Source organism: Alnus glutinosa, chromosome 7 (genome assembly GCF_958979055.1).
Source record: "Alnus glutinosa chromosome 7, dhAlnGlut1.1, whole genome shotgun sequence".
Taxonomy (NCBI): Eukaryota; Viridiplantae; Streptophyta; class Magnoliopsida; order Fagales; family Betulaceae; genus Alnus; species Alnus glutinosa.
This window is the reverse complement of record NC_084892.1, coordinates 10,305,310-10,443,108: the sequence shown is the minus strand read 5'-3', so window position 1 is coordinate 10,443,108 and position 137,799 is coordinate 10,305,310. Positions and strand designations below refer to the sequence as shown.

At 39.7% G+C, this 137,799-nt stretch overlaps 2 protein-coding genes across 11 annotated transcripts; both read right to left on the bottom strand.

Annotated features, from left to right (window-relative positions):
• Positions 1-4,035: 4,035 nt before the first annotated feature.
• Positions 4,036-51,099, bottom strand: LOC133873783 (uncharacterized). Of its 7 annotated transcripts, none has more exons than XM_062311538.1 (18): positions 50,914-51,099; positions 49,750-49,847; positions 49,422-49,611; positions 48,059-48,157; positions 47,820-47,911; positions 44,815-44,915; positions 36,570-36,660; positions 28,699-28,757; positions 28,461-28,581; positions 21,371-21,439; positions 20,439-20,491; positions 20,224-20,332; positions 16,133-16,303; positions 15,877-16,035; positions 7,090-7,182; positions 5,924-6,106; positions 5,177-5,391; positions 4,036-4,923 (listed from the first exon to the last, which is right to left on the bottom strand). In XM_062311538.1, exons 3-18 carry the CDS (start codon positions 49,552-49,554, stop codon positions 4,500-4,502), a joined length of 2,172 nt encoding a protein of 723 aa, XP_062167522.1. In that variant the 5' UTR covers positions 49,555-49,611; positions 49,750-49,847; positions 50,914-51,099; the 3' UTR covers positions 4,036-4,499. The 7 variants fall into 7 exon arrangements, with proteins under 7 accessions (XP_062167522.1, XP_062167526.1, XP_062167523.1 ...); XM_062311542.1 differs by having other exon boundaries at positions 49,422-49,563; XM_062311539.1 differs by lacking the exon at positions 49,750-49,847 and having other exon boundaries at positions 49,422-49,682.
• Positions 51,100-59,824: 8,725 nt separating this feature from the next.
• Positions 59,825-121,757, bottom strand: LOC133872861 (kinesin-like protein KIN-7O). Of its 4 annotated transcripts, none has more exons than XM_062310489.1 (33): positions 121,615-121,757; positions 121,433-121,522; positions 121,208-121,326; positions 120,606-120,719; positions 120,441-120,522; positions 119,967-120,034; positions 119,815-119,889; positions 119,471-119,616; positions 119,296-119,398; positions 117,675-117,755; positions 117,415-117,483; positions 117,253-117,312; positions 116,991-117,152; positions 108,132-108,188; positions 92,221-92,466; positions 92,086-92,151; positions 91,710-91,895; positions 91,526-91,630; positions 80,851-80,934; positions 80,579-80,728; positions 80,347-80,464; positions 73,432-73,514; positions 73,151-73,354; positions 72,879-73,067; positions 70,546-70,752; positions 70,297-70,386; positions 70,054-70,194; positions 68,923-69,020; positions 65,591-65,669; positions 65,337-65,498; positions 65,075-65,194; positions 64,903-64,974; positions 59,825-60,378 (listed from the first exon to the last, which is right to left on the bottom strand). In XM_062310489.1, the coding sequence occupies exons 1-33, from the start codon at positions 121,736-121,738 to the stop codon at positions 60,151-60,153; spliced, it is 3,978 nt and encodes a 1,325-aa protein (XP_062166473.1). In that variant the 5' UTR covers positions 121,739-121,757; the 3' UTR covers positions 59,825-60,150. The 4 variants fall into 4 exon arrangements, with proteins under 4 accessions (XP_062166473.1, XP_062166470.1, XP_062166471.1 ...); XM_062310486.1 differs by having other exon boundaries at positions 73,432-73,485; positions 80,351-80,464; XM_062310487.1 differs by having other exon boundaries at positions 65,075-65,161; positions 73,432-73,485; positions 80,351-80,464.
• Between the last annotated feature and the right edge of the window lie 16,042 nt (positions 121,758-137,799).

Genomic DNA, 137,799 nt, shown 5'->3' with positions numbered 1-137,799 from the left:
ATCTTTTTCTGCCTAAACACCCTCTCTTAGTACACATGAATTCAGTATCGAATTCTTAAAGAACACATGCCTAGATATCTCTACATATAAGCTTTAGAAAACCTAATACAACTCTAATTCGGAGTTTTCTGGGCGGCGTCCGGACCAAGACAGTGGGTGGCCGGACAGCAAGCAGCAACCGACTTCTTTTCACGCAGTCTCACGCGTTTCTTCATTAAACTTCAGTCATCGCGTCCGAACGGTTGCATGCTGTCTTCACTATTCGCAGCCTTCAATTTGCTATTCGGACATCAGTGCGAACAAGTGCTCTCGGGAGTTGATGTCTGCTGGGCAGTCCGGACATCTATGCGAACATGAATTCCTTGTGGTTGGTGTCTGCTGAGGTGTTCGGACACTTCTTCGAACACTAGTGGGCGTTCGGACGCTTCCTCTAGGCCGACCAAACGGTAAAAAGGGAACCGTCTTTGCTGAGCTGTACCACGCGCAGAATCTTCTAGCAACTAGAAAATTGCCTTTCTGAAGCCGATGACACTGATATTGCCAAATTAAGATCCTTCCAAGTTGGGGAATTAATCTCTGAATATTCTACAAAACTCTAAATAATTACAACATCCTTGTTATAGCAACACCCTAACATGGTAGTGATTTTGTCAACAAAATGTAGCTAATAGACTAACAACATGGTTGGTTGTTATCACTAAGTTTAGTGTTGAGTCGAGATCTAATTGTAGTTGAAGAAATGAAAAATTCAAGTTTGTGTATGTTGTCTAGGAAAGACCTTGTCAGAGTAAAATGGTCATAGCTTTTGACTCTAACATCCGACTAAGACAAGCATGGTGGCTTTGGAAAGCTAATGCAAAGGGATACAACTTTGTATTTCACAAATATATTTCAATTCTTATGTTTACTAGGTCAAAACGGGATGTTAATATAAATCTTAAAATCTGGAAATATGAGCCTGTTCGCAAATCCATTCGCACTCGTCCAAACGCCACATTGAAAAACAATGCTCAATTCGCACCCGTCCGAACAGAATGGTGAAACTGTTTACTCCGTTCATAAATGCATTTACACCCGTACAGATGCGCTCAGTGAAAAGCTGCAAAACCCTAGCCAACTTAACTTAAAAAGCCTTGTTTTCTCCCCATGTATATAAGCCTCATAACCCCGACTTCTAGGGACTAAGGGAGGTTTTTCACAAATTTTTTGGAGAGGTTCTTCTATGTTCAAGTTAGTCATATACAATCTCTAACCTTCTCCTTCATTTGCCAGGAGAAATTTAAGTTTTGAAAGCCAAGTATCGGAACGATGAAATATATAAATTTTGCAAACACGTGCATGTAAAATACAATGGATAATTACATCATATGACATGGTGTCTCACATACGGGTGATGACCATGGGCTACTATTATACAAGTTGATCTAATGGTCCAGAGATTTATGTTATGTTTTGGCCTTGGAATTAGATCCAATGGTTTTATATCGTGTCCGGCACAGCCATGTTTGATTGGTAGTCACTACAGACAAACGTCAATAGCAGTGTGGGCCACCCGAGGTTGAGTTGCTAGTGACAAATGGTATGAGGCAACATCCGAGGCACCGGTGTTGTACTACAAGTCCCTCAGGACAATGCCAAACCAACCCATAATAGATTAAGGGCCTGGATAAACCATATATAGTTGAATTGTACTATATTTATAATGCATCTTCATGATATTCTTGACATAAAATAGTGGACTACATCTTTATATTGCTGCAAATAATTATGAACCTTTTATAAACAATTGAGTTCACCATATGATAACATGTTCTTTCGAGTATTCTTACTCACTAAATTGTGAACTTACGTTTTCACCTGTAAAATGTGTTTTTTGTAGTTGGCATACCTATAGATGTCGGATTCGAAAATTACCTCGAGGCATATGTGGCCATTTGGTGTAATGATAATGATTTTGTTAACGCTTGAGGACTTATTGCAAGATTATGTCGGCTTCTCATGATAATTAGTACTTTTGGATAACGTTGTAGACTAGTATTTAAGACTTTCATGTATTAATACTTAGTTTTGATCTTTTATAATGTGTATAGTGTATATTGTAGTTAATGTGATTATTCTTAGTAAATGCTCTAATTGTAGTTATTAATGTCGATAGAATGGTAGAAATCATCTGTTTCCACTATTTATTATCCTCTTTTTGAAGATTAGAAATCACTTTGGTCTTATTCCTTGTGGAATTTGACTAGGAGACGATACGTGACATTAATTACTAGTTAAGTAATTTATCAAGTCATTACAGATAGTATCAAAGCATTCACCTCTGCGAACTATAGAAACTGATCTATTAGGTTTTAGGTGATGATCTACCAGCTTGGACTTTCTGGTTTCTTGCAAATGGAACTCATTTTCTTTTAGGCTTTTCGATTAGAGTAACACTAGAAACCACAGTTTAGTCCTATAATTATCCTACAATGCAAACATAATAGTTCCAACGAACTCTAAGATCAGTTCTTGTTAAAAGAAACATATATAACGATTGGTTGGGATTATAAAAGTAACAAAGTTGGTGCCATAAACCACCTCATATTTGAGAACCCAATATTCTTTCCAATTGTTGTTTGCCGAAAGTAAAGCCTAAACTATACATCCGTACGTCATTGTAAATACTCTGTCTCACACTTGCTCATTTCCAACTTGAATACGTTTAGTTCATTTGGGTTTGTTATTTAGCTTTCTTTCTTTTTAATATATTTCCTTTCTGGTCGCTATCGGCTATCGTTGTCCAGGACTTTCTTATCTTTTACTTCTTCAATATACCAGATTCGTATGTCATACCTTACCTCATACATCTGGACAAACAGTGGCAATTCTATTATAATTATATCCATGGTAAACACATTACTTTCTGTACCTAATATATTAATTTACCTCAAGCCGGGGGATCTGGCTTGGATGCTGTAGTTTGAAACTACAGCACATCTTCTGTAATAAAATGGATGGTCAAGATTTAACAAGACAATTTTAACTCAAAAGACGCAAACGTCGTTTGTGTCCTTATTATCTGGCTACGTTAACTCTAACAGAGAAAAGACGTCTCCTTTGAAGAAACACCACGCACCGGCTTCTTTCTTCTTCCCTTGAGAGTTCTGATCAGAGCCATGCCAACCCAAAAAATATGTTCGCTAGTGTGATTTGAGCTTGAAATCGTGTAAACTCGAGCAATGTCTAACGTGAATAGCCCCATTTTTCTTATCCACCGATATACACAGATCGTTCAACTCGATTACAGAGGCGATAGATGCATAGAGGCCAATCTTAAAAAAGCAAAGACCCCCCCACCAAAAAAAAAAACCCATATATGGACTCAAAGCTTACCGTGAGTCTAAGCAGCAACACTAGCATTCATTTCAATAGCATTGGATTCTTATAACCATGCAATCTCATTCTCTTTGCGCCGATTGCTATTCCAAGATCCCATGACCACCTCCACGCAGCAAAAGATTATTCAAGTGAGCGGAGCGGTGGGAATGGAGGGCCTCCCCTGAAGACCCAGCAGCCTGAAGACGGAGGCCAAGCTTGGTTACTCACACAGATCGGTCCCCTGCACCCCCACTGACTTTAGGCCTGAGCGCAAGTGTAGACAACTAGGTTCGGAGAAGCACAAATCTTTGTTGCTTTGTGGAAAGGAAGAAACAACCCAGATATGGTATATATTTTATTTTTTTTCAAAAGGATGTCTTTGCAGGACAACACTTTGAGTTCTAAGGAGTTTGAATCCATGGAGATGCACAAATGCTCAGTGGGGAAGAAGAAAGAAGCCAGTGTGTGTTTTTTCTTTAAAGAAGACGTTTTTTCTCTGTTAGAGTTAACGTAGCCAGATAAGGACACAAACGGCATTTCTGTCTTTTGAGTTAAAATTGTCTTGTTAAATCTTGGCCATCCATTTTATTACAGAAGATGTGCTGTGGTTTTGAACTACAGCACTGAAGCCGTATCCCAAGCCGGATAGCTTAAGAGCCAATTTAGACCCGGAACTCACTCAACTTAAGCCATAAAATATATAGGATACAAACTTGAACAAGGTTAATTCTGAGTTACACTATTCATGCTTATGCAAACCCTGGATACAGCCATCCCAGATTCCCATCAATGATTATTACCGTCCTAAGAAGGGCCAATTTTTTTTTCAGTTGAGACCCGAGGGCAAAATGTGTCTTGTGTATGTGTGTGGAAGATCAAAATCACAGTTACACTCCCCACTAGAAGGGGACGCGGGGGAGGGGTAGTTGAAGATCACGAAATTTTCTGTATAATTCAAAATGCTAAAAAGGAAAAAATAAAAATAAAAATAAAAAACTACAAACCCTAAGCAGCTCAAAAATGCACCTTGCTTGCCTCATGAACTCGCATTGTGAGTCAAAATCACCAAAATCAGATGGACCAAGCGAGATGATGCCAAAAGATAAATTGCGAGATGAGTCGCACATAAACGCAACACTTCACCAACGGCCTCTTCTGCCTCTGCCACGACTCCCTCCTCTGCCACTGCCACGATTCCCTCCTCCGCGACTGCCTCGATTCCCTCCTCTACCACGATTTCCTCCTCTGCCACGATTCCCTCCTCTCCCCCGGCCCCCAAAGCTTGATCTATCCGGCTTAAGCCCCAGTGACTGGACTCCCCTTCTCTTCTTATGCTGCACATTGTCCTCTTCTTCTTCCTTGTACTTGGCTGAGCTTCTAGAAGTGAAGGAAATCTCTCGCGATCCTCCTGGTCCAAATTTAACATCACGTGGGATACCAGAAGGCCGCTGATCATCTTTAAGAGCTGCTAGTCTCTCTCCAATAGGAAGAACGTCCTCCTTTGCAAGTGAAACATCGTTCCAGAACGCGTCTGCATGTCGCCCATCCTTAACTTCATACAACCTATGAATTTCAAGAAAAAGAATCATCAGTTGCACAAGAAGTTTCTAATATTTCACTTTTGATAAAGATACAAAGGATCCAAGCACCTTGGTTTAATCCTTCAACACACTCAAGATACACAGCAATGTTTTTGAAATATATACTGTAGTGTGAAATATGGGGATAAATAGAGAATTCAATAAAACTCAACCAGCTGATAGATCTATCTAACCATACCTAGAAAGGTGCACAAGCAAAAATATTCCAGTCTCACCTTGGAACTCGTGCTTTCTTCTTTGTTTTTCTTTCTTCATTGTCAAGTTCGCCTTCTGATGACTGAGATGCTGCGGTCGCATCAGAATCACTCAAGCTCTGATCTTCATCCTCCATAACAGGTTCAAAATGTTCCTCCACTAAAGATGGTTGCTTCTTGGCAGGCATAGGATGTAAAGCCAGATACTCGCGGGAGGACTCATCAATTTCAAAGTCCTGGATACAAAAACAGAAAAGAAAACATAAAATGAAACATTCTAGTGATTCAGAACACATCCATCCACAAACAGACTGATACATGAGAAGCCCTAACTCTTTACAACCATAGAGGCAAGTAAAATTAAATTTATCCATTCCACAAATAATTTCAGCCTACGCTAAAATTGCTTTTTCTTTTTGGTTCTCCCAAAATTCAAGATGAGGATTAGATATTGAAACCATGCATTTTGAGATATTTTATTAAACCGTTTAAAGTATTCTATAATAATCACCAAAATCTGGCTTGTGTGTGCGTCCACATATAGGTTTATCATTTATTAATATTCTTCATTAACAGGTTCTTGATGTCATGACTACTTTTAAGCTCAAGACACATTGGGTAATCATTGTACTAAGTTGGTCACCATAGACACGGATATTTTTTTTTTATAAAGAGGTTAGACAAAAAACAAAATAAAATCTAAAAAGAAAAGGAAAAGGAAAAGGACATCCACAAAATAGCACTACCAAAATGATCTAATTATCATACCTTATTTGTAAACAATTCTGCAAACCGCTCATCTTTGAGTATCTCAATGTTAAGTCCTTTCTTTTTCTTTGATTTCTTTTTAGTCTCATTCTCATCAGCATCTTTCTCTTCGTTTTCTGCTTCCTCATTTTCGAGAATACGAGCTGCAAGATTCCGGTTAACCTTGGGTAGTTTCCTCCTAATCTGCAGAAACATAAAGGAACATAAATGAAAGGCATAGAAATCAAAATTTATTAATCAGTCCTTCAATCTAACTCTGACACAATATGAGAATGCATGATAAACTTGACGTCCATGAAAAACACATTAAAGGTGTTCCCACCATGACCCTAACCCCACCCCATTTCACCCCTACTCCCATGTCCACCTCTACTAGATCTCAAACATATCTTTAGGTTTGAGTTATTTAATAAATTGTAGTCACTGTCAACAGTTTTCGAGCAATAGTGCTCTGTTTGCCAGCAGGCACCAGCAACGCAAATAAAATTTGCAATTTCAAAACCGCCATTTCATCCAGACTGTTACAAAATGCCAAGTTCTCATCTTACCCCACTAGGTTACTCTGCAAATAAAATGGAGCACTGAAGACAATCTAGGATTGCAAATGCTATATTGTTACTGTGATCATAAATAGTGTGATTTGGGGAAAAAAAAAAAAGAGAACTTTTGGGATAGTCAACTCTTTCATATGCCTACAAGTAGGCAAATGCCATCAGCAATTGCAATGACAATCTTTCTTAGTAGTTAAGCAACGAAAGAACTCCATGAGCCATTGAAGAAAATAATCTACCATGTCAATTTAAGGCCACAAGATATCATTGCCAACTTGTCTTAAACAGTCAAAAATTGGAAAGAAAAGAATAAAGAAGAAATTAACCAAATTCATTTTGTCTTGAGCTGATGCGAGATCATGTTTATGGTTAGCAGACACTAAGAAAGAAATTTATGAAGTGGACAAGGGAGAAAAACACAGATACTTAATCTTCCTTAAAACTAAACCTTCAAGGTATACCAATAAAATAGTGATTCACGAATGCATTCATTTGAAAAACAATTGTATACAAGATTTACCTTAATACAGCCAAAATATTAAATTGGTAATAATATGCAAAGCATGAGCAGTTATATTTAATGAAATACTCAAATATTAGATAAAAATAACTGACCGTAATACGAGAAACACGTTCATTTTCCAATTTCTCTCTCTTCCGCTCTTCTATGTAAGCATCATATGCAAATGGTTCCACCAATGCTTTTGCCTGCAGAAGTACAAAACAATAAAACATCAAATTCCAAGTAGATTATCCAGAAAGTCACAATCAACCAACTACAATTACTATATTGAGCATGAGAACCTTTTCTTTTCTTTCCTTTTTTATAACCAGTTAGTTGCATATACAACCAAGGAGTCTATAACCCACAATCCTTTACTCTGTTCTTAGGAAGGAGGAAGTACCATTTCTAAAGTTCATTGGCATGGGAGCCTTTTCTGTTTACCATCAAGATGTAAATTGAACATCATGTAAGAGTTCTAGAATACAGAGACATTCAAATCAATATTTAATATTGAAATTAAATTTGAAAAATCATTGAAAGTGTATATAAAACATGATAAGCATCAATGAAACTTCATAAACATTTATAACAGAGATTGTAAATAATTGAATGAATTTTGAATGTACAATATGTAGGATACAACACCCAGTGTGATTAGTATACAAAGAATTTTATCTCCACTCCCACTCAGCACCAAGGGGTGGGTATCGGTTCGGTAGGTGGTTAAGTCGATTAACCGACTTTGTCGGTTAAGTTGGTTAATTCACTGACTTCATTCCGATAAACTATCTTTTCAAAAATATCGGTTAAGTCGGTCAGTAGGCGGTCGGTTAAGTCAGTTAATAGACGGTCAGTTTAATCGGTTAACATGGGTAATGAAACAACGTTGTTTTGAATTTATTTATTTATTTTTTGTTTAGAAAAAAGAGAAAAGATCAAACGTTTTGTTCTTACTAAAATGACGTCGTTTCATTTTATGTCAGTTCGGTCAATCAATCGGTTAAAAGGCGGTTCGGTTCGGTTCGGTTCGGTAAGTCGGTTAAAATTTTAACCGAACCGAACCAACTTTCGGAACAAAATTTATACCGACTACCAAACCGAAATTACTCGGTAGGCGGTCAATGGCGGTCGGTAGGCGGATAATTTGCCCACCCCTAAACACCATCGAAGTTAATACCAACTCAGTAGTTTATGAAAGACATGCTAACAGAATAGAGCTGAAAATCTGAAAATGTTTATTCAACAGAATAGGGAAAAGGGGCATTTTGGGGGTGTACAATAAAGGAAATGCTTAAATAAATAAATAAATTATGCCTTCCTCTCAAATTAGTGATATATAAAGATGTCATGGTGCATGTATTGGATCACTGTGTAATGACATCCCACTGCTCATAACAAGACAATTTAGTTACTCTCATGTAAACATGCTTGGATAGAAATTAGTGGTGGTTTAAGAAAGAATGTGGTGAAATCGAAGTCAAAATTACAAATACTGTATATTTTCTGATCGTAAGTAGAAACACAAAATGTAATGCATTCTATTGGCAATCTGAGCTCAGTATACATTTTGTTAGCAAAAATTCCTTTACCTTCATAGGAAAATATAAAACCATGAATAATGGCATGCTTTTCTTCTTTCACAAAAATCCTCGAAACTGGGTGGCAGGAAATTCCTCATTCAAGTTTAATAAATTGACATATGTCCTTATAGATTTAATGACATGCTCTAATGACAGATGTCAATTTAATTATTTTTTTTTTTTTATAAGTAATCAAGATATTATTAAAAACGCACAAAGGCGCAACTCATTTACATAGGAAGTATATAAGAAATACACCTAGTCAGAACGATCAAGAAAATTATGCAAATTAATGCAGTCTAAAGCAGTTGTCAAGTGGTAGAAAGTATTGTAGAAAAAAGACATAAGTTCCACCACCATTCTCTTGCAGTCTTCAATTATATCATTTCATTCCCTCCAAAGACAACGCATTACGCAAGATGGAACCATCTTTCAACACTGCCATAATACAACACTCTAAAGACTGCCACCCATCCCTCCTCTCCAACAAACAAAAAGGTCTACTACTCGTCTTGGCATAACCCAACCTAACCCAATGTGGCTGAAGAAAGCATTCCATAAGGCCATATCAATCTCACAATGTAGTAAAAGATGATCTACAACCTCCTCACTCTTACACATACAACACCAATCAACCGCTAATACATGCCACTTCCTACGGTTATCCATTGTGAAGATTTTCCCTACGCCGGCCGACCAAGCAAAAAAGGCCTCTCAATGGGACCTTATTCCACCTAATACTCTTTCAAGGGAAATGAGCATTCTCATGGGAAACAAGGACATTGTAGAATGATCTAACGCCGAACAACCATCTCTTGGAATGGGCCAACAAAGCTTGTCTTCATCTCCTCGTCTCAATCTGAAGGAGTATAAGAAGTTGAGAAAAGAAGGAAAGACAACCACCTGGGAAACAAGGACATTGTAGAACGATCTAACGCCGAACAACCTTCTCTTGGAAGGGGCCAGCAAAGCTTGTCTTCATCTCCTTGTCTCAATTTGAAAGAGTATAAGAAATTGAGAAAAGAAGCAAAGACATCCACCTCACAATCATTTTTTTTTTATAAGTAAAAAGCAATTTTATTAAAAAAGCGTAAGGCGCCCCACCTCACAATCATGTGCCACTCTGATAACTCCAAGTGATTCACCACGGAAGCATCCTTAACACGAAAGCTTTCCCGAGGGTCTGATCTCCACACCACATCTCATGCCATAACCTAATCTTGGAACCATCACCCAAAACAAATCCGATATGCCTAGGCTTCTTTCATGAAACTCATGGAATACACTCATAATGTCTTCTTTAAGCACATCCCAACAAGCTTAGAAGAATGCAGTAGTAGAATCATCCAGACCCAATGCCTTATCCGTGTTCATACCTTTCACCACCACCTCAAAAACCTCACTCTCCTCAAACGGTCTTTTCAACCAAGTAGCTTCCTCCTCATCAATGGAATCAAATGAAAGGCCATCCAGCTTGGGTCCCCAACTAAACTATTTGGTAAACAATCATCATAGACAATATGTTCCTTGATCTCAGTATGATCAAAAGTAACCGGACCATTTACCAACAACGATTCAATGGACTTGTTTCTCCTTTTTTTTTTTTTGATAAGTAAATGAAATTTTATATAAAGAAAAAAAGCGTAAGGCGCCCCTCTAAGTACACTGGAAGTATACACAAGGAAACGCCTAAGAAGACAAAGAAAAACGAACAAGAAAATCAGAAAAGCTAATAGACACGGGTGACAACAAAGCCTCCGTCCAAAGATACAACAAATGTAAAAACGATGCAACAATATTCTCCATGGAATTCTCCAAGTCTTCAAAACACCTAGTATTTCTCTCCTTCCAAACACACCAAAGAATGCATATAGGCACCATCTTCCAAACTGCCGCACTCCTTGACCTACCCGCCTTCCACCAACAAGAAAATAAATCGACAACTCTCCTAGGCATGACCCAAGACATACCAAACCGAGAAAAGACATGATTCCACAAAGTAGAAGCCACATCACAATGAAGAAGAAGGTGGTCCATAATTTCCCCGTCTCTTTTGCACAAGTAGCATCTATCCACAATGATGATCTTTCGCTTCCTGAGATTATCCCATGTAAGAATCTTACCAAGGGCTGCCGACCACGCAAAGAATGCCGCCCTCGAAGGAGCCTGAGTCCTCCACACACTCTTCCAAGGGAACCGACTACCCTCACCGCCGGCCAAGGAGCTGAAATAGGATTTAACCTTGAACACCCCTTTCTCGGAAGGGACCCACCTAAGCTTGTCAGCACGATCTCTACTCACCATAGCTAAATGTAACACATGAAAGAAGGATGCAAAAACACCCACTTCCTAGTCATGCGCCAATCTAACAAAGCTCACATTCCACTGGATAGAGCCGCCCAAAACCTCCATATTATCCGCAACGGAAGCATCCTTCATCTGAGCAATACCAAAAAGAACAGGAAAAGCTTCCTTCAACACCCTATCCCCGCACCACAGATCATGCCAAAATTTTGTCCTAACCCCATCCCCCACCTCCAATCTAGAGAAACCAAAGAAACTCCCCCACCTTTTCCTGATATTCTTCCACAGCCCCACCCCATGAGCACCTACAGGCTCGCGGGAGCACCACCCACCCCACAAACTACCATACTTGGCATCCACCGCAACTCTCCACCAAGCTTCTCTCTCTATTCCATACCGCCACAACCATTTACCTAACAAAGCTTGGTTGAACAATAACAAATTTCGAATACCCAACCCCCCATCTGGAATTGGGGAACAGACTTTCGACCACCTCACCAAGTGAAATTTAGATTCTTCACCCAAACCACCCCAAAGAAAATCCCGTTGTAGCTTCTCTAAGCGAGCGGCAACACTCCTCGGGAGATGGAACAGAGACAAAAAGTAAGTAGGCACATTGGCTAAGGTACTCTTAATAAGGGTTACTCTACCACCCTTAGAGAGATACATCATTTTCCAACTAGCCAAACAACGATCAATCTTCTCAACAACCCCGTCCCAAATATGCGTGGACTTATAGGAGGCCCCCAAAGGAAGACCAAGATACTTAACCGGCAAAGTGGCAAACCCACACCCTAAAATGTCGGCTAGCCTTTCCGCTTGATCAACATGCCCCACTGGAATTAAATTAGACTTAGCCAAATTAACCTTCAACCCCAAAGCTGCTTCAAACAGGAGGAAGAGACTCTTCAAATTACGTAACTGAGAATCAAGGGCACTACAAAAGATCAGAGTATCATCTGCAAACAGAAGATGCAAAAAATCTGCGTCACCTATTTTAAAACCTTCCAACAAACCCCCACAAACTACAGCTGAGATCATACGGCTCAAGGCTTCCATCACAAAAACAAACAAAAGGGGTGACAGAGGATCCCCTTGTCTCAGACCTTGAGAGCTACTGAAAAAACCAAAAGGGGAGCCATTGATTGACACCGAAAACCGCACAGTTGATATGCAATGAGTTATCCACCTACACCATTTTTCCCCAAAGCCACACCTCCTCAACATATACAAAAGAAACTCCCAGTTAACATGATCGTATGCTTTCTCCAAGTCCATTTTGCAAATGATGCCTGGAACCCCCGATCTGAGCCTACTATCAATGCATTCATTAGCAATAAGAATCGGATCAAGAATCTGTCTTCCTTTGATAAAAGCGCTCTGAGATTTGGAAATGACCTTCTCCAAGACTGACTTCAATCTGTTTGCTAAAACTTTAGCAATAATCTTGTAGATGCCTCCCACCAAACTAATAGGCCGGAAATCTTTGATGGAGTTAGCCCCTGGAACCTTCGGAATAAGAGAAATAAACGAAGCATTCAGGTTCTTCTCAAACAGACCTCTGGCATGAAACTCATCAAAAACCTTCATAATGTCCACTCTCACGACATCCCAGCACACTTGGAAGAAGGCCAAAGAAAAGCCATCCGGACCCGATGCCTTATCACCATTCAAAGCTGACACTACCTTCTTGACCTCCTCCTCTTCGAACGCTCTCTCCAACTAGCTAGCATCAGAATCTGAAATAGAATCAAAGGAAATACCGTCCACCCTAGGCCTCCACCTACTCGGCTCATGAAATAGCTTTTGATAGAACTCAACCACGTGATCGCCAATTTCTGTCTTATTAGAAGAAAGAGTATCTCTATTCAAGTTAACCACTCGACGAAAAAACATTGTGCATCTATCACCCTCTCTTAACCATAGCACCCTCGACTTATGCCTCCAACTCATCTCCTCTAATAAAATAGCCCTCTCCAAATCACTAATAACTCTGTCCTTCCTCAACTTCTCTTCATCACATAAAGTTCTCTCTTCCACCAAACCATCAAAAACTCTTAATTTATCCAAGAGCAGCCTTTTCTAATTCTCCACATTACCAAACACCTGTTCGTTCCATACTCTTAAGTTAGCTTTCAAGGTCTTGAGTTTGCAAGCCAAGATGAAGCTTGGGGAGCCTTGAAAATGATAATAAGTCTATTGTTTCACCGTCCACAAAGCCTTTAGACTTTAACCACGTATTCTCAAACTTAAAATATCATTTACCACCCTAAATGCCTCCACAGACAAGAACATTGGGGAAATGATCCGAGAAGAGTCTAGGTAACCTCTTCTAAGACAAATCATGATACTAGGCTTCCCAATCCGGTGAGACAAGAAATCTATCAATTCTAGACTAGGAGGGCATATCCTAGTTATCTGACCTCATAAAAGTCCCACCTACCAAGGGGGTATCCATAAGGCCCTAATCAAAAATAAACTCTGAGAACTCCACCATAGCGGAACAAAAACAAGTTTCTCTCAATCTTTCACTAGGAACACGAATGACGTTGAAATTACCCCCAATGCACCATGACAAGTTCCACCAACTAAGCAAGCCAACCAATTCCTCCCATAAATACCTTCTCTCACAATTGTAATAAGGCCCATAGACACCCAGAAAAGCCCAAGAGAATCCATCTTAAACATTACCAAAAAAAAAAAAGCAAGTAACAGTAAACTTCCCAACACATTCTTCGATTTTCTCCACCACCCTCCTACCCCACATAAGCAAGATTCCACCAAAGGCCCCTCTTGAAGCAGAATAACATCAATCCACGTGCTGACACCCCCACAAACTACGCACAACAATTCTGAAAATGAATTCCAATTTAGATTCTTTTGTCACCCTCGTTCAACTACCTCACATTCCAAGCAAGTAACTTTGTCTTCATAAATAACCAAGCATAGCCTTCTTGTGGAATAACTCCGCCTCGGCTAGAAATACCATCTTTCGAATCATGGGTGATGGAAAAGGATAACCTTTTTAATTCTCTACTATCTTTGTGAACTAACTTGGAACTAAAGGCCGACTTCTTCTAAGAGTGGCTCGCTTCAATGGCCATAAGCAAGGCCATGAACTCCTCTTCGAAACCCTCACACGATAACCCCACATGATGACGGATTTCCTACACTTCCTGCTAAGCCTAAGTTGAAGATTATGCCCCAGTACGATTTCCATACACAAAGGGCAGGAGGTCAATAGATTGGCCTCCTCCTTACAAAACACTTCCATATCCAGGCAAGACGGGGTTACTTTAACAAGAGGGCAGCTCCTATCGACACCACCTCCATCGGGGAGTTAAGGCAGCGCGTCCAAAGACCAAAGGTAAGAGGGAAGTTTTGAATCTGGTACGCTCCATCAACTACGGTGATTCTAGCGCGTCATCCCGGCTTAGGAAAGGCAAGGTACACATGGTGTAGAGTTGGGGTCTCCCGAAGACTTTGGATTTGAGGGATTGGGTTTTTCAGGGTTGATGGGTTTTTGAAGATTGTTGGGTTTTCTTTCTTGTTGTAGGCTACTTTGGTTGTACCTGTGTACTTAGAGGCGCCTTACACTTTTTTTTTAAGTAAGAGAAATATCATTAAAAAGCGCAAAGCGCAATCAAGTACACAGGAAGTATACAAGAAAGGCATCTAAGAGGAAGTAGAAAACAATACAAGGAAATCATTAAAACTAAATGCTAAAGGTGCGAGGAACGCAACCGACCAGGAGTACAAAGAATGAAAGAAAAAGGAAATAAGATCCTCAATGGTTCTTTCTTTGTCCTCAAACTGCCTATCATTGCGTTCCCTCCACAAGCACCACAAAAGGCAACAAGGAACCATCTTCCACACGGCTGCACTCCGAGACCGACCACCCGTCCATCGGCAAGCGACTAAATCTACCATCCGAAGAGGCATAACCCAAGACAGATTGAAGCGACTAAAGATGGCGTTCTATAGAGCGCGTACAACCTTGCAATGGAGAAGAAGGTGATCCACCGACTCCCCATTCATTTTGCACATTCAACATCTATCAATCACAATGACACGATTCTTTCTGAGATTTTCCAAGGTGAGGATCTTCCCTTGCGCTGCCATCCAAGCAAAGAAAGCCACTTTCAAGGGAGCCTTGGTCAGCCAAATACTTTTCCAGGGAAAATGAATAGCCACTTTGCAAGCAAGAGCGTTGTAGAGAGATCTAATATCAAATTTCCCTTTGTGAGAAGGAGACCACCAGAGCTGATCTTCCCTATTAGCGCACAGCATACTCCTAGTGTGATTCAATCTCTTACGATTCCTAGTGAGTGTGCTGATAGACTCCCGGTTGATCAAACCTCTTAGTGAGTGTTGATAACACAACCGGTTGATAAGGATAAGATTATCTAACACAACCGGTTGTGTTAGATTAGAATACTATGAGCTAAGGCTTATCATGTAAACTATACTACCTTGTATGTTCTATATATAATCCTATACACGCTCACTAGATGAGCAAGCTTGAAAGCCAATATACTCTGAAATTCTACATTCCCCATCACAATTCACTCTGGTTGAGTATAGCAAAGAGAAAAAAGAGGCCAAAACATCCACATCTCAGTCGTGGGCCGCTCGGAAGAAGCTAACATCCCACTGATAGGACCCGCTCACCACAACCAAATGGTTTGCAACATGAGCATCCTTGCAACTGATAGGCGCCTTACGCTTTTTTAATAAAACCTTTATTACTTATCAAAAAAAAAAAACCACAACAAAACAATCATTTCTTGAAACAAGTCTAACAACTTTGACCTGGTTTTATGTGTAACATATATGTCCCTTTACTAGCTTGACACACTCAAACTATTTTGTTACAAACGTTTCTAAAAAACAACATACAAGATACCCCAGTTAATGGAAAACAAAACATCTTCAACAAACATCAATGTTTCTGAAGACAGAACGCTATATCTTTTGTGAAAAAATAAGGAATAGAAATGAAGACAGCCTTACCTTTTTATACAGCCGATAATCAACAAAAAACCCATGCATGTAGGCTTGTAAGAGATTAGTGCCAATCAGATTAGTCAGATTCAACCTCTCGAGGTCTTCTCTTGTCAAGAATTTGAAATTGTCATATATGGTTGTTTGTGCACCCTCCTCTAGCTCTTCCTGTAAGAACTCAGAGAACATCAGCAATGTAACTCAAGATCTTGAATGAGATTGATCTAAAGCAACGAATGAATCAAATAACATATGAAAAACACACCGTTAGATTTTCCAGGTAAGAACACCACTTCGGAGCAGGTCCCAGAGCAGGTAAGAAATACGATGGTATCTGGCCGCAGTCCAAAGCCAGTAACATCAACCCACTGCCACTAAATGCACAAATATCATTTATAGTTCCAGCAGTCGGCTCAATGTTGGCCATGTCTTCGCCCTGAGGCCAACAAAAACATCAATTAAAAGCCCAAAATATAAATGAAGTGATGAGGTAGACGCAGAATCCCTATTAGCCATATCCAAATTATTCAGATAACACACAAAAATCGCCCACAGTAAAGCAATATACATACACATATAGGTGGATAAATGGTACCAGCTAATACTAACAACTGAGACAATGTATGTAAATCATATGAAAAATAGCACTACATGCAAAGGCTTTGATCTTATGGGTGATGAGCGACTGAAGATTTCGCATGGAAACAGAAGACAGATTAGAAGAACTTCGAAGATGGCTTCTCAAGATATATAGCTTATGCACTAGAGTCTAGTTCAATGAAAATCATAATGAATGTTGAGTTTCTAAGTTGTTATTATTTTGCAGAGAAAAATGGTGTTTCAACTCCATATACTAAAAAATGCCAAAAAGAGGGGCTAATGAACAAGAACCTTCTGTTTAGAAACACTGAAGATGTCATGAATATATCAAATTGTAGTTATAAATATGATATAACAACATTTTATAATGAATATAAAATATGCCGTTAAATATGATATAACTACATTTTATATATCATATACTAAAATATGCCACATTTTAAATGTTTCAAAATTCCACATTTTAAATGTCATATACTTGGAGAATCCATAGCACGGCATACCAATTTGGCATTTCGTGGTTTCTCAAGAAATTGACTCACTACACATACTGCAAAAACAAGATGTCAGGCCGAGTAATAGTAAGGTAATTCAATTTTCGTACTAGTCTTCAATAACTGCCTGGATCATCTAACAATTCCCCTGGATCATTTGTCAATTTCTGATTTGGATCCATTGGAGTACTAGTAGGCTTGGACCCCAGTAATGCTGAATCCTTTAGAAGATCCAATGTATACTTTCTTTGAAAAAGATCGATAATGTCAGCTGATCAAGCCACCTCAATGCCTAGAAAATATTTAAGCTTGCCTATGTCTCTAATGTGGAACTTAGTACTCAAAAAACACTTCACAGTTTTAATTCCCCGATTGTCATTGCTGATCACAATAATGGCATCAACACATACTACAAGCAAAACATACATGCTACCAGAATGAATATAGAAAACAGAATGATCTGTGTGACATCTACTCATGCCAAACTCGAGTAATGCCTCACAAAACTTTCCAAACCATGCTCTAAGTGCTTATTTCAACCCATAAATGGCCTTTTTCAGCTTACAGACCTTGTCAGACTCAAGATCTGACAAGCATCACAATCAAGCTTAATGTCATTATTGAGTAAAAGAGCTAAATGATGCAAAATACGAACAGGTGGATGGCCAAGACAACAATGCCATCTTGCAACATGTCGCTTAGGATGAAAGATCGCACTCACGACCTGTTGCGTGGATCGGAGTGACTCAGAGTCACAGGAAAGAGAAAGAGGAGGGGCACTCATGTATTTGGCAAAGGAGGAAAGGAGTTCAGGAAGGAAAAAGAAGGAATAAGGTTTCTTTTTTAATTGGGACAGGGCTGTAATACCATCTTAAGAAAAATAAGTGGTAGGGTTAATTTCATAATCACCCCCACACACACCATATTATTTATAAAGGAGAGCTACACAATTTAGCCCAAACTCCTCTACTAATAAGATAAACTTAACCCTATCAAAAGCAACAGATAGAGTGTACTTTATCCTAATCTAATAGTTATAATGCATAGGTCCGGTTTTAAAAGCCAATAGTTAACTTTTATAGTTTAGGAAGCCCAACTTTGGCATAGCTTATTGGGGATCTCAAAAGTCTTGAGTCTATGAAAGTATTGTTTGTTAGCTTATGGACAAATAACAAAAGAGAAAGAATATACTTAGTTTTGGCAGTGCTTAATAACTTTTTCACTCTAATTCAAGATTTTAATTGGATATCTCCTATACAATTATAATAATACTACTACAAAGTGTTTGCAGTATAAAAAAGCATAATCTAACATGACAACACCATTTCTATATGTATACAATTTTACTATACTACTAATAGATAAGAAAGCTCAGGTAACAATTCTGTTCTTTATGGGTTGCATATATATCGCAAGGGAAACATAAAAGAAATTAGAAAAGGGGAGAGGACCATTCATTAACATTCATGGGACACCCTCCAAGCAACTGTCCAGTTAGCATTTATTATTATTTTTTTATAAGTAAGGCACCCCTAAGTGCACCAGTAGTATACAAAAGAAGACACCTAACTAGAAAAATAAAAGCGAACAAGAAAATCAACATAACTAATCGTTAGAGGAGACACAAAGGCCGCAGTCCAAAGGTACAAAGTATGGAAGAAAGAAGAAATAATATCCTCCAATGATCTCTCCAAATCCTCAAAGCTCCTATTATTCCTCTCCCTCCAAATAATCCAGAAAAAGCAAGTGGGCACCATTTTCCACACTTCAAAATCTCAAAAACCATTGTAGAAACTTTAAGGTTCCAATGGCATCAGCTCTTTTGCATCTTTCATAATTATATTTTCTATGTTTTAGATCAAACTTCCAAGTGTTTTTTTTTTTATAAGAAGGATTTTATTAAAAAAAAAAAAAAAGTGTTTTGGCGCCCCTAAGTACACAAGAACAACCAAACTAGCCCACAAAAAGAAAGTTCAAACTTCCAAGTGCAAACAGGAAAGAGGAAGGATGTATTATGGTTTACTCTAGTGCTTTAGAATGGAAGCAGAAGGATCTTCAAGGACAACTACATATTATTAGAGTCCATTTTTTAGAGGACTAATTTTCCCCCCGAGTATGCAAGACGACTATTCCCCCTTTTATCCCCCCAAATGTGACATGGCTTTTAAAATCACTATTAGATCAAAAGCTAAAAGTGGTCTATCTCAAATCCAATAGTGATTCTAAAAGCCATGTCACATTTGGGAGATAAAAGGGGGATAGGAGTCTTGCATATAGCATTACTCTTTTATCATATAGCATTACTCTTTTCCCTCCCGCGTTCAAGCGTGCAAAAAATATAAAAAATAAAAATAAAAGGTTTTAAGGCATGTGTCCTCCCATGTCCCTAGGGAAGTTGAGTCATATTCCTCAATAAATCCAATGTTCATCCTTAAATCTTCCCCTTTCAGTTGACAAGGCTAAATTATGAAAGTGTCCTAAAAAAGGAGGGCATCAACTTTATTTCTCCATATCTTTAAGTTGTGTAAAAGAAATTCACATTCCATTCTCGACTTCCACATTTTATATCCAGCTGCATACAGTTGGTCAACAACTGCAGCAAGTTCAAAATTCCAATGAGTCTTTTACTGCCAAAAGTGCATCAATGTAGCCGATGGTAGAGGACTCACATCCATATTTATCATTTATGTAAACTCTTTTTTATAAGTGAATAGATTTCATTGAAAACCAACGGGCACACCCAAGTACACAGGATGTATATAAGAGAAATACCTAAACAGAAAAAGAAAAGAGGATCATTTATGTAAACTCAAGTTATAACATGTCACAATCAAAGTTCTATAAAACTGTAAGACTAATTCAGAACTACAGAAAAGATTACCAATATCAACTCTCAAAAGTTCTTAAAACAAAGTTGAAAGACTAATTCAGTCTAAAAGAACAGTCATCGTATTCCCCTGATTATTCCAAAACTTTGATGTACATACCCTTATATTAGGACGTGAAAAATGCAATCAACTCCTGTGGAGACAGATTTTTTTTTTAAAAAAAAAAAAGGGTATATTGACTCTCAGAAACAGGTTTAAGTTCTGTCCTGTTTGACAGATTAATTGTCACTCAGATTTAATGAGTCAAAAACAATCTTCCCATCTTCCAACAGATCAGCAACAAGAAAATGGTACTGAATATCGAGGAGATTTCTTAACCCATTGATCAAAGAAAACAAGTTTGAAAAAGATCTATAATATTAAAAACATCTTACTGTTTCGGGATCCCAAATTCTAACGGCATGCTTGCTAGTGGCAATTAACTTTGGTTGTTCAGAATTCAGAGTACGATGCCACTTGATGTCCAATATCGGGCTGTCATCCCTATAGAACAATGACAGGGTATTCAACAAGAAATTAGTCTCAAGCAAAGAAATATTCAGCCCATTGGAATACAAACACAATAACCATGCTAAGCAAGTAGACTCACACGAGATTCTTAACTCGCATAGGATAAGATGAACGCAAGTCATAGATCAGCACCTGCATACTCAATGTGAAGATTAAATTCATAACTTCAAAATGGGGATGATACCACACCAATGAAGACAATTTAATATCAAAGTATAAAAACCACTTGGTAAACAACTATTTGAAAATTGATAGAAGCGTGAACTTGGTAGCAACAACAAAGAGAACTCTTTTCAACTTGTAAGATTGGACATTACTCTGAGATATTGTAATAGGGGACTTTCAGGAAACGAAGAAGGAAAACTGATGACACTGACTCTCATCATAATCATCCTAGCCTTACCAAGTTGGGCCAAGTCTCACAGTTCCCTTTCCATTGTCCCATCCTAACTTAAGTCACATGTTTCAAAATATTTCCTGGCCTGAATTAAATAATATTAATGCCCAAAGAAATCTTCAGTTAGGTCCCTATACAACCTTTGTTTAGTAGTTCTTTAGACTATCTTCTTCATCTATTTTTCATTGCTCCATCTTCCTAAAGGACAGCACTATTGTTTTATATTAGCAACATATGTAAGTCAGTTGACACGTTGCATTACTATTCTTCTCAACCTCTAGTAAGAGGTTTACCTTTAGTCACTAATACCTAGTGGAAAAAATTTCAGACACTTGTGGTGCAACAAGGAAAATTAGAGTGTAAATATGATTTCCATACACAAAGATAGAGACGACATGTGCCCCCTCTAGTGACATAGAGGAATGTTTCCACCAAAGACATTCACTAGTGATTACTCTATGACTCCTTGCAATAAAGTTAACAATTTGACCCAATACTTTCACTATTGGTTCAGATCTTATAAACAGTACACAATCTATGCAGTAAATATTGTTGAAAAAATGAATGATATAATCAATTTGGATGAGATCTTATACAGATAAATGATACTGTACCTTTCCTGTGCTACTTCCTACAGCCAATTGGAGTCCCCCATCTCCATCAAACTCCAATGAAGTAACCTCCTAGAAATCCAGCAGGTATGGTAAGAGAATGTTTTCAGGAAAAAATTAAGTAATCATGTACTTATCCACAGGGAACCTATTAGGAAACCTTGTGGATCTCTCACTTGAAATAGAGAAGGAGCTATAATATTCTTCTTTTTTTCCTACGCAATACAAAGGGAATTGGGTAAGGGGAGAAGCGGCACTATCAAAACTGAATAGGATAGAATAGTTTATAAGCAGGATTCACAAAGGTACCCCCTTATCAAAAGAAAAAAAAAACAAAACAAAGGTACCCCCATCCAGGCAATTGCTGACCAGAAGAAGACCCGTAGTGCTTATAAACTCATCCATCTCCCGCTCCTTGGCAAATGTCCCATAAGTCCCATTTTTTTTCCACGCATTACCAAGGGAATTGGGTAAGGGGAAAAATAGCATTATCTGAGCTGAATAGGAGAGAGAATAGTTTATAAGAGGGACCCAAAAAGGTTACCCCCAATTGCCTGGAAAAGGACCTGTGGTGCTTATAAACTCATCCATCTCCCACTCCTTGGCTGATGTGGGACAAGCCCCACTTTTTTTCTACACAATACCAAGGGAATTGGGTAAGGGAAGAAACGGCACTATTGATGCTTATAAATTGGGTAAGAGCAACTCTTTAACAACTCCAACACCGTTCGTGGCATAACCCAGTACAATATTGATGCTCTTGAAGATCAAAAGGACATGCATTAGTAAGAATTAGTGGTTGTCAAGGTGAAACAATGGTGTGGTCTGTGAGTCGTTTGTCTGTTGAGTCTAAGGACTTCGACTTGTCGGTGGTGGGTGGTTGTACTGGGATTCGGATACGAGAAAAATGCAAAGGAGTGACGAGGTCTATCCTTCTACGTAGAGATGAGGCAGTCTGGTTGGTCAAGTCGTTTGATGAGTTAGTTTCGGTTCAGGATTCTAGAGTCTTTTGGAATCAATCCGTTGCTGGCTTCCCACGTATTCTTGGACAACAATGCTCTAATAGGCATGGTTTTTTCCTGCTTATTGAAGAATATGAGGGCAGGAAGAAATATGGTTCCATTTTAGTGCCGAAAGGGAGATACGGTGAGGGTTGGGAGAGGTTTGAGGTGGAGCTCCGCCTAGCCATCAGTCATCTTCAAGCGGATCAGTCCAGGGTCACAAAGCAGATTAGTGCACCGAATGTTCTACTAGCTGGGACTAAAGCGGAGACAAGGAGGAGTTTTGCAGAGGTGTTAACTTCGACTCGGCCAGGGAATGAAGAGCTGTTTGGTCCTTCCAGTCAGCAGTTAGCAAGAATTCCAAGGTGGTTGGAAGGTTCAAAGGAAACAGAGAAGAAGGAACTTTATCAGGTGCAGGATCCGGTTAAGGATTCTCGTGCTCATGCAAAGGCTCCTGTGTGTCCGGCCCCTTCTTCGTCGATGTTTCCTCTTTCGGCGGCTCACGATAGCCTGTCCAGAGAAGTTTTTCCGGCGAAGGGGTTGAAGAAGAAACCAGCTCTGATGTCTCACGCATCGGGAAAGTCGCAGGACTCATTCCCAAGGAGAGAAGCTGCTGGGTCTGCCAACACGTCTTCCGCTGCTTCACGCAATGTCTTCTCTGGTGATAGGCTAGGGGTTCGTAGGCTAAGGGAGTCGTTGGCAGTTCTGCACGAGGAGATAGGCCTTTGTCTCACGGATCTTCTCTTGCTGGAGGAAGGACACCTGGATTTCAGTCAGAAGCAGTTTGCTTCTCACGCTGCTCCTAAGACCAAGCAGGCCTTTATGGGCTTCAAGGATACCCAGCCCATCTCCAAATCCTCTAAAATGGCCCATGATTCTAAAGGCAAAGCCCCACTGGGTTTTCCCATTAAAAAGCCCAAGTTTATTGTTAAAACTAAAGCTGGATCATGCCTAAGACCCATTCCGACCCCTGTGTTTTCTTTGCATGCTGGAGCGTCAACTTCCGCAGCACATCTGGTGCGTAAAGCCAAGGATTCCGGCGCCTCTGCATGTGGGTCTGGTCCAGATCATTCCAGTCGTGGTTTTCAACGGGTGTATCAACGCCGGAAGTCTGGAATTTCTAAGGCTATTTGGACAAGAAAACAGGGACAGGTCACGGTAGTGGGTCGGAGCGTGAGGGATGGGAAACCAGAAAATTCCCTTCGGCTGAGTATGCCTGAGGTCGTGGTGTGTGGTGAAGAAGGAGAAGATACAGCAGTGGCTATTCAGGTGGACGATGGCTCTTTGAAGGGTAACATCATTACTGAAGTAGGGGAGCAGGTATCGGGAGTCTTGCCGGAGCTCCTGGTAACAGAATGTTCTTGTAATGAGATGGGTGCTCCTGCTGTGGGTACAAGCTCAGTGACAAAGATGATGGACATTAACAATTTGCAGATGGTGTTATGTGAACCTGTTTTAGTGGGAAATCGAGGGGAGAGCTGCCTTGGGGAAGGTGCTGGTGTAACAGATGAGGGAGAAGTTCTACTGGACAGTGGTACACAGGATGTTAGAAGCGATCTCCTGTTAGAACTAGTAGAAAATAATTCTAACGAGGAGGGGGCGAGTGGTGCACCGCTGGAAATCACACCTTTGGCAGCAAAAGGGGGAGAAAAACTCAGGATATCACCTAGATGGGTGGTGGAAAAAGTTATGAGATGTTATCAGGCTATCGGATTATCTTGCGAAGGATTTGAGGACAGAATGTTAGCTATGTTTGAGGAGATAGAAGCTGCTGGAGGAAGATCCTCGGCCAGTCCTCAGACTTTGTGTCCGTTGAACAAAGAGGCAAAAGGGAAGAGAGAACTAAACAGGTTGGCTTGGTCCTTGAATTATGAGAAGAAAGGGGCTCTATCGGCTAGAGGTCGCAACAAAGGAAGGGGTTCTGTATGCAATTATGATGCCTAAACTAATTTCGTGGAATGTTAGAGGGATTAATGAGATGAAAAAAAGAGTAGAAATTAGAGGGCTTCTAAGAGAATGGAGGGCGGATATTGTTTGTTTGGTGGAGACTAAGATGGCAATAATCTCAAGGGAGGTGGTGCGGAGTTTATGGGGGTGTAATCAGGTTGATTGGTGTTATTTGGGAGCCAATGGAGCATCGGGTGGGATCTTACTTATGTGGGATAGGAGAGTGGTGGAGAAATTGGAGGAATGTATAGGTAGATATACAGTTGCTTGTTCTTTCCGCAACATTGGTGATAATGTTTCTTGGGCGTTTGGGGGGGTTTATGGCCCTAATGATGACAGGGATAGGAGGGATTTATGGATTGAGTTAGCTGGATTGATGAATTGTTGGGAGGTGCCGTGGTGTATTGGGGGAGATTTTAATGTTGTTCGTTTTCCGAGTGAGAGGTCGGGCATGGCCAGTTTCTCAGCTGCTATGGAAGAATTTTCAGACTTCATCTTCATGCAGAACTTGGTGGATCTACCTCTTCAAGATGGCCAATTTACATGGTCGAATAACCACACATGGTCTAGAATTGATAGATTCTTAATTTCTGTGGAGTGGGAGGAACACTACCCCGAAGTAGTCCAAAGGAGGCTTCCAAGACTTCTGTCCGATCACTTCCCTTTGTTTTTGGATTGTGGGGCACCAAGAGGAGGAAAAAGGTCTTTTAAATTTGAGAACATGTGGCTGAATTATGAGGGCTTTGTTGAGCAAATCAATAAGTGGTGGTTGTCTTACGAGTGTTCGGGTTCTCCAAGTCACATTTTGGCGTTTAAACTGAAGGCATTGAAGACGGACTTGAAGAAATGGAATGCTGAAGTGTTTGGTGATATAGGGAAGAAGAAGAAGGAATTATTGGAGGGCATTTGTGAGCTGGATGCAGTTGATGAAGACCGAGGCCTAGAGGAGGAAGAGAAGGTTCGCAAGATAGATATGTCTAGAGAGCTGGAGAAAACTCTTCTGTGTGAGGAAATAATTTGGAGACAGAAATCCAGAGCTTTGTGGTTGAAGGAGGGGGACAAGAACACAAAATTTTTTCACAGGATGGCCAACTCGCGTCGCAAATTTAATCAAGTGGATTCTATAAGTATAGATGGTGAAATCTCCAATGACCCAAAGGAAATTCAGGAGCATATAGTTCAATTTTTCAAAAACTTGTATGTTGAGAATTCTTCTTGGCGGCCAAGGGTAGAGGGCCTTTCTTTTCTTTCAATTGATGAAGATGAGAGTAGCTGGATAGAGAGAGGGTTTGAGGAGAAGGAGGTGTGGGAGGTCATCAGAGATTTCAATGGAGATAAGGCTTCGGGCCCCGACGGTTTCACTATGGCTTTTTTTCAGAAGTGTTGGGATATCTTAAAGCATGACATTATGGCTGTTTTTGCAGATTTTCACTCTCGAGGCAAGTTTGAAAAGAGTTTTAATGCTACTTTTGTCTCTCTGATTCCAAAGAAGAATGATGCTGTGGATGTGAGTGATTTTCGGCCTATCAGTCTTATTGGGGGAATTTATAAGATTATTTCCAAAGTCCTTGCGAACAGGTTTAAATCAGTGTTGGGTAAGATTATCTCAAACACCCAAAATGCGTTCATTGGTGGTCGACAAATTTTGGATTCAGTGCTTATTGCTAATGAATGTGTGGATAGTCAAATCCGTTCAGGGGAGTCTGGGTTGCTGTGTAAGCTGGATCTGGAAAAGGCCTATGATCATGTGAATTGGGACTTCTTACTCTACTTATTACAACGTTGTGGCTTTGGGGAGAAATGGAGAGCTTGGATTCGTTTTTGTATCTCTACGGTGAGATTCTCCATCATTGTCAATGGAACTCCGACGGGTTTCTTTACTAGCTCTCGCGGGTTGCGACAAGGTGATCCTCTGTCGCCTTTATTATTTGTGGTGGTTATGGAGGCTTTGAGTCGGATGTTGGCTGCTGCGATGGAGCAGGGTTCGATGACAGGCTTTACTGTGGGACATAGTGAGTCAGAGGCAATAGTAGTGAATCATTTATTGTTTGCTGATGATACGTTGATTTTTTGTGGAGCGGAAGAAGAACAGATTCGACATCTGAGGTGCATTTTCCTTTGTTTTGAGGCAGTTTCGGGATTAAGGATTAATTTAGGAAAGTCAGAAATTGTTCCTATTGGTGAGGTGGAGGATGTTGAAGGGTTGGCCCATCTTATGGGTTGTAGGGTTGGATCGCTTCCTATGACATATTTGGGTATGCCTTTGGGTGCCTCTTACAAGTCCGTTCGTACTTGGAAAGGGGTGATTGAGAAAATGGAAAGGAAGCTGGCTGGTTGGAAGCGTATGTATTTGTCAAAGGGCGGTCGGTTGACTCTTATTAAGAGCACGCTGTCCAATATCCCCACGTATCTCTTGTCGCTGTTCCCTATTCCTTTGAGGGTGGCTAATCGTCTTGAAAAAATCCAGAGGGATTTCCTATGGGGTGGCATAGGGGATGAGGCCAAATTTCATTTAGTGAAATGGAACAGGATTTGTACTCCGTTGCATTCAGGTGGATTGGGAGTTCACAATCTTTCCCTGTTTAACCAAGCTCTTTTAGGTAAATGGTTGTGGAGATATGGTAGGGAGAGAGAGGCTCTATGGCGTTTGGTGATTGACGCCAAATTTGGGAGCCTAAAGGGTGGGTGGTGCTCTATTGAGGTGTCGGGTTCCTATGGAGTAGGGGTTTGGAAATATATTAGGAAAGGGTGGGAGAAGTTTTGTAATTATGTTCGGTGTGTGGTAGGGGATGGCTCATATATCAGTTTCTGGCATGATCGGTGGTGTGGGGAGATTTCTTTGAAGCTTTGTTTTCCAGTTCTGTATAGTCTTGTGAGGAACAAAGCGGCTATGGTGGTAGATAATATGGCTGTTCATAATGGCAATATTCATTGGAATGTTCTCTTTACGCGGCAATTACAGGACTGGGAGTTGGAGATGGTGCTCTCTTTCTTCGAGCGGTTGTACTCCACTCCGATTCGACAAGGAGAGGGTGACAAGTTAGTTTGGAACCTCTCTTCAAGGAGCTATTTTGAAGTAAGGTCATATTATGAAGCACTTAGTCGGAAAGAAGGTCCATCATTCCCGTGGAAGAAGATATGGTGTGCTAAGGCTCCGACAAGGGTGGCGTTCTTTGTATGGACTGCAGCTTTAGGAAAAATTTTGACTCATGACAATCTACGAAAGAGGAATATTGTGGTTATTGAGTGGTGTTGTATGTGTAAAAAGAAGGGGGAGTCTATTGATCATCTGTTACTTCATTGCGACACCGCCCGTGAGCTTTGGAGTTTTGTGTTTTCTTTGTTTGGAGTTGAATGGATCATGCCACAATCGGTGATGGGTTTGTTGACTACTTGGGGTGCTTTTCGAGGGCATGGCCTAGCAAAAAATGTTTGGCGTTTAGTTCCTCACTGTGTTTTGTGGAGCATTTGGAGGGAGCGGAATGCGAGGCTTTTTGAAGATGTCGAGACGGTAATGGTGGTTTTAAGGAAGCGTCTTCTTAACACGTTATATCTATGGATAGCTCCCCATCTTTGCCACCTAGGTGTTTCTACTTTTGTAGACTTTCTTAATTTATTAGTTGTTCCTCCTGTTTAGGGGCTCTCTTGTATACTTCCCGTGTATTAGGGTTGCGCCCCTCTGCGCTTTTTTATTGAATTTTAAATTACTTATCAAAAAAAAAATTGGGTAAGAGCAATAATATTCTTATTACCCCATATTCCATCCTCCAAAGGCATAAGAGGAATAAATTTCCATAAATGTTATGCCATGCTCCACATGAAAAATGAGAAATCAAAAAAAAAAAAAAAGTACAAAGGAAGCCAACAACTGGCCCCATGTAGCCCCCACAAGTGATCTGGAGTTCAATAAATAAATGATACAACTAAAAATAGCATCTCACCTCAAGGACCTGCTATCCACACCAAGGATGTAGTAGTCATCCTTAAATTTAATACAACAAACTGGAGTCCACAAAATTTGACTTAATGACTTTCATTAGCCCGTTCAAGACATGAGAAGTCTTCCCCATATTTTTAAAAAAGATTAACAATCTACTTTACTGAAACTAATCTCTGCATCCGAAAATTAGAGGCAGGAGAACTACCTGGTCAATATCACCAGCGGGTGCAACAGCATGAATTCTACCCACTGAAGATCTCATTCTCATGTCAAAACATTCTACAGCTCCATCCTCACCGCCACATGCAACTAGGCCATGGAGCTTGCTGAAATTGTAAAATTCAACAACCACACATTTGAATAAGAGCAAACGGACAATTATATGCTAACAAATAAAGAAGACAAAGTAGGATAAAAAAAATAAAACAGCATCCATGAATAACCTTCGAGAAACCACATTTATTGCTGGCGATTGTGTAGTAAGGGAGGACAGGAATCGTCCCTGAAAAGACGTATAAAATAATTTGACAAACTCCAATAATAAAGCAGGCGTACAAATTCAAGATGTAAAAGCAAGTTCAATTACAAGACATATAATAGAAACAAGTATACCATACATGTAATGATTTTAAAGCATGTCATGGATTACATGCCAGAATCATTGTTAGTAAAGATGGAATTTTTTTTTTTTTGATAAGTGCAAATTTATTAAAGATGGAATTATATTTTTTTTTTTTGATAAGTAAGAAAATTTTATAAAAAGCGTAAGGCGCCCCTAAGTACATCGGGAGTATACACAGAAACAACCAAAGCCAACCCACAAAAAAAAAACCAAACAAACCCACAAAGAACAACTCTAAAACCCAAAGAATTCCCCAACAAACACCCAAACCAGCCCCACAAGCACCCCAACCCAACAAAACCCACAAGAAAACCCGATCAACCCACCCAGCCCTACACCATGTGCGCCTAGCCTTTCCTGCGTCGGGAGGAAGCACAAGAATCCCCGTAGTTGATGGAGCTTGCCAAATTCAAAACTTCCCTCCTACCCTTGGACTTTGGGCGCGCGGCCTTAACTCCCCGATGGAAGTTCTCTTCAATGGCATCCAAAATCGCCAAGGACGGGTCCAAACCCTCATCACTTTCCAACTCCCAATCTACAGCCCAATCGGGAGGAAAGACACCCAAAGGGAGAGGGAAATCGTCATCCTCCCCATCCCATAAGTCATCGCCCTGCTCCTAAGCAACCACCTCCCTTGACGGACCAAAACCCACTGGCCACTTTTGAGATTGGGTCAAGCTATCCTCTCCCTTAATGGCGATAGAAGAACTCAAAGCCGCCGCACCTTCTTTAACAATCGGAATCGACGCAGGGCTCGGATTGAGAAACCCCCGCCGAAGAAAACCCCTCATCTGCGCGGGAGAACTACCCTTATCCTTCACAGACACTGCCAGAACGGCAGAATCCTGCACTAGAAGCGCAAGAGCCACTGTCTCGACTGGCTCTCTAGCAAGAGGAACCCGAGAAATAGACCCAGGCACTATAGCACCTGGCATTAAAGCTTCCAAAGCATCGGCAAAAGATAAACCGTCCAAATGCATTTTTCTGGCTTCCCTAGCCTTCCGAAAGTACTTCTGAAACGGCTTAGAATCCGACAGCACAGGAGGATAAGATAAACGCAACCTCTTCCCCAACTCAGCTGCCCCTGAAAAAGAAGGAACCGGAGGTGTCCCATCAGATCTGGTAGGAGCTACCAAGGGCGCTGAAGAGAAACACAAAACTACCGGAGAGATCCCCTCCAACCTGGAAGAAGCTACAGGGGGGAAAAGAAAACCCAGCCACCGGCGACGCTGATCCTGAAGACGCAGACCCCAAAGTCATAGAATCCTCAGAAGAGAACGAAGACTTCTTCGAGACAACCTCCGGGGCAGAAACCACCGAAGGAATGGAAGAGGAATGCACAACAAACACTGGAAAAGTAGCAGTCGAAACGCCTACCGCTTCCGGTGCCGGACAACCCAAATCTGGAGCCAAAACCCGCCCCGAAACCGACTCAGGAGCCGATACAGCAACCCTCTTGGCAAAGGGCTTAAGCCACTTAGTCCCATCCCAAAACCGGGACCCTTTAATAGCTGCCTTACACCTCTTAAGCATCCGGCCCGCCACAAAACCCATCCTGCGTTTAAGCCCAACAGAGGACTTAAAGCCCATTCTCTTTGAAGACCCACAAGCCCAAATCAAAGCACTAGATAGGCGCCCAAGGATCTCTAGAATCTGCCCGAACACTCCAAACACGGTTTCCTTTTGCAGTGAAGTGTCACCCTCAACAACGACTACCCCAGACACGCAAGCCGAACAACTGACGCAAACTCTGGATCTAAGACGCTCATCAACACGAAGGTCCTTACCCAGGGGCTCAGGCGCTTGCTTCTCCATGGCGGAGCAATCCACTGGCGGCTGCTTCTTCAAATCACACCATCCCGCCACTGACCTAACATCAACGACTTTGCCGCATCCCATGAACCCGACTTATGACCCGGAGACCGGCAACCCAAGGCAGAGTCAATTGCTCTCGAGCGCACCACCTCCGCGAACGACGGAGGGCCAGTTCCCTTTCCTAGCTTAACACCCATCGGAAAACCACCAGAAAACGGAGACCCTTCTGTGGCTCCAAGAAAATCCAGACTTGTGCTCAACTTTGCCCCTTCTACTTTCCCATCCTTCTTGTCCGACACAGACAAACCAAGCCCGCAACCCACAGAAAGAGAAACAAAAACAGTTCTCAACTCACCGGAAAACTTACGCCAACCCCATCCACCGCGCCCCTCAAGGATCAGAATGAGCCCTCTCCGACCACCCAACCAATAGGCTACCGCCTCTAAGAACCGGCCAGCTTTATTTTCACCTCTACGGACAATCAGAAGTTTAGACCCTTCCCTGAAGGATTTGACGAAGTCATGATCACCAGAGAAACCCAAGAGAGTCTCCAACGTCGACGCAAGCCAATCTGAACACTGAGTGCTCAGGACGATCGCCCCGAAGAAGCTTTTTCTCTTCTCCTCCACCCGCACCAACGAAGCCCCCTCCAAAACCGAGAGAGAAAAGGACTTCGACTCCACCGTAAAGTTCCTTTCCATCGCAGAAATACCCGAACTTATAAGACCAACCCAGAGAAAGAAGGCATAATGACCGGCAAGGTAGACCACCCAGACGCAAAGCCCACCGGCATACACCCCAGCACGAAATTCCCACAAACAGCCCCTCAACACCACCAGCCAAAAACCAACACCCAGCGAGTTCGGAAAGGGAGAAACCCATTTTTCAAGAACATTCAAGGTGAATCCAACAAATAGAGAAACAAACTAAGTGAGATTCAAGAACATTTGGGCTCCCAAAGGCATTTTATCTCCACAGCTTCCCCCACGGAAAAAATAATTAAAAAAATAAAAAGATAAATCTAACAGTTAAAGAAACAGCACCGTGTCTTCTTTTCTAATGGAAACAACAGAAGTGTTTGACTGATCCAATGGAATTATATTAACCCTGTAGTATTATACTTATTGTATGCTTAACGGCACATTTACGCTTTTTATAATATTTCTCTGCTTGGTTATATATATATATATATATATATATATTAACCTTGTGGTATATCATTTGCCACCCTATAGTTTCAAAAGTATCACTTCCCCCTCTCCAACATGTGTTCCATTCTACTTTGCCCTTAAGTTAGAGATTACAAGCATGAAACCCATTAAATTTGTGAATAGAGAGTGTGGAGAACTAAAAGAATATAAATGGCATATCACAAGAACTCTTCACAGGAATCCATCAGGGGTAAAACAAAGGAAGAGAGAGAGAGCGAGAAGCTCAACTATACTTCACATGAGAAGCCACACAGCTTCGAGATACCATCTCAACTATACTTAGAGACTGACTCATCTGACCCTTTTTTTATCAGCAATCGAAATATCATTAAAAGCACAAAGCGCCCCAGTACACAAAAAGTATACAAGATATGCCATCTAACTAGTATGGGCAAAAAAAAACTGACCCATTATATATATATATATAGATATGGGATAACTTCACTTATAACCTCTGATCTTTCATCACTTCTGAAAAAAGGTACCCATACTTTAAAAAATGTCAATTTAGGGTATCCATTTTTCATATTTTTTCAATTTCAATCATCTATTAGAATTTTCCACTAAATCGTGTCAAAATTTCCAAAATACCCTTCATTTTTTCAGGAAAAAAAAATTCCTAAGATTTAGATATTAGTTAGAATTTAACGGAATTTACAAAAATACCAATGCCTGAATCTTTAAAAATTTATATAAACTTTTTAAAAAAAATAAACACAAGGGTATTTTGAAAATTTTGATAGGATTTAACGGAAAATTGTGCGGAAAATTGTGTGTGTGTGTGTGTTGAAGATGGAAAATACCGACATACCATGTTTGTTCTCCTTAAATAATTCTGATTGTAATATTGTCTTCCATATTAGTCTATAGTTTTCTTCTATTTTTAGACATTAAGTCCCAAAAGCCCTTCGCATTTCCCTCATAAGAGACCACCAGCGTTTGAAAACAGAAATCACCTCCCTTGGAGATTCACCCACCTCTGAGGAAGACGACAACAAAGGAGGACACCCAAACACTAAGGAGACCACAAGCCTCAACGAGGCACCAACACCCAGCATCTTCTCACCCACATACTGGGACGACGAGAGAGAAGACCATCAACTTCAATCGAAGGAATGACCACACCGCTCAGGAGAAGGAAGCCATGCCGAAGAAGAGGCTTATAGACCTCATCACGAAAAGGTGTAGGCGCCATAGAAGAGTGAGGACCTAGAGACAAAGCAAGGGCGTTGAACGCTACCACAACCTCGGCGATCAAGTTCTCGTTCATCTTCGCACCTTTCAGCTTCCGAGAATACCTCAGCAGCTTCTTGGATTCCGACGGGTAAATAGGAGCCTCGAACTCCGATATCAGAGGGAGAGAGAAACGAAGTCTATCACCCAACTCAGCCGCCTCAGAAGATGCCAAGCCACTGACATCCTTCCAAGACTGGGAAGGAATCGCCTTACTCAAAACCATCTCCGGAGGAACACATTGAGTCTCGGTTTGCAACACAAGCGAACTACCAGCATTGGGTTGGGGCTCCAGACTCGTCAAACCTTGACTCGTCAAAACCACCTCAAAAAACAGCTTGTTGAGCTTAAAGATAAACCTAGTCTTAGGCTTACCCAACAAATCTCCATCAAAAGCCTACTCAATACCTAGCAGACCAAGCAGCACAACTATAGAATCCTCCGCTCACAGCGCCGCCGCGTTCGAAGGAAACTTCGAACCAAACTTCTCCCCTGACTCAGGAAAGACAAAAGAAGAAAGAGAGGGAGCAGCCATGGCTTCAAGAAAAGCAACCACCTTACTCAACTCCCCTGCAAACAGAGCCCAACCTCTCCTGTCATGACCCTCCGGCAATAAGATAAGCCCTTGCTGACCCCCCTCAGCATACACTGCCAATTCCAAGAAACAACCAGCCTTGTTCTCACCTCGGCGAACGATCAAGACTTGTTGATCCTCCCAAAAGGATTTGACGAAATCCTTCATCCCAGTGTTGCACAACGCCACCTCCACCGCTGCAACCAAACAGACTGCACATGGAAGACCCAAAGACACCACGCCGGCAAAACCCTTCCTTCTCTCTTCCAATTGCACCACCACCACATCTTCCTTCATCGAGAAGAGAAAGGATTTTGCCTCGACAAAGAAACACCACTCCATACCCTTGCACAAAAACCATAACTACCCGCAACCACCTTCGACGAGGACGCTCCTGACGCACCGCTCACATCGTCACCAGAATAGGGGATCTCAGCCAAAAAGACCCCCGAAGAACCACCAGAGATGAGAGGCAACAGACCAAAACCACCAGAAGGAAGGAGCGCCTACCAACTCCAGTAGAAACCCACAGACAAACCTCCAATGGCTTCCCGAGCGACCCAAGAAAGGCCTACAAAGACTGGAAAAAGGACGAATCCAAAGTGTAGAACCTTGGAACGAAGAGATGAGACTTGAAGCTAGCGGGACACATCTTCACGCGCCACCACTAGCAGAGGAAGAGAAAAAAGACTAGGTATCAAAGAGAGCTCTTCATAACCTACTTTTACCATCCATATAATCATGTTAATTGAGAGGTTTTACAAAAGGGATATTGTTTATATCAGATAAAAGGGTGGTGGAATAGATTGAGGATTGTGTGGAGAGTTTTCCGTTGCGTGCTCCTTTAGAAGCGTCAGTGATAATTTTGCGTGGGCTTTTGTGGGTGTTTATGGTCAAACGACAACAATGATAGGAAATTGCTTTGGGACAAATTGGTTGGGCTTATGAGCTGCTGGGAGTTGCCATGGTGTATTGGGGTGATTTTAATGTTATTCGATATCCGAGTGAGAGATCAGCCAACACCCAACAATCCCCAACTATGCTGGAATTTTCAGAATTCAACTTTGATCAGGGTCTTATGGACATCCCTCTTCTAGGTGGGAACTTCACGTGGTCCAATAATCGTGATCATCAGTCTTGGTCCAAAATTGATAAGTTTCTTCTCTCCTGATTGGGAAGAACAGTTTCTTGATGTTTCTCAGAGGACTCCCTAGAATCTTTTTATTTTTTATGTAAGGGAAATTTTATTAAAAGTGCAAAGAGAGAGGACTCCCTAGAATCTTGTAGGATCACTTCCCTTTGATGCTTGATTGTGGTGTTTCGGGTAGGAGTAGTTGGTATTTTAAGTTTGACATTATGTGGCTGAAGTTAGAGGACTTTCAGATTGAAGCTAGCCTCAGGTGAAGACTCTAGATACAAGATCAAGTCTTACCTTCATCATGGTGGAGAGGAACAGAGAAGAGCTCAAATATACTTCACATGAGAAGCCCACACCATCTTCGCCACAAAACAATAGAACAAGGAATACAAAAAGAGATTGATTCATTTGACCCATTTTTTAATATGTATATAAGTATGAATTTAGTAAATGTAAACCCATTCTAAATTTGTAAATTTGATATAAGATTGAAGCTAGCCTAATGGTGAAAATTCTAGAATCAAGATCAAGTCTTGCCTTCATCATGGTGGAGTAGGATTTCAGGCAGCTGCCTAGGAGAAGGGCTACCCCAACATTTGAAAGTGATGATGTCACCACAAAATTCTCAAATGTGAAACATTTAGTAGTCAATAACCCTTGTTGCAACATTATTATGTATAAACATTGTTATTGTTTCTGTCTTGTGTTCTTCGTAGCAAGCTTCTCCAGCTTTTGCCCAGGCTTGGAAAGCAGACTATGGGTCAACTTTTCTCGATGTTTCCTCAGGGGCAGAAGAGTTAAGTGAATGGCTTCATCTCTCGCTTCCCGTGATGTCGAAATCTGGGGCGCCTATATATCCTTCGGAGTCTAAGTCGATGATGAGGTATTCTCGGAAGCGAAAGGATACGCAACTAAACAAGTTTTTGTAAGATAAGTCTTTGGCGGTGATCACTGCCTCTCCTTATCCGCTAGGCCATCATCCTTCGCCACCTTTGGAGTCCATGGCAATTAGGGAGCCTCCGGTCAGCTTTTGTTGACGTGGGTTCCTTCTTCCGCGCATCCATTCTTCCACACCGGTTGAGGTGGGTGAATCTTCGAGGGAAGGTGTTTCCGAAGAGGTTGTATGTTCTCTCGGGGCAGTGTTCGACACTGCGCACTACCTTCAAACTGTGGGGATTTCCATTGAGGGGAACATATAAGGTTTTTTGGATGTCATGGCTCAAGTGGTTGAGGGGCAGCATCTTAAGGTCCCAATCTCCACACCTAAGGTTAAAGGAAATAGAGAACTTCATAACCTTGAGTGCGAAATCAATTATGATGCTATGAGCCTTGGTTCTACTCAGAGCAAAAGCAAGAGGGTTACTGTGATGTAATGTTATAGAGGTTTTTTGGGTTTTAATTGGGGTGCTTTGGGTTTTCTGCTGTGGTTGGGTCTTTGTGGGTTTTTTTTCTTATTTCTCGTCTTTTTTGTTCTCTCTGTTTTTCCGTCCTTTTGTATACTCCTTGTATCCTCAGGGGAACTTTCATCTTTTATAAAATTACTCTTACTTATCAAAAAAAAAAAAACATTGTTGTTGCAACTGCTTATCTGTTGCAAATCAAAAGAAGAGGAACGTGATTTCTATCGAACATTTACAATACAAAGAAGGTTCCAAAAGGGCAACAAATACTAAAACCAGTGATTCAAAACTAATATAATGATATATAGTTAAGCTGATAACCTGTTGTAAATTAATTCTGTACAGATCTGGAGAAGAGGCAGCACAAAGCAAGTCACAAGACCAGCAATCATAAGCAATATCCCTTCCCATCCTGTTCCACATAGACACAGATGCATAAGTTCATCAAATCATGAGATCCAATTAAAAAGTTGAAAGTGAACTGTACACAAATCCAAGTGCAACTTTTATATGATACCATAGCACTACCTTGATACACCAATTTTAATAGGATACTATACATAATGAGGACACAATAACAAATAAATATACAAAAAATATATATATCATATCATATCATATCATATCAAAAGCTTCAGGTGGTCAGACTTGTTTTCCATGGTCTTAATTTTGCGGTTTCTACTTATCAAAAAAAAAAATTGTGGTTTCTGGTTTATGGGTCAACTTGGAGATGAGTGAGTTCTTTCAGTAGGCAAGGTGATCAGAGATGAGCATGTTTATTCAGTACGCAGGGTGATGGGAGTTTCGCAGCTGGCGGACGTGTTCAGCTGCAAGGTGGGTTTTTTGCCTCCGTATATCTAGGGCTGCCACTACATTCCTCTTTCAAGGCCCAAGGGGTGTGTGGAATGCGATCATTGAGAAGATGAAGAGGAACATTTTTTTTTTATAAGTAAACTATATTCAAAAGGCACAAAGGGGCACAACCCATAGTACACAGGACGTATACAAGAAGCCCCTAATTCAAAGAAAAAAGAGAGCACCTATCTATAAATTCAAAATAAGAACACTCATGCATAAACTGAAATTTCTCTCTCCACATAAACAACGTTTGTAGCATTATTCTCTTCAAGTTTTTATCAAATCAGTCTCACAATCTTCAAAACATCGTGCATTTCGTTCCCTCCATACACACCACATCAAACACAAGGGAGCCATGCGCCAAATCGGTATCAATGTCCGATTACCCTTTTGCCCCCTCCAACTCCCCAACATATCTTTCACTGACCGCGGCATTACCCACTCCACCCCAAACATTTGTAGAATCGTCCTCCACAATTCTGTAGCCACCATACAATGTAGAAACAAATGGTCAATGGACTCTCCAAAAATCTTACACATAAAGCACCACTCCATCACAATAATGTTTCTCTTTTGTAAATTATCCAAAGTTAATATTTTTCCTAAAGTTGCCGTCCACACAAAGAAATGATTATACTTCTAAAGATGGGAGAATTACTTTGATAAATTGTATATTGTCCAGCCTTCTAACTTTTTGCTTTATGTTCACAATCCCTACATTTATGGCCAAGAGTTTGAAAAAGTTGATAGTGGGCCTGATCACAGAGTAAGTTGTTACTGGGTTGAGTCATTAAACTAGGATTTTTAAGGGTTCATGAGGCATGAACAGATCAATTCATGAGGGTGGCTGTGGTTTTGAAATTGATAGTAAAAGTGGAAGTCAAAGGAATAAAGAAAGAATACAAGTAATTATGGAATTTAAGTTTTTATTATTTAAGGAAGCTAGACCTAGAAAGCTCTTACTATATATATATCCAAAAGTACTTGTCCAACATTTAAGATCTTTGGTGGAATCCATTAGTGAACCTCGCCTCACAAATTTTCAAAATGCCATAATTTTTTTGAAAGTAATTAAACCTTTATTAAAAATATGAGAAACCTTGTGTGTGTATATACAAAAGTTTTCTAAAAAAATACAAACGAATATTCAAAGCACCAAAAAATCTACAAAGAAAGAATATACATATAGTCAAAAGCACTAAAGACATCAACCATCTTCCACGCAATACTCAATGAACTCCAAATAGACTAAAGACAAAAGACCTTAGTCTTTGTGGTAGTCTCATGAGGTCTAACGTTCGAATCCCCTTGAATGCAAACAATTCTTTAGGGCCAGCCCGCCAGCGAAGCCAGAGTATTACTCGATTCGTGTGGAGGGGGAGCTCTACATGGGTCCGAGGTTTACCTGTCAGAGGTAGGTACACAAAGTAGCCCTGCCTTGGAGGGGTTCCTCGTCATTTAAAAAAAAAATAAAAAAAAATAGACTAAAGACAAAGACCTTATTGCTCTCACCACAAAACAATGAAGCGAAAGATGGTGGACATGTAACACCCCGATCACATATTGAAAAGAAAAGTTGCCCACATAGAGTAGGTGATTTATAAAAAGAAACTCATGGGTGTTAAGTCTCACATTAATTACTTACTATATGAAACTAGGCTTAATAAGTGATTTATAGGAAAGCTCCAAATTGCCTAGTACTTTTACGATAGTAGCACAGATATGGCTAGCGCTTTTCTCTGGATCATTACAAATGTAGAGCCACCTAGTAATGTTAGCCATGTGGTATAGGAACACCACATAACATGGCCGTGACAAAGACGCTATGGGTTTAAGGAGGAGAGTTTGTAATACCCCGGTCCCATATTTGGAAGAAGAGTTTTTTGATAAGTAAAACATGAAACACTGAGAAGAGTTGCCTACATAAAATGGGTGATTTATAAAAATAAACTCATAAGTGTTAAATCCCGCATTGATTACTTATTAGGTGAAACAGGGCTTTATAAGTGATTTATAAGAAAGCTCTAAATTGACTAGTCATTTTGGGGTGATCGCGTAGATGTGGCTAACGCTTTTTCCTAGGTCGTTACAAATATAAAGTCACCTAGTAATGCCGCCCATGTGGTACTGGAACACCGCATAGCCCTAACGACGACGTCAAGGGTTTAAGAGGAAAATTTATAACACCTCAGTCTCATATCAGGAAGAAGAATTACCCACATAAAGTGAATGATTTATAAAAAAAACTTATAGGTGCTAAATCCCACATTGGTTACTTACTATGCGAAACTGGGCTTTATAAGTGATTTATAAAGAAGCTCTAAATTGACTATTCATTTTAAAGTGATACCGCAGATGTGGCTAGCGATTTTCTCTGGGTTATAGGACATCACCAAACTCTTACAATCTTCAAAATTCCGCGCATTGCATTCTTGTCAAATACACCACATTAAGCACAAGGAAACCATCCTCTAGACTTCTATATTATGGTGGCAGCCAAACTGACCTCTACAACTAGCCAACGGCTCCACCACGCGTTGAGGGGCATGACACACTCCATAGCAAAAAGACAGAAAACCAAAACCCACAAAGTCTCTCGCCACCTCACAATGGAGCAAAAGGTGATCAATGGATTCTCTACTCTTCTTACACATAAAACGCCAGTCCATCACAATAACATGCCTCTTTCTCAGGTTGTCCAAAGTCAATATCTTTCCTAACACAACCATCCAAACAAAGAACGTCACTCTCATAGGAATGTTTTCTCCAAATTCTCTTCCAAGGACAGGGGGAGCCAATGGGGGGCTAAGCACATGCCCCTCACTAGAAACCTCTCAACACCCCCACAGTAAGAACAAACATCAAACTTGCCACTAAAGTTTAGCTTTTGCCTCAAACAATCAGCCCATTGGCCATCAGACATATAAGAATAAGATGAAAGAGCAAATCACCAGACTTTGATTGCAAAATCTAAGATTTCAACAACAGACTCTAATTGCTAATCATGTGGTAATATCTTATTGAAACTGCTGAAGTGTTGGGCCAAGGGTTAATTCTAAAGAATTAGGGCCATACTGAATTCTAACATGATTCCAAGAAGGGGTGTTGATGCCATACATGCTAAGTGTTAGACACTAGATTTTTGTATCTTTAGGGGTAAAAGGTTATAGTGAGTAGGAATTGACCTCACTATTATCCACTTTCAACTTACACAAACTAAACTAAACACTTTCAACTTAACTGTTTGTGAAAGAATGCTGTGAGATTCCACCCAAGATATTCATGACAATTGTTGCTGTGAATCTTCCATAACACTCAAATAAGAGAACACTTTTTCTTTTATAAGTAAGAAAGGTTTTATTGAAAAAGCATAAGGCGCCCCTAAGCACACAAGGAGTATACACAAGAACAATCAAACCAGCCCACAAAAAGAGATCCAAACAAACCCGCAAGGACCTAAGCCGTCAAACCCGAAACCCACAAGGAGCACTCAACGCTACGGCACGTGAGCCTTGCATTTCCTTCACCAAGAAGGAACGCTTGCATCCCCATAGTTAATGGACCTTTTCAGATTTAACACCTCTCTCCTACCTTTGGTCTTAAGACGCGCAACCTTTTTAACCCGATGGAAAGCCTCTTCAATGGCATCCAAAATCGCGAAGGATGACGAATCTTCATCCTCAACACCATCCAACACTCAATTCGATGGCATGTCGGGAGGACAGACACCCAAGAGGTACGGGGAGTCTCCATCCTCCCCAACCCAAACCTCATCACCCTAATCCCACACAATAATCTCCCTCGACGGGCGAAAACCTACCGGCCACTTTTGAGATCAAATCAAACCATCCAACCTAAAATACACACCCTTTTCAGCAACTGGAGAAACGCAACCACCCAAAGGGAAGGGAACACTATGGAGAAGGAAGCCACGTCAAAGAAGGTTAGATGAAGAAGACTTACTGACCAATCCCCCACCTGGCTTCGGCGAGGACTGGACCACGGTCCCACCCAAGGCCTGAGAAAAAGCACCCAAAGACAGCGTCGTCAAAGCACTAATAGTCGTCACAGCCTCGTCAAACAGAGAAGCATCCATATGAGCACCTCTGCCTACCTTCGATCTCCAGTGATATCTCAGCACCGATTTGAACTCAAACAGGTAGATGAGAGCCCCACACTCTGACATTACCGGAAGAGAAAAGGGGAGCCTTTCACCCAACACAGCCACCCCCAAAGAAGGGACACTGAAGGAATCTAGCCCAACTTCTAAGAAGTCGAGCACAGAAGAAAACCCCTCAGTCTCCGAGTCCACCTTAACAGCCACACCCACATTTTGACCAACTCCAGAGGTAGAGGAAGCTATCACAGAAGGGGACCCAGAAAACGCCGAAACAGGACCAGATATGGCCGACAACGACATACTTGGAAACGCATAGGCTTGCATGAGAGAGGAGGCATGCATAGAAGACTCCGAGCAGAATAATCCGGCCCAAACCCAACCGGCAACAGAAGAAAAGGCGCAACTTCTACCGCCCGACTTGCAAATCCCTAGAAAATAGGCGAAGAGAGATCAACGGCCAACGACGTGTTCAAGAAAGAGTTGGGGCCTTCAGGAGGAAAGGACAGCAATATCGAAGGAGTATCTTCGACACCTTCAGACATATGATAACTGATCGAAGCAGACAACCCGCCACCTAGGGCAACTGTCTTTGTCACCTTCTGCCGTTGAAGACCCGATGAAGACCCAAAACCCAAAGAGAACTCAAAACCCGCTTCAAGATCTAAAGGGAGCCCTTGACCAGTAATCTCGGTCTACTTCTTAGATTTGGGGTTCGTCATAACCCTACCCAGACGAAAACCTTTAAATTTGAAAGTGGGTTTTAGACCCAACCCGAAAGCAAACAAACGACCCAACGACTCAACCCATCATCCTCACTAGAAGATTCCCCCACGTACGCAGATTCAAACGAGGCAAAATCTTCCTCACTAATCCTGGTGTGCCTTCGGCAAATAGAAAACGTGCTAGATGTTCCTTGCCCTGCGGATTCAACAGCAAGTCCTTAGCCAGTGGTTCGTTCTCCATCACAGAGCAATCCAGCATCAATCTCATCTACTCGGAGGCTGCTGGTCTCACCGTCTGGAGAAGATCAAGATCACGCATCTCACCCAATGAAACTCATAGCTCGACCTCTAACCTCACCACCTCCGCGATCGACGGTAGAGCACCACCCACAAAGGGCCAAGCCCCACCCGAGCTTGAGGAGGAAACCTTCCCATCCTTCTCCACCAGAGACCACACCCCAACGGGAGAAGACCCAGGCGTGGTTTCCAGGAAAACCATCACCTTGCACAACTCATCAACCACTCTGTTCTAGCCCCGCCCTCCTCGTCCCTCTGAGAACAAGATGAACCTTCTCCGGCCACCCACTGCATAGACCGCCAGCTCCAAGAAGCAGCTAGCCTTTTTACAGTCTTTCCGAAATGATTTGACAAAATCCTAGACCCCATGAGACCACAAAGCCTCCTTCACCGTTGCAACAACCCAAGCATTACACTGCAAACCCAAGAGCACAACCCCTAAGAAGCCTTTCCTTCTCTCCTCCATTCTCAGCACAGACTTACCTTCCTCCACCGAGAAGAGGAAAGTTTTGGCCTCCACGAATAAACGCTTCTCCAAAGCCATCCTCTAGAGAACAGAACGAAACGGAACCCTAGTGGGACACACATTCACGTGGCACAACTAGGGGAAGAAGGAGAATGACGAGAGAGAAAACTCACTGCTCATCAGATAAGAGAACACAAAAGGATTTTACCCTCTACCACCAAAAACAAGTCAGGAAACAACTACAACACAAGATCCCCACACCACATCATGCCAAAAACGAACTCTTCTACCATAGACTACAACCATGTAGCCTTCTTACCAAATCTGAAGTTCATAGACCCTAAGAGATCATTTAGGTGAGCGATTTTTTTGGATTCTTTTTTATTGTTTTTAAAATTGTGAATACCTAACCAAAAAAAAAAAAAAGTTTTGAAATTCTATTTTGATGGTTTAGAGAATAGAAAACAAAATTGAGAAAACATGTTAGGAAAGGTGAATTATAGTTTGAAAAAATTGAAGATATTCACAATTCATGTTTGGGTGAGTGGTTTTTTATGATTTTTTTCCCATGTTTTCCCCTTGTCCTTCACGACAGCTTCATCCCATCTCTTACCCCTTTCTTCATTCTTCTCTCTTCATTTTTCCGCACGAGAGAGAGATGGTGATAGAGAGAGCATAAGGCTGAGAGAGAAACATAGAATGAACCCGAGAGAGAGAAAGAACAAGCCAGATAGAAAGGAATCATGTGGGTGGGTGCTGGGTGTCAATAGAGCTGCGACTGGAACGACTTGGTGGACAACGGCACCTCCGCTTAGGCCAGCCCAACCTTCCGTTGTGACCTTAACAAGACCAAGCTCCACCTCAACACTCGGGTCAAGTAAGTCCAAAACCTAAGTCCCAAAATCAATGATCAGCTCTTGTGTATAAACCGATTGTTGAGATTGATTTTCTTTGGGTGTTAGTTTTGTGGTGATTTGGTGATTAGGGTTTGAATTTGTGGGTTTCAATTGGTTGTTGATTTCCTGGGGAAGTTGATTCCGGTTGGGTGTTTTGGTTGGTTGAGCATGGCCGAATGGGGGAGTTTTCTTCCCTTGGGTGGGCAAATGGATGGTGATTTTCTTTGGATTTGGATTTCAACAGCCAATCCCTCCGATTCAAAAAAAAAAAAAAAAAATTGAGTTGGGTTGAAAAAAAAATTGAGTCGGGTTGGATTGGCTTAAAAAAAAATTGAATCGGGTAATTACAAGCCAAACATGAATTAAAAAAAGAAATGAAAAGAGTTGAAAAAAATCAACATCCAAACAAGCCCAGCTTCCCAATATTTTCGGCAATAACCTGCCCCCAAAAAGTTCTCCTTCCTATTAACTTAAGAATTTTGGAATAAGTACTAATTTAACAAGACTTGGTACTATTTGTGAAAGAATGATGTGAGATTCCACCCAAGATATTCATGAAAATTGTAGCAATGAATCTTCCATAATGCTCAGATAAGAGAACACAAAAGGATCTTTATCCTCTACCATCAAAAACAAGTCAGGAAACAACTCCTCCAACACAAGATCCCCACACCACATCATGCCAAAAACGAACTCTTCTACCATCCCCCACCAACCAAACCTATCAGTTCTCCATAGACTACAACCATGTGGCCTTCTCACCAAATCTGAAGTTCATAGACCCTAAGCTTCCTGATATTTTCGGCCAATAACCTGTCTCCAAAAAGGTCTCCTTCCTCATCATAACACCATAACCATTTACACCTCAGTGCCTAATTACAGGAACTTGGTTTTTCTCACCCCTATTTACCCATTTAATGATAGAAGAGCACACCTTATTCCAATCCACAAGATGAAACTTAAATTCTTCATCTACCCACCCTATAGAACATTTCATTGCAACTTCTGCAATGCACATGCCACATTAGTAGGAATGTTGAAGCCAGTCAAATAAGTAATTTGGCAAACTTGATAAACTACTCATCACACATACGATACCCTACTTAAATTTAAATGTCTAATATATGTGGAAAAAAAAAAAAAAAAGCAATACAAAGAATACAATGTATTTACATGAAAATAAATGTTAACAAGGCAGAAAGGGAACCTTGGAATCCGCAAACTATAATGTTTTCCATATTTGGCATGTAGATAAACAGAGCGATCAGCACATAAAAATGCAAGCTTTGAATAGTCATCAGCCAGAACCTATATAAGCCACAAAACATTTATTCAATCATATTTTCAAAAATGTAAAAATTGTGAAAGAGAAAACGCAGATCATTAAGCATAGGCTAAAATGAATTGTGAATTTAGGAAGAGAAACCCATAACATTTTAAGGGACATTGCAGTCCACATTGGAGGACCACACCCGTGGACATAAGATTGAACATGGATCAAATTCCAGAAACCAGGGAAAAAAAAAAAACAAAAACAAAAACAAAAAAAGCATGAAAGAAAGATATACACTTAGAGAAATACATTCTTTAAAGGGAGCTTTTAGTGACTCCCTTATGTAGAATAATGGCCAAGATGTTGAAACTGTACCAAGCCAACTCCACAACAGACCACCTAGGTAACATAGGGGGAATCCCCAGTGATTCAGAGTTCAAACAAGTAACTAGACTCACTTTCTAAAGAAATTTTGCCTGCTTGAGTTTAAGACACTCGCATTAAAGTTAAATTTATACACACACACACTGACCTAATACAGAATATATCTACTACTTCAAAAAGAAAAAAAAAATCTATTAAATAGAATCTCGAGGGTATGTTTGTTAATGTGTTTCGGGGGGTGCTTTTTGTTTTTGGTTTGAAAAAATGTTCTTGTGTGACATAAAGATGAAAACAGTTTTTGTGGTTTTAGTTGTTTGTTAATGTCTATGAAGCATCAGTCCAAGGTTCGACCAGCTTTGGTGGTCTCCTTCTCACAAAGGGAAATTTGATGTTAGATCTTTCTACAAGGTTCTTGCTTGCAAAGAGGATATTCATTTTCCCTGGAAAAGTATATGGCGGACCAAGGTTCTCTTGAAAGTGGCTTTCTTCCCTTGAACGGCAGCGCAAGGGAAGATCCTCACCTTGGACAATCTCAGAAAGAAGCGTGTCATTGTGATCGATAGATGTTGCATGTCCAAAATGAATGGGGAGTCTGTGGACCATCTTCTTCTCCATTGCGAGGTTGCACGCGCTCTATGGAACGCCATCTTCAATTGCTTTAGTCTGTCTTGGGTTATGCCTCTTCGGGTGGTAGATTTATTCGCTTGCTAGTGGACGGGTGGTTGTTCTCGGAGTGCGGTTGTGTGGAAGATGGTCCCTTGTTGCCTTTTGTGGTGCTTGTGGAGGGAAAGCAATGATAGACAGTTCGAGGACAAAGAAATAACCATTGAGGAACTCATTTCATTTTTCTTTCATTCTTTACTCTTGGTCGGCTGTGTTCCTCGCACCTTTAGTGTTTAGTTTTAATGATTTCCTTGTTTTGTTTTCTTCTTCCTCTTAGATGCCTTTCTTGTATACTTCATGTGTACTTGATTGCGCTTTGCGCTTTTTAATGATATTTCTCTTACTTATCAAACAAAAAAAAAAATGTTCGACACCCCTTGAGTGAAAACAATTCCTTAGGACCACGCCCATAGATGAAAGCCCGAGCTTTACCCGACCTATGTGGAGGGGGCGCTTTGCACAATGTTCTAGGGATCTAGTCAAGGCGAAGCACCGGATACGCCGATTATCAAAAAAAAAATGACTTGAGAACAAAAAACAAAGTCGTGAACAAACATGGCCTCTCGTTTTCCATCCACATGGACAAGTACTCTCTTGTAATAATGAATAATTGTTTCTTGTGTAATCATCATCTGATGACATAACTCTAAGAAACAAATTATTCAACGTTTTTGGCATACATCTAAGAAGGAAGAGGAGGAGGGGAGAAAGAGAGAAAGATGTCCTATGCCCCCTAGTAGAATCGGGGGTATTTGACAATATAGCCAACCACAAAAGGAGGTTAGGATCAGCACATAAAGAGTTATCCTCCTTCACATTAGCCTGAGCAACAACTCGTTAATATGCCTATATTTTTTAACAGATTCCACAAGTTAAGCGTAGTTCTTGGAAATGTCCATAACCTACAACCATCATGGTCATTGGAAATGTCCTTGTTCTCATGCTCATCAAGAAGCTCTAAGCAGCCGAAATCATCATTGAGTGACAAAAATATTGGTAAGTTTGCAGCAAAATAGCAAGCAAATGACAACCAATGGTGGACAATGATGTAGAGACACTTTAGAGGCAACTCGTCATTAGATTTCAAAATGAATAAACGCATGACCAAAAGAGTAGTTAAGCATGTGCCTCATGGGTCGGGCATTCATACATAAACATACACAAGCATGCAAATCTATGGAACGGGAATTGGCTACATTTCAGTTTTTTTTATTGGTACTTTTAGTATACAAGATCAAGTCCAAGCTCATAGGGTCATCTCGTAGACTCGAGAGCCTATACATACACTTTTTTAATTTTTTTTTCTCTTAGAGCTTTGCTTTTTTGGAGGTGAAATATTTCTCTTTATTTTTATTATTGTACTTAAAATTAATTCTTTTAACATGTACCCTAATTAGCTTAAAGATATATATATATATATATATATATATATATATATATATATATATATATATATATATATATATACATTAACAAACAACTCCAAACACAAAAGACTCAAAACTACATTCACATTTATGTCACATCAAAACATTTTTTTAACCAAAAAGCAAAAGGCACCCTCTAAAAAAGTTATATCAAACGAACCCAGTATTTTCAGGCTCAACTTGAGTCTTAACTCTAATCAAGCCAAACTCAAGGTTTGAGCTTTTTCCACAAGCCAAGCTCAATTTTGAGCTTGAGCTGAGCTCAAGCCCACTTGATATCATGTTCGTCTGAGCCCAAGCAGCACAAGGCTCGACTTAACTTGTATACATCTCATGTATCTGAACCATCATTAAAAATTTCAAATGTCACTTACATTGCATTCTTAGGAATGAGTATATTGGTTAGTGCCTCGCAAAATACAATCTCTTGGTGAATGAGAGTCTACATAAAGCATGTAAAAGTACCTGAAAATCAATTATCTCTGAATCCAAATGCCTCTCAAACTTCAGTGACAATTCCCTAAGTTCATACACTTTGACTTGGGGTGGGTATATACCTACATTTCAATGTTGAAACACAATAATTGATACATACTGCATATTGTGTAATTGTTACTTTTCTTGGTTTATTCCTTTTTTTATAAAAAAACAAAAGTTATCTCATCATACAAGATCATAAGTATAAAAATGGGCTCCAAAAGCACCTGATGCTATAAGAAACTCCCCATCAGGAGTTGCCTTGATCTTGGTGGTTGCAGTTTCAAACCTCAAATCCTGTATCAAGTCCACCCTTTGCATGTAATCTAACAAATAAATTAAAAGCAAACAATACATCAACAAAATTAATGAACATGTTGGTTCATGTCGGGTATATAAACATTTGGTGATAACTTTCAGTGATCAAAATACAGAAAAATCCAACAAATTTAAAAGTTAAATGAAATTAATATGAATGAACACTATTTCGACCCCATATGATGTTCAGAACGTGAAGTCACAGTCCTCAAAAAGTTAGCATCATAGCACGTTAAATTCAGAAATTTTGGAAAATTTTCAATGTCCAGCAGGTTCCATGAATATTGTTTGCAAGCATACATTTTTATCATGGCAACTTAAAGTTAGAATAAATAAAATAAAATAAAATAAAAATTACTGAGTAATACTCAAAACCCATAAACACATACTCTGGCCCGTTTGGTAAAGTTTTGAGAAGTGTTTTGGGTTTTGAAAATTGTAAAAATTGAGAATTGATTTGGTGGGGTCACATTTGAAAAAAGTGTTGCATGTAGGGTCCACAAATGAAACTTGGTTTAGTAAAATTTTGAAGAAAAGTGTTTTTGGAAAATTGAAAATTGAGAAATATTTTTACAAAATAAAAGAAAACTTGAAAAATAAATAAAAAAATAAAAAAATAAAAAAAAATTGTTGCTCCAAAGTGGCGGCAGCGACCGCTAGGCCGCCACCGTGGTGTTGATCTGGCAGCCACCTTCAGGCTGCTAGACGGTGGCCACCGTCATCAAGCGGCTACAGCACCACCCAACTTTTTTTTAAAAGATTTTTACTGTTTTTATTTGTTATGCATGTAATCAGCACCATACCCCTAAAAAAAAGTGTACATGAACAATCTCCTCACTTAAAAAAAATAATATATATATATATATAATATTAATCAATTTTAACAAATTTTTTTTTTGTTTTATTATTTGAGAAGTGTTTTGTCATTTTTTAGAATAATTTTGTAGTTTGTTTTGAAAAGTGTGTTAGTGGTAGGGCACATCTAAAAATCTGTTTAATTAAGTAGTATTTGAAAAGAGTTTTCTGTGTTTGAGAATAGAAAAGAGTTTTTGAAAATTTACCATATAGGCTCAAGAGTCTAAATTTATCAGAATGACTAGGGTTGAAGCCAATATTCTCAAATATAACAATAAATTTAGATACCTATAAAGTAAACTGCCCAAAAAAAAAATACTATGACAAATATAACATAAAGCAACATGAAAATTAAAGGGAAAAGGCAAAAGGATAAATTGGAGAAACAGAGAAAAGAGAAGGGTGTAGAGTGGTCACTTTTGTCCTTGCGAAGAGCTCGGGGATTCTTGGGGCCACGCCAGGAGGCGAGAGAGCGGTTCTGGGATGCCACAGTGTACATCTTCACCCCAGAAGTGGAGGTCAACTTGAGGGTACCTCCTTGGTACGCCATCTCTTTTTGCTTGCTTTGCCAAAGAACAGAGAGTGATGGATCTCAGAGAATGAAAAACTGGGAATTTTCAGAGAGAAAGACAGACTTTAGAACGAGATATAACTGGCCCTTTTTTGAAAAAACTGGCCCTGTTAAGAGATATTAATTAACAATTATAAACGTTGTAAAATATACATGCATAGATATATAACTCACTTTTAAACCAAAGATTCAGCTCCTTCTGTACTAAAACTTAATGTAAGGAAACAACTGTAAACTCCATAAGTTCCAATGCATATGGTTGAGGCACAGAGCTATAATCACATATAAAAAAGTACATTAAGGATTATACAATATTCAAACCTGCAGGACTACTAGACTAATGATATGTGTGTAACTGGAGTCCAAAACAACTGGCAAAGAAGGCTATATTTAACATTAGGGAGAAAACTAATCTCTCAAAGAACCATAAATAGACTATCGTAACATCTTGTAACACGAGCAGAACCCTCTAACTATCTATTCTCATAGAAGACACCTACACTCAAGAAAGCAAAGGCAACAAAACTACACTTGACTCAATGCAACAAGTTTAAATACAATTAGTCACGCAATGCACATCCATCGAACCTTACAATTATAGTCACAAGAGATGTAAAATATATCCTCGATTACTACCTCCTACACGAACTCTTGTCTTGTTTATATCATTCCAAAATTTCATTTGCTATTGAAATCTCCAGGTACCTTCAGTCATTCATGAATTATGAGTTGATCTCTCTAGAAACACTTTACCACTCATATCCACCACCTAATCATAGAACAAATGAAAAACTCAAATCTATATCCATCAACTCCAAACACAAGCAGTCGACAACCACAACCCCACATCACACAATCAAGATTTCAACCAAATATAGTTTCAAGAAGAGTAAATGGCAGTGGCAAAGCCACAGTAACATTCTTGTCCACCCTATCACCAACGAGGATGCAAAACCACCCAAACACACCAACCTAACTCAAAAAGGCATTAACTTGCAACCCAATACACAACCAATGCACCATACATGCAAGAACCAACAGTTAATTTCCACCATACACGATAAAACGACAAGAATAACAAGAAGGAGCATATATAGAAACAGAATTGCAAAAACCCAGAAATTTTTGCCCATGAGTTTGGTGTACCTCACATCCAACACGAGACGTAATGAGTCCCTGAAAATATTCAAAGAAAGAACCCGTATCTTGCAAAGACTGGGCATAGTTTTCCTAATTTTCTCTTGGGCGAGTTGGTGCAGTTACTACAAGAGTACTCAAGGCTTATATTGCTTAGCAGTATTTTTATAGCCAAAACAAAATCTGAGAAATCGCACTTACAGAAGGTGTTCTTCGACTGGGCTGTACTTCTGTGGGCGGCGTCGCACGATTGGGACTCACTCCCGGCGTTCGTCGCCGGCGGCGTACGGTGGAGGGGGCAGTGCTTGTGGCTTGAGAGAAGAGCGGTACGGTTCGGTTGGCGGTTTAAAGCGTTTAAACCCTAAAGCTATGCAACTTCAAGGGAAAAAAAAACACACGTACAAAAGTACAAATACGACTCCTAAATCCTATAAAATTTAAATGATAGTCACAGTGAAAATAACTTTTAATTTATTTTTTTTTACAAGTTTTTATTGACTTAAAATGTTAATTTTTACTTTAATATAAAAAGATTAAATTTTATTGCCACTTTATCTCCATGGTATAATAATTGTATAATAATCTATTAAATAACACAACAATGACCATTAACAATCATTTAGTATTCTCTTCCAAGTTTTATAAAAGGAAATTTTCTTATATGTAGTCTCGGCTAAATTAGTTCTCAATTTTTACTTTTAGGTCTCGTTTAATTTGCGAAATGAGTATTCTATTGAGAAGTAGAATAGTTTTTACTATGAATAAAAGAAAGTAAAATTGAATGATTATTCTTAAAAGTTCACCCCCGGCTATTTTGTGGGTGGCCGACCACCCATGTCAGCATTGGAACTTTTATTTATTATTATTTTTAGGACTTTTAGGATCCATTCAGTTTAATGATTTTATAACATGCACTTTAAAATATATATATTCAAACCGTGGTTAATGAAAATTAAGTTAAACGTTTGACAAAATCATTATTTGCTTTTAAAATTGTGATTTAACTTTTAAAATCGTTTGTTTTTAAAATGCGCCCCTTTGATTAAGGATTTGAAAAAATTAACTTTTTCACATTTTCAAACAGAAGGTCATGTTCAATTAAGAAGGTATGCTTTGAATAGGGAAAAAAAAAATTAAAAAAAGGGTGGGGGGGGGGGGTGTTGGGGTATGCTATGACTCGTTGATCAGTTTGATGTTCATATGTTATGAAAGAAAGTATATGGAGCTGATGTTATCTTATTTTTTTTGTGCTTCAAATTTTGCAATTTTATTACGAATTATATTACTACATTATTATGTCAAATGATTCTATTAAGTTTGGTTAAAGCCTTAATGAAAGAAGTGACATGGATTGGCCTACACGCCACAAAACTATGGAAAACTTTGACAAACAACCGGCATGGAAGCAAACCTTCTTCTTCTTTTTATGATGCCTTGCAAGACTAAGGGATAACTACACTTTACCCCCCTGATTTATCCACGGTGTGGCGATTTACCCCCCAATGTACAAAAATCGGTACATGACCCCCCCGAACTTGCCAGCGTGTAACGAAATGGACCTTCCGTCCAGTCGCCCGTTATTTTGGATGGCAAGTCGGTCAAGTGCAAGTCACGTGACCGTTTCAGACTGAAATGCTACCCAAAATACCCCCGCCTCACCTCATCTTTATACACCCCTGTGCTCGCACATATTTCTCATCTCCTTCACCAATGGCTCTTTGCAAGAACTAGGAACTAGGGTTTTCGAAGTGGGCTTCCAATTTTCGACATCTCTGACCAGTTTCGCACCATTTCCCGAAGATGCAACCATCAGGCACTGCTTCTACGGAGTCGAAGTCGACAACGAGTGGGGCAACTTCTGCAGTAATGCCGATTTGTTATTGCGAGCGTCCGGCTTGTATGTTAACCTCCTACACCGAAAAAAATTTCGGTAGAAGGTTTGTGAAATGCCAAAATTACAAGGTAATTTAACCGAAAATCTTCAGCAATTTTTATGAAGAGCAATGCTGCTTACCTCTTACTGTACTTATATAAATATTTTAAAAAAAAAATGAACTGGGTTGATTTTTATTTAGTAGTTTTTTTTTTGGAGCATGTTATTAGATTACATTTTTACACATGTGATTAATTCTGTATAGACACGTGACTTTTGTTTTGTTAGTTAGTTAGACTGTTAGATTATAGCAAGTCATGTAACTCGGTATATATATACTGCGAGTCATGTACAGTTGATTATGCTATTCAATACTAAATCAGAGAATCATTTTTCTCTCAAACCTTTTGTTCAGTTTCATATTCACAGCTCGTTCCTGCTTTACATAATCATTCAACATCAAATTCAATACATGTATTAAACTCATTAATTTTCTGAAGATTAATGAGTTTTGAAATGATATGGAAAAGTGCATAAATAGCCTACAACGATTAATTTTCAAATAACATAAGCCAGAAATAACCTTTGTTTCTGTCTGTTTTATTTTATTTATTTTTTGATTTATTTTTGTTATCGTTTTTCAGATAAATCGAGCTTGTGATTTCTGGCAATGGGTTGATCCCAAAATGTGTTCACATGGAGAGAGGGTGGTAGGTCGTTTGCGTGAGTGGCATGGAAGTTTGATTCAAGACGCTGAACGATGCCGTACAATGGTTGAAACTGAAGTTGCAAAGTTGAAGGCGAATATGGGGATAGAGGAAGCCGAACGATGCCGACTTATAGTTGAAGCTGAAGTTGCAAAGTTGAGGGCAAATATGGAGATTGAAAATGCTGCCCTCCGTAAAGAAATCGAGATTCAGGGGATCAATTACCAAACAATGAAGAAGATTTATAAGACAATAATTGTATGTACATGGATATTGATGATTGTGTATCTGCTTATGGCTGGATCAGAATCAAAGGGTGTATTCGATTTCAAACATGATCGTATGTTGTTACCATGAAGATTTAAGGTGATGATGTTTAGGGTTTAGGGTGATGTTTTGGGCAGGGTTTATGGTGATGTGTTTATGGTTACTTTATGTAAACCATTATTGGTACGTAATGGATGATTGTTTTGGAAATGAAAAATGTATGTGTGTTGAACCTGAACTTATTTGAGTCCGGTTGTGTTAAAGCATGCATGTCCACTCTAATTTTGTGTTAAAGCATGCATTCACCAATACCATGCATTCACCAAACCAAACCTGTCCAAACCCATTTAACAAAACCTGTCCAAACATACCAAAACCATGCATTTACCAATTCTGTCCAAACATAATTATATCCAAACATAATTTTGTGTTAAAGCATGCATTCACCAATACCATGCATTCACCAAACCAAACCTGTCCAAACCCATTTAACAAAACCTGTCCAAACATAATTCACCCATACCATGCATTCACCAAACCAAACCTGTCCAAACCCATTTAACAAAACCTGTCCAAACATAATTCACTCATACCATGCATTCACCAAACCAAACCTGTCCAATACCATGCACATACCATGCATTCACTACACCATAGGTTTTTTAAAGACACTGAAATCTGTACAAACATATCAAAAGCATGCATTCACTACACCATAGGTTTTTTAAAGACACTGAAATCTGTCCAAAAGAAATCAGCATGCAATTCAAACTACTTACATAAACTACATGTCCAACCCTTTCCTATATACAAAATGCCATTATATTCCAAAAAAACAAAAACTTCAATGCTTCCATTCTGGTCTTTTCCTTTTCGGCTTTGACTCCATAATCTGTAATCATTTTTCAATGGTATGGGCGATCCTTTTTCCTTTCGCCGGTGTTGAGGATGTTGTCGCCGCACCGTGTTCTGCAACTTGTGGGGTTCTTGGGGTCAACCCAAATACTCTCCCTCCTCCATCAGTACCAGTCCTAGCTGTGAGGTCAATCAAAACAGGTGGACCCTTTTGAATTGGAACACTCTGCACCATGGCCCTGATTCGATTAGACACTCTTCTAACTGGTATGCATGGTTTGGGTGCTGGCGGTTGCCTGTTCCAGCTGGGCACTTTAAGTCCAACAGGATTTTGCTGCCATAAATTTCAAATATGAGATATTGACAAATAAACAGTATGATGCATTTTAAAGACTAAACTAAAGTAAGTACCAAATTTTTCTCAGCTGTTGCAATAGGTGGGGCAGTGGCAGTGGGTTGCTGTGTAGCACCAGTAATTGTCCTTTTGAGGGCTGGTTGTGCACCCCCCCTTCGACTGTTGGGGGCTGGTTGTGCACCCCCCCTTCGACTGTTGGAGGTTGGTTGTGCACCTCCCCTTATACTACTGCTACATCCAACGCTTTGGGTCTGAAGGCCAACATTAATAACACATCAAATAATACATTAATAGCACATCAACTACTATACAACTATATTGGTTAGTGAGACTTACACTTGTTGAGGGTGGAATGGGCAAACTAGCTGGTGGTGGAGTAGGCAAATCAACTTCTGTCGAGGGCTGGTCCTTCTTCATTGGACAGGTCCTGTTGTTGTGTCCAACCAGCTTGCAAATCCCACATCTACCCTTCAATCCAAACTTTCTCATTCTATAAGGATTCTGAGGAACTCTCGACTCATCAGGACCTCTTACCCTGGCCTTTCGAGGTCTGCCTGGCATCTTTCTTGATCTAGGCGGATCCAATACATCATGCGTAGTCTTTACCCACTGTTCCTCACTAGGCATTGGATATATGATGGGAGCATAAGCCTTCTTGTACATCTCAATGCTATAACATGAATCTACGTAATCCTCCGGTTTATGCCCATGAAATGTTATGGCAGAATGTGCATGTGCACATGGGATCCCAGTCACCTCCCACTGTCTGCAACCACATGTCCTCCTCCTCAAATCCACAGCATATTGCCTTCTTCCCTGCTCTACTTCAAATATGCCATCACCAGCAAAACGGGATAGGCAGTCCGATGCAGCCTCACCAATGGCCTCAAGCTTCTCAACAATTCTATGGCACAACTTGCCCTTCAATTTGTTGATGCCATCTCTTTTAAGTTGGTACCTTCTCATGAGCTGTTTCCTAATCATCTCAAGCATCGTCAGAATTGGCTTGTCACGTGCCTTCAGGATGTATGAGTTGAAACACTCGCATATATTGTTGACAAGGAGGTCACATTTAGGATAGTCACTGAACCATGCTCTCGACCATCCGCTGGGGTCAATCTTGTCTAGGTAGTCAAAGGCATCAGGACTGACTTTCTTCATCTCTTCCATCTGAAATCTGAACTCGACCTCAGTATATGCCGATGCTGCCTTCCACAACAATTCCTTCAAGGCCACCCCCCGAAATCCTTTATCTCGAAAGTTGGCATATAAATGCCTTACACAGATTCGGCGATCCGCCATTGGCATAACAACATCAAAACTTGGCACAAGACCCTACATCAGTCCAATGTGCAAAATGGGTAAGTTTATATGTAGAAAAAAAAAAATAGCTAAAAGTAATATGTAAAATTATGCAAGTAATATAACTAACCTTTTGCCGATCAGAAATGAATGTAGGAGCAGTGTGCCTCTCATGATGACCAAGATCTGAAACAAGGCACTCCAGGAACCAGGTCCAACTGTCTTTTGTCTCAGATTCTACAACGGCGATTGCAATTGGGTACATGTTGTTGTTGGCATCTCGACCAATCGCAGCCAGTAGCATTCCCTTGTAAGGTCCTTTTAGAAAGCACCCGTCTAGGCCTATGACAGGCCTACAACCTTCCAAGAACCCATTCTTCATGGCTGCAAGGGACAAGTAGAGTCTCTGAAACTTAGCAGGCAAATTAGGGTTTGGTCTTTCAACCTTCATCACTACACAGCTACCCGGGTTAGTACGCCTTAAAGTCTCACAGTAATCCCACAGCCTGCCATACTTGTTCACCCAGACAACCGTATATCTTCTTTTCTGCCTTCTTCCTACCCCTATACATTTGACTCCTGCTGACTTCAACATTCCATTTCTTCTTGACTTCATCTTGTATCACTCGCAGTGGCATGTCTGGTTGAACCTTAAACTTATCATAAAGTTTATCTGCTATCCACCTCGAATTGACAATTGAGCTCTTGTATACTCGAGTACAAGAATGTGTAGGTCTTAAGGACCTTATTTCAAATGAGGCCTCAGTCGCCATCTGTCTACCATACACTCTATAACCACAACCTGGATCTCTACACACAGCTACACACTTGGCTCTTTCATTTTTCTCAAACCTTATGTCCTTTCCCCTTCTCACATTGTATTGCTTAACAGCTTTTCTAAATAGTTGAATGTTAGCGAACTTCATTCTAAGCTTCAGGTTTGGATTGACAATGTCAACTTCATGGAACTCCACATCAGGGTGAGATGAAGTCCCACATGAAGTCCCACCATCCTCTTCATCACTGACAGGTACTGGTGACAATAGGATGTCACTTCTACCAAGTTCAGAGTCATTCTCATCCACCTCAACATCTTCAAACGATGACATTTTTATACTAGATTGCCTACTCTGGCCATCATCATCACCCAAAGTACCCCCACTCTCACCCCCACTCTCACCCCCACCCTCAACCTCAGTACCATCACCACCATCTCCATCCCCATCCCCATCCTCCCCATCACCCTCCACGCCCTCATCAGTTTCTGGCATTTTTGAGGGGCCAGCACTATCCACCAGATAATCTTCAAAAACATCGTCATCATCACTGATTTTATCATCCCACCATGGATCATTTAAATCAACCCTACCTCCATCATCTCCCTCTTCATTATTTTCCAAATCTTCCCCATCCCCACCTCTATCATTTTGGAAAGAAACAATATAAAGGACTACATTAGGAGTATCCACATGTTTGGCAACCATATAAGCTACATCATAATCCGAGGATACTAGTTGTAGACCATCCACTAGATCTTTGGTAGGGTCCCTAAAGTAAATCAAATCACCTGGACTATACCCATATTGTCCCACTATAGACTCTATCAGGACAAATGACACATCATCACTATCAACGTTATCCGGATGGACATCCACTTGACCCCCCACATAAATACATCCATATTTTCTGTCAAACCTACCCCCATAGTTTATCTCAAAGACTAGCTTCATTCTACACATGCAAACAAAAAAAATATATTATGCATGGGACAAGGGGACCACAATAATAAATCTCAAAGACTAGCTTCATTCTACACATGCAAACAAAAAAATATATATTATGCATGGGACAAGGGGACCACAATAATAAATCTCAAAGACTAGCTTCATTCTACACATGCAAACAAAAAAATATATTATGCATGGGACAAGGGGACCACAATAATAAGGCACTGCAACTAATATGCAAAGTACAACTGCAATCGGGACCCCACTGCATATAAAGTAGTAACATGCAAAACAAATAGTGCTCCAAAAAAATAGTGCAACTAATATGCAAAAAAATATATTTGATAGGTACACATACATATTAACCAATGCAGAGACATATTAAATAAGGACCAATAATGCTCCAAAATCAATTGCAAAAAAATAGTGCATTGGGACCCCACTGCATATATTATAAGAATGGACTTGACATCAACATAGAGCTTCCACTACATGCACGGTATCCGGTAAGTGATGAGGATATTATGAACTGTGAAAAAAAGAAACAGTTCCTACTTTCATAATTTAGACATCCATGTATCTGGCAATATTTTTAAGTTCCATGTATTGGGTCCCATGTGGTGTAAACAAAACAAACCACATGGGACCCAATGCATATAAACCAAACCCAATGCATATAAACAAAACAAACCAATTAGGTTCTCGGCAGACAACAAACAAATCAAAAAATGATACAAATCGGGACCCCACTGCATATAAATTAGTAAAAAACAACAAAAAGGATACAAATCGGGACCCAATGCACTTTAACAAATCAAACCCAATGCACTTTAACAAACCAATTACGTTTTCGGCAGACAACAAACAAAGCAAAATGATACAAATCGGGACCACAAATGATTAAAAAACACATACTGTAAGCGAAACCCCCAAATCCCGACAAACCCTAACATTTTTTTATACCTAAATTGCAGTCAATTTCTACATTAAAAATGAGACTAAACAAACAACATTAACAAAAACCCCAAAGCCGACCACCCTAAATTAACAAAAACCCCCAAATCCGAAACCCTAGATTAACAAAACCCCCCCAAATCGCCTACCAAAAAAAAAAACTTTCTCCATTAAAAAACCACTAACCTTTATTTAACAACGATTATGAACGAGTTGAGCGGTATGGATTTCGGTATGGATTTCGGCGACAGGTTGTGGGTGGGTCAGTTCGTGTAGAACCTTCGAAAGCCGTCCGTGCTAAGTGGAAGTGGGGACCTCACGCACGAAATGTCTAAATCCAAACGATAGGTGAGGCGGGGGTATTTTGGGTAGCATTTCAGTCTGAAACGGTCACATGACTTGCACGTGACCGACTTGCCATCCAAAATAACAGGCGACTGGACGGAAGGTCCATTTCGTTACACGCTGGCAAGTTCGGGGGGGTCATGTACCGATTTTTGTACATTGGGGGGTAAATCGCCACACCGTGGATAAATCAGGGGGGTGAAGTGTAGTTATCCCCAAGACTAATTTCTGTGTAATTAGTTGGAATTGAAAGTGGCATCACTAGATATGATCATTGTAATGGGCTCATATTTAATTAAGAAGAATAATTAACTTTGAGAGTTACTAACAGTTCTTTTTAAATTAATTAACTTGCATGCAATATGGTTATTGTTAGAATGGTGCAGTGGACTTTTTGTAAGATTTTTAGACATTCAACGGTATTCGATGGTGGTGTTCTAATTATGTCCTTGCTATTCTTTTAAACTTTTCATGCAAACAATTAGTAAAACCCGGCTGATGAACCTTGTATGAGTTCCTAGAGCTAGAATCCTAATGGATTGAAGTACCTTCTGTTTCGATCGAGTTTGTCGACACGCATGAAGGTACTGCATGTTCGCAGAGGAACAAGAGTTCTGTTTGGTCATAAACATAATTAGTTTCTAAGACTCACAAAATGTTGTATCAGCTTCCGGTGCTGTTGTTTTAATGCACACGCTGTTGGGTTGAATTTAAACCCCATTATACGTGGATCAATCATTTAATTTATATTATAATACTTACCTTCACTTGTGGATTCAAGTGGGACCAAAATCCTCTCTAGTTGAGAAGAACTGGAAAGGAGCCGATACTTTATACACAAACATTTTTGTAATTTTACACTACATAAAATTACAAAAATGTTTGTATATAAAGGACCGGCTCCTCTCCAGTTGAAAATCAACCGGAGAGGATCCTGATGCATTCAAGTAAGAGCAGTACGCTATTGGTGTTTGTTTGAGTTTTGTACAAGTTGGCATTGTCATTTACATTGAGAAACTATTTGGAGAATTTAATTACATGGAGAAATTCCATTTATTGGGCCGTAGCAGCAGCAAGCTGCTTCTTGAGGTTGAGGACCTCAATTCCTTTGGAAGCCAAGCGGTCCTTGAGCTTTCCTGCTGCCTCCTCATATCTCTTGTTCATGAGATCCGACTCCTCCACCGCTTCCCTGTATCTATTACGGAAGGCATCTAACTTTGCTTGTGTCCCTCGGAGTCTCATCCTCTGTTTGGCCATTTCCTTCTTGTTGTCAACTTCATCCTGTTTTAACTATTAATTGTTAAAGAATACACACAGGGATATTTCTTCTGAAAGGGCATAAAGAAAATAACTGGAAAATTAAGAGAAAAATATTGAACTGAAGCCAAAATCATAAGCAAGGGAAATTTCTAGTTGCCAATCTAAGGCAATTTCATGTAATAATTACTTTATGATTTTGCGAGAGAGGCAACCATATGTCACATTAATGAAGTTCATGAAATTTGTTTAGACCACAAGACAACTTAGTACTCCTGACACTTTACAATATAACCCCCCCGAACAAACATATATAAGGATGCTGATGCTGGTAAAGTGAGTTCTAGAGGACTTACATTCCTAATAAGCTTCCTAGAAAAATTTAGGAATTCCTATTTGACAATAAGCATTAAAACGTTAATTTTTGTTAAAAATTAAAATTGTGGAGACAATACCTTGATTTCATGTCGGACTTGCCATCAGAAAATAAAAATAAAAGGGCTCAACACAAGTTACAGCGTTTGTTAGGTTTTTAGTGTTGGCAAATTTAGTGTCAAAACAAGTTTTAAGTCTAGGGTTTAGTCGGTGCAAAAGTTGATCCTAGACATGAAAATTCAAGTTTGTGTTTGCTGTCCAACATTGATCTAGTCGGATTAAAATGGCCGTATCATTTGATTCCAACATCAGATGAAAACAAGTTTGGTGGCATTGAAAAGATGACTCAAAATGCTACAATTTTGTGTTTCATGAAAAGTTTCAAATTCCAAAGTTTACTAGGTTGAAACCAACTTCCAGAAGCGAGCGTTTGCTAGACCGTTTGCTGGAGGGTCCGAATGGTAAGGCTTTAAAGAGCACTGTTCAAACGGTCTGCACCATTGAAGAATCCGAGAGCAGCTTTCACTAGACCATCCGAACGACATGTTGCTTTGAAGATCCAGAGACCACCGTTCGGAGAACCGATCGAATGCTAGTCTTCCAGAGTTCACCGTTCACTGCACCGTTTGTTGAGCCGTTCAAATGGCACCGTCAAGAACTAGTATTTAACCTAGTTTCGTTCAGAGATTAGAGGCAGTATTAAGAGAGCTTAGAGCTTAGTTTTTTGTGCTAAGAGAGAAATTTGTTATATGGTCTTTCAAGTACATTTCTCTTAGTCTTTGTTGTAAACCACAACCATTCATCAACAACTGAAGCCTATTAGAGTTCCGATAAAGAAGAAAAAGTAAAAGAATTGTCTAGAGATTCTGGGAGAACTATTGCGGTAGTGGGTAAGTGGGTCACTTATCTAGTACAAGGGTGTGTCAGTTGCAAAGGTTTTCTAAGTATGAACATCTTGTAATTTTTCATTCTTCTATATAAAATTGATTTCCAAAGTTTGGCTGCCCCGTAGTAATTTTTTCTCTTTGAGGTGTTCAAAGGGTTTCCAGCTTTATTTGGTATTACATGTGTGAATGAAGCCTCTGTTGTGGATAATTTGAAGTTTTTGGGCAGTTCCAACTAGTGGAACGTGAGCTTTACTAGGGAGGCTCACAATTGGGAGGTGGATGATTTTGCTTATTTCTTCCGGGCGTTGCATTCAGTTAAAGTGAGAAGAGGTAGAGAAGATAAGATGTGTTGGTCTCCTCCAAAAAAGATTTGTTCAAGGTCAAGTCATTCTTTTACACCATGGCTTGCTCTAGTGGTAGTCGCTTTCTTTAGAAAAAGTGTTTGGCACACTCAAGCTCCTTCAAGGACTGCCTTTTGTGTGTGGTCCGCGGCCCTTGGCAATATCCTTACCCTGGACAACCTTAGGAAGCGGCATGTTATAATGATAAACAGATGCTATATGTGCAAGAAGACTAGGGAGTCCATGAACCATCTTCTTCTTCACTACGACGTGACTTCTGCTTTGTGGAGTATTCTCTTCAGTCGTTTCAGGATGTCTTGGGTGATGCCCAGACGGGTTATCGACCTGCTTGCTTGCTTGTCTTGTGGAGTACTTTATCGCTCGCTTTTCTCTTTCTAATTATGTGTTTCTTTTGTATACTCCCAGTGTACTAAAGGGCGTCTTACGCTTTTTTAATGAAATTGATACATTACTTATAAAAAATTAAAAAAAAAAAAAGAAAGGGTTTCCACTTTGTCACCAAATTACTTGTGTTGAATGATTTATCGCTTTTATTATATTTGGTGAATGTTTGTGTGGTTGCTTAATTTTAAATTCAACATTATATTGGAATACACTGATACGTTCAGAATTTTAGGGCTTACGTGGCAGTACCGAATCCCCAAGACAGCAGTGAATAAGGAGTATAATCTCCATATATTATTTCCTTAAGTATTTAGTTTAATAAGGAATGTATTTTCCATTAGTTATTTTCTTCTTAGTTTATTTTCCTACATTGTGTTATGACGGCTAGACCTAATGGTTATGTCTTATGACCTAGCTGTCATCTATTTAAGTGTAATCCTACTCAAAGAATAAGCATGCTGAATATTATGAACACCTAGACCTTTATGGTTGTTTTGGAGATCACGGCTCTCTCGAAGTAGCCCATATCTTTTCTTGTTTCTTTTTATTATTTGATTGCATCAAGTGGTATCAGAGTGAAGGTTGATTGTTTTCTACAACAATCTTTATCCACATCATCACCATGCATTTCTGGAATGAAGAGGAACGAGTGAGGCTAGACAAGATGCGGTCAGAATTCCTCGCGTACAAAGAAGAAGCGAGCAAACGGATGGAGGAGATACGGAAAAGAATTGAAAGCTTTTCTCCACCACGCACCTCCCCGGCAAGCCAAGCCCCACCCCTAACACCTACCCCACCGGCTGCCACCATCACAAAAAAAGGAAGAAAAGAGCGGTTGAAGTAACAAAAATCCATCCACACTGGCATTCCACCAAACCACCGTCGATCGGCCGCAAGTCAGCCCACCTCAGCCGTAAATTTAGAAGGCACCACACTCAACCTTCCAAACGCGCCGTCATCAACTCACGCCGCGCCTCCATGCCTCTAGAAGTCACTCGTGTTCACTGTGGTGCGAGAGAGGTAAAGAAGAGAGTAAAAGGGACTCTTGCGGCGAAGTTCTGTAACACTGGACAGACATGTGTTTGTGCAAATAGAGTTCGTGTACAAGAGGTTATTTACGAGAAATCAAAAAAAGCTTGTTCAAAAGCTGTCCAAAATCTCCAAGTTGGGGATGGCTTTACTATGGGTGTGGTCTAGGGTCCTTTGATCAATGAAGCTGCAGTGAAAACAGTGGAAGGGCAAGGACTGATTTTTGCAAAACCAGAATTCTTCCTTGGGGACAAGGAAGATGTTAGGGGAGAGGGATGATACGTTCAGATTTTTATGGCTTACGTGGCAGTACACGTGGCAGTACCGAATCCCCAAGACAGCAGTGAATAAGGAATATAATCTCCATATATTATTTCCTTAAGTATTTAGTTTAATAAGGAATGTATTTTCCATTAGTTATTTCCTTCTTAGTTTATTTTCCTACATTGTGTTATGACGGCTAGACCTAATGGTTATGTCTTATGACCTAACTGTCATCTATTTAAGTGTAATCCTACTCAAGGAATAAGCATGCTGAATATTATGAAAACCTAGACCTTTGTGGTTGTTTTGGAGATCACGGCTCTCTCGAAGTAGCCCATATCTTTTCTTTTGTTTCTTTTTAATATTTGATTGCATCATACACCTATTCAACTCCCCTTTTAGGTGTTGTTTGGAGTCTTGGTATATATTTTTCAACATTCGATAAGATTCAAATGGTAATGAAGATGTTTTTACGTGAAAATGATGCCATTATAGTCAATCCTTCAGTGCAAGCACATCAATACAACAACAAATAACAGATCTATCAGTTTCTTTTTTGACAAATCCATAAAAAGAAAGAAAGAAAACATTTTCACCTTAATGTTTAGTTCCTAATATATTTTAGAGGAAAAAATGTTTTACCCTCTCTTGGTTACACCATACAACATAAAACCTCCTGAGGTTTGGTTTGTGACACTCAACATCCCTATGGTGCGGATTAAACTGAAAAATCCAACATGAGGTGTAGATGACCTTATAACCAATCAGAGAATGCCACATCACAAATTATTTTAACACCATCCTGCATACAATCTTTCTTCCTTCAAGGTAAAAGCTAAAAATGAAAATTAAATTATTTTCTCCCTTATAAAAACAATTAATGACGTGGCATTATATTATTTGCTATAAGGTCATGTGCACCTCATATGTTGGTTTTTTTTAGCTTAATCTTAACCAAAGGGAGGGAAAGTGTCACAGACCAAATTTCAAGGAAGTTTCGTGTTACAATCCCACTACAAGAGGTAGAATGTAATTTTTCTATTTTAAGAACATTTTCATTTCTAATGAAAAGCTACAAGCCAATGTTGGGAGCAACAGCATGTCTTAGGGTGTCAAGTGCAGGTACACAAGTAAAATATTCTAGTGCGTCCGATTGTTGGTACCAATGCACTGGGTTATGGCGTTCATTATTGACCTTTCTAATGAAATGCTAGCAGGCCAAAAATGTCAAGTATGCAGACACTTACATTGTGCCTCTTGACTTCCATGCTGGAAATTTTCCTATTCAGTTCCTCCATTTGGACTTTTGCCTCGGTTAACTGGTGATATTCCCATCATAATATAAGATTATTCCCAGACAAGTTGGACAACAAATAAGAACAAAAGTTTTTTTTCTTATCAAAAAACTTTTGAACCTACCATCTCATTGCAATGCTTTTTGAGGAATTCCACTTCAACAACATGGTTCTGCTGCTCTCCTATCTGAATCATCAATTTATCCCTTTCCTTTGTCATAGAAAGAAGTTGGTCATTAAGATTCTGCCAAAGAAGTACAGTTATCAATCCATTAAATATCCACAAATTCTCACACAAACTGATAACAGTTTCTTAGTTGCAAGGGATAATTGTTAACTGCTCATTTTAGATATAATATTCTTGAAATAATGCATTTTGATGAAACCTGGAAGTCATTTGAAAGTTCTGATCTTGTATCCAACTCTCTAGTTCGAATAAATAATTCTTCTCCTTCTTTATTGAAAAAATTACGCTCCTTAAGCATTTGCACATCCCCACAAGCATGATTATGTTCTACAGAGAGCATCTCCAAATTCGACTTCAACATCTTAAGGACAAAAAACAAAGTTAAGCTATGAATACCAGCAAGTTCGTCTTACAACCATAAATATGAACCAGAGGATAAAGCAAAAAACTGACTTCTTGAGATTGTTTGCTCTCGACATTAGCTACTTTTATGTCATTTTTCAGCTGATCAATCTCCAAAGACTTCTCCATGCTGCATCAATACCAAATGGAAACATAATGGTTTGGTTTGTTGAGTCAGATACAATAATGATGTCAAAGCCCAAGCAACCAGAAAAGAAGCAGCACAAGAATCAATTACAGAAAAATGTTGAGGGATTCCCTTGAAGTAAATGTAGATTATTAACAGTGTATTATGTATTTATCATGTAATAGAAGAGTTGACTAAACTCCTCAACAAAGAGTTCAAGGAGATTTGCAGGAAAAGGACCATGGAATACCACCAAGAGGAAATTGATAAACATATATTAACATTAACCTTTCTCACCCTCATGCATCAAAAAAATGATAGATCACGAATTCGGAATCATGTTCCAAACATATTAAAGATAATCCATATTACCCAAACTTGATTGTTGAATCTGTCCAACACAGATGCTGCAGCCTAAAGATGACCTCAAAAGGTAGAATAGCCTCCAAACAAGTCTTAAGGAAAAGCAACCCGAGCAATTTGAAATTAGAGAATTGTAACAAGGGGTGATAAACCAACTCAGTTAGAAGTCTACTAATAATTTGTATCACATTCAGGCAAAAGGCATCTGGACTATGATCTATGCCTTAGCAAGATGTGGAAAGGCCTTTAGGCCAAAACTGAAAGTAAGGGCAAATGATCATGTAGACTATCACCACACACCAATATTTACAAAATTTCACCCTTTAGCATTGCTCATTTTCTAGACAAGTTGACATAATTGGGTGCAGAAATATGGATAACACTAGTCATGGGTGGATTATGAAGCCGTTGTATGGGCATGTGCATTGTATGAACAAGTGCTAAGTTCCACATTAATTGTTCACTAGGTGGAACTAGTCTTATAAGTGATTCCAAAAAAAAAAAAAAAAAACTCCAATCATAATTTGCCACCCTCTCTTGCCCCTTCTCTTCGTGATAGTCATGGATGCCCTCTAGAGCGATGGTTGGCTAAGGATTCTGAGTAGGCAACATCAACGCTACCCCTTTGGAAATATCTCAATTTCTGATCATAGATGATACACTTACCATGTGTAATGCAGTTGGTGATCAAATTCATAATTTGGATCACATTCTCCTGTATTTTGAAGTAATTTCAGGATTAAAGGTCAATCTACAAAAATCTAAGTTAGTCATTGTAGGAGAGGTTCCACATAAAGAAGAGCTGGCCAGTATTCTCAGTTGTAGCATCTCTTATCTTCCTCTGAAATACTTGGGTCTCACTCTAGGTGCTCCTTTTAAATCAAAAGCCATTTGGGACAAGGTAGTCGAGAAAATGGAAGAAAAAAAAAAAAGTTGGCCAGTTGGAAGAAGATCTACTTGCCTAGGGAGGGCGTGTTAATCTCATTAAGAGTACGCTATCTAGTCTTCCTACATACTTCTTATCCCTCTTCCCTTTACCAACATGCATAGCTAGGAGATTGGAGCGCCTTCAAAGACATTTTCTTTGGGATGGTGTAGGCTGGGAGCCCAAAATGCACCTGGTGAATTGGAAGAGTGTTTGCTCCCCAATCATTAGAGGGGGATTGGGTATAAAAAATCTCATGTTGTTCGACAAAGCTCTCCTCGGTAAATGGCTATAGAGATTTAGGCAAGAGGGAAATTCTTTATGGAGACAAGTAATTGATATGAAGTATGGGATCCAAAGAAAGGATTGGTGTTTAGACGAAGAACGGGGACCTTACGGGGTGAGTCTTTGGAACGGTTGGGGATAATTTTCCCATTTTGTATCCTAGAAGGTTGGGGATAGTTACCACATTCGCTTCAGGCATGACGTGTGATGCGGACAAAAGGCTCTTAAGTACTCATTTTCAGAATTTTATTCTTTAGCCCGGAACAAAGATGCCTTAGTGTAAGACTACTTGGACCTTTCCAGTTCTCTTATCCATTGGAATCCAAGCTTCATTAGGGCAGCCCACAATTGGAAACGGGAATCTCTTAACTCCTTTCTCCGTCTATTATACTCCTTGAAAACTCATCTAGGAGAAGTGGATAGTATGTTGTGGATACCAGCTAGCAGCCACGGTTTTGCAGTGAAGAGTTATTATAAAATGTTACAATTAGGTGAGCATTGTTCATCCCCTTGGAAAAGTATTTGGAAGGTTAAGGCCCCTCCTCATATTGCTTTCTTCTTATGGACAGCAGCAAAGGGTAGAATCATTTTTTTGATAAGTAAAGTATATTGAAAAAGTGCAAAGGGGCGCAACCTATAGTACAGGACGTATACATGAAGCCCTTAATTAAGGATAGAATCATCACGATCGATAACCTTAGAAGGCGAGGTTTCTCTCTAGCTAACTGGTGTTGCCTATGCAAAAAGAATGAGCAGACTATTAATCACCTTCTCATCCATTGCGAGTACACTACTGATCTCTGTATTTGGTTCTCAACATATTCGGGGTTTCTTGGGTGATGCCTAGTAATATTGCATAGCTACTTCATTGCTGGAAATTTCAAGGGCGGGCACACCCAAAGAGGCAATCTGGAAAGTTATTCCTACTTTCTTAATGTGGAACATTTGGAGAAAAAGGAATCGGTGCCTCTTTAAGGAATACGAGTCCAAAGTGCTTTCTCAAAAATCCTCTTTTCTGAGATCTCTTTTAGATTGAGATATTGTACATGTTCCAAATATTGACTCAGTGAATATAGTAGATTTGATTAGTTATTTAGATTGTAGAAGTATATAAGGTGTTCGGCACTCTTGTATACTCTTCGTGTACTAGGACTTCACCCTTTTCTTTCAATAAAATTTTATTATTATTCTTTTTTTTAAAAAAAAAAGAATAACGCATATGTAGCTAGTGTTTGTATGAGTCATCAAATAGTATTGTTGTCAACCGTAATAATGCCATGTGGTACCGAAATACACCTTAATGAGAGCGTTATGTATTTGACAGGAGATTGTGATACCCGAATTGTGAAGATGTAATAAGTCCAATATTTGGTGGGTTGATTGTAAAGATGTATGGGCATGTGCTAAGTGTCACATTAGTTGTATAGGCCGAACTAGCTTTATAAGTGATTCCGTGGAAGTGCAAATTGTAACTTTGATCAATCATTTTGAAGTATAGTGCAGATGTAACTAACACTGGAGTTATGACATTACCCGTTACTACCTGTCTTGTATTTCTCTTCTCCAATAAAAAATAAAATAAAATAACTATATTACTATATTACAGCAGTAGTCAGAACAAATTTAACTAAGATCAATATAGACAAAAAAAATGTCTTTAAGGATAGAAAAAAACACACTAACCTGCATTTCTTCTCCAATTCTGCATTCTCCTCATAATAAGTAGATCTTTCCTTGAGAACCCTGCATTCTTCTCTACAGGACTCCAACTCATTCCTCACCTTATGATACATACATAATCAATACAAGCAGATACCATGAGTTACAATAACAATTTATGTGATTTGAACATTCTATGTGGATATAAACACAACACAGTTTTGCATTTTAAACTTCTTTTTTTTCTTTTTATTTTTTATGACGAGGAACTCCTCCAAGGCAGGACCACTTCGTGTACCCACCCTTGTTAAGCAAACCTCGAACCTTTTAAACATTTTAAGTCACATTTTGTTGTAAAAGCATTATAAGAATAGATAAAACTAGTTGGAACTTATACATAGCTGTGTAACACAACCCCATCAGTTTGAAAGGAATGTATTGTTGACCCTCAAACTGTCCTAGGACGGTTGGAAGTTGACATTAGAGTCCAAACTAAGCTGAACGAGGTTCAAACCGAGCTGACCCCAAGACTGATTGCTTCAATTAGTAGTTGGTTGGGAGGTCGGTTGGAGAGAAAATGTGGACAAAGTATAGAGAGAAATTGTGAGAAAGTGTGACAAAGGACCGTGAGAAAGTGAGAGAAACTTGCGGTGGCAACTGACAATGGTGGAGAGAAACGATGATGAGATAAATGGAGCACGGTGGACAAAAGCAATGGTCAGAACAGTGGAGCCAGTGAGAGAAATCGTGGCAGGAGAGCATAGTGAATGAGAAGGTTTCAAGCGGCAAAAATGGGCTTAGGGACCTTAGGCTTAGGTTAAAGTTTAAGAAGATATATATATTTTAAGTAACGCTACATACCATCCAAACACCCCACAAATATCCCACAAAGCTGATGTGGTAAGGTCTAGTAGGCATTGGATATATATCCAACCCTCATTGAGTCAGAAATCAGAATTGAACATTTTGACCCCGATCGGGTTGATGCCCAACCCTAAAGGTTTCATATAGTACCACAAAATCATGAATCATAAACTAATGATATAATAATAATAACAACAAGAAGATCGATGACGACAACAACAATTTCATAACCTTTCAAAGCCATGCAGCAAGCTTTTCAAGATCTATTAACAGGTGGAATATGTATCATACCTCTGTCATTCCTTTTGATAACATCATGATCTCCACATCGTATAGCTTAGTATTCTCTTGTATGGCTTCAATGGAAGCCTTCTCCTTTGCGGACCAGATTGCCCTTTCCTCCTCAATTTCCAAAAGGGAATCAGACAGTTGCTGCAAACTCCAAGATACAATCCAATGACCAACTTTTACAATAACAAAACACAAAATTACACAGCAGATATACGGTATACTCAACCCAAATTTAGGAAATACCATTGCCAGCTCTTCCTTTTCTTCTACCAACTTTTTCACAGAGTTTTCCATCTCTTGCTGGTTGGATTTAGATTCTTCCAAACAATGTCTCTAGAATGAGAAGAGTAAGATTCCAAATTTGAGGTTTTAGAAGAGAGAGAGAGAGAGAGAGAGGAAAAGAAGAAAAGCATTTTAGTTATTTCATAATCGACATGGCAACAAAGAATCATGAAACCAGGTAGACGTAAAGAGATAAATGCAGAAGCTTACAAGAGCTGAAATCTCTTCTTGCAACACATTTAGCTCCGTGTTTGATACGTTCAACTGTTCGGACAGGGCTTCTATTTCTGAAGCCATACCCTCGTTTCTAGATAAAACCTCTTCTTTTTCCCTGTATGCAGCAGCTAATTCCTCTTCCAAAGAAGCCATATCTGTCTCATATTCAAATGCAAGAACTTCCAGTTTTTTGTTTTCTTCCTGAACACCAGAAAAAGAAAAAACAATAATTAGAATAGTATAAGAATTGTAGTGTTCTACACTCTAGCCAGCAACAAAATGGAACTGCTCGGTAAAGACAAAAATTTTCCTAGGTGAGAAAACTCTTTTAAACATCGGAGACCCATCAAAGACATTTAACTAAATGTAATTACAATGTGTAGCGAGGCATAGCGCTCATAGAACATGGCATAACCACAAAGCAGATAATGAAACAAAAGGTGCAAGTATAAAAACAACTGTCTGAGTAGATATAAGATCATAACACCCATATGCCATTACTTTTAAAGAAAGGAAAAAGCTCAAAACATGTACACAAAATTTTCATGTGAACTAATGTGGAGACTCTCTTGTCCACAAAAAGAAAGGAAAAACCTAGATGTGATGTGTGCAAAGTGCACAATGAAGCTGCCATATCATTTTTATATATAATATTCTTTAAAAAAAAGATACTAGCTATTTTTCTTTTAAAAAAAAAAAGTGTATATTTGATGATTTAAACAGTTATCTGAGATCCATCTAGTGAATAAAGTACCAAAACCTGTTGTATGTTGTACGTCCACATCAGAGGAGCAAAAATATTGATAATGTTGCTTCGAGTCCCTACATGAAGCTCATATCAACTAACACATCTCAAGTAACACACCAATTCTATGAGTAAATGTTTGGTTTTGTATGTGTCTCTTGCATTTTTTTTTTCTTTTTTTTTTCTTTTTTTTTTTTTTTTTATAGATTTTATAGATCTTTTGAATGGTAAACTGTAGTCTTTAGGGTAGTCTTTTGAATAATCCTATGAAGGAAAGAACTCTCCTCTTTCCAATAATTTCTTTTTTAGAATAACTTCTATAGGGACCTAGCACAAAACATGTCATTTGTGCCCTCCACTAAGAGCTAGACACATTAGCGTAGAACATCAAAAGGACTTAAGATAAAAACATCAGATCTCACCCTATTCTCTCCATGAATCGACAAAATTTCTTTCCGGCTCCTCCACCGATTCTTTTCTAGAGGCTCCTCCTCCAGTGTCTACTTTTCCCACCGCACCTCCACCGGCCACTTCTCCTGCTGGACCTCCTCTAGTACCTCTAAAGGACCTTGAGCTTTAAACAACAATTTTGCTAAGATGATGCGGTGATGCCAGAAGCAGTGGACTTACTAAATCCAGTGGGGGTGCAACAAGCCTACTGTTACATCATACCTCGAGCATTACTGGTTTCTTTAAAGGCAACAGCTTCAGCTAAAATCTATTTTGAGGATTGGAGCTCTGGCCTCAATGGAGGGAGACACAATCAAACCAACCCCACCCAAATCTTATTGGAGCAGAAATGCAATCATTGGACCAGAAAAGCAGCCACTGGAGGAGGAGCTGCCAGAAAAGAAGTGGCCGGAGGAGGAAATGCTGGAAAAGAATCGGTTAGTGGAGGAGTTAGAGAGAAATTTTGTCGATTATGGAGAGAATAGGTTGAGATCCGGTATTTTCATATTCAGCCATTTTGGTGTTCTACGGTCACATGTCTATCTCTAAGTGGAGGGCACAAAGAATATGATTTGTGCCAGATTTTTATAGAAGTTATTTTTCTTCTTCTTTTCAAAAAGGAAAAAATAAAGCTAACCCGACAAATTAGTGCTTGGTAGAATTGTAGAAAAAGTAGAGAGAAAATATTCTTATTGCTTTGATAACTTGATATTGTGCCACAAGGCTACATTGGTTAAATAGAGAAAACCTAGAACCTAATATGGAAAGAAAGAATGAAATATTACACTCAAATCATAACCTAATTAGAGAGAGAAATCAGTGAGAGAATCTTTCCATCTCCAACAATAACATCAATTTAGAATAAAATCAGAAGAATAAAACGTAATATGGTAAGACCCAATATGGAAAGATCCGTTATATTTTCAACAAGAATTACATACGACCACATGATATCATAAGTTGAAACAAGACAAAAAACAAAAAAAAAAACCCGTTCATTCTTGCAAGAACTAAATGATGAGTAAGTTCGATAATACTTCTTCAGCATTAACTTAAATTCGATACAACTATCAATTCACATGTTCAACACAGGGTAATATAAGTCACGGATATTAAGTCCCACTTCCATTACCTGCAATGTGTGTTCAAAAGGAACAGCCAGACCCTTTGCCTTTTTTGGATCAACCACTTTTGAGTTCCTGTCAAAAACTGAATCACGCCTTCGACCCACAAGTGATTCACGCTTGTTAATATCACGCTCAAGAAGAGAGTTCTGACCAAGCAACCGTTTTATCTCTCGTTCAGAAGACGCCTTCTCACCCTATATTGAACAGATAAGTTAGTGAAAGATGACAATTGAAAAGTTTGATCACCACAAATAAATCAAGGAATATATTATAAGACCTCAAGTTTGGTTTTCTCCTGGATTGCATTCCTAAGCTTGAATTCAGTTTCTTTCAGCTTTGCTTTTGTTTTCTCGAGATCTTTTCTCAAATTTTCCTTCTCCTTGGCCAAGGAACAAGATGATAAACTTGATATTTCTTTTTCAAGAGTTTGAATTTGAGAAAGAAATTCTGCCTTTTCAAAATCCCGTTGTTCCAAAAGTTCCTGCAAGAGAATGTCACTTAGCAATAACTATAACGTATATTGAAACAAAACACGGAATAAAACCAATAAAAGCTTACTTTTAAGGACTCTTCAGAATGTTGAGCATCTAGTAGTAGTTTTTCTATCTGTTTCTGGATATCAACCGATTGATTGCACGCAAAAAGATGAAACCCAAATATTAGTGTACAGAAAACTCTTCAGGATAATGTTAGAAGTGTCATATTCTCTTTTTGATTAGTAATTCAATCTCATAATCAAGTCGCAGAGGAGCGCAACCCTAGTACACAAAAAGTATACAAGAGAACTCATTTTTAAGAAGAAAAAGAAAAACAAACATCCAAAAACTTAGGAAAACTATAAAAAAGTAAACTATTATTTCCTGTTAACCATGTGAAAAAGGAATTGAACATGATCTTTTTCAGCTCTACCATCGAAATCTCTCGATCTTCAAAGCTCCTTGCATTTCGTTCTCTCCAAATACACCACATCAAACATAAAGAGCCAAACTCCAAACTTTCAAATGTTACGACATCTCATCTGACCTCTCCAACTCACCAACTATCACACCCTTCTATGAAGAAGAAGGTGATCAACGAACTCCACACTCTTCTTGCACATACAACACTAATCCCACCACAATGACGTTCCTCTTCCTTAGGTTATCCAAAGTCAATATTTTCCCTAATGTCATCGTCCATACAAAGAACACTACTCTCGAATGAGCCTAAATGCTCCAAATACTCTTCATGTTGTCATCCATACAAAGAACGCTACTCTCGAAGGGGCCTTAACGCTCCAAATACTCTTCCATGGAAAAGAGGAACTAGGTATGGTTAGCAATTGTAATATGACTTCACTTCAAACTTGCTCCTTTTGGAAGGGATCCAACATATTCTATCCACATCTCCTTGCCTTACTTTGAGAGAGTATAACTTCTCCAAAAAAGAGGAGACCAAATCCACCTCCCAATCATATACGAGTATGGTAAAAACTATATTCCATTGAATACTCCTATTTCGGAACTACATATAATTCACCACCCATGCATCCTTACAATGTGCAATACTATACAAGTCCGGATAAGATATCTTCAATGGTTGTTCTCCACACCATACATCATGCCAAAACATGAACTTTGACCCATCACCCACCTCGTATCTAACAAATTTTGAAAAAGTTTCCCACCCCCTCCTTATATATTTCCACACTCCCATAGCATATGGCCCCGCTACCTCCTTATAATACCAACCTCCCATAAAAACTATCATATTTAGACTCCACCACCAATCTCCATAAATCCTCCCTCTCCGTAGTATAATGATGTAACCATTTTCCCAATAGAGCTTGATAAAACTAAATCATCTTTCAAAACCCCAAACCACCTGTTTTCAATGGAGTAAAAATTCTCACCTAATTCACTAAATGCAACTTAAACTCTCACCCATTCAACCCTATAAAAAATCCCTCTGAAGTTTTTCAATCCGATTTGCCACATCTACTGAAATAGGGAAAGGAGACAAATAATAGGTAGGCAAATTGGAAAGAGTGCATTTTGTCAGAGTCAATCTACCTCCATTAGATAAATAAAGTCTTCCATCCAGCCAATCGACATTCTATTTCTAAATAGATGTAGCCTTGTAAAAAGCTCCCAATATACTCTACAACCAAGAATATGGGCCAAACCTTCTACTTCAATCCTGACACCGCTTCAAAACATAAAAAAAGACATTGCAAATGTCGAAGTTGTTCAGAATTTGCCTTACAAAAAATCAGAATATCATTGCAAACAACAAATGAGACACTAATAGCTCTTTATTACTCCTCGAACCTACCAAAAATCCTAATAAGAGTCCTCTAATCACTGTACCAGATACCATCCTACTCAGCGTCTCCATAACAACCACATACAATAACGGTGATAACAGATCCCCCCTATCCAAATGGTGAACCATTAATAAGAATGGAAAACCGCACCATTGAAATACAATGTGCTATCCAATTCCACCATTTCTCCCCAGTGCTACATCTCTTCAACAAATATAACAAAAACTCCCAACAGACAAGATAATAAGCCTTCTCCAAGTCCAATTTACACAACACGCTAGGCTCCCCAGATTTAATTCAACTATCCAAACATTCATTAGCAATCAGAACAGAATCCAAAAATTGTCTACCTCCAATGATTTCATTCTAGGAACTTGAAATCATCTTTCCCGAAACCGATTTTAGCCTATTTGCCACTACCTTAGAAATAATTTTATAAATACCACCCACTAAACTATCAGGATGGATATCCTCAATGTCCATAGCATCGGCCTTCTTAAGGATAAGGTTGACAAAATTTGTATTAAGACTCTTCTCAAACTTCCCTCAACTATGAAACCCCTTAAGAACTGTAAAAATGTCCTCTCTCAAAACCACCCAACACTTCTGGAAAAAAGCCATTAGGCCCTGAAGCCTTTTCACCATTCAAATCCTTCACCATCTCTCACATTTCATTCTCCTCAAAATCTCTTTATTTATGTAGAGCAGAAAACATAGACTCATTGATAACAAAAGAATCCACAAAGTTATTTCTTCAATGAAAATTTGACATTCGGTGGAAATTTTTATTTAGTATTTTTATCCCCTTCTCTCAACCACAGAGCCCTTGACTTCTGCCACCTACTCACTTCTTCAAGAAGAATAAATCTCTCCAATTCCTTAGAAATATCTTCCTCTCAACTTTCCATCCTCAATTAAAAGTCACCCCACTACAATAACATCCAGCTCCCATATACCATCAATAAAATCCCTTTTTTTTCCGCTACATTACCAAAAACCTCCTCGTTCCATTTCCCCAAGTCTAATTTCAGGGCTTTCAGTTTCCACACTAGTACTTAACTAGGAGATAATTAAAAACTATATGACATCCACCATGTTTTCACCTAATCCACAAAGCCCTATGATTTCAGCCAAACATTTTCAAGCTAAAATAACTACCACCTCCACTAACTCACCACAATCCAACATCAATGAAAAATGATCCAACAGGAGTCTAGGGAGTCTCCTCTAGACCATGACTGCACATAACGATTATTAGAACAACTAAATCCCATTCTATAAGAGGGATATCTATGAGGCCCTGATCAAAAGTAAATTTTGAAAATTCCAACATAGTTGTTGATTGTCTAGAATCGCCTAATCGTTCACATCGAGACCAAATTGAAATCTCCCCCAATACACCACAGCAAGTCAACAACTCCCACCAACTCATCCCAAAGATATCTCCTTTCAACAATACCATTAGGACTATACACCCCCGCAAACGTCCATTTAGCATTATCAACTCTTATCCATCATCCGCCTATCCCACATTAACAAAATCCCACCTGAAGCCCCTCTCGACCCCAAGTATGTCCAGTCCACATGTTAGCATCCCCATAAACAATGAACCACCTCCCTAAAAATAAACTACAATTTTGTCTCTTGTAGACAAACAATGTTCCCCTTTCAATTCCTTAGAATGCCTCTAATCCTCAACCTTTATCCTTCTCATTCAACCCTCTTACATTCCATGACACTATCTTGGGTTTCATAAGGAACAATTAGAATCCCTCCCTTTTCCTTTCCCTCTATTAGAGTGCCCTCCCTTTACATCATAATTGATTGAACAAACCAATCTCTTTAGCTCACGGTTGCATCTGTCTATTGTCTTCGAACAAAAGTCTGGATCGCTAACTGTACTATTTTGGTGTCTACTTGCTTCAATCACAAAAAATAGAGGCAACATTTGATCCTCAAAACCCTCACATGACAGCCCCACAACATGATAAAATTTTCACCCTTTCAACCACCCAATTTGATGACATTGAAAGAGGCACTTCTTGTTCTTCAACAACAATTGGGTGGACTACTAATGGCTCACTTCCCTTAACCTCCTCACTAGGAAAAGGCACCACAATAATTGTTCATCTCATCTTCATTCACATTATTAGCCAACACCTCCTTTAAAATCCGACCCTCTATTCTCTCCTCCCCCATACGCATTCTCTAAAGGAAACATGAGGGATTCAAGACACCAACTCAGCCCTCTATCCCCTTTTCCACTATCTGAGACCTGATTCACAATCTGATCTCCCACCCTAACTTTCTCAACAGAAGAGGAATCTTCCTTCTGCACTAAAGAACATCCTGAAACAAGTCTCACTTTCATACACCCATTCACCCACAAACTTGACTCTCCCTTATTAATCCCTAACCCATCCTCATATTTTTTTTGATAGGTAATTAAAATTTTATAAAGAAATGAAGCGTAAGGCGCCTCTAAGTACACAGGTGGTATACAAAGGAGAATCAAAGCTAACCCGAAAACTCATCAGACAACCCAAGCAACAGGACCATCCTCATATTAAGCACCCAAAGAACTCCCCTTTAACAAAATCCCATTCTCTTGCCTTCTTAAATCCTCATTACCTACACCCTTGCTTCCTTCAGCCTTATCTGAACAAGATCAATATGTTCTAGCATCTTCTACCGATTTCCTTTGTGATGTAATCACCCTTGTCAGAGCACCCGAACTCCCTTTGATCTTGTCAGGAACAAACTGATGTTGTCACACCGCTTCTTCCCTCTTTTTCTGAGTATTAGACACCCTTGTTGGTGTACCCATACTATCTTCTTCCTTCTCTAACGAAGGCCAATCAGTTTCAATAATTTCTGTCATCATCATCTGCACATTCTCCACCCTTGACTTAGCTCCATCATCACCACCCTTGTTGGAACTCACCTCAGCTTGCGTTGGTTCAATCGGAGTAGCTTCCTTCTTGTCTGGCTTACTTGCCCCAGGGATTGAACCCACCATATCTTTTTTCTCTTTTTTTTGGATAATAAGCTTTCAATTAAACGAAAACAACTAGACAGTACAAGACACACCAGAAAAATATATGATACACAGTTGCTAGTCAGCAACCAAACTGCAAGCTCCTGCTACAAACCGCAAGGTGTAACCCAACTATACATCAGTAAAGACCAAAAAGAAAACAAAAAGTAAAGCCTACACCTATACGTCTACACCTCAGAAGAACCAACGAAACACATGAGCAACTCAACAATATAAAATTTTATCTGACAAACCCCATTTACAGCATAGATCCCTATTAATTGCAATGTTGCCAAACTTCTCACATCTCATTATACGGTTTCTAATCTCCCAATCAATCCTTTGGAGTATCTGTTCAGACCTCAAGTTATTACCATGCCTAATATCGTTCCTCTGCTTCCAAAGGTGATAAACCACTGCCTCAAAAACAAGCTTTCACAAAACAACAAGGAGAGACTTTCTATTAAGCTCTTCAATACCCCAATCCACAACATCGTTCCAATCAAACTTTGGGTTAGCTACCTCACATCTCCTCCTCATCTATTTCCAAATCCGTTGACTGAAACTACATTGGAAGAAAAAATGATCCCCCCCCCCCCCCCCCCCTCAAGACACCCCTCTGCAAAAAGGACACAGTGTCCCCTTTGTAACCCCTAAAGAAGAGTCTCTCACCAGTAAATAAAGCATTTCTACAGGCAAGCCAAAGAATAAAATTGTGCCTCGGGATAGCTCTAGAGAACCATACAATACTACACCATTTAGCTTCCTCTCCCTTGGTTCTAAGAGTTTCCCAAGTCTCAGCAGCCGAGTAAAGACCCTTCTTAGAAATCTCCCAAATAGGCTCATCCTCCACACTCCTCATAAAACCCGCCATATCTTCCTTTACTTGCCATATAGCATTTTCTGTTGGTTTGAGTTGCCGTTGATAAATAGCCCCACTCTTCACGCCCAACCCTTCACCATTACTTGTAAAACTTTGGGCTTTGGGCTCACCCTTATTTGACCCAATATCCCCTTCTCCAATGGTCTTTATTTCCCTCCAACACTTCACCTTTATTAAGGCCTAAAACCAAATCAACTTCTGAATCACATGGGCCCCATTGCTTATGACCCCCTCCTTCGGATTCAATACCTTGCCGCTTGGTCCGAAACGTAACTGTATTATTCCCAAGCTCAGTTGAAATCTGGCCCACTCCCAATTTGCCTAAGCATCTTTCCACTTCTCTTTTAAGAGACACCAGCATATTTGTTACTGAATTAAATGAGGGAGATCTTCCTTTACCACCGAAGGGAAAATCACAGAATCACCGCCTGCTTGATTTTTGGGAAACAACGCAAAATCCTTATTCCCAAAACCATCCATTTTCCTCAACGTTTGAACCTCCGTATTACCCAATTTTTCCCTGGCTGGATCTTCTATTTTCCAGTCATGCCCCTTCCCTACTAGAACCTCCACATACAACTATCGACCATTCTTCACCAACCTCAACAACAACATTAAACCACCATAAGTCTTCTCTTCCATGTTCCCAACATTAGGATGAGCTCGAGAAATTTGACCACCTTCCTCATTTGTGCAACACAGTCACCTCACAATCACCCCACCCTCTTCTATCTCGGCCCTCCAGAGTAGCAATGAATCTTCGCCGCACTCCTACTCCATACTCTAAAAGCTCCAAAAACCTACCATCGCTATTTGCACGCCTCTGTGCTACATATACTAAATCCAATACCTAAATTTCCTACAAAAATCTCCCAACTTCACTCCCATAACCAACTCCTCCACCGTCGACCTCAACCACATCATGCTCAGCTTACCCAGTATCAATGCTCAATAGGTTTCTCTGCTCCTCTCGACAAAACGAATGCCTCCTTCCCCATCTTTTGATTGAATCTCGAATGGTTTTGCTTCAACATAGAAAAAAAATCCCAAATAGCGCATCTTTAACAACACAACAAAATTGAATAAAACTGATGACTTATTGTTTCAAACACTTCCTCACACGCACACACGCCGCCTACTTTCCCAACCGACCAGGTCCTCAAACACACACAACCATGATTCTCTAATTTCCCATTCACTTATACATTAAGTGTCATATTCTTATGTACCAAAAGTATACAAAAGACCGCACCTTCTCATTCTCAAAGTTAGAAACTTTTTGGCTCAGGTGACAAGTTAACTTCTCATGGTTACTGATAATTAAATTTTCTTGCAGAGAATTTTGGTAGATCAAAGTCTTGAAATCCTGCATAAAAAGAAAAATGATTGATAACAGCGAACAAAATATTGAAAATAATTATTCTGCAATACTAGTTGAACTTTAGAAATAGTCCTCACAATATGTTTCAGAAGTACTCACAAGGAACACATCAATAACGTCAGAAAAACTCTTAGAAACCTCATCTAGAAGTGATGAGGCACTCTGAACAACTTCTTTCGAGTTTTGGACTTCTGACATTAATTCTTGGACCTCCACTGAAAGCTTAATAGCAAAATCGGAATTCCCATCCTAAATGAAGGTCATAAAGATCATTCTCATAAGACAAATTGTATATATGATAGATACAACATACAATAATAACATAAACAAAAAACCAAAGATATGTAAGATATCAGAGAAGCAAAAGATACATCAATTTTCTCAGATTCACCGGAATCAAGTTGCTCACGAGCCATCCTAGCCTCTTCACGTGCATGTAGAAGCTCGTCATAGAGCTAAGAAAATTAAACTGTGTTAACCAATCAAATATCCATATGTGGCACAAGATAGAAAGAACAAAAGCTAAAACGCCTAAAACAATGAAGTGAAAAATCACATATACACAGACAGAGAAAGAGATACCGATAGAGGCAAAGGCAAAGAGGGGGGCACCCGCACACAAAACAGAAAAATTACCTATCCAGATTTAACTCCAGAATTGTATGGATATACCACTGACACTTAATTTACTCCATTGTAGACAAACAAATTCACAGTAAATCCGAAAACTATTAGTTGGAAGTTTGGTTTCCTTTCTAGATTTACCATATGCTAATAATGTTAGAAGGTTTGGTGAGGATAGGATGTCATGATTTCCACCTAGGAACAAGGATGCTGAAGTAAGAAAGAGAAAATTCTTCTTTCCCTTTGAGAAGAATTTGGTAGGCGAAATCGCAACCTAGAGTCTAAGAAAGAGAAAATTTTCTCTTTCTTAATAGAGTCTAAGAAAGAGAAAATTCTTCTTTCCCTTTGAGAAGAATTTGGTAGGCGAAATCGCAACTTAGAGTGGCTTCCTTTACTTGGTCAACGCGTTGGGTAAAATTCTAACACTGCACAACCTTACTGAGTGGAAAAAGGAAGTATTAGATTGGTGGCATGCAAAAGAACAATGGTGGGACAACGAACCTCCCTTCAATTTCTAATAGTGGTGGATCAATGTCACTTGTTCTTTCCTCTCTTTGGACTTTAAAATTTATCTACGTAGTGCCCAAGAAGGTGTTGAAGATATGCGTTTGATATGATTTGATTTTATTCTAGGATTTGATTTACATAATTGATTTCCTTTCCATACATTTTCTCATTTATTGTAATTCCATATTGGCTTGTGTTGCTTCTCTATATAAACAAGTGTAGATATATCATTGAATCATCGAGAAATAATAAGAATTCTTCATTCTTATCTTTCATCTTGGTATCAGAGCGGGTGTGGTTGTTTGTTGGTTTCATGGTTGTGTCAGCAGACTCACATTCAGCCTGCGCTGGTGGCCATAGAAGACCCACATTGGAGATTCTTTTGTAACGCCTGAGGTGTTTCAGGTGATTCTGTCCACCAGCGTCAACGACCAACCTGTGTCGATCGAAAATTCTCATTTTCAATCGGTGCAGGTTGCATGAAGGGGGATTTTATGTGGGTGTCTCATTTTCGACCAACACAGGTTGCATGAAGGGAGATTTTATGTGGATGAGAAGAATCGGCGGCAAGATCTGAGGTGTTTTCGAGAGAATCACAGTGTTCTGAAGTGGCCAAGAAGTGTTCCTAGCAGTTTGGTGGAGATCCATGGATGAGACGTGCGATTTGCGCTGTTTTGGTCGAATAAATCAATCAAGATAGAGCTTTCTTGGTTATTCGTCTTGTCTTGGGTGTTTTTAAGGGTGTTTGTTAAGAAAACAAAGTTTTAGGCCCTGTTTGAAAACCCCTTTGCCCTCCCCTTCCCTTGGGTTTTTTTTTAATGATTAAAAATTAAAATTGATGTGATATAAAGTTGATATAATTTATATGAAAAAGTGCAAAAAAAAAAAAAAAAAATTGTATTGTAGTGAGTTTTTTATTTAAAAAGTAATAAGAAAGTGTTGATGTGATATAAAAAGTGAAAAAAAGTTAAGAATGTTTTGAAGTTGATGTTTTTTAGGAGAAGTGAAGGGAAGGGGAGGGGAGGGGAAAGTGGTTTTCAAACGGGGCTTTAGTTTCGGCGGCACATTCTCTGACAGCTGCAACGGTGGTTCTAGAATTGAAAAAAAATGACAGGTCGTTTAGGGTTGAATGAAAAACGACAGGTTGTATCGAGTTGTTTCAAACGACATGTCGTTCACTATTGAGAAAAATGACATGTTGAGGGGGTTGGTTATGAGGTGGACCCAAGCCTCGAGCGAATCATACTTCTATTAAAGAAAAGAATTGTTCCACAACAAATTCCATTTCTACTTCTGCCAATACCAGTGTTTTTAGCATGGGAGGATAGCCAGACTTCATCGGCTTATGTCACGATTGGAAACATTAGTTGATGTTTTTAGCAAGAGTAGAAACAGTTTGTCGGCTTATGTCGCGACTAAAAACTTTTGTTACTGCGTCCTCCTTCTTTGCCCATACAAGCCATTTAACCACGGTTCTAAATGCATCTACTACTCCATCTGATGATTCTTGGAGACTTAGGGGCCTCCAAACATGAATGGTATATCTTCCTTTTCTCTTCTTATAATCTTTGTTCAAGCAGGGAAAACACTAGAATAGTCAATGGCTCTCTATCACCAGTTTCTGGTAAAGGCTCCATTTTTCTCACACCTTCTAGCTCATTGTCATTTGTCCTTCATATACCAGATTTTGTAGCCAATTTATTGTACATTGCTCGTATTACCCGTGAGTTAAATTGTAGAGTAGTCTTCTATTCTGTTTATTGTTTATTCCAAGACCTAGTCACGAGGAGGATAATCGACAATGGTAGCCAGAAAGATGGTAAGTACTATCTGAATTCTCAACCCCCATAAAGTCAGCTCACATAGGCTTATCACATTGTTCAGTCAAATGACTCTGTAGTAAGGATTTGGGTTTGGAATCACCAGTTAGAGCATCCTTTTATTCTGTTATTGCAACAGATGTTTCCATCCTTATTTTTGCATAATTCTATTTCTAAGTTTCAGTGTGAAACTTATGAACTTGCTAAAATCATTGAGTGTCATTCTCTCCTAGTATAACCAAAAGCAATGTGCCTTTTGTTCAGATTCATACCCAATTTAAAGCCTCTATCAAAGTTGTTCGTTCCAATAATGGGGGTGAGAGAAATTCTAGGCTTTTTTAGGATGTGGAGGTACCGGTTGGGCTCTTTGTAGAAATGTGATTCATATGTTACATCTTTAGGTGTCAGCGCATAGCCCGGGTAGTATGTCGTTTGCTGATTTTTTACTTTCTTATTCATTTCTTTCCTCTGATTAGGGGCACTTATGTATACTTCTTGTGTACTAAGGTTGCGCGCCTATGCGCTTTTTAATGAATTTTTACTTATAAAAAAAATAAATAATGGGGTTGAGTATCTATTTAGGAGTCTTGATACTTTTTTTCATGAATGTAGTGTTATCCACCAAACCACTGGTGTTATACTCCCCAGTAGAATGGATTACCGGGTGGAATAATCAACATCTTTCTGAGGTAACTCGGTCCTTAATAATTGATATGCATGTCCCTAAATCTTATTTGAGTGATGCGTCATTCGCTACAACATATCTTGTGAATAGGATGCCCTCACATGTCTTAGATTTCAAAACACCTACTGAGGCGTTGTCCCCACCTTTATCTACTTCCAAAGGTGCTTGGTTGCATCAGCTTTGTTCACATTCATGGTCCGACTCATGATAAATTAGATCCCTGAGCTCTAAGATATATTTTCGTGGGTTATTCCCCTACTCATAAGGGGTATAAATGGTGTCATCCCCCTTCGCGGAAGTGTTTTGTCTTAATGGATGTTACCTTTTTTGAGTTGCAACCATATTTTTCATCCACCCATACTTCTTTTCAAGGAGAGAGCTCAAGTGAAGAGAAGTTTTCTATGAATAGTACTTCACCTATTCTTGCCTTTTTTGAGTCGCAACCATATTTTTCATCCACCCACACTTCTTTTTAAGGGGAGAGTCCAAGTGAAGAGAAGTTTTATATGAATAGTTATTTACATGTCCCTACTCATTTGTTAGAGCAAAACAAATAGCAACCACTTGCTGATGAGTCTCCTATTGATGGGTAATGTGAACCACCGCCAATGAAGTAGCAAAGAGTTTACTCAAGACGCCAAAAAAATAAGGTTATTCCAGATGTTATTTGCCAAACATCTAACTTTGACTAAGGTAATAGTGTTAAGGATATGATAGTCAACTCACATCACATATCCAGATCCCACTCAGCAACCGCCTCTACCAACTCAACTTCACTCATAAACAGCACACAAACCCTAGCAGCCGCCTCCACAGACAGCACACAAACCCAAGACCAATCAGCCGTGAATCAAGCCAATCTTACCCAACAAACACACAACCGGATATCCTCTCCATATCAAACCTACAGCTAGCATTATTCTCTCGCACCTTTCCTCTTGTAACTCAACGGCTATATTGCCATGTAATCTATGACAGTGTATCATGCCTTATACACGGCACATTATACCCTTATAAATTCTTATAAATATTATATCCATACTAAACCCTAAGCATCAAGTGCTAAAGGCCTTTCACCCTAGTTCTCTATTAAGTTTACAAATAGTACTCCTACCCCTTATTTAAATTCTTCATTACCTGTTGATGATGATATTAATCGGCGTATTGCTCAACATAAAGGGATAAGATCTTGTACTCAACACCTTATATCTAACTTTGTATCCTATCAGCATCTTTCACCCGCATATCGTTCCTTTGTATCCAAATTGTCTTCCGAGTCTATTCCTAAAAATTTATAGGAGACAATTAGTGATCCAACATGGAGGGAAGCGATGCAAGAAGAGATGAGAGCACTATACAAAAACAATACATGGGAGTAAGTTGACTTGCCTAGTGGAAAAAAAGTGGTTCGATGCAAATGGGTGTTTACAATGAAGTATAAGGCCAATGAGTCGGTGGAAAGATATAAGGCTAGAGTGGTTTCTAAAGGCTTTACTCAGGCGTATGAAATAGACTACAAGAAGACCTTTGCCCCAGTGGCAAAGATGAATTCTATTTGAGTCCTACTTTCTTTGGCAACAAATTTAGATCGGCCGCTTCAGCAACTTAATGTGAAAAATGCATTTCTTCGCGGAGATTTAGCGGAAGAGGTTTACATGGAAATTCCTCATGGTTCCCAATTCTCCTTAACCAAAGGTTAAGTGTGTAAATTAAAAAAGGCCCAATATGAGATGAAACAGTCTCTGAGGGCATGGTTTGAGAGATTCTCCCGAGCTATGCAAAGAATTGGCTATAACCAAAGTCAGGCAGATCATACAATGTTCATCAAACATTCGTCACAGGGAAAGGTAACTCCCTTGATTGTTTATGAAGACGATATCGTGTTGACTGGCAATGATAATGAGGAGGAAATACAAAGGTTGAAAGAAAAAATTGGCCAATGAATTTGAGATAAAAGACACAATTTGAAATACTTTTTGGGTATTGAAATAGCAAGATCAAGACATCGTATCTTCCTCTCCTAGCGTAAAAATATTCTTAATCTACTCAAAGAAACGGGGATGTTCGGTTGTAAGGCTATTGACAATCCAGTAGACCAAAAATAAAAAATAAGAAGTTAGAAAAAAGTGATGAGAGTTCTCCAGTGAATAAAGGCAAGTACCAACGATTGGTTGGCAGGTTAATATATCTGTCACACACTAGTCCAAACATTGCCTATGCAGTAAGTGTAGTGAGCCAATTTATGCATCAACCCCAGGAGTCTCATATGGAATCCACTTATAGACTACTTCGATATTTGAAATCTTCACCCAAAAAAGGGTTGCTATTTGCCCGACATTATCATCTAAAAGTATAAGGTTATTCAGATTGCAAGGAGCCAATATAAGGTCGCAATTAATATCGCTCATAATCCAATTCAGCATGATCGAACTAAACACATTAAAATTGAAAGACATTTTATCAAGGAACAATTGCGTGTAGAGTTGATTTGTACACAATGTGAAGACAAAAGAGCAACTTGCAGATATTTTAACAGTGTCCAATAGTGTTCTGCATTCAGCCTTGTGCAAGCTGGTATGCGAGATATCTTCGTCTTAGCTTAAGGGGAAGTGTTGAAGATATGCGGCTGATATGATTTGATTTACAGATTTGATTTCCTTTCCATACATTTTCGTATTTATTATAATTCCATGTTAGTGTGTTGCTTCCCTATATAAACAAGTGTAGATGTATCATTGAATCATCGTAAATAAGAAGAATTCTTCCATATTATCTTTCATCTGAAGGTGACAGGGATGTTTCAGTGTTGGAATGGGTGTTTCAACAGACACTAGAGCAGTGTGATTAGGAACTGCAATTCCTTTGTGCCTATCTAGAGATAAGGGACTGCCCATACCTTTGAGGGTTACAAAATTTTAGAAATGAATTTCGAAACTCCAAACAATTATTTATTCTACCATTAAATGTTTAAGACTAATTGCATCTCTTTCTAAGAGCTCTTAAACTTTAGGAATTAGCTTTTTCTTTTTTGTGCTTCTTGTTTTAATATTGGTAGGGTTGAGCCCCCTATGGGCAGATTTCAGCCCTCCCTTGCCCCGGTATCCGCCCCCCAGTAGGGGCGGTTTTAGGAACCACCTACCCACCCACGGGGGCCTGAATCTGACCATATTTGCCCCTAGCATATGGGTATTTTTTGCAATTGTCTGTTTTACCCTTCTTGTTTTTTTCTTTTCCTTCATTTTCTCAACAACCAAAGGGTCAATCATAGCCCAACAATCTCAACAAACAACAAAGAAAGAAACGAAGAATGTGGTGAGAGAAAGTGAGATCTCCATCTATGTGTCTCTCAAATTTCATATCCCTGTGTCTAAGATCTCTCTCTCTCTCTCTCTCTCGATGGAGAGCGAAGTCCGGGTCAATGACACCTTTCGACTTAAGGCTTGTTTGTTGTTTGGTGGTAGGGTTGAGTAAACGGAAGGCTCTGAGGTAGCGGAGGTTGTCACGATAGAAGATAAGAGGCACGTCTGGTTCTTGGGATAAGGAAAAGTAGACGTGACAGCTGATGTGTGTGTTCAAAAGGAAAGGCGTGTTTATTGGTCTTGGGAGTTGGGAGAACTTAAAAACGTTTTTTGAACATTTTAAAAATTATATATAATATAATAATTTTAGGGTGAGTGGGCAGGCAGGTATTATCTGCAACCGCCCACCCAAAAATTGTTATCCACCCATTTTGGACAATTTAAAAATAAGGGGTAATTACATTTTCTCCCCATGAACTACCAAAAAATGCGCAATGCCCCCATAAACTACCAACTCGATCAAAATAGAGCATTCAACTACCAAAAATAACCATTTTCCCCCATTCCGTCAGTCACACGCCGTTTTACCCTCATTTTCTTCCTCTTTTCCCCCTATGAACTACCACCATCTTCCTCTTTTCCCCCCATGAACTACCATCATCTTCCAACATGCCCCCATATAAAACGGCACATGACCCGTTGACCGTTTGTTTTAACCCTTTTGACTGACGGAAGGGGGAAAAATGATTATCTTTGGTAGTTGAATGCTTTATTTTGGTCGAGTTGGTAGTTCATGGGGGCATTGCGCATTTTTTGGTAATTCATGGGGGAAAAAGGTAATTACCCCTAAAAATAATTTTTTTTTTTTTATAAGTAATTGCAATTTATAAAAAAACGCGCAGAGAGGCGCAACCCTTTTACACGGGAAGTATACAAGAGAACCCCTAAAAAGGACGAACAGAGAATAAATTTAAAAAGTCTACATAAGTAAAAACACTCAAACTATGATGGGGCGCTATCCAAACATATAACTTATTGAGCAACCACTTCCGTAGTTCCACCATAGATGTCTCTACATCTTCAAACAGGCACGCATTCCGCTCCCTCCAAATACACCACAACAAGCACAGAGGAGCTAACCGCCAAGCCTCTTTAGCATGACCACACCCAATCGCCGCCCCCCAACTTTTCAACAACTCCAACACCGTTCGTGGCATAACCCACACTACCCCAAATAAAATAAGTATGTAGCTCCAAAATTCCTGGGCGACTTCACAGTGAAGCAACAAGTGATCAACAGACTCCACACTCTTCTTACATAAACAACACCACTCAATCACTATAACATTCTTCTTACGCAAGTTATCATGCGTCAATATTTTACCCAAAGCCGCTAACCATACGAAGAAAGCCACCCTTGTTAGAGCCTTAACACGCCAAATATTCTTCCAGGGAAAAGATGGAAAAGATGGGCCATCTTTCCTAATAAGCTCTTCATAGAAGGATATCACCTCAAATAAACCTTTTTTAGAGGGATTCCACACTAACTTGTCACCCTCTCCATGTCGAGCCGAAATGGAGTATAGTCGATCGAAGAAAGAAAGGACCATATCCATCTCCCAATCCTGGATTTGTCGCGTAAAGAGAACATTCCACTGAATTACACCATTATGAACAACCAAATTTTCCGCCACCATTGCATCTTTGTTCCTTACTATACTAAAAAGAGCTGGAAAGAATTGCTTCAAGGAACTATCTCCACACCACCAATCATGCCAAAAACTAATATTTGATCCATTCCCCACTTCAAAACGAACAAAATTGCGAAATTTCTCTCATCCCCTCCTTATATGTTTCCATACACCCACTCCAAAAGAACCCGAAACCTCTTTTGAGCACCACCCACCCTAACTCTCAAATTTGGCATCAATCACCAATCGCCATAAAGCCTCTCTCTCCCTACCATATCTCCACAACCACTTACCCAAGAGTGCTCTATTGAACTAGATGAAGTTGTGAGCTCCCAACCCACCTGCATGCAAAGGAGTACAAATCTTGTTCCAATTCACTAGATGAAATTTGGCCTCGTCACCAATGCCACCCCAAAGAAAATCCTTTTGAATTTTATCAAGACGATTAGCCACCCTCACTGGAATAGGAAACAGAGATAAGTAATATGTAAGAATATTGGAGAGCGTACTATTAATAAGAGTCAACCGGGTACCCTTTGACAAATACATCCGCTTCCAACCCGCCAACCTCCTTTCCATTTTTTCAATAACACCATTCCAAATAGAAGTGGACTTGTAAGAAGCCCCCAAAGGCAAACCCAAGTAAGTCATAGGCAAAGATGCAACTCGACATCCAAGAAGATTGGCCAACCTTTCGACATCGTCTACTTCACCAATTGGAATAATTTCTAATTTTCCTAAATTAATCCTCAAACCAAAAACTGCCTCAAAGCATAAGAAGATACATCTTAGATGTCGAACTTGTTATTCTTGAGAACTGCAAAATATCAATGTGTCATCAACAAACAAAAGATGATTCACAACTAAGGCCTCGGAATCTCTAGAACCCACTAAAAACCCTGCCAAATTACCTTGATCCAATGCGGCAGTCAGCATCCGACTCAAAGCCTCCATAACCACCACAAACAACAAAGGAGAAAGAGGATCTCCTTGTCTCAAACCACGAGAGCTACTAAAAAAACCGGACGGGGTTCCATTTACAAGAATAGAAAATCTCACCGTAGAAATACAAAAACGTATCCAATCCCTCCATTTTTCCCCCAAACCACATCTCTGCAACAAATAAAGCAGGAAATCCCAGTTCACATGGTCATATGCCTTCTCCAAATCTAGCTTACACAGGAGTCCTAAGTCCCCCAATCGAATCTGACTATCCACACATTCATTTGCAATAAGCACAGAGTCTAATATTTGTCAACCACCATAAATGCATTCTGAGAAATAAATAAATAAAAAGTCCTCCCACCCGAAAAATGGGGGAAAACATTCTCCCATTACCCTTACAGGTTGGCATATACAAACGAGCGGGCTAGTTTAATATTTGCAGTTTTGCTTCTTTTTTTAATATTAGTGTTTCTCTTGTATACTTCACTTTCACTAATAAAATGGTTGAGGGAGGCTTTGTGGAGATTTATGATAGATGCTAATTATGATAGTTGAAGGGAAGGTTGGTGTTTTAAGGAGGTAACAGTTTGGAGTGGAAGTGTGGAAATATACAAGGAGGGGGAGAGAAACTTTTTCAAAATTTGTTAGATATGAGGTGAGTTATGGATCAAAGGTTAGTTTTTGGCATGATGTGTGGTGTGAGGAACAACCATTAAAGATATCTTATCCGGACTTGTTCAAATTTTGGCATGATGTGTGGGCTGGAGAGGAGATCATATGCAGTTCCGAGATGGGAATATTCAATGGAATATAATTTTTACTAGACCCGTACAGGATTGGGAGGTGGACGTGTTCTTTTCTGTCTTTGAGATGTATTCTCTCTGAGTAAGGCAAGAAGATGTGGATAGAATATGTTAAGAAAATAGCTTCGTTGTGTAGAATGTGGTGTATTTGAAGAGAGTGGAATGCACGGAGTTTAGAAGATATAGACTTTGTTGGTAGAGCTGAAAATGACTATGTTCAACGCTTTATACGCATGGATAGCAGCATATCATAGCTTGCTTTTTTCTAGTTTTCTTATTTTTTTGAACATTTGTTCATCTTTTTCTCCTAATTAGGGGATTCTCCTATATACTTCATGTGTATTAGGGTTGTGCCCCTCTGCGATTTTCTAATGAGATTAAATTACTTCTAAAAAAATAACAATAATAATAATAATAGTAAAATGATAATTGCTTGCCTTGTGCATTGACTTTAGTATTTGAAAAGACGGGCATAATTGAGAACTCATATGGGGTTGAAGGTATTCATTACAATTCATATGGAGTACACTTACTTTTTCATTATCCAGCTAAGTTTATCACTATAACGGACTCAAGCTTCCAAATTCATAGATGACTTCAATCAAATTTTTAAAGTAGATACTCACTCTTAAATCACACAACGAGATCATGCATGATTTAGACAATGATTACCTGTTCACACTTCTCCCTAGCGCATATGTTCTGTTTTGTCGCCATCTCAACGATACTATCCAAATTTTGCTGGCTCGAAGACCTCTCCGTTTCCAACATCTTAATCTATGAGATAGACAATTTGGAAAATAAAATTAAATAGGGAACATATAGTGTAAGCAAAAAAAAAAAATTTGACATGAACCTGCTCTTGAAGCCGCTTGATCACAAGAATAGCCTCTGACTCCCTTATACTAACATTTTTGTCCCCATTAACGGAATCTTTATTGATATGATACATGGAATAGTCATTAGATTTTTCAACCCAACAAAAATCAGCCTCAATAAGCTTTCTGGTTAAGAAATCAATTTGTATCTCATCCATGGTTCTCTGCACCAAAAATTTAAAAAATAAAAAAAATAAAAAACAAAACAAAACATAATATTAATAAACAGAGGAACCACAATTTTCTAATGTCTTAAAGAACAGAAGTATCAATTCCAGTGTATATGGGTTGTGGCCACCTTTTGTTGCTTTTCAGAAAAGTATGATTCGTAAATAAATAAATAAAAATAATAACCTGAGTCTCGAATTTTAAAAACAAATCTTCATATTCCACTTGCATTTCCTCTAACTCATTGTCCGCCTGCCAGAAGTGCAGATATTAGGGCCCAAACCAGGTATAAGAAAACAGAGGAAAAGGTGTGTGGCAAACCATGGGTAAGCTTTTGTTCCTGAGTGGCATTTTTCGCCTATTTGTTACATGTAGTAAAGCACATGGCTCAGGAAGAGAGCAGTCTTCCAGTGCATTACTTATACCATCTTCATCTTGTTTGCAGGAGTCATCCAAAGCAACTTCCATTTCATTCACCAGTTCTTCAAAAGGAAGAAGGGGTCCCATATCACGCTTAGGTCTCTTAGGTTTTACACCAGAAGCTGTTGATTGGACAGTGAAAGATGCCTAAAGTGCAGAAGAAATAAGTATTAGCTCAATAGCTTCCATTTTTTGACATATTGAACTGAACAGCTAGAGTTCTTAGAGTACATGGCAAGGAAAATGTCAACAAAGCTTATTTCCAGAGTCGTCAGTATACTTTTTTACATCTAGCCTGAGCTATGTAAGACAATTAGAATCTGTTTACCCAAACCCTAACCCTGCTACGTTAATGACTACAATATATGACAGGGGTAAAAGTATTGCTGTCTGATGCTCTAAAATGGTGGAAATTAATCCAATACTTGAATAGAAACCCACACATGACGTCCATACCCAGTCCATAAAACTTTTTTTGTTGACTACCAAGTCCATGTGACAGAGAATAACATAGTCCAAAAACTTAGGCACTATTTGGCAACCCTCTACTCTTCCTCTCCTGTTTTTTTTCACTTCTCCCAAAAAAGTCAAATCCAAAACATTCGAACTTTTTTTCACTTTTCATATCACATCAATCATTTTTTAATACTATTCAAATAAAGAAACACACTACAAAACAAAACTTTTCACTTTTTTACAAAACAATTCCAAACTTTTTTATACTTTATATCACATCAATCACTTCTTACTACTATTCAAACAAAAATTCCACAACAAAACCATTTACCAAACAGAGCCTTAAATTTGTCAAATTGAAGTTCTAAATTTTTCCTTTTTTTTTTCTTTGGCAAATCCCATCTTTTCCCTCACTGTACTTATAGAATGCCTTCAGCTTGAATCAGTGAACTCAAAATATTCCTTTCTGTTAATGATCAAGTAAACAGAGATCAGCCAGCAATGGTTGGGATTGGATGGACTGGAATCTGTGATCAATTACACTGACAGAATTAAAAGACACTACTCACAGCCAGACAAGGCAAGACAACTAAACTTCAGTCATATTTGTGAATATCTTCCGCTAAAAGGAAATCAACGATGTCTTGAATTCAAAAGAGTGATGCTAAAAACCAAGATTATCAACATGGAAACCCTAGAAGTCAAGTGATATAAGACCAGAAGGAAGCAATTTATCAACCACTACTCTGCAGTCCCACTCACTAAAGTCTTTCATCGACAAAAAATATAATAGTAGTAAAAACAGCAATAAAAGAAAGGATCCACTGATGCCATCATTCGACTCCTATCCGCTCAAATCACCTTACGAATTTCACATTATAACCTATCAAGGCACTCTCTACATAATCCAAAATAACCCTTACAAAGTCAAATCAACTTTGTCTTGTGTACACCAACGGAGAGACAGAGGGGGAAAAAGGAACACAGAATTGATGGTGCCATTATTGATTCCAATACACGCTGAAGTTAGCGGAAGAAATTCATATTATAACCTATCAAGGCACTCCTTGAATAACCCAAAATTACTCTTTGCATGATTATGTCAACTTTGTACTTGTTACACATACATGCACACATATCAACAAAAAATAAAAATCAATGATCCCGTAATAGGATTCATTTATGCTCCCAAAGCACATCAAGAATTTAACATTATAAGCTATTCATAGAACACCCAAATACCCGAACACCTTTGCTGTATAATTTCCACCGTGCTCATCTTGGTGAGCATGTATTGATATATATAGCTTTACAATATATTAGGTTAACTACAACTCTATCTCTTTACATTTGAATTCCTATCTTATCTCTCTATCACTGCATGCTGTATCTTATCTTTCTATCACAGCATGCAGTTACATTAAAATTGTAGTTTTAGTGTAACTCTAACTTATCTTTCTATCACTAGAGTTCCGTATAGGATGAGTATCTCTAGGCTCCCTAGACTCACATATAGGATGTGAGTCTTTAGGTGATAAGTCAGGTGCGTTAATACCCTCCCACAAGGTCAACGTGGGAGAACGGACGTTGAGCTTGAAACACAACCTTTGAAACCGAGTGGAGACAAGAGGTTTGGTTAGAACATCTGCTAATTGGTCCGAGTTTGGAATGAAGAGTATTTCCAAAGATTTATCAATAACGCGATCTCTAATGAAGTGGAAGTCGATTTCCACATTCTTTGTGCGTGCATGAAATACTGGATTTACTGACATGTACATAGCCTCAATGTTGTCACACCATAGTTTAGTTGTAGAAAAGAGACAGAGATACCGAGTTCATGAAGAAGAGCTTTAATCCAAAGAAATTCAGAAGTGGTATTAGCAACCGATTTATATTCTGCTTCTGTAGAAGAGCGTGAGACGATGGGTTGCTTTCTAGAGCTCCATAAGATCAAGTTCGAGCCAAGGAAGACACAATAAGCTCCTGTGGAGTGTCTCTCATCTGGGCAGCCTGCCCAATCGGCATCTGAGTAGGCTTGTAAACTGGTGGACTATGTTCGATGAAGAAGAAGGTCGTGAGATACTATTTGCTTTAGGTATCGAAGGATCCTTTTTACAGCTTGCCAGTGTAGTTTAGTTGGTCTATGCATAAACTGGCAGACAAAGTTAATAGCAAAACCCAAATCAGGCCGTGTCAGTGATAGGTATTGTAGAGAGCCAACAGTGTTGCGATATAGAGAATGATCTTCCATTGGATCACCAGCAAAGGCTACCATGGGGGACATGACAGATTTGGCCTCCAGCATGTTTGTTTTCTTCAATATGACCAGAATATATCTGCACTGGGAGAGAAGGAGACCCGACTTGACCGAGAGGACTTCAACCCCAAGAAAATAGTGAAGATCACCCAAATCTTTAACAACAAAGCCAACACTAAGAAGCTGAAGTAGGTCAGTAATTGCAGCAGGAACAAAGGCTATGTTGATTATATCACCTACATAGATGAGGAGTGACAGATGTGTTGCTATAAATAAACAGAGATGAATCTACCTTAGAGCCCGTGAAACCAAGTTGAAATAATTTCTCACTTAGTCTAGAAAACAAGGCGCGGGGAGCTTGTTTTAAATCATAAAGAGCTTTGTGGAGCTTGCAGGCATGATCTGGATAGCTTGGGTGTATGAATCCGGGTGGTTGAATCATTTATACATCTTCGGAGAGGAAGACATGAAGGAATGCATTCTGAATATCTATTTGTTTGAGAGACCAACCTGCAGAATAAGTAATAGATAGTACAGTCCTCCTTCGGTCCTCTGTGACAAAATATTATTTGAATGGCTGAATAATTTAGCCTTGAGTTCTGTGTATTATATAGACTTTGCAAGGATGCTATACATGGAAAGGAAATATGGTCCTGCATGATTCTAGCCCTATACATGTAAACTATAATCTGTCAAATATGTACGCTAACTATACAAAATAATAAATGGAGAAATAAGGAAACAATCGTGGGCTAAAAATAAGGAAACACGAAACAATTATGGATAGCTATGTGCTGTCCATTGACAGCCCCCCTCAAATTGATGCAGGGTGATCAACAAGCATCAATTTGCTACTTAGGAAGCAATGTCGATGATGACAAAATATTGACAAAATATTATGTGAATGGCTATCTAGCCTTTGAGTTCTGTTTTTAATATATATAGACTTTACATGAATGCTATACATTGAAAAAATAAAGTCCCCCCCCATCATTCACGCCTCCTATCTACCTATATCTACCAACTACACAATTATGGACAGCATGTGCTGTCACCGTCCATTGACAAAGGAAAGACAGCATGTGCTGTCACTGTCCATTGACAAAAGGAAAGACAGCATGTGCTGTCACTGTCCATTGACAAAGGAAAGACAGCATGTGCTGTCACTGTCCATTGACAAAGGAGAGACAGCATGTGCTGTCACTGTCCATTGACAAATGAAAGACAGCATGTGCTGTCACTGTCCATTGACAAAGGAAAGAGTAATTATGGACAGCATGTGCTGTCCATTGACAGATGACAAGTGAGAGCCTTGGTGAAGATATCAGCAATTTGTAGATCAGTGGAAGAGTGATAATCCTAGCTTCAAAGGCTTCCCGGATAGAGTGACAATCCACTTCGATATGCTTGGTGCGCTCATGATAGATAGGATTGGCCGTGATCTGAATAGCACTGGTATTATCGGCATGTAGAGGTGTAGGGTCGATCAAAGAAAAATCTAACTCAGCAAGCAAACCACGAAGCCAAATAATTTTTGAACAAGCAAGGGACATAGCACGGTATTCAGATTCCGTAGATGACTTAGAGACTCTGTCTTGCTTCTTACTTTTCCAGGAGATCAAGGCATCACCTAAGAACACACACCAGCCAGTGATGGAGCGACGTGTATCTGCACACCCAGCCCAATCAGCATCACTATAAGCAGCAAGACGAGTAGAATTGCTGGCAGGGAAGAATAAGCCACAAGCAGAAGTACCGTGAACATAGCGTATGATCCTTCGGACAGCAGTCAAATGTAGATGACGGGGAGTCTGAAGGAACTGGCTGACTTGCTGGACAGCAAAAGAAATGTCTGGTCTAGTAATGGTGAGATAAACGAGGCTACCCACCAACTTCCGGTATAAACTGGGATCAGCAAGTAAGTCGCCCTCCTCTTTGCGAAGCTTGACATTTAATTCCATGGGAGTATCGACAGAAAGAGCCTCTTGAAGACCAGCTGTAGCCACCAAGTCACTAGCATACTTATGTTGATTGAGGGAAATACCGGAGGGACCACAATGCACCTCAAGACCAAGAAAATATGTGAGAGACCCAAGATCTTTCATATGAAAGGACTCCGAGAGATGAGTTTTGAGATGGTCAAGTAAAGTGGAATCGGAACCAGTGATCACAATATCATCAACATAAACCAATAGAAGAACAATACCCATGTCAGATTTCCGAAGAAACAAGGAAGTGTCATACTTGCTCTGCTTGAATAAAAATTGTAATAAAGTGGTGCAGAATTTATCAAACCAGGCCCTCGGAGCCTGTTTGAAACCATAAAGAGAGCGACGAAGCTTACACACATGTGAAGTCGGAGAGGGAAACAATCCTGGAGGTGGCTTCATATAAATACACTATTTAAGATCCCCATGAAGAAAAGCATTTTTGACATCCATCTGATGTAGGGGCCAATCACTGGAAGCAGCAAAGGCGAGAATCGTACGAACACATGATACGTGCATCAAGCACAGCCCATGACGGAGAAGACCCGTCAGCTTTAGATTTTTCAGAAGTGGATGATGGTTCAACATCCGTGCCATCAATATGACCCCAAAGAGCTTTGCCCTTGAGAAAAAATTCAAACTGAAATGACCAGGTAGCATAATTGGTGCCTGTAAACTTAACACACAGGAGCAGAATCCATAGAGAATAAATAGAACCCGAGATAAATCAAAGGGCCCAAAAACAACTGTGTTGTAATGGAGAGAAGTCGAAAAAGAACAAACCAAAGAAGAGGATTGCTGAGAAATCCACCGAGAGTGACAGACTGCACCGCCACACAGAAGTGACCGAGAAAAAACCACCAATACCTCAAACAGAGGCTGCCGAAAAACACCAACACAAGCTGCAGAAGACTGTTCTGAGAGACTTGGGCCGAGAGGATTGTGCCGAGAGAGACTGCCGAAAAACACCAACACAAGCTGCAGAAGACTGTTCCGAGAGACTTGTGCCGAGAGTGACAAACCACTGTGCGGTGAGTGTCAATGGACAGCACAGCTGTCCATAATTGTTTCCTTATTGCCCACGATTGTTTCCTTATTTCTCCATCTCTTATTTTGTATAGCTAGCATATATATATTTGACAGAATATAGTTTACATGTATAGGGCTAGAATCATGCAGTACCTTATTTGCTTTCCATGTATAGCATCCTTGTAAAGTCTATATAATATACAGAACTCAAGGCTAAAGGCAGAATTTCAGATAATATTTTGTCATGGTATCAGAGCCCAATTGCTTAATTTTTTCCCTGCGATTTTTTCTCTCGGTTTCTGGTTCTCGGTGTCTGTCACTCTCGGCCCAATTCTCTTGGCTCAAGTCTCTCGGATCGGTTTTCTGCAGCTTGTGTTGGTGTCTTCGGCAGCCTCTGTTTGAGGTCTTGGTGGTTTTTTTTCTCGGTCACTGCTGGGTAGGCGGTGCTGTCTTTCTCGGTGGTTTTTTTTCTCGGCACTTCTCTAGGCAACAGTGCAGTTTGTCACTCTCGGTAGGTTTCTCGGCAATCTTCTCCTCTCGGGTTCTCTTTATTCTCTATGGATTCTGCTCCTGTGTGTGTTAAGTTTACAGGCACCAATTATGCTACCTGAGCATTTCAGTTTGAATTTTTTCTCAAGGGCAAAGCCCTTTGGGGTCTTATTGCAAGAAGGGTCACATTATCAAAGAATGTCGTATTCGTCCCTCGAATCGTCCCGCCCAAGCATTTCAGACTTCGGTTCTTGCCACGCCTCCTACCGCTCTTGCTACTCCTCCTGCACTAGATTATTGCACTCCCGCAATGGTGCTACAGATTCTCATTTCGGCCTTATCAGCAATGGGGTTTCAAGGTAATCCTTCCCCTAAACTCTGGTACGTGGACTCGGCAGCTTCTAATCACATGACTCCTACTCACACCGCTTTGAGTCGTGTGCGGCCCTATGATGGTCACTCAGTTATTCAAACTGCCAATGGCAGTTCTTTGCCAATAGCTGCTGTCGGAGATGCCTCTTCTACGCTCACTGATGTGTTTCTTGCTCCTCAGCTTTCCACGAATCTTATTTCTATTGGCCAATTAGTTGAACATAATTGTGATGTTAAATTTTCTGGTGATGGTTGTGTTGTGCAGGAGCAGATAACGTGGGAGTAGATCGCGAAGGGACCTAAAGTGGGGCGCTTGTTTCCACTATTTTTGCATGTTCCAGTTTCTTCTATTAAGTCTTTTGCTTGTAATAATATTTCCGATCTTAGTATGGTGTGGCATCGTCGCTTGGGCCATCCTAATACTCAGATCTTATCTCATGTATTGAACTCTGGTTTACTTGGTAATAAAAATAATTATTCTCTCTCTCTTGAGTGTGCTTCTTGCAAACTTGGTAAAAGCAAAATTCTTCCCTTCCCTTTGCATGCTAGTCGGGGCATCTCACTGCTTTGATCTTATCCATAGTGATGTTTGGGGTCCTTCCCCAGTGAGTTCACATAAAAAATTTAAATACTATGTGACTTTCATTGATGATCATAGCAGATTTACTTGGGTCTACTTTCTTCGCTCTAAATCTGAGGTCTTTCGTATTTTCACTGAGTTTTTTGCGTATGTTGCCAATCAGTTTTCCTCTTTTATTAAGACATTACGCACCGATTCCGGTGGTGAATATTTGTCTACTGAGTTTCAGGCTTTCTTGGCGTCTAAGGGTATTCTTCATCAACGTTCATGTCCTTCTACTCCTCAACAAAATGTAGCCGAACGCAAAAATCGTCATCTCCTCGATGTGGTACGTACTCTCTTGTTAGAATCTTCTGTTCCGTCCATGTTTTGGGTAGAGGCTATGAAAACTGCTACTCACTTGATTAATCGTTTACCTTCTCAAGTCCTACATTTGGAGTCTCCCTATTTCCGCTTATTTGCTAAGCATCCTAGTTATGATAATCTTCGTACTTTTGGTAGTGTATGCTTTGTTCATTTACTTCCTCATAAGCGACATAAATTATCTGCTCAATCTGTCCGTTGTGCTTTCTTGGGATATAATGTGTGTCAAAAGGGATTTGTTTGCTATGATCCTACCTTAAATCGTACTCGCATTTCTAGGAATGTTATTTTCTTTGAAAACCAACATTTCTTTCCTGTGTCCTCTCTGCCAACATCTTCTACTGTGGTTCTTCCCTCCTTTGAGGAGTGGCTCTCAGATCTTCCTCCCGTCAGTTCACGATTTAAACCAGGTATTGTGTATACAAGACGCTCCCGCTCACAGTCTCTTCCAGTAGCTCACCCGGTATCTGATCCTACCACGCTCCACATTCAGTCAGTGGCAGCACCTCCTATGCCTTTGGTTCGTCACTCTTCTCGAGTGTCTGTCCCTCCAGATAGGTATGGATTTTCTTCTTCCAGTGGTGGCAATTCTATTTCAGCTCTTACTGCTACATTGGCCAATTTTGATATTCCCAACTGTTACTCACATGCTGCCAAGCATGAGTGTTGGCGACATGCTATGCAGGAAGAGATTGCCGCTCTAGAGGCCAATCACACCTGGGACATTGAGCCCTGTCCTCCTACTATTGCGCCTCTAGGATGCAAATGGGTTTACTCGGTCAAAGTTCGATTTGATGGAAGTTTGGATCGTTACAAAGCTCGGCTTGTTGCTCTTGGGAATAATCAGGAGTATGGTGTCAATTATGAAGAGACCTTTGCTCCAGTGGCTAAAATGACTATTGTTCGTACAATTCTCGCCCTTGCTGCTTCCAATGATTGGCCCCTACATCAGATGGATGTTAAAAATGCTTTTCTTCATGGGGATCTTAAATAGTGTATTTATATGAAGCCACCTCCAGGATTGTTTCCTTCTCCGACTTCACATGTGTGTAAGCTTCGTTGCTCCCTTTATGGTCTCAAACAGGCTCCGAGGGCCTGGTTTGATAAATTCCGCACCACTTTATTACAATTTTCATTCAAGCAGAGCAAGTATGACACTTCCTTGTTTCTTTGGAAATCCGACATGGGTATTGTTCTTCTATTGGTTTATGTTGATGATATTGTGATCACTGGTTCCGATTCCACTTTACTTGACCAGCTCAAAACTCATCTCTCGGAGTCCTTTCATATGAAAGATCTTGGGTCTCTCACATATTTTCTTGGTCTTGAGGTGCATCGTGGTCCCTCCGGTATTTCTCTCAATCAACATAAGTATGCTAGTGACTTGGTGGCTACAGCTGGTCTTCAAGAGGCTCTTTCTGTCGATACTCCCATGGAATTAAATGTCAAGCTTCGCAAAGAGGAGGGCGACTTACTTGCTGATCCCAGTTTATACCGGAAGTTGGTGGGTAGCCTCGTTTATCTCACCATTACTAGACCAGACATTTCTTTTGCTGTCCAGCAAGTCAGCCAGTTCCTTCAGACTCCCCGTCATCTACATTTGACTGCTGTCCGAAGGATCATACGCTATGTTCACGGTACTTCTGCTTGTGGCTTATTCTTCCCTGCCAGCAATTCTACTCGTCTTGCTGCTTATAGTGATGCTGATTGGGCTGGGTGTGCAGATACACGTCGCTCCATCACTGGCTGGTGTGTGTTCTTAGGTGATGCCTTGATCTCCTGGAAAAGTAAGAAGCAAGACAGAGTCTCTAAGTCATCTACGGAATCTGAATACCGTGCTATGTCCCTTGCTTGTTCAAAAATTATTTGGCTTCGTGGTTTGCTTGCTGAGTTAGATTTTTCTTTGATCGACCCTACACCTCTACATGCCGATAATACCAGTGCTATTCAGATCACGGCCAATCCTATCTATCATGAGCGCACCAAGCATATCGAAGTGGATTGTCACTCTATCCGGGAAGCCTTTGAAGCTAGGATTATCACTCTTCCTCATATTTCTACTGATCTACAAATTGTGGATATTTTTACCAAGGCTCTCACTCGTCCTCGACATTGCTTCCTAAGTCGCAAATTGATGCTAGTTGATCACCCTGCATCAATTTGAGGGGGGCTATCAATGGACAGCACAACTGTCCATAATTGTTTCCTTATTGCCCACAATTGTTTCCTTATTTCTCCATCTCTTATTTTGTATAGCTAGCATATATATATTTGACAGAATATAGTTTACATGTATAGGGCTAGAATCATGCGGTACCTTATTTGCTTTCCATGTATAGCATCCTTGTAAAGTCTATATAATATACAGAACTCAAGGCTAAAGGCAGAATTTCAGATAATATTTTGTCAGTGAGTACCCAAACCAGCGAAACACCAGAACCACCAAGGGGAGACTGCACCGACACCACAGGACCACACAAACTAGTCCGATAGACTCAGACCAGACCTAACGAGGAGAAAAAAAAAGCACGGGTACACCACAGACCTGACCGAAATCCACCAGCATCACGTCCGAAACCGAGAAGAAGAAGAAAAATGCAGGGAAAGGAAAACTTAGCAATTGGGCTCTGATACCATGACAAAATATTATTTGAATGGCTGAATAATCTAGCCTTGAGTTCTGTGTATTATATAGACTTTACAAGGATGCTATACATGGAAAGGAAATATGGTCCTGCATGATTCTAGCCCTATACCTGTAAACTATAATCTGTCAAATATATACGCTAACTATACAAAATAATAAATGGAGAAATAAGGAAACAATCGTGGGCTAAAAATAAGGAAACACGAAACAATTATGGACAGCTGTGTGCTGTCCATTGACACTCTGGGTCAAGGCCTTGCGGTCGACTGCTACGCTCTGGAGAGTTCCTCTCCCAGTCCTCTGGGTAAGGACCTTCTTGCGTGTTCCAAGAAGAGGGATGCAGTCGATGCTGCTGAGGTTGCAGGTGATGTTGCAGTGCAGGAGTTGGGGATATTCAGGAAGCTTTTTGATATTTTTGAAAAGTGGCTTCTTTGGGCTTGTGCGCATAGGTCTCATTTGGGCTGGGTTTCCTCTGATGGGCTGAAGCATAGCATGGGCAGGACTAAGTGTTGCCTTGGGTTGGGCAGTATGCGTTTTAGGCCTAGGTCAAGAAGGGTGGGTTGTAGGTCTTTTTCTAAAAAGACCAGGAAGTCGGGTCTTAGAAGAGTGGATTACTTTAAGAAGGCTAAAAAGTGTGGGTTAGCTCCGGTTCATGGATCTAACGCGGGTATGAGTTATGTTCCTTCGAGCTTGGGTGCCCCAGTGCCGGAAGTTGTGGGTTTTTCTTCAGCCTCTCTTCCAGAGTCAAAAGAGCTTTCCTCTCCCTTTCCTCCGGTTTCTTCTGCCATGGAGATTCTCGGGAAAAAGTCCTCTACTCCGTACAGTTTTGAAGCTCCTAACGTGTCGTCGTCGGCCGTTACTTCTGGTTCCGAGGGCGTTGGTGTCTCTGCTTTGGTGAGGTCAGCTCTGGGTGGGGATCCTCTTTTGTCGCCTTCGTCTGAGATGGCTCCTTCTCCGGCTCTCTTTGTTCCAGCTCTCAGCGTTTGCTCTTCAGGCGCAGATGCTCTAGGTGAAAGGCTGCGTTACTCCCTCCCTGTGATGTCGGAGTCTGGCGCGCCTATTTACCCGTCAGAATCCAAGTCGATGCTTTCATACTCTCAGAAGAATAAGGTTGGCAAATTGGATAAGCATCTGCTTGCAGAGGCTCTTGAGACTTTCAGTGCTCCTAAGGAGCTTTCCAAGACAGTTTGTGGGGTTGTCTCCAAGCCCTTGTCAACTTGTGCAAAGTCTACGGTTGCTCAAGACGAGGGCTATCAGCCTATCCTTCGGCGTGGCTTCCTTCTCCCAAGCGGCGCGGCTCTTCCTCCGCCAGAAGTGGGAGTGGTTCCACTCTCTTCGGTCCAGTCTATGCTTGGGTGCCCGCCTTTAATGTCTTTCTCAGAGGTGGGCAAATCTTCACGGGAACGTGGTTTTGAAGAGATTGGTGATCCTCCCAAGGCAGCGATTGATCTTAGCTTTTGTGTTAATACTTTAGGGGTCTCCCACGAGGGGAATGTGAAGGGCTTTGTAGACTTCATGACTCTAATTGATGCGGAGCATCGTCTAGAGGCTTCAGTTTCCTCTTCTAAGTTTAAAGGGAGTCGTGAAGTGAAGAATTTAGAGTGCTCGATTAATTATGATGCTAGAGGTTTTGGTTCTAGTAGGGGCAAGGCTAAGCGGCCTAATGTGATGTATTAGTCTCGGGGTTTTGTGGGCTGGTTTTGTAGGGGTTTTCTGGGTTTCCTTATGTTTGGGTTTTTCGGGTGTTTTTCCCCTTCCCCTCTCTTTCCTATTTTGGTGTCCTTTTATATACTTCATGTATGCTTAGGGGCGCCTTTACGCTTTTTATAAAATTCTCTACTTATCAAAAAAAAAAACAATCAAACTAAAAGTCTCACCATAGTCAAGTCTAGCTTGTTGGTGAAAGCCTTTGGCAACCAGCCTTGCCTTGTGGCGTTCAACAGACCCATCAGCTTTTCTTTTAAGTTTGAAAATCCATTTGCAGCCCACTCCATTCTTGGTTGCCATTGGTGGAACAAGAGACCAAGTCTAGTTTTGAAGCAAGGCGTTGAATTCCACTTGCATTGCAGTACGCCACTTAGGGATTGTGATTGTATTTGAGAAGCATGTAAACTCCATAAGGGCTGAGTGAGTTTCGAACAGTAGTGCCCGAGGTACAAGGTACCTGATTGTGCCATCCGTGAGTTGCCTCTGTTGTACAATATTATTATGGGCCATTGTGCGCATAGGATGAATGCGAGCAGGAGGTGCTTCAATGCTGGAATGTGAACTAGTCACACTTGGTTCTGCAGGAGAAGAATGTGACGAAGTAGATGATGGAGTGATATTAGATGCTGCAAAGGGATGTGTAGGCCGAGTAGGAGCAGGAGCTGGAATATGGAGAGGGGGAATAAAAGGAGCAAGTTGAGTAGCAGAGGACTCGGTGGTTGATGATGTAGCAGCAAAGGGAAACTTGTTTTCATGGAACACCACATCCCTTGAGATATACATGCTGCCAGATTCAGTGTGATAGCACTTATATCCTTTGTGATTCGGACTGTAGTAGAGGAAAACACATTCTTTGGAACGGAGAGAGAATTTATGAAAGTTATATGGGCAAAGATTAGGGAATCATGCACACCCAAAGATCTTGAGAAAGGTGTATTCAGGTGTGCGTTTAAAGAGTTTTTGAAATGGAGATTGATTTTTCAGCAGTGGAGTGGGCAGCCTATTGATTAGGTAACAAAAGGTGAGGCACGCCTCATTCCAAAAGGTTTTGGGAAGATGACTTTCAGCTAGAAGGGCCAATGTGGTGTCAATGAGACAGTGTTTTCTTTCCGCGCATCCTTGTTGTTGATGCGTGTGAGGACATGAAATGCAATGGATGATGCCAATAGATTGAAAATAGGTATCGAGGTTGCGATATTCGCCACCCCAATCTGTTTGAACACTTTTAATCTTGGAGTTTAGCAAACATTCGACCATAGCTTGAAATTTTAGAAAAATAGGAACCCGAAAGCATCTTGACCTCTGATGTAGCCAAGAATATGCGTTCTCCAAGCCATGAAATTTCCTTTGGAGAGCTTTATATTCAGGTTGTGATTCATGTTAGGGACGGAGAAGACAACAGACATAAGGTTGTTTGGGTGGGCTATGAAGCCATGGAAACAACTGAAGCTATGGAAGCAACGGAAGAGGTAGATTCAGAGTCAGACATACGGATCAAGACGTTGGTCTATATGCTGCTCTGATACCATAATAGAACACCCAAATACCCAAACACCTTTGCTGTATAATTTCCACCGTGCTCATCTTGGTGAGCATGTATTGATATATATAGCTTTACAATACATTAGGTTAACTACAACTCTATCTCTTTACATTTGAATTCCTATCTTATCTCTCAATCACTGCATGTTGTACCTTATCTTTCTATCACAACATGCGGTTACATTGAAGTGTAGTTCTAGTGACTTATCTTTCTATCACTAGAGTTCCATATAGGATAAGTATCTCTAGGCTCCCTAGACTCACGTATAGGATGTGAGTCTTTAGGTGATAAGTCAGGTGCGTTAATAGCTATCAAGGTACTCCCTATATTGCCCAAAGTACTTTGTATTTGTGCATCAAATGATTTGAAAATCTCCTTGTTGCTTAACAAAGTCTACTTATGCATGGGAAATAACAACAATGATATGATAGGCACCACAAAAAGTTGAAAGATAAGGAATAGTTCTTATTATTTCACAATGATACATCTACACTAACTTATATAAAGAAGCAACACACTAATATGGAAATAAATGAATAAATGTATGGAAAGGAAATCAAATCCTAGAATAAAATCAAATCTAAATCATATCAGCAGCATATCTTCAACACTCCTCATCAAGCTGAGGCAATGATATCTCGCATGATTAGCTTGCACAAGGCCGAATGCAGAACACTACTGGACACTCCGCTAGTTAAAATATCCACAAATTGCTCCCTTGTTTTCACATAGGGTGTACAAATCAACCTTGCACGCAATTTTTTCTTGATAAAATGTCTATCAATTTCAATGTGTTTAGTTCGATCATTCTAAGCAGGATTATGATTGATATTAATCGTGACATTATTGTTGCAGTATAGGCTCATAGGCTCTCTACAGTCATATACAAGTTCTTTCTGTAGATTCTTGAACCATAATAGCACACATATCCCATGGGCCATGGTTCAGAATTCAGCTTCCGCACTATATCTAACAACCACTAACTCTTTCTTACTATGTCACGTAACTAGATTTCCTCCCACAAGAGTGTAGTATCCCGAAGTAGATCTTCGAGCAATGACTGACCCAGCCCAATCCACATTTGTATAACCTTCTACTTTTAGATGATGGGCAAACAACCCTTTCCCTAGTGAAGATTTCACATATCAAAGTATTCTATAAATTGCTTGCATATGAGATTCCCAAGGTGTATGCATAAATTGGCTCACTATACTTATTGCATACGCATTGTCTGGACAAGTGTGTGACAAATATATTAACAAACCAACCAATTGTTGGTTCCTGCCTTTATCCACCAGAGAACTCACATCACTTTCTTCTAACTTTTTATTCTGCTCTACCGGATTGTCAACAACCGAGCATCCTTATTTCTTTGGGGGGATAAAAGGGGGACATGAGTCCTACGTATAGCATTACTCTTAGTCACCATGCCAGTCGTCCAGCCTTTTCATGCACGACTTGTCATTTTTCTTAGCAGTGAACGACATGTTTTTTTCACGAGTGAACATGTTGTGTAGAACTTAATACGACCTGTCATTTTTCATTCAACCCTCAACGACTTGTCATTTTTCTCACTTTCAAAACCACTGTTGCAGTTGTCATCACTAAAACTTCGTTTTTTTTCTCAACAAACACCCAAAAGTAGCCGAATATCCAAGAAAACTCTATCTTGATTGATTTATTCAACCAAAACACCCTACATCACATGTCTCATCCACGGATCTTCACCACTTGCTGGTGCACACTGCTGCTAGAAAACTTCACGGCCACATCAAAACCGTGATTTCTCCAGAAAACAGCACAGATGTCGCCGCCCTCACCCACATAAATCCCCCTTCGTGCAACCTACACCGATCGAGAATGAGAAGTTTCGATCAACAAAGGTTTGCTGGTGACTTTGGTGGCATAAAATGGCACAAAATACTTTAGGCGTTCTAGAAGAATCTTGAACATGGGTCTTCTGAGACATTAGTGCAGACTAAACGTGAGTCTGTTGACACAACCACAAAACCAACAAACAACCCAAAGAAACGAAAACCAACCACACCCACTCTTATACCAAGTTGAAAGATAAGAGTGAATAATTCTTATTGTTTCTCGATGATATAATGATATATCTACAATTGTTTATATAGAGAAGCAACACACATTAATATGGAATTACAATAAATGAGAACATGTATGGAAAGGAAATCAAATTCTAGAATAAAATCAAATCTAAATCACCTCAGCTGCATTTTTGTTGTTATAAAGGAACATGCAGAAATATATACTTTATGTACAGTGTAAAACATCAGATAAATTTATAAAAGAAAAAGGAAAGGAATTTACAGTTTCATGAATGATACATCAGACGAAAGAAGAAAAAAAAAAGTGTTTACCTCCCTAAGAACCTCTCGCGAAAGATTTCCTGGGCACCATGTATCCCGCCTTTTCTCCTGTAGAAGTGAAAAGGAACATTTATCAAGAACCAAAGAGAGAAATTGAAGAAGGGAGGGAAAATTAAAAGGGTGATTCATAATAGCACAAAGGGAGCACAAAATGCAATTGAGCATTGGCTAGAGATGCCTACTGTTATAATACTCTCAACACAAGTAACCAACAAATCAATACTGCAAAAAGAACATTTGGCACCTTTTTATTTAAATTTGGTCATTACTTTGGTTCCATGGAAACAAGTGCTGCTCTTTAGTTCATTTATGAAACGCAAATAGATTATCTATGACCAAATGAAAATAGGATCAAGGCAAGTATTTAAATCTCCCTTAAAGGAAACCTTCAAATATATCTCAGGTAGAAAGATAAATTGTGCAGCGCAGTGATGCTTCAAGCTTCGGATTTAAGAAGAAAAGAGAGATATAGGGTTTAAAGAAGAACAGCTGATCTGGAAAACAGAGAACCTAACCTAGGCTCTGTTATTGGTATTGAAAATTCTTTTACAAGTGTCAAAAACTGATTACATAAGGCAGGTAATCTGTTATTTATACTCTCAAACAGCTAATATAGGCTATGCTACCCTTACATCTTGGTTACTCAAGTAAAATGACAGCACACTCAAAACATTAAAGAAATTGCTCTGCATTATACTTCCCCTCTAAAAAAAAGCTTGTCCTCAAATAGGAACAGTAGCATAAGCATCTTCTTCAGCCGCATAGTAAGGCAATAAGTTATATTTTGTTTGGGGTGGAGTGAGTTATGCCGCGACCAGTGCTGGATTTGTTGAGTAACTGGGGCAATTCGTTGGGTCATGGTCAAGTTAAGCAACTTTGGAAGCAGGTTTCTTTATGTGTCATGCGGGGTCTTTGGCATGAGAGGAATGCTCGGCACTTCGAAAATGTAGAAACGCCGGTGTTGGAGTTGCGTCAAAACGTGCTTAATACTTTATTTGTATGGGTCTTGGCTCATCACAACCCGAGTCGTGTTACCTTTGCAAAGTTTTAAATTTCATGCTCTTCTGTTTCCTCTTTTTAAGGGCACTTTTGTATACTTCCTGTCTACTAAGGTTGCGCCCCTCTACACTTTTTTAATGATATGACATTATTTATCAAAATATATATATATATATATATATATATATATATATATATATATATATAGTGAGGCAAAAAGTGCTTCACATTGAAGACATTAGAAATGTTGAAGTGGGGGTGGAAGCTGCACTTGATAAGCATTATCATTGATTTTGCTCAAGACCTTGCAAGGACCTACTTTTATATCATTCAGGTTCATATAAGATCCAGCAAGTTGTCTTTCTTTGCTCAAAACCACCCACACAAGGCTTCCTTCTTTGAAAAGAAGCTTCTTTGAATGAACATCAGCTGCTAACTTATATTTTGCATTGGATTCTTCAATCTTAGACTTCACTTGAGCATAAACATTCTTCATAAAATCTGCCATCTCTACAGCCTTGTGTTTGTCTTCTTAGAAAGTGACAAAGGAGCCAAATCTAGGACCCTTGAAGGGTTAGAACCATATACCACTTCAGAAGTAGTATTGATAGTCTGATTGAGAGAAGAGTTATGGGCAAACTCAGCCAAGAGAAGAATACTTTCCTAGCTTCTAGGATTCTCCCCAACTAGACATCCTAACAAATTTCCAAGGCTTCAGTTGACTACTTCAGTTTGACCAACAGTTTGAGGATGAAAAAAAGTATTAAAACTCAATTCAGTCCCCACTTTCCTCCATAGAGTTCTCCAAAAGTGAGCAAGGAACTTGGCATCTTTATTGGACACAATAGAAATAGGTACTCCATGTAAGTGGTATGCAACGATTGAAGCATCCATGGACTTCCAACAAGATTGAATCATTCCTCCTTTGGGTAGGTGGAACACCAAGCACAAAATCCGTGCATCCAAGGCCTGTTTGGTACAGGTAGAGGCAGATACACACATGGAAACTTTGCACATGCCTTTCCACATCTCCAGTCATTCCCGGCCAAAAGAAGTCACTTTGGAGCAATTCTAGGGTCTTATCTTTGCCAAAATGACCCAAATTATGCTGTTCAACAAGTAACTTTTCCCTTAAAGAGCATTTAGCAACATACAAGTAACTTTTCATCTTTCAACATGAAATCTGGATAAGCAGCTCGCTGTCTAATTTGTAAGGAATGGAAAATATTGTCGAAATAAGGATCTTCATGGTAAGTAGAAAAAGAAATTGAGAAAAGAAGAGAATTATTCTTATTTCTCATAGCGTTCCACACAGCTACATTGGTTAAATAGAAAAAACCTAGAACCTAATATGGAAAGTATTATAACGTGATCAAATCAACATAAATAAGCATTAGTCACAGTGGATCAAATATTCAGCAAATCTTTAAACTCCCCCTCAAGATGGGGTATAGATGTCTCGCATGCCCAACTTGCATAAGACTGTATGAAGAACACCACTAGATACTCCATTTGTCAAGATATCTGCAAGTTGTTCTCCCATCTTCACATATGGAGTACAGATGATACCTTCTCAGAGTTTTCTTTAATAAAGTGTCAATCAAATTCAACATGCTTGGTTTGGTCATGTTCGACTGGATTATGAACAATATTGGTTGCCGCTTTATTGTCACAATACAATTGCATTGAGTCCTTGGAATCAAACCCAAGTTCTCTCAAGAGTATTTTCAACCATAATGTTTCACACACTCCCTTAGCTATAGCTCTAAGCTTGGTATGGCAGAAAAGTTTTGACAGCATTGTCAAAACTTTATTGTCTGCCAGTCATTTAACTTTGTGGAATATGCACACACAAAAAATATCCAATATCTCCTTAATTTTTTTTTTTTTTTATAAGTAAGAGAAATATCATTAAAAAGCGCAAAGCGCAATCAAATACACAGGACGTATACAAGAAAGGCATCTAAGAGGAAGTAGAAAACAATACAAGGAAATCATTAAAATTAAACATTAAAGGTGCGAGGAACGCAGCCGACCAAGAGTACAAAGAATGAAAGAAAAAGGAGATGAGATCCTCAATGGTTCTTTCTTTGTCCTCAAACTGTCTATCATTGCGTTCCCTCCATAAGCACCACATAAGGCAACAAGGGACCATCTTCCACACGTCAGCACTCCGGGAGCGACCACCCGTCCACCAACAAGCGAATAAATCTACCACCCAAAGAGGCATAACCCAAGACAGACTGAAGCGACTAAAGATGGCGATCCACAGAGTGCGTGCTACCTCACAATGGAGAAGAAGGTGATCCACTGACTCCCCATTCATTTTGCACATGCAGCATCTATCAATCACTATGACCCGCTTCTTCATGAGATTGTCCAAAGTAAGGATCTTCCCATGCGCTGCCGTCCAAGCAAAGAAAGCCACTTCCGAAGGAACCTTGGTCCGCCAGATACTTTTCCAAGGAAAATGAATAACCTCTTTGCAAGCAAGAGCTTTATAAAAAGATCTAACATCAAATTTTCCTTTGTGAGAAGGAGACCACCATAGCTTATCCTCCCCATCATAATTCACTCTGGATGAGTACAACAAAGAGAAAAATGATGCCAAAACATCCACCTCCCAGTCGTGGGCCGCTCGGAAAAAGCTAACATCCCACTGATAAGACCCACTCTCCACAACCAAATGGTCTGCTACAAGAGCATCCTGGTCACGGGCAATGTCATACAAAACTGGGAAAGCTTCCTTAAAAGGCACCTCAGCACACCACACATCATCCCAAAAACGGATCCTAAATCCATTTCCCAACATGAGTCTGGTATGGTTGCAAAACGAACTCCATCCCTTCCTAATATTCTTCCAAAGCCCCACTCCGTGAGACCCAGGGGGATCTAAAGAACACCACCCATCCCAAGTAGATCCATACTTTGCATCCACAACAGATTTCCACCAAGCCTCTCTCTCACGGACATAGCACCACAGCCACTTCCCTTAAAGAAAAGCCTCAAATTCCTGATGCCCAAACCACCACTTGAAATAGGGGAACAAACCTTGGACCAATTAACCAGATGAAATTTAAATTCTTCACCTATGCCACCCCACAAGAAATCTCGATACAACTTCTCTATTCAACTAGCAACACTGGAAGGAATAGGGAGTAGAGATAGAAAGTACGTAGGAAGATTAGAGAGAGTGCTTTTTATCAGGGTTACTCTGCCACCCTTCGACAAATACAACCGCTTCCAGCTAGCCAGCCGTCTCTCGATCTTCCCAACTACCTCATCCCAGCAAGACTTGGCCTTAAAAGGAACCCCCAATGGAAGACCAAGATACTTTAAGGAAGAGAAGAGACTCCACAGCCCAAAATGCCAGCAAGATCATCCATATTATCCACAATACCCATAGGAACCAAAACTGACTTATCCAAATTAATCTTCAAACCTGAAACAGCTTCAAAGGACAGTAATAACATACGAAGATAGAGAAGATGATCAGGACTAGCCCCGCAGAAAACTAATGTATCGTCTGTGAATAAAAGGTGAGAAACATTAATCACTCCATTGCTTCTAGAGCCCACAGCGAAGCCAGAGAGAAAGCCCCTCTGAACAGAAATAGAGAACAGCTTACTAAAAGCCTCCATCACAATGACGAACAAAAGAGGCGACAGAGGATCACCTTGTCTAATACCACGAGAGCTGCTAAAAAAACCAGAAGGGGTGCCATTCACCAAAACCGAGAAACGCACCGATGAAATACAATGCTCTATCCAAGAACACCATCTCTCCCCGAAGCCACATCTTCTCAACATATACAATAAGAAATCCCAGTTAACATGATCATAAGCCTTCTCAATATCCAGTTTACAGAGTAACCCAGGCTCACCTGATTTGATACGGCTATCCAAACACTCATTCGCTATAAGAACAGAATCAAGAATTTGCCTTCCTTTCACAAAAGCATTTTGGGGATTCGAAATAATCTTCACCACCACCCTTTTGAGTCTATTAGCAAGAACTTTCACAATGATCTTGTAGACACCGCTTACAAGACTAATAGGCCGAAAATCTTTAAGATCCATAGCCCCAAACTTCTTCGGAATTAAGGCTAAAAAAGTGGCATTAATGCTTTTGACAAACTTGCTATGAGTGTGGAAGTCCTGGAATACCCCCATGAGATCAGTCTTGATCACCTCCCAACAATCTTGGAAGAACACAAGAGTGAACCCATCAGGACCTGGAGCCTTATCACGATTCAAACATTTAACCACCTCTAAGACCTCCCTCTCCTTAAAAGGAAGTTCTAAGGAAGAGGCTTCACCCGCATCCAAATAGTCAAAAACAAGGTTATCCAATCTAGGCCTCCAACTGAAAGGTTTTGCAAAAAGAGATTTATAAAATAGAGCAACATGATCCCTAATAACCTGCTGATCAGAAGAGATAGAACCATTGACAGAGAGTGACTCAATGGAATTGGATCTCCTATTCGAATTGGCTACTCGATGAAAGAATTTGGTGCATTTATCACCCTCTTTAAGCCAAAGAGCCCTAGACTTCTGTCTCCAGTTAATCTCCTCCTATAAAATAGAATTCTCCAAATCTCTGATGACCCCACTTTTCCTCGCCTTTTCTTCAGGAGTTAAACCCCGTTGTTCCTCCAAACTATCAAGAGCACACAATTCTTCCATATGCATTTTCTTACGGAATTCCACATTACCAAACTCCTGATCGTTCCATCTTTTGAGATCAATCTTCAAGGCCTTAAGCTTTTGAGAAAAGATGAAGCTGGGCGAGCCTTGAAAGCGATAGGACTCCCACCACAAACGCACCCTATCCACAAACCCTTCAGCCTTTAGCCACATGTTCTCCAACTTGAACGGTCTGGGACCCCAATGAACACCAACACAATCAAGAAGAATAGGAAAATGATCAGAACACAGTCTTGGAAGCCCTTTCTAAAGAGAGCCTAGAAACTTGACTTCCCAATTTAGAGAAACAAGAAATCTATCAAGGCGAGACCAAGAGGGAATCTCCTTATTATTAGACCATGTAAAAGGCCCTCCTACAAGAGGAAGGTCCATGAGATCTTGCTCAAAGATAAAGTCCGAAAACTCCATCATAGCCGCATTAAGACGAACGTCTCTAGATCTTTCAGCAGGAAAGCGAGTGACATTGAAATCACCCCTGATGCACCAAGGTAGCTCCCACCAAGAAGAAAGGTCAGCCAACTCATCCCAGAGAGAACTTCTAAGAGAGTCAAAGTTAGGACCGTAGACTCCACCAAAAGCCCAAGAGAAATTATCAGCAACACTTCTGAAAGAGCAGGCAACAACGAAGTCACCCACATACACTTCAATCTTCTCTACAATCCTTCTATCCCACATAATCAAAATACCACCAGAGGCCCCGCGAGAAGCTAAATAGCACCAATCAACAAAGTGACAACCCCACAGACTTCTCACTAAACTATTAGACACAAAATCCAGTTTAGTTTCTTGCAAGCAAATAATGTCAGCCTTCCATTGCCTTAATAAATTTCTGACTTTCAACCGCTTGTCACCCTCGTTTAACCCTCTAACATTCCAAGAGAGGATTTTAGGCTTCATAAAAACCACCATAAGCCCTACCTTTGCACCTACCACGTGAGGTGCTGCCACTATGTACGTCATAATTAACAGAACAAGCTAATCTGTTTAATTCCCTCGTACCTTTGATGCTCAAGCTTGAGCTAGGACCCGCTGCCTTCTTATCATTACTGACGATGATAGCCTCGAATACAGTCGAAAGCTGATCTTCAAAGCCATCGCAAGTAATCCCCACCCAGTGGCAATACGCTAGAACCGCTTTCAAAAAACCCTCTGGAGTCTTCTTACCGGACACTCCCCTGACCTTCTCAATAAAAGACAAAGGTACAGGCTCTTCCTCTGGAATTAAAGCAAGTTCCATCCCCTTCCTAACTCCCGAACCAGAACTGAGTCAATAAAGAATCAACTGCAGAGAGACCCGCAGAAACCAAAGAGTTCGGAGAACCCGAACCATCCCACACAGTCAGCGTATCAAGAGAATCCTTAAGAGCTTTGGCATAACCAACCGGGTCTTTGGGAGAGACCTCCAGAACCGGGATGGACAAGACTGGCCCCGAGCTCAGAACCGAGGGAGAGGAGACACATACTGGTACATGGACTTCAGGGGCGAAAATAGAATCTCCGGCGACCTCTGTTAGCTTTGGAGACATACCCGACTTCTCAATCATACCCATTTCTCCCTCCGACGGTTCTCCTTCATATTCTGGCCGAGAATCCCGCTCAGGACAAGAAGAGCACCCAACACGCTGATTCCTCGGAGCATGGGTACCGGACGAAAGAAAACCCAGCCCACCGGAGTTCTTAGGAGTTGCCGGAGAGTTACCTGAGCCCACTAAGCCCTTCGCCGGCGACATACCCTCCACGGGAGACAGTACCCGATCTTTCAAGACTAAGGCATTGGGCTTCGGAACCTTCTGGATCCAACGTAGCCTCCTCTTCTTCTTGGGTTTGTTCTTCCTCTTCCGCCCATTAACCTTGGGCTTTAGGCCAGGCCCATGCTCAAGAAGCCCATCACAAACCCTGTTGTAAGTTTGGTCCACATCAGCCTTCAGCTTCTCCAGCTGGCTTTTCCAGGTCAAGAGAGAGGAAAACCAGTTCAACTCTCCTGTCAACTGATTTCCTGCGGAAGTCTCGCCATGGAAGCAACCAGTCTTGTCAGGAGCAGCAGAGACCTTCTTGGCCTTCGCAGGATCAGAACCACAACGGTAACAGTGGTCTTTACCCAACGGATTCATTTGAAAAATCCCGTTTTCTGAACCTCTCGAAATCGCAACCGGCAGCTTCTGCTTCTCCGGGCGATCACCCTTGTCCTCAGCCAAAGGAATCGCTGGTTGGTACAGCGTCCTCTCCACCTCCAAGCGGCCGGGTCCTGAACGCAGAACTGCTGCAAAGGAAGGCGCACCATCTTTGCTGAGAGCTCTAGAAGGATCACCAGGATCATACCCTCCAATGGCGCCGTCACCTTTCCTCCTTGTCTTCTCTAGAACTGTAGCATGACGGCCCACTCCAAACCTAAGCGGGACTTTTAGGAATGCACTGATTTTATCCAATTCAAGGACAAAACTCCTCCAACCCCTCCCATCACGACCTTCTGGAATGAAGATAATACCTCTCCGACCACCCACACCACATACTGCCACTTCAAGAAACCTTCCAGCTGCATTGCCACCTCGTCTGACTATGAGTACCTTAGACCCCTCCCTGAAAGACCTGATAAAGTCCTTCTCTTCCGAGCACCACTGCAAGTTCTCCATTGTCAACGCCAACCACTCTATGCTTTGAGCACTAAGAAGAACCAGCCCGGAGAAAGACTTCCTCCTTTCCTCCAATCTCACCACCGAAGCTCCTTCTACCACCATGAACACGAAAGTCTTGGCCTCCACGCAACACCACCGCTCCTTTCTTTAGATTCTGCCTCTCATTCAATATATGAAAAACCTATCCAATAACTGCTCCTTCCGGTTCCTCAGTTTATGGAATAATATCACTCAAACCTTCCAATTGAAAAGGGAAATACATAACAGATAAATAATCAATCTAAAATTCATCCTAATAGACATCAGAAAGTAAAAACATATCACCAGTTCATAGTGGCCAGTTTCGAAAGATAAAAAAGAATAAGAGAAAAAGAAGTTAAACATAAGTTTATAAGCAAAACAAAATGACTTGTAAGATATATAACAAAGCAAAATGACTTCTAATACCAGTAATTTATTTATATTTCTATAGTACACATGTAACAATGCATAAAATTTATCATGGTAAAAACCTTTTTATTACGGTCACGATTCTCATCCCTTGTTGAATGCAAAACCATTGAGCTTAAGTTTTCAATTTTCTTGGCTTGCTCTTGCACCCTCTTCTCCCATTCAGCTTGCGCTTTCTTTTCCTCCACCAATTCCAAAGCTATGCGCTCCCTCTCCAATTCAGTCTGCCAGGCCAGCACCACATCTTTTAGAAGAGACACAGATTCTAATGATACATATATATATATATAATAAAATAAAATCATAAAATGGACATTGTCAAACCTGTAAAAGTGTGTTCCGCAGATTGAGGATCTCCTCTCCTAAATGCTCTGAATGAGAACCCTAAAAACACAGAAGCAAAAAAAAAAAAAAAAAAAAAAAAAACAGGCCAACATTTCATAACTCCATTCAAATAAGTAAATCTATTATAACAATTAGACAAACCTGCAGTTTGGCTCGAAGCTCCTCAATTTCTTTCCTTTGACGCTTTAGCAAAGCAGCATCTGTTAAAATCTGGCATGAAACAAAGAAGTAAGTTCAAATAAAAGCAAAGAAAAAGCAACATATAACATGCAAAGAACCAGCCAAAAGCCCAAAGTAAGTCAGTATTATAAAATATCTTTTAAGGGAAGTTGAAGTTGACTGCAAGAAAGAATGCAAATGAAAGAGATCATGGCAGTATGCAAGCAAAATTAGCGCAAAACCTCATTCACACGAGCACAGTTTGTAACACGTAAAGCTCTGCTTGCAAACTGGAGACTGCTTTTAGTCTCATCTGCATGAACCTGCCACCAAACAAAAGGTACTAAACAATCAAGATAGGGAGTACATCTCAAAACAATAGCACAATGCAGAAGACACAAATACCCAAGCAAAGAATACATCACAAAAGAAAGTAATTTTTCTGTGCCCTGGTGCCGAAGTAGTCTCAATATCCCATGGTTGATAGTTGTAAAATCTAACTTTTGGCATTTAATGAAATTCCTTCTTGGAGAACTTTGAAAAAAAAAATTGACATGTACATAACATAGTTCAAATAAGTGGATACATTTTCAAGAAAGACTTGGGAAGTCCGTAGAGCAAGTGGATGAGCATTCCATAAAAGTACTACTTGAATCTGAAACAATATAATCCACTGCAGCACATTACATTCATGGTGGATCCCAAAGTTGTCACTTCCCCAAGTACATGTCTGACTTTCGCCAAACAAAAAAATATACAACAGAAACAAATTGGTGCAAACAGATAGTGACCAGAATACCAGTGAAGTCCCTTAAATTTTGAAAAAATCCTTTAAATTTTCTGTTTTCTTAAAGAGATGGACCCTCAAAATTAATTGTTTACCCCCCTCCAAAAAATTTATATTTTAATTTTGCCTCCCCTCTCCTAAAATTCTAGTTCCGTCCCTGTACATAGGTGTGTTTGCTAAATGGTCTCACCCACAGCATCAACTCAGGCTTACATCAAGTCTCATCAGTACACCGAATTTTCCATTTCATATTAACCTGGCCATCTGAACCCAACCAGGTTGTATAGAAGTATGAGCTTAAAATTCTATCATGTAGATCAAAGGGAACAGAAAATAACATAAACTATCAGTATTTTCTAGAAAAACAATTTTCAATTTTTAATGTAAATACATATGAGAAAATGCCCCTCAACAGCAAAGGCTAGACTAGAAAAGACACAGCACTGGCTACTGGTTTCGACTGTCTGTCAAAATTTCGATTTATCAAGATATATAGGAGTAACAACAGATATTTCAAATATCATTTGTTCTAGCAACAAATCAAGAACCTTGCCTATATCTCAGTCACATTCTCCACTATAGCCATAGTAACTATAGTTTGATCATATTTATCATTTCTACACTCAATGGCTTTTATCAAGAATATAGAGGTATCTATCCACATACCAGAATCATTAGGTTGAAAGTGGTTTTGATTTTTCATCAACAATGCCACCAGGCATTTTTAAATAAATGAAACCCCAGCATTCAGGATATATGAAGATTTGACCAGGTTTTATAGCAATACTAAAGAATTAAAATGACAAATGCTTTGGTAGCTTCAAGAGAATCCAAACAAAAATTAATAAAAACAACAAACACAACATCATCATCAGCATTTATCAAATCCATGACCGGTGCATGATAAAATTCTTTGAAAAGTCAAGTCTTGTTGGAATCCTAAAAGCAATGTTCTACACTTCACGTTTATAAAAATGAAAGACTTCTAGTAAATGATTCATATAGGGAGTTGCAAAGCTTAATAAAATTTACACAACGATCTCAATGAAGCATGAAATGACTCTATGAATATCAACCTGTGCAAGCGTGATATTGCATATTATAGCTGTATTAGAATTTCCACCCAAGGCAGGTTGCAAAATGCGTGTAAGTTTGCTATCTCGATATGGAACATGACCCCTGAAACAAATATTGAATAAATTCAATTACATATGGAAAGAGATAACATTCTTAAGCAATCAAATAACCTACCCTTGACTCTCAGCACCTTCGCTCAGTTTTTTAATCACAGTTCCCAGTGTCATCAGGCTTTTATTAATGTGGGAACCCTCTTTAAGCCGAACACCTTCTGCTCCAGTTTTTGCAGCACGTTCTGAACCAGCAAGGTCCACTAAATTCTGGAGGAAAGAATAAGCAATTAGGAAGAGTATGAATAACATAACAAAAGCCTCCATCATGCCAAGTGCAATCAAAACAAACCATCAACACAAATACAAATAAAATAAAATAAAAAGAAGGGACAAAATAAGAAAATTTAAATTAAAAAACAAAAAAAAAAAAAAGGAAGACAAATGATAGTTTCAGTAATCACCTACCAAAACTGATACACGGACAGCATCACAAGAACTGCCAATATCTTCATCTTCACTTTTGTCCCGACTCTCTATTATCTATTCAAATAAATGATAAGGAAGATGAACATATTTAACCATACAACTGGTACGGAGGGAAGGATGAATAACTATACCATGCGAAAGATAGTGTGTGACCGACTACTGTAAAGATTCATATTTGTCTCTCCAATATGCCGATGAGCTGAAATTAAAGGCAAAAAACATAAAATAAGCAACCCTTGGCCAGTATATTTAACAGCAAGGGACATCGATATAAGTGGTGACCAAAAGTGCCCCTCATAAGGGTGAGTATGAGGGGATTTGAAACAGGGAGAGAAAGATTATACATATTTGACGATTGAGTTAATCAATGTTCAAATAGGTGAAGATATAAAAAAGGAAAAAGCTCAGAAATGGGGAGCCTTTAAAAGACGAGTATTGAACTTAAGCACCCATATTATTTTAAGCTTGGTAACATGGTACTCAAAAAGTACAAGAGCAGGGATGTAAGCCACATAGGCAGCATTTACAGAAGTGAAAATGGTGCTTTTGAGCACTATTTAAATGGAGAAAAAAAGATGTAAGATAATATACAAGTAAAAAATTACATTCTCCAAACTCCATGAAATCAAGGACTTGCTCGGGAGATGCAACAATTTCTTCTCGTAAACCAGCAACGTGTATCCCCCGCTACAAACATGAGGGGAACAGAATAAACAGTAAGTTAGTAACAGCAAGTTACTATAAATTTATTACAGTAAAAAGCACAGTACCTCAAGACTTTCATGAATCTGCAGTTTTCGGTGCTCAGGAGCCAACAAATCATTTATTTCCTCGTTGTAGATCTCCATATACGACATCCGTAAAAGAAACTCTCGATCCACATCCTAATGTACAAAAACAAATTATAACATTTACTTAGTCGCATATCCCAATGTGGTAAAACTGTTGAACAAAATTATAAATCCAAAGCGCTAGAAATCAAGATCATTAGTCACAGAAAAGTTGCCTTCAAGTCACAAACCTATAGTATAAAATGATCTAAAAATTGCATTGCTTTCCTAGAGGCAAGATCTAAAGACTCAATGAACGAAAGTTTTAAGTGGAACAGGAAGAGTTCGTTATTTGAAGCAATGCAGTAAGAACAAGCACCAGACCAATCACCTATATCAATTGTACCAATACATGAGCCCTAAGAAATTATTAAATTGAAATTTGTCACATTTGAAGTAATCGAAATTCCCAACCTCGCAAACAACCCATTTCCAAGGTGATTGTGTAGGCAAAAACGAATCTTGTCAAATACGTTTCGGAACACCTAATTGCAGTTTTTTTTTTCATTAGTATATTTCAAAATGGATCTTGCTTTAAGTACCTGTTGAATGGTTTCGAACAATTCGTGCACAGAAAGAGGAATGACTCCCGGCTCCGTGGCCGAGCCTCGCATTGTATGCGTTTTCCCACTGTTTGTTTGCCCATAAGCAAACACAGTGCCTACAACAAAACAAACATATGTCAATCATTAAGAAAATAAATAAATAATCACAGCCAACGGAGCAGAAATTGTTGTTTCAAAATAGATAGAGATTAATCGGCGTACCGTTGAAGCCGCGAACTGCTGCGGCGACGATTTCTTTGGTTTGAGCCTGATAGACCTCGATAGTCTTGCAATCTTCACCGAAAATCCGATCTACGAAACAGAAATTTGCGAAGTTTTAAACTAGAATGTTAGGTCTAAAGGGAAAAGGAAAAATTGAGAGGGAAGTAATATGTGGATTTTACCGAATTCGAACTTGAAGGAGTTGTTGGGGATAAGAATGGAGTTTCCCGAGATTCGCCAGGGGCTGGTCTTCGCCTCCTCTACTGAGAGCGGCCTCGCACGTACGGCCACGTGTATTCTCTCCATTCTCACTCACTCAAGTTTCTCTGAGTGTAGCGCAGTGTGAATGAGGGCACTTGCAGATGCCGCTTGATTTTTTGTTTTCCCGCCTCGAGGACTGAGTTTCAGTGTGGGAGTGTCAAATTACTGAAATAGCCTTGCCTTTTCGTTTGATCATTTCTCCTTTATGGCGCTGACACGTCACGCATTCAACATAAAATTGCTTTATGGAATTCTTTTTCTTTTCATTTTTTTTTTTTGAAGAAAAATTTTCATCTTTTTATAAAATAACCAAACCAGAAAAGTCGGTCCTTAGAGCATTCACATCGGATTAGCTATTTTCTCCATTTAGCTAGAATAGCTCAACTTTTGCTTAAAACTCACCTCCATCAGCTTATGTATTTACAACCTAAAATATATTTGTCTTCCATTCGTGAACAGTATAACGCCCCATCTGGTGTTACACTGTTCACAAATGGATTCGTTTTTTAATCTTTCTTTCTCTCACTCTCTCACAGTTCCTTCCCAACACGACAACTGCCATGCTCCCCCGCCTCTCTCTCTCTCTCTCTCTCTCTCTCTCAGTGAGTTCGTCTTCTCTGGCATTCTCTCTCTCAGTCGGTCTTGCTGAACCTCTCTCATTTCTCTCTCAATCAGCCTCGCCTGGTGAAGGATTTGGATCTGGGTTTTCTCTTTGGGTTGTTTCTGCAATTGGTGGGAGGATGGGTATGGGATTTGGTCAGTGAGTCACAACACACGACACCAGCTCACCGTCGTACTGCTCGGCAACATGGGTATAGGTTTTCCTTTTCATTTTCCTTTTCCTGTTGAAATTGATGGTTTTGGTGTTTGGGGTTGGGGTTTTGATTTTCTTGGCCCAGTACCGGCGAAGTGACTTGTGGCGTTGGTGGGTGCTCAAACGGGACTTTGGGAAGCATGGCGTCCTCGCTGCGAGCGTTGTAGCGTCTTCATGTGCGTGATGAACTGGCCTTGGAATACACCGCCGGGAGGGGTGATTTTCACCGATGGGTCGGCATGGACGTAGATGGTATAGAGGTGACGGTTGCCATGGAAGAATTTCTTGAGAAATGGAGCGAAAGAGAGGTCGAAGTTTGTGAGGAAGAGGAAGGCAGTCTTGGGCTTGGGATTGGTGGCAGTGCCCAAGTGGGAGTGCGTGGAGCGCGTGCACACGGAGGAAAGGTGGGTGGCTCTTCTTCCCGGACCATTGGGTGGCATCGCTTGAGGAGGCCGGTTGGGTCTCCACCATCGTTCGGCGCGCAGCTATTCCCGCTAGGGATTTGCGGATTCTTGGCAGTTGGTCCTGTCTTCAAAAATGATTATTGTAATAAAGTAAATGAAATTTTAGATAAGCCGATGGATGGGTTTCTGAAAATTGATTAGCTAAGATAGCAAAAAGAGGTTTTTGTTATCTATTTTGGCTCAAAATTCCCATAAACCGGTGTGAGTGCTCTTACAGCTCCCGAAATAGATATAGGAGAAGAGTCAACCCAAATCATATGAATCCTATTTCGAACAGCTTGTTGTGCTAACTCATGCACAACCCCATTACCCTCTCTCCCCACTTGGCTGATGGACCAGGACTGAAAAGATCTCAGCAAGCTTCTAGTATCATCCAGTAGGCAACTGATCTTGCAGAACAAACTTTCTTCACATTTCAGATCTTCCACAATCTCACGCGCATCACCATCAAGCTGGATGGAATGGTATCCAAGATACCGGCCAAAAATCGCCGCCTGTCGTGCTCCGAATGCTGCTGCAGTGATTGGCTCTGAGACATATGGAACCATCAGACACATAGATGCTTGTACAGTACCCAGATGATCCCGAGCTACAACACCGACAGCCATCAACTTGTTCCGCCGGTCAATAGCCGCATCCCAATTGAGCTTTATTCTTCCCGGAGGTGGAGCCATCCAACGAGGGTAGCTTCTGGCATTAGGCAACAAGGAAATTATACTGGGTACAGTAACCTCCCTGTAATCATTCAAATTTTCAGTGGCTACTTTAATCAAACATTGAGGAGGCAGTGGGGAACCGCCAAACACCACTTTGTTACGGCTTAACCAGATCTGATGGGCCAGCATAGATGCATTCTCCAGGTCAGCAAGGTCCATGCGTTCCACCAGGTGACTAAATAAATAGAAGAAATCAACCTCATGGCTGATGCTTTTTTGGTTCAATTTGTTGCCCAACCCCCACACAGCTTTTTCGGCATCACACCACCACAAGGCATGGCCACATGATTCTGTTTCAGCACCACATCTAGGACAGATCAGATCCTCCACAATCTTCCTTTTGAACAATTTCTCTTTTGTAGGGAGTACATCGTTGCAGGCTCGCCAAATAAACAACTGAGTTGCTCGTGGAATTCTGAGCTTCCAGATGAGCTTCCAAACCGTGAGTGAAGCCGCTTGCCTAGAGCTGCTGCCCTGGGCTCGTGCCCGCCTCTCCACCTCTAGATGATAGGCACTTCTGACAGAGAAAATACCATTCTTTGTGCCTGCCCACACTTGCTGATCCACATGCGTTTGGGGACTAATCGGCACATTGCAAATCTGCTCAGCTATCTCAGCTGGAAAAACCTGTTCGATTAGAGGTATATGCCACCAATTTAGCTCATAGTTGATGATCTCTGACACCCTGGTTTCTGAATGAAAAACCCTGATAGGAGCTTGGATTTTATGAGAATACGACCCAGGAATCCATTTATCCTTCCAGAGCCTAATCTGGGAGCCATCACCCACCTTCCACAATAACCCCTCCTTTAGGAGGTTCCTTGCCTGCCAAATACTATGCCAAGCAAAAGTGGGCCTCCTCCCTAAAAGGGAATCAAGAAAACTTCCTCCTGGGTAGTATTTCTCCCTCATTATTTTAGCAGCCAAGCTCTCAGGATTCTTGAGTAGCCGCCAACCTTGCTTGGCGAGCAAAGCAAGATTGAAACACTCCAGTTCTCTGTACCCCATCCCGCCTAAATCTTTGTTTCTGCCAAGACCTTGCCAGCCCATCCATGAAATCTTTTGGAGATTTTCCTTGAAGCCCCACCAAAACTTGCTCATCATAGTATTATCTCCCAAATTAGGTACTTTGGGAGCCTGAATACGCTCATAGTGTAGGTTGGAATAGATTGAATGACAGCCTTGATTAATATTTCTTTCCCAGCATGGGTTAGAAACTTCTCCTTCCAGCCATTTATCCGTCCCCATATATTGCCTTTGATAGCATTAAAATTAGACACCCTAGATCTTCCAATAAGGGCTGGCAGTCCTAGGTATTTCTTATACCTCTGGGTAGAGCCAAGGCCTGCTGCTTGTAGGATCTCCTGTCTAGACTCCACAGGGGTGTTTCAACTAAAAAATAAGGAGGTCTTAGCTCGGTTAAGTTGCTGACCCGAGGCCGCCTCATAGGATGATAGAAGTGTCTGGATCCGGTCTCATTCCTGCATATTAGCTCTACAAAACAAAAGACTATCATCCTTAAAAAAGATGTGGTTAATTCAGGTACCACCCCTAGTGATAGGAGTACCTGTGATGCCACCATTTTGGTCCTCTAAGTGCAACATAGAACTCAACGCTTCCGCGCATAAAATGAATAGGTATGGTGACAAAGAATCACCTTGTTGGAGTCCACAAGTCGGGTTAATATTACCATGAGGTTGCCCGTTTATGAGAATAGAGTAGGAAACTGTTCGGATGCAAGGCATCAGAAGCTGGACCCACCAATCTGTAAAACCCAATTTCTGTAAAATAGCCTCCACGAAATCCCACTCCACTTGATCATAGGTTTTGCTCATATCGAGTTTGAGAGCCATAAATCCTTATTTGCCCTTCAATCGCGTATCCATGGTGTGCAGAGTTTCGAAGGCAACCAATACATTATCCGTTATGAGTCGACCAGGTATAAAAGCACTTTGTTCCATTGATATCACTTGTGGAATGACTGTCTTTAGATGATTGGCTAAGACCTTTGCAACTAGTTTGTATAACACATTACACAAACTAATTGGTCAGTAATCACCTACCCGTGAAGGGGCTAAAACCTTCGGAATGAGGACAATGTTGGTCGAATTAATAGCCTCATCAAACCTGCCCCCATTAAGGTATCCTAGTACTGCATCACTAACCTCCTTGCCCACAATATCCCAGTACTTCTGGTAAAACACCGCAGAAAACCCATCTGGCCCGGGCGAATTATGTGCTGTTCCATGTCTTGTGTCTCTTTGCCTTTACCCCCTGAGCTTCCGGGGATATTAGCCTTTCAATCTCCTGCTTCCTCTTTCCTTCCAGAATCATAGTGGCCCCCGTTCCATGATCCCTAACCCTTCTCTTCCACTTCCGGAGAGACCCACCTACTTGCTTCATGGACAAGGTTGTTTCATGCAACTCCACTGTTTTGTGATTATGCATGTTACATGGTTCCTCATTAGCATTCCCACTGTAGTCCGGAGAAAGCCCATAAGCTTGAGCCTCTTTGGTATAGCCCTTTACGTGGGAGTCCATGGACTTTCCTAACCTACCACATTTGTCCCCATATTCCACTAGGCCCAAATTCGGTGCAAGCCCCTGGTTACGATCCATCCCACCCTTATTGGACCCCTTTTCCAACACTTTTGCCAACTCGTGGTCCACTCTTCCAATTGTCACCTCAAAGGTCCCACTAGCTTCCTTATTTCCTCATGCTGCCAAAAGATCCTGATTGAGTGGGTTAATAAATTGTGATGCGCTGACCTCCATCGGGGTGGTCCCGTGGTCCTCGCCCAACAGCCCCTCCTAGGTCTTTTCCATTTCGGCAGTAGAAAAATCTCTCCCATTAATGCACCCTGATCCGTTTTCCAAATTTTTTCCTTCCAGAATTGGACTTGTCCTGACAGGAAAAGATCCCTGAATATGCGGATCACCATTAATGTCCCCAGTGCTCCCGGCCCAAGACTGGCCTCCACCACCGTCCTCCCTGATTTTTGCCGCCGATGCCCCACCCCCATCTTTTCGAGCCTCCCAATGTCTGGACCTCCGAGTTGGACTTATATTGGTACTGGAGCGAAGATAATCAGCCCGAAGCCAAGGCCCCTAGGTCTTCATCGTAACAGTGTCATTGAGGCAGTACCCCCTTATTTCCTGACAAGCCGCCTCACCATGGTAAATTCGGCCACATATATGGCAGAATTGCAGCAGCTTCTCGTATTTGAAAGTCACCCACAATGCTTTTCCATTCAGATGAAGGGCTCTCCCTCTATCTAAAGGTTTGGTTAGGTCCAATAGCACCCGTATTCGCAGATACCTTCCTCATCCAACCTCGTCGCCCGTAACAGCCACTTCTTCCACACTCCCAATTGTAGCCCCTATCTGCAACCCAACCTCATTGTTCATACAGATGAGTGGCATGTCGTGCACCTGCATCCACATTGCCTCATGCGTGAAATCCATCTACACAGGAGGGACACATGCATCCACCTCTTTTAGAACCAGAATACTCCTATCAAACAACCAAGACCTACCTTCCATCACCCTCTTCTTATCAAATTCAGTAGAGAACACAAAGAGCCATAAATTGTCACCGAGTTATTTGAATGCGATCGTGCCAGTGGTTTTCCACAGTCTTGCCATTTAGGATCGGAATGCCTCTTTCTGGACTCGTCTGTTCGACATAATTCTACCAACCAGGCACCGCCCATTCTTCAGTCGAAGATCGGCAGTGATATCCTTCGTGATCGTTATGCCAACCTTCTCACCATCCGTTAACTTCATCGTGTCACCAAAAGATTCAAGTAGTTCTTCCATCCCAGTTCCGACAAAGGGACTAATGTTAGGGCACCAATACTCCCTGTAGGGTCCGGTACTAAAACCTCCTAGCCATCACGATCGTAGGAGACGAAAACACTCTTCTTGTTGGGGTTCCTCAGAGAGAAAACCTAGAGGGAGGGACATTAGTAACTATGAATTAATGGGGGCTTGAAAACAATTTATTTATACCGCAAGTCAGTGAAGTCACCCGCGTTCCATGAGTAATAGGGAATAAAGGAAGGATCTTGAGTTTGTTTGACAAAGACATATACAGAACAGAATAGTGGGTTATTAATTTTGAAATTAGTAAAATGTGATGATGTAATATAAAATAAAAAGAATTTGTATAGAAAAGTGAAAAAGTTTTGGATTGTAGTGGATTTTTTTTATTTGAATAGTAATAAAAAAATTATTGATGTGATATAAAAAGTGAAAAAAGTGAGAATGTTTTGATGTTAATTGGTATTAAAAAATATGAAAAAGTGAAAAAAGAAATACATAAACAGTAACCGCATTACTGTGTACCGTTCCGTCACTTGGCAAACAAGGCCCTTGTTCTAACTACCGAATTAGTTTCTGTAGTTGTGAATTTTCTTGTTGCTCTTTCTTAGCGGAAATGATTTGTGGGGGACATTTTTCCGTCCCCCAACCGGCATTTTTAATTAAAAAATTATTTTTTCATGAAAAGGGGTGGGTGGGGGACGGTTTCCCGTTTCCTGTGAATCACGTCTTCTTTCTTTAGTCTGATCCAGTGGCGGACCCAGACTTGAAATTTTGAGGGGTCAAATTGAAAACAAAAAATTTAGGAGGGGCAAACAGTGGCGGACCCAGGTAATTGACATTGGAGGGGCTGATAAAAATAATTTAAAATATAAATTGAATAATTTGTCACACAATGTGTATCACAAAAGTTCATTATAAATATGTGCCAAAATTAATATATTAGCAACAAAAACATGTTGGCATTAGTACAAAAAGACAGAAATATGAAGTATTCAAAAATCTAGTTTACGTCCTTTTAGAGAAACAAAATCATCAAGTATTGAATTTAAATTGAAGTTCTCAGCAATTTCCCTTTCAATATATACAACTAAACTATTTGCGAGAAATTCATCTTCTATTTTGTTGCGAAGTCTTGTTTTAACAATTTTCATAGCTGAAAAGGCTCGTTCAGTAGTCTCTGTAGACACTGGAAGAGTCAAAATAAGACGAATCAATCTATCAATAAGATAGTATGTCTTTGATTTTCTTGTATCTGCCAATCCTTGACATAATTCTGCAGCTGAAGACAAATTTTGCAACTTTAAATCATTATGCACATCAAGTTCAAAATACTTCAACTGGAATCCCAAATTAATTTTCTCTTGCTCAGAAAAATCAAGAGGATAATGCACCTCCGCAAGACTACATATGCCATCAATTTCAAATGATTTATAACCATCCTTTGGATCCAAAGCTGAGCTAAGTGTCAAAAGTTTGATTGCCCTTTCACCAAACCTACAATTAAGCTCTTGCAGTTGAGAGTCTATAGCATCATTGAATATGTCAAAATGATAATGATGCTCCACTGTAATGTGATTCTGTTGATTACGACATCGACCTTCAATATAACGAGCACTCAAGTCTGGGATGTCAATTTCAAATTTCTTGGAGAAAGAGAGCAATTTATCCCAATCATCATCTCTCAGCTTTTAGATAAGTTTTTTTTGCAGAAGAAATTGAATTAATAGCATTTAAAACAACATCGTTATCATGAATTAATAGCATCCAAACCTAAGAAATCACTATCATGAAGAAGATCCAAAGTACAAACAAAAAAACTTACAACCCCTTTGTAACTCTGCACAACATCAAGCTTCTCACTTACCTTCGAGCTAGCCAATATTCTTCAAATGCATGTCCTCACCGATCTTTTGGTAGGCTCTTTGGTGGACAAGGGATGTGTATGGTGTGATTTGAACAAAACAATAACAAAGCCCCAAGTGGTGAAAAGCTTCAAGATTTTAGGAATCTTAACTTGGGTTAACAATGGTGAAGGAAGCCATACATCTAGAAGGTTTCTAGGATGAAGGATCTCACTATCTTCCTCACCAAAAATCGTCCAAAGCTTGCTTGAGAGTTATGGGAATGAGATCACCCAAATGAGCCAAAGATTAGATTCTTATTGCATAAGAATTTCTCATCGCGTCATGACGCATGACTCGGGTTTCATCGATAACTCTCTGACATTTGTTAGCTTTTGCATAAATTGTGTCACAACAAGCTTTGAACGGCCTTTGCACATAACAAGACAAAGACTTCTTTGTGGCTATGCATTACGTCTCCATCAAGAAGTGCTTTGAACAAAAGCAGGCTAAGACTTCTTTGAGGCTCAATGTCACGTCTATGTTGTGACGTGCTTTGAAAGGGAGAAGGTCGATAATTTTTTGAAACTCTGTGTCACGCCTTTGTTGTGATGTCCTTTGAATGGGAGAAGGCCAAGACTTTTTTGAGACCATCTGTCACATTCCCGTCAAGACAGACTTTGAATGGAACAAAGCAGTGACCACTTAAAACCACCCAAACACTTGACATTTTTCACACCACGACCTTAGGTGAAGAAAAGTATTACATGTGAGATTTTGTACAACGAATGAGGCCAAATTCTAAAACCTAACATACTCCACTTCCACCCTTGCAAAGCTAGATTTGGACTTTTTAAAAAATAATTAGTGCTCATGTAGGACAATAAAAACAAGCGAAAGATGGTCCAAATGATCCTCAAGAGATGAGCTGCAAATAAGAATGTCATCAAAATATATTAAAACAAACTCATGGTAGGGTAAGAAGATATCGTTTATTAGAATTTGAAGGTGGATAGCGTATTGGTTAACGCTAGGAGTGTATAAGCGAGCAGTTATTAACTGCATAATAATCGCTAACTGCGTAACCGCTTTTGTATGTGGTTACAAGAACTGCTAACCACCTACCCTTATATGTATGTGTATGTGTGTGTCTATATATATATATATATTAATATACAAAACAACATCGTTGGTCCGTTTGATATATAATTTTCATTTTGAGTTTAACTAAATTGATCTTTATTCATAAAATGATAATAATAATAATAATAATAATAATATTGAGCTTTGTTACATTTTGAAGCCTTCTAATTATTTAAAATAGGCCAAAACCCATCTAAAATATGTCCTAAAAAGAGGCTCAAAGAAGGTTTAAAACACCAAAATAGGTCTAAAAGGCCAATTTCTAAAAGAGAAATGATTAATTTCTTATAATGGTCATTCTCTCATCCTCACACTTTTCAAAATTCACACCCATGTTTGCTACTTGCAAGCCTTTTCTCTCTCTCCCTCTCTATAGCTTCAAGTGTCGCTTGGTTGGTTGTTAAATGCGCAAACTTTGAGTATAGGAACACATCGTTTAAAACTTTGTAATTGAACATGAAGTCCTCAAACGTGGTAGGCCACTCTCTCTGTAACGCCCAAGAAAATAAATAGGGAATTTAACATCTAATAAATTATATTTATTTGATAGGATGGGACTAATAAGAAATTCTAAGTAGATAAATTTATATGATTGGAATAAAAACAGGTTTAAGATGAAATAATGGAATTAGAATAATAAAATAATACTAATAAGTCTTAGTGGAATAAATAATTAATTGTAATGATAAGTTGTAGTTGAATTAAATATTAGGGATCATATCTTAATTAACAAAAGATATAATTGAAATGAGGTGGGGTTATAAAGTAATTTATTTGAGTTGGGGCCCTAAAATAAAAAGGAGAATCTTATCCTAGATATGTGTCAAACTATGGACCACTCTTAGAATTCCTTATCTTTAGCAAAAGAAAAAGAAAAATAGAACAAATGGGCATTTTTGGTATTTCCTTCTCCCCTTTTTTTTTTTTCCCTATCTCACACACCCCCCATTTTTCTCCCCTTCATCACACAGTCTCTCCCCCTCCCTTTCTTTCTTTTCCTTCCCTCTTCCTTTCTTCTTCAACTTATTCTACTGAGACTGAGGGAGAGATCGAGACTGAGTGAGACACCAAGAGAGATCGACGCCGAGAGAGAGAACAACGGACTGAGAGAGAGAGAGAGAGACGTGCAGACCAAAGAGAAGGAAAAAGAGGAGAAGAGAAGAATAAGAAATGGGTTTTTTGGTCATGGGTCCTTATGAGGTAAAATCTCTAGTTTTGTTTATCTTTTCGTGATACCCAATGAGTTTGAAGCTAGAAAAGCATGTGGGTTGTTAGAAATCTTCTTAGATTCAAATTCTAGGTTAATATGGGTATGGAGTTTCGATTTTAAGGAGATTGTTGTTGATTTTTGAGTTGTTTATGTGGGCATTTCTTCCATAGAAGCTTTTCTATGTAAATTCCATCATACCGATTGGATTTATATTTTGAAATCATATTAACTCGTGAGATTTTTAATTGGGTCCAAAAATTAAGGTTTATGCTTAGAAATTTTGGGACTTTTCTATTTAGTTTAGTATGTTAGTTTTAAGATATTTTGGAGATGGCTTTGGTAGTAATTTGTGTTGTTTTTCATTGGTAGTTTTTTTAGCATGACCAAATGGGTGTGGGTGTTCAATGAATGAGTCTTTGGGTAAGGTAGTTTTAGTTATGATGGATTGTTATAGATTGTTGGTTGTTAATTATCGGTATGACTAATAGAGGGGTTGATGTTAATATGTAAATGGGGATTTCAAGTATATGTTAGAATTCTTTGTTATGGATCATTTGGGTGATTTGGTTATGTGATGAGGTTTTGTTATGGGGTGGGGTTGATTATAAATTAGTATGAGATTTAATGAACATTATTATGCAATTTTGCTGAAAACCTATGGATGAGCCATCTTTTTGGGTATGTAGTTAATGTATGTAGGTTCTTTGTTACACAACCAACTATGGATAGAAGTTAAAATTGGGGTTGTATGATATTGGTAAGATCGAATGAGATGATGGCTAAAATGAAATAAATAGATTCTCATAAATTGCAATAAGAGTTATTAAATTAATATGTTAAATAAAATTAAGGCTCTATGGCCTAATTACTCAAGTATTTATATAATAAAATAATAAAGAGATGAATAGGATAGTTGAAGATAATAATGTCATGAGATTTATAGCTTAACCTAGTTAGGCCTGTAACCCATTAATCCAATTAGGTCCTATGATCTAAACTACTTCGATGGTTAGAAACTAATAAGAGTAAAAGTATTAAATGTAGTGGTTAAGATTAGAAGAACTTAGAGTTGTAATGTCGAAAACAATCTTAAGTCAATAAGTAAATGCTAGTGATGGAAATACGTAAATAGGCTCCGGATTCATTTGGTAATGTAACTAGATAGTTAATGCGCTTATCTATGTATTATAAAATACCTAAGTGCTTTATGAGGTTATACTTAGCTTAATAAGCATTTTTATGTATGTATACATATATGGATCAAATATATATGGTTAACTTAGTTAGTTAGTAAGCAACAAGCTATAAGAAGAATTAACGGTGATAATGTGATGTTATAATAATAAGTAGGCAAATAAAATAATAAACGTAACTTAAAGATAATAAGCGGAATAAAATATGAACCTAGACCCGATGATTAACATAATAGTAGCCAAGGTACCTAGCTAGCATTAGAAGCGGGTAATGTGACATGTGAACACGCGGGTAGATTATGTGTCATAGAGTATAGGTTCAATAGTTTAGTCTAACGTCATAAATGTTTGTAGGCACGTGTCATGATTGGAGGTTTCAATGTGTTCTCCAATGTAGAGTTCAAGTAACTAGAACGTGGGAGAATATTCGAGTCACGAGTCCTATGAAGCCAAGGTGAGTATTTTACTCACTAAGAACTTAAGGAGTTTTATATAATGAATCTACAATTGAGCTATTGTTATTTCTGGTGTTTATACGCATATGATAATGATTGTGATGCGAATATGGTATGTTGATTGTGAAGAATTGATGAAATGAAATGATTGAGTTGTGAGATTAATACGTGACTTGTAAAGTGAATATGTGATAGTGAATGGGCATGAATATGAAATGTGAGAATAATAAGATCATGAACTGTTGATTGTGATATAGTTATGAATTGTTGATTGAGATATGGTACGAGTTGTTGGATGAGATATGATTATGAAGTGATGATTGGGTAATGTTTTGAGGAATATTGTATTGAGCTGGGTTTTATGATATGTTAGAAAGAACGTGATGCTGTTTGAACATGAAATTCTGCATGTATGATAACATGTACATTGTGTGGATGCACTAGCATAATGAGAACACGAACGGTAGATGATCCTGGCGGATGGATGTTCTATTGGTAGGAAATATGTAAGTCCAGAGTTGATACTCTTGGCTTTAGAAATTGTATAACCATAGGGCGGATGCTCTTAGTTGAGTAATGAGCCCTGCGGGTGGATGCCTTACGGGTGGAGTCAGTATAACCATAGGGTGGATGCTCTTGGCGTGTGAAACGATCCCTGCGGGTTGATGCTTTACGGGTGGAACATGTGTAAATCTAGAGTTGATGCTTCTAGCTACAGAAATAGTAAGTCCAGTGTTGATGCGTCTGGCATAGTGAGTCGACGTTCATGCATTCCATGCGTAAGTCTAGGGTTGATGCTCTTAGCTACAAAACAAGAAGTCTAGAGTGGATGCTTCTAGCATTAGTGTAACGATCCCAACGGATGGATGTCCTATGGGTGTTAAAAGGTGTAAGACTAGAGTAGACGCTCTTAGTTATAAAAACTTTATGTCCAAAGTTGATGCCCCTGGCACCAGTGAGTTGATACTCTTGGATTCAGAAATAAAATACAAATTAAAAGGAAATAGAATAAAAGCATGCGTGGTGTAGCGATGTATGATGTGATTTGAGTTGATGTATGAATTTGTACGTGAGTATGTTGGAATAAGATTAATATTGTTATGATATAGTTGTGTTTATTATATATGCTACGATGTGATTTCAAAGGATAGGTTTTCATGACTAAAATAGTAACTGTTATTGGAAACAAGAGACTAAGTAAAAATGCCGGTTTTATGCTAAAACTTAGTGAGTCTTATACTACTGAGGTGGTGAACTCATACTTTCATTTGTACGGATGCGGTTAACCCCACAACCGTACAGACTCTGATGCTTTGACTGCAGGTTTAATGGATTTAATGAATGGCGTCGTAGCATAGTACTTGGGATGTTATGACTGAAGCCCAACGCAATAGTTATAATGGTTGGACCATGGGTTGTCAGCCTTTTTGGTAGGCTTTGTTTATGGCTCGGGTCGCCTGTGACACTTGTATTTATGAGCCAGTCTTTTGGTATGTATTTAATAGCTATGTAGAAGCCTGAAATAGATAGACATATTAATGGTTCTTTTGTTGTGATTAACTGTTGTTTATAGATATACCTTCCGCTATGTTGATAATGTTAATATGTGTTATCCACTGCGTAGATGTAATTCTGATTATCATGTACATGTTATGGAATGTGTACCGTATGTTGGTTGAGCGACATGTAGTCGTGCCACTGTGATGACTCATTTTATGTTTTAAAAAAAAAAAAAAAAAGGGTTGTCACACTCAATTGGATAGTTTGTTATATAGCGCTTTAGAGCACTAGCAATAGACACCCAACCATTTTTCTTAAATTTAGGGAGCAAAACTATTTTTTGATTCCTTATCTAAAAACACTCCACAATAGCTTCCCTTAATTTTTTCCTAAACTATTAAAATATTATTTGTTTACTTTTACTTTATTTTTTTGTTTCTTTCATTTTTTTTGTCCTTCTCTCTCTCTCTCTCTCTCTCTCGTCGTTGTTGTCATCACTGAAGGCAAACATTGAGTCAACCACTCCTTCCCTCCAAATCGACTTTGTTCAGCTTCTGATGCTCTGGTTTTTGAACAAGCCATAGTTGAAGTCCTCTAATTTTGGACTTGTCTCAAAATCTTGAACTTGTCGGTGATGGGTTTACTGGAAATCTGCTAAAAATATAAATAAACTTGGACGTGTGTGGAAAGTGGTGATGGTTGAGCCATCGTCGCCGTGCATGGGAAGTGGCTGAGGCAGCAGATTTCGATCTAGCTCCAGGGAGCTCTAGACTAGGTTTGCCCTTTGATCTCCTTAATATCACTCTTTGGGCAAGTTGGACCTCTGGTCTCCGCTGACGGAAAATGCCCCACCACCACCAACTCATCTAGTGAGCTCTCTGCCTCTCGCTTCGCCCCCTCCGACTTAATCTCTCTTTGTGTGTGTGTGTGTGTGTGCAAGAACCAAGGGGAAGGGGGAATTTTTTGAGCAAAAAAAAGAAGAAGAAGAAAGGGACAAAGGGTTGGGGCTGCATATAGAAGGAGAAGAGAGGTGAGAGGAGAGATAATCGAGATTATGATTATAATTATTATGATTATAATAATCATTGGAAAGCACTGTAGCATTCACAATGATTAGAGAATCTGTAGGGAATCTGCTGCATGTGATTTTTTGTGATTTTGTTGACATTTTTCCTATAAGAAAAGAGAATTACCTATATAGTATTTGCTACTAGTTCTCTTATAGAAGTGACAGGCCACCCTTTCAATCGGATATCCGTGCTCTAAAACCTATAATTTCCCTCGCCCAATCAGCAATTTCATGACACAGCTAGGCTCGAACTCAGCAAGTCGAGCATAGTTGAGGAGTTTTCTTAGCAGTGGCAGTGCAGATTCGATTTCTAGTGAGGAGCTAGACAAGACGCCAACGATGTCATTTTTGTGTGGGCTCGGTGGCTTGGAGTCCTTAATTATAGCTGGTGGTGATGGTGCTAGGGCTAAGGTTCACGGCACCAAGTCAGAGCAACGGTATTGACCTAGGCTTTATTTGGTTTAGTTTTTGTAGCAACAACATCAACAACAAAGAGGAAAAGACGAGAGAGAATTATTTTTTTAATGACTAAAATAAATATATGGTGAGCTACAGTACAACCCAAGATCTTGGGTACCATAGTAGCTCAATGTTAGTTTAGATAACTTTAACTTTAAGGGAATTTGTTTCATGTCATTTTTTGAGAGTGTTTTTTTTTTTTTTGGTCTAAATTTAAGAAAAATGAATGAGATTTAGAAAAACATGCTAAGAGTGTTTATCCATTTATCGAATTCTATCGCCCATCGAGGTTTTAGATGAGCCCAGCTGCTCGTGAGTTCTTTTCAACTCGGTTCACTTAAACTCGATTCAGTCTTGGCTCGAAAAATAAATGAGCCGTTCATGAATACAATAATCTACTTGTATATTAAATGAAACATACTCATATAAACTTAGCTCAGCTCGAACAAAGTTCGTGAGCTCGGCTTGTATAAGTTCAACTCTACTCGTTCGGCTCGAATCGTTAGCGTACTACTCAAGATCTTGGGTACCATAGTAGCTCAATGTTAGTTTAGATAACTTTAACTTTAAGGGAATTTGTTTCATGTCATTTTTTGAGAGTTTTTTTTTTGGTCTAAATTTAAGAAAAATGAATGAGATTTAGAAAAACATGCTAAGAGTGTTTATCCATTTATCGAATTCTATCGCCCATCGAGGTTTTAGATGAGCCCAGCTGCTCGTGAGTTCTTTTCGACTCGGTTCGCTTAAACTCGATTCAGTCTTGGCTCGAAAAATAAATGACCGTTCATGAATACAATAATCTGCTCGTATATTAAATGAGACATACTCGTATAAACTTAGCTCGGCTTGAACAAAGTTCGTGAGCTCGGCTTGTATAAGTTCAACTCTACTCGTTCGGCTCGAATCGTTAGCTTACTCGTGTGTGTGTGTGTATATAAGTTTTATAAAAATAAGATTCTATAACTATATTATGTAATACTACAGTTCCATTTAAAATGTAAAATATAGATTAAAGTTAAATTTGTACTGAATTTTAATGTCAATGTTAACAAGCCCAATTTGAGGCTTTGAGCCCCTATTCTATGTATTATAGCCGAATTTAATAGCCTTAAGTTGGGTTTGGCTCGGCTCGACTCGAATGGCAAAAAGCCTTACCAAACATTGACAAGTATTATTTCCATAAATATGGTAGAAATCACGTGCAATAATTCCTCCCTAGTCCTTCTCTCATCTTCCCATTTTTCAAAATGCCCATTGGTCCCCAAATATTCAATGATAATTTTAAAAAATATGAGAATGAGAGAAAGACCATGAGAGAAAATGAATAATTTATCTTCCACGAATGATTGATTTATTACAAGCTTCATGTTAAAAAATTGCTTAAATTGAAAATGTAAAGACCAAATTGGAAGATAAC

Excerpts from the sequence above, each read along its gene's own strand:
- LOC133873783 (XM_062311538.1), bottom strand. The coding sequence starts at position 49,554 with ATGGCGTACCAAGGAGGTACCCTCAAGTTGACCTCCACTTCTGGGGTG. Across the intron at positions 20,492-21,370 it reads TAGGAAGTAGCACAGGAAAG|GTGCTGATCTATGACTTGCG; the intron begins GTACAGTATCAT and ends TTGAGTATGCAG. Across the intron at positions 5,392-5,923 it reads CAGAATTGTTTACAAATAAG|GACTTTGAAATTGATGAGTC; the intron begins GTATGATAATTA and ends TTTTGTATCCAG.
- LOC133872861 (XM_062310489.1), bottom strand. The coding sequence starts at position 121,738 with ATGGAGAGAATACACGTGGCCGTACGTGCGAGGCCGCTCTCAGTAGAG. Across the intron at positions 92,152-92,220 it reads GGAACAAAAGCTTACCCATG|GCGGACAATGAGTTAGAGGA; the intron begins GTTTGCCACACA and ends CACTTCTGGCAG. Across the intron at positions 80,465-80,578 it reads ACGTTATTGATGTGTTCCTT|GATTTCAAGACTTTGATCTA; the intron begins GTGAGTACTTCT and ends CTTTTTATGCAG.